The 133,997-nt window shown below is 49.9% G+C and overlaps 3 protein-coding genes and 1 long non-coding RNA gene across 8 annotated transcripts; 2 read left to right on the top strand and 2 right to left on the bottom strand.

Annotated features, from left to right (window-relative positions):
- The first annotated feature begins 12,823 nt into the window (after nucleotides 1-12,823).
- CES1 (carboxylesterase 1) lies at nucleotides 12,824-37,694 on the top strand. 3 transcript variants are annotated; one of them, XM_089318674.1, is made up of 14 exons: nucleotides 12,824-12,915; nucleotides 16,124-16,328; nucleotides 18,058-18,202; nucleotides 20,571-20,704; nucleotides 21,210-21,363; nucleotides 22,809-22,913; nucleotides 23,583-23,687; nucleotides 25,488-25,526; nucleotides 29,162-29,302; nucleotides 30,872-30,952; nucleotides 31,194-31,341; nucleotides 35,897-36,028; nucleotides 36,957-37,029; nucleotides 37,319-37,694. In XM_089318674.1, exons 1-14 carry the CDS (start codon nucleotides 12,864-12,866, stop codon nucleotides 37,497-37,499), a joined length of 1,695 nt encoding a protein of 564 aa, XP_089174800.1. In that variant the 5' UTR covers nucleotides 12,824-12,863; the 3' UTR covers nucleotides 37,500-37,694.
- Nucleotides 37,695-52,302: 14,608 nt separating this feature from the next.
- On the top strand, nucleotides 52,303-85,124 carry LOC100355283 (liver carboxylesterase 1; the record flags this gene model as incomplete). The annotated part of the gene is made up of 12 exons (XM_089319087.1): nucleotides 52,303-52,541; nucleotides 58,139-58,283; nucleotides 59,973-60,106; nucleotides 64,859-65,012; nucleotides 66,648-66,752; nucleotides 69,562-69,666; nucleotides 76,306-76,446; nucleotides 78,451-78,531; nucleotides 78,791-78,938; nucleotides 82,788-82,919; nucleotides 84,239-84,311; nucleotides 84,567-85,124. Coding segments are annotated over 12 exons (1,620 nt in total), but the record flags the coding sequence as incomplete, so codon positions are not given.
- A 6,324-nt stretch (nucleotides 85,125-91,448) lies between these two features.
- LOC149120959 (uncharacterized) lies at nucleotides 91,449-92,887 on the bottom strand. Its single transcript, XR_016224690.1, has 4 exons — nucleotides 92,834-92,887; nucleotides 92,536-92,656; nucleotides 91,832-91,926; nucleotides 91,449-91,514 (listed from the first exon to the last, which is right to left on the bottom strand). It is a non-coding gene; the product is annotated as an uncharacterized LOC149120959 (long non-coding RNA).
- Nucleotides 92,888-114,000: 21,113 nt separating this feature from the next.
- Nucleotides 114,001-120,324, bottom strand: LOC138846532 (uncharacterized). Of its 3 annotated transcripts, none has more exons than XM_089320147.1 (8): nucleotides 119,769-120,324; nucleotides 119,056-119,241; nucleotides 118,248-118,594; nucleotides 117,537-117,631; nucleotides 117,154-117,219; nucleotides 116,752-116,851; nucleotides 116,257-116,409; nucleotides 114,001-115,719 (listed from the first exon to the last, which is right to left on the bottom strand). In XM_089320147.1, the coding sequence occupies exons 3-8, from the start codon at nucleotides 118,492-118,494 to the stop codon at nucleotides 114,650-114,652; spliced, it is 1,731 nt and encodes a 576-aa protein (XP_089176273.1). In that variant the 5' UTR covers nucleotides 118,495-118,594; nucleotides 119,056-119,241; nucleotides 119,769-120,324; the 3' UTR covers nucleotides 114,001-114,649. The 3 variants fall into 3 exon arrangements, with proteins under 3 accessions (XP_089176273.1, XP_089176274.1, XP_089176275.1); XM_089320148.1 differs by having other exon boundaries at nucleotides 119,132-119,241; XM_089320149.1 differs by having other exon boundaries at nucleotides 119,841-120,324.
- Between the last annotated feature and the right edge of the window lie 13,673 nt (nucleotides 120,325-133,997).

Below are 133,997 nucleotides of genomic sequence, written 5' to 3'. Positions count from 1 at the left end.
TTTTCAATGTTCAATGTTTCAACTCTTATGTATTTTTATTGATTTTATTTTGTCTGGATGATCTGTTCATTGAGGGGAGTGTGGTATTGAAGTCACCTACAATTATTTTATTGGAGTCTATCTCTCCTTTATGTCTAATAGTATATTCCGGATATATATCCGGATGGTCTTGTGTTGGGTACGTATATATTTATAATTGTTATGTATTCTTGCTGAATTGAACCTGCAACCAAAATATAATGTCCTTCTTTATCTCTTTTAACGTTTTTGACTTAAAGTCTGTTTTATCTGCTATCAGGATAGCTATGCCTGTTCGCTCTTGGTTTCCATTTGCCTAGTATATCTTTTTCCAACCCTTCACTTTCAGTCTGTGTGTACCTTTGTTTGTGAAGTGAATTTCTTGGAGGCAACATATAGTGGGGTCATGGTGTTTTGTCCATTCAGCTAACCTAAGTCTTTTAGTTGCTGAATTTAATTCATTTACATTCAATGTTAGTATTGATAGATAATAACTAAGACATTTTGTTGATTGGATAATGATTCTGCCTGCTCTGTTAGCAAATTTGGTGGTATCATGTGTTTTCATGATGTTTGTTTCTAATGCATAATTTCTTTCTTTCTTTCTTTCTTTCTTTCTTTCTTTCTTTCTTTCTTTCTTTCTTTCTTTCTTTCTTTCTTCCTGTTTTTGCTTATCTGGAAACTACTTTATTTCTCCTTCATTTAAAAAGTATAGCTTCACTGGATGTATATTCTTGATTGGAAGTTTTTTTTTTTTTTTTTTGACATTGAGTATATCATCCCACTCTCTTTTGGCCTGTAGGGTTTCTTCTGAGAAATCTCATGTTAATCTAATTTGTTTTCCTTAACTTTTGACAATTTGATGACAACATGCCTTGGAGAACACCTTTTATGGTTGAGACTACATGAGGTTCTTTGAACTTCTTAAATCTAGTTGTCAATGTCTCTTTTAAGACTTGGGAAATTTTCAACTATTATTTAATTTAGCATGTTCTCAATGCCTTTTTCCTTTTCTTTTCCTTCAGGAATGCCTATAATACAGATATTTGGCCATTTACTGGTATAACATATTTGCTCAGACTTTCTTCATTCTTTTTTTTTTTCTTTTTTTTTTTAAACTTTTATTTAATGCATATAAATTTCCAAAGTACGACTTATGGATTACAATGGCTTCCCCCCCATACCGTCCCTCCCATCCACAACCCTCTCCTTTCCCACTCCCTCTCCCCTTCCATTCACATCAAGATTCATTTTTGATTATCTTAATATACAGAAGATCAGCTTAGTATGGATTTCAACAGTTTGCTCCCACACAGAAACATAAAGTGAAAAATAATAGATGATTTTTTTTAAATGATGATGAAATCAGAGCAGACCTATTGTCATGTTTAATCCCAGTGAGAGTCAAGTTGGGAATTGATAATTTCTTTCTTTTTTTTTTTTTTTTTACAGAGGATCAGTTTAGTATGCATTAAGTAAGGATTTCAACAGTTTGCACCCCCATAGAAACACAAAGTGAAATATATTGCTTGAGTACTCGTTATAGCATTAAATCTCAATGTACAGCACATTAAGGATAGAGATCCTACATGAGGAGTAAGTGCACAGTGACTCCTGTTGTTGACTTTACCAATTGACACTCCTGTCTATGGCATCAGTAATCTCCCTATGCTCCAGTCATGAGTTTCCAAGGCTATGGAAGCCCTCTGAGTTCTCCGACTCTTATCTTGTTTAGACAAGGTCATAGTCAAAGTGGAGGTTCTCTCCTCCCTTCAGAGAAAGGTACCTCCTTCTTTGATGACCTGTTCTTTCCACTGGGATCTCACTCGCAGAGATCTTTTGCCAGAGTGTCTTGGCTTTCCATGCCTGAAATACTCTCATGAGCTTTTCAGCCAGCTCCGAATGCCTTTAGGGCTGATTCTGAGGCCAGAGTGCTGTTTAGGACATCTGCCATTCTATGAGTCTGCTGAGTATCTCGCTTCCCATGTTGGATCACTCTCCCCTTTATTTACTCCATCGGTTAGCGTTAGCAGGTACTAAACTTGTCTATGTGCTCCCTTTGACTCCCAGTCCCTCCACCATGACCAACTGTGAACTGAAACTGATCACCTGGAACAGTGAGATGGCATTGGTACATGCCACCTCGATGGGATTGAATTGGAATCCCCTGGTATGCTTCCAACTCCACCACTTGGGGCAAGTCAGCCTGAGCATGTCCCAAATTATACATCTCTTCCCTCTCCCATTCCCACCACCATGTTCAACAGGGATCACATTTCAGTTAATTTTCAACACTTAAGAATAACTGTGCATCAATTACAGATCTAAACCAGTCATATTAAGTAGAACAGATAAAAAAACTACTAAGAGGGATAATGTATTAAGTTGTTCATTAACAGTCAGGGCTATGCTGATCAAGCCACCGTTTCCCATAGTGTCCACCTCACTCCAACAGGTTTCCCTCTTGGTGTTCAGTCAGTCATCACCGATCAGGGAGAACATATGGTATTTGTCCCTTTGGGACTGGCTTATTTCACTCAGCATGATGTGTTCCAGATTCCTCCATTTTGTTGCAAATGACTGGATTTCATTGTTTCTTACTGCGGTATAGTATTCTAAAGAGTACATATCCCATAATTTCTTTATGCAGTCTATCGTTGATGGGCATTTAGGTTGGTTCCAGGTCTTAGCTATTGTGAATTGTGCTGCAATAAACATTAGGGTGCAGACCGCTTTTTTGTTTGTCAATTTAAACTCCTTTGGGTAAATTCCAAGGAGTGGGATGGCTGGGTCGAACGGTAGGGTTATCTTCAGGTTTCTGAGGAATCTCCAGACTGACTTCCATAGTGGCTTGACCAGTTTGCATTCCCACCAACAGTGGGTTAGTGTCCCTTTTTCCCCACATCCTCGCCAGCATCTGTTGTTGGTAGATTTCTGCATGTGAGCCATTCTAACCGGGGTGAGGTGAAACCTCATTGTGGTTTTGATTTGCATTTCCCTGATTGCTAATGACCTTGAACATTTTTTCATGCGCCTGTTGGCCATTTGGATTTCCTCTTTTGAAAAATGTCTATTGAGGTCCTTGGCCCATCTCTTAAGTGGGTTGTTGGTTTTGTTTTTGTGGAGTTTCTTGATCTCTTTGTAGATTCTGGTTATTAACCCTTTATCTTTAAAATTATTTTCTCTTTATTTTTATGTGATTGGATTGTTTAAAAATTCTTGCCCTTGAGGACAGAAATTTTTCCTCTACTTGGTCAATTCTGCTGTTAAAGCTCAATTATGGTTTTTATTTCACTTATTGAAGATTTCATCTCCAAAATTTCTATTTAATTTTTCTTCATGAGTTCTATCTCCTTAGTAACATTCACTGATTTCCTCATTTCCTTAATCTATCTGAATTCTCTTGTATCTCATTGAGTTTCCTCACAATCGTTGTTTTTGAATTCTTTATCTGTCATTTCATAGATTTCCTTCAGCTCAGGATCTAATTCTGAAGGAATTTTTTTTTTCCAGAGGCATCATGCCTCCTTGTGTTCCTGTGTTGATGTTTGCCCATCTGGTGTATCTGTCTCTTTTTTTATGGAGTAGATTTATTGTAAAAGAGCTTATGGTTTAGCTGAAATACAGGCTATCACTTGGCTTGCTGCTTTGGCTTTGGTTCTAGTGAGCCCAGGAGTGTAGTCTCTGAGTGGGTTTATTTTATTTTTGTTTTAATCAGTGTCAGCTGTGTCTGTAAATGACACAGTAGACTAGTCCGCTGCAAAGTTCATAGGGATTGAAGTGTGGCTTTGAGATGAATATGAATTTTCTTGGGTGTGTGTCATTGGTCCACACCCAAGTTATTATTCAGTGTCAGTCTCCCTGATGAATGTGGTAGCCAAGGCCTTGTTCTTGATGCTGAGGGAGACAAGAGCAGCCCCCCTTCCCCTACTAGTAAGCCTGAGTGATGCCAAGGTTTGAGGTACCAATTGCTGTGACTAGGACTGTGTGATATGGGTGGGCCCATCCTCAGATCCTGCTAGGAGAGTCCAACTTGTGCTGGGGCTTATAATGCAAACAGCCCTAGTCCTAGAGCTAGGAAATGTGAACTGAATGTGTCCCAGTGCTACAGGATGACTACAAGGTACAAGAGATTTTACTCTGGAGAGTACAAGTCCAGATAGGTGGAATGAAGGTAGGTTCTTCCCTTTAGGTCCACCAGGTAGATTCCATTGACACCAAGAAGTTTAGAACAGATGGTTACAGTCCTGGTGTTGCAGGGTATAGTGGGATCATCACCCAGATCTCCTAGGGTGGGAGCAGGTGTTTTTTATGGGCTGCTTGTGATGTTAGCCCCCAGAAGCTAAGATGACTCTCCCTGTTCATGTGGAGTATGTGAGCATGGTTCTGGGCAAATGCACAAAAGCTCCCACAGCTGCAGGATGCAAGGGTATCTGTCCTTTGCCCCACACGTTGTCCTGACTCTGACTATGATGCTGCTAGGAGAAAAGAGATACACTGTGGGAGATTCACTGCCTAGGTATGGCTCTCTGCAGGAGTGGGGGAGAAGGAAGAAGGGTGACTTCTCTGCTCCCAGGCCAGTAGTTGCTCAGGCACCAGTCAGCTCTTCAGGCTTTGAAGTAAGTCAGTGATGGTGGAATTCCTTCACAGCTAAAACTGCGAGTGGTGGGGTTGAAGCTCAAGGAAATGACTGCAGGGACAAAGAAAACCAACGCCTTAACTGCTGAAATCTTTACTTAGTATAGAGTTGAACTTCTGTATGTAAAGATAATTAAAAATGAATCTTAATGAAGAATGGGATGGGAGAGGGAGTAAGAGGTGGGACGGGAGTGAGGGTGGGAGGGCGGGTATGGGGGGAAGAACTGCTATATTCCAAAGCTGTACCTATGAATTTTTTTAAAGATTTATTTATTTATTTGAAAGTCAGAGTTACACAGAGAGAGGAGAGGCAGAGAGAGAGAGAGAGAGAGAGAGAGAGAGAGAGAGAGAAAGAGAGAGAGAGAGAGAGGTCTTCCATCCAATGGTTCACTCCCCAATTGGCTGCAACGGCCAGAACTGCGTTGATCCAAAGCCAGGAGCCAGGAGCTTCTTCCGGGTCTCCCACGAGGGTGCAGGGGCCCAAGGACTCGGGCCATCTTCTACTGCTTTCCCAGGCCATAGCAGAGAGCAGGATCGAAGTAGAGCAGCTGGGTCTCGAACCAGCACCCATATGGGATGCTGGCGCTTCAGGCCAGGGCATTAACCTGCTGTGCCACAGCGCCAGCCCCCTTATGAAATTTATATTTGATAAATAAAAACTTTGAAAAAAAGAAAAGAAAGCCAATGCCTTGATACCAATTTGTGATGGTCAAGGATGCCAGTTTTTGGATTACTAAATGCCCATCACTGGTTCACTTTTCCCATTGAGTGACTCATTTTGGGCTATACAACTATAAATCAGGTGTATTATTGCATATTTTAATTTACTTTTTATTTTTTTAAAAAATGAAGTAACATACTTTTCATGATTACTTTTAAATTTTGATTAATTATACAAGGTTTTTGTTTATGGAAATGATGTAAAATATCCTTGATGAATCAATGTAATAAAATTTTAAAAAATGTAATCCCTTTAACCAGAGTACATGGGTTCTCTTGATATGGTGTCAGTGTTTGAGTAACAAGCAGAAAGAGAACCCTTCTAAAGAACAATATTTACTTAGAAATGAGCAGAGAGCATTGCAAAGCAGAACATGCATAGCATGAAAATCCTGGGTGTATTTGAAGGGGCAGGGTAAAGGGAAATTTAAGTCAAAATGAAGAGGATTGCATAAGTTATTTTGAAACAATAATGCTTGGCCGCAGGATTAGTAGCAGGAGTTACAAGGGTCAACGTCTTGGGTGGCAGCAATTTGTGCTGACTTTTGTGCAAGGTTGTGGTTGGGACTGAGTCCATGGTAATAGGTCTTTTTTTATAAAGATTTTATTTATTTATTTGAAAGTCAGAGTTACACAGAGAGAGGAGAGGTAGAGAGAGAAACAGAGAGAGAGAGAGGTCTTTCATCTGATGGTTCTCTCCCCAGTTGGCCACAACAAGTTGAGCCAATCAGAAGCCAGGAGCCAGGAGCTTCTTCCGGGTCTCCCATGCAGGTACAGGGGCCCAAGGACTTGGGCCATCTTCCACTGCTATCCCAGGCCATAGCAGAGAGCTGGATCGAAAGTGGAGCAGCCTGGTCTCGAACCGGCGCCCATATGGCATGCCGGCGCTTCAGGCCAGCCCATTAACCCATTGTGCCACAGCGCTGGCCCCGGTAATAGGTCTTGATAGCAAGTATATGCACATGAGATCTTCCCCTTAATAGCCTCTTGCCTTTATTGTATTTTATAGTATTTCTGTGAGCACTTGACACAGGAAATTCTACATTGATTCTGGCATCATTTGCAAGGGCAATGGTTTGAAGTTTCAGAAATACCACCTATGATCTAAGCTGCATTGGTAAATGTCACAGAATTCTAGGTTCACAGAGTGTTGAGCTAAAGTGCCTGGTTCCTGAGACAGCACCTAATGCTGGGCAGCACCCAACCTCTTAGCTCCTATTTTCCAGAAAGGATTCCCAAATATTACCCAGTGGATTATCAGATTGCTGGTCTCTTGTGCAGTGTCCTCCACCACAGTCTGCATCTCACTAATCCCATGAATAATAGTCAAAGCTGAGTGATGTGCCTAATAGGGAACAAGCTTGATGTTGTCTAATGCCTTATAGATGCTCTCCATAAAGCTCTTGGGTAAATTGACAGATTTAAAGAGTTTGGGGGTATTCATTTGGAGCCCCCAGAGGAAAGTCTTGTCCAACTGCTTAGGAGTTAAGACTAGTTTCTAGGGTTTTACTCTCCAGATCACATAGTTCTACTTGGGAAACCCCAGGAAGTCCCCTAGGCGAAAATCAATAATCCCAATCACTTCCAGTTAAACAGGAGACGCATCACTTAGGGTTACAGCGACACGGGGAAGTCACATGTGTTAAGCACAGTTGGATGTGGTGTGAGGCTGGTGTCCAGCCTCATGCATCACTAGTTCAGTCATTGTAACCCAGGGGCAGTATTGGCTGCCCCTTTTGGCAGAATTGGCTGGTGTCACTATGCAATGACTAAACATTGCATTGGGGGAATAATTCACCCTTACATTTTATATTTTGCTAAAACCGCACTGTACAATCTCCATAGACTGCTAGTGTGAGCTGTTTGCCAGATTGCAAAAGCCATCTGGCTGAGGCAAAAGGCAGGATGGTTATGTATTAACATGTGTATATGTGTGTACTGTGCTAAGGGATTGGAAATAGCCTTGTTGTCTCCATAGGGGGACCACCCATACTGTCCCATGTAGATAGCAATAAGGAACTCTTTATGACCTGTGTTTCTCCCCTGGGTAAAAATAAAGGAGGGGCCCCAGCCCAGGTCAGCCCATGTAGAGTCAGTCTTCTCTGGGGACTGGTTCTACTGCTGTCACAACATCCCCGCCCTCAGCACATAGCTTTCACTCCCTAGCCTGCCAATGTGATGGGAATGAATGCTAACAAGCATTTCCCTTTGAATTTGCGTCTCTGGAAGCTTCCTTCCAGCCAAAACCTACGGCCTTGAACTAGGATACATGGACTGCTGTTAGATTTTTAATTATGTACTTTAACTTCCAGTTGCCCAATTCTTCCTGATATCAGCATTGATCTGACATTGGCAAAGGCAGGCATGCCAAGAGACACTGGGAAAAAGAACACATCGCCCCAGGTACCCACCTCGATCTCTGTCTTTTCCTGATCCTTCAGCCCTGTCTCCTAATCCTGGGCCAAGGAATACACAATACAGGTGTGTACAAAATCCAGATGACAAGGCCCACAATAGAATGCCTCCTTGATGTGTGTTAAAGGAAGAGAATGGGATGCTGCCCACAAAATGTTAGAAGTCAGGAGCCTGAGGTGCTGACCTTGCCACTGTGTTATATTGAAAGATTTTAGGCAACTTCTATTCATCTCAAGGCCTTAGTTTCTTCTGGACACAAAGAAAGGAACTGGGTTAAGACTCACTGTTGGTCTACCTGGGCTGTCATAAAAAAAAAAAAATCACAAATCAGGTGGCCTGAATGGAAATTTCTTTTCTCATGGTCCTTGGAGCCTGAGAGTCTAACATGAAGGTTCTGACTGGATTCTCTCCTCCGAGGCCTTCCTCCTTGGCTGACAGAAGACTGCCCCTTGCTGCTTCTGCACAGGGTTATCTATCCTTCTGTGTCCGTGTGCCCTCCAGCCTCTCTGTGTCCAAATATCCCCTTCTGCTGAGGACACCTGTCAGACTGGCTTGGGGTTCTCCCTGATGGCCTCATTTCTTTTTTTAAAGATGTATTTATTCATTTATGGGAAAGAATTACAGAGAGAGAGAGAGAGAGAGATGAAAGAAATCTGCCATCAGCTGGTTCACTCCCCAGATGGCTGAAATGGCCATGACTGGGCCAGGCCAAAGTCAGAAACCAGGAACTTCATCCGGGTCTCCCATGTGGATTCAGGGGACCAAACTCTTGGGCCATCACTAAGCCTTTAGTGGGGAGCTGGATCAAAAGTGGAGCACCAGGACATGAAGCAATACCTATATGGGATGCCAGTGTCACGGGGGTTGGATTTACCCACTGCAATGCCAGCCCCCCGACAGGCTCATTTTAATGTCATCAGCCCTTTCAAGGCCTCATCTCCAAATACATTCGTGGTCTGAGGTCCTGGGTGTTCGGACTTCAACATATGAATTTTGGTTGAATACGGTTAAATAGACTAGATGGATCATTTGGCTAAGATGTCAAGAATTTTTGTCTTGCTTTGCATTTCCCAAGAAGCAGGCCTGAAACAAGGATTCATGTGCAAATACTGTATTTGGGAGGTGCAGAAAACAGTGACAGGAATGGGGGCATGGAATAGGGAAGGGAAAGCAGGCAACAGGGTCCATTATGAAGCCAGTGATACTCAGTGACCGGAGCTTAGACCTGGAAGGAAACTGAGGGGGAGAACTAAGCTTCAAAGCTCTACTACCAGAGGGGTGAGGTAGGTGGGGTGTATATGCACCCACTCCTTCCTGTCATTGATTGACAGCTACTCCAGGGATGGGAGAATTGTTGGATTCCTTAGACTTTCTGGCCTGCGTGCACTGCATGGTTTTTGTTGACTTCAGGAAAGCCCCTCAATGGAGAGGGTTTCCTGGAAATTGGCAGTCATCAGGGAGCACTGACATGGTGAGGCCCAAGGGGAATGTCCAGCTCCCCACAGACCCACAGACCCACTACACGATTCTGGTGCTGACTTCTGTGACAGGCGCTGTGCAAGGGAGGGTGCACACACACTCAGGGGAGGAAATAGAGACCCAAACGACAGTCACTTATGTCACTGATTAGGAAGTATTTGCAATCTGCTTGTATTTGTCAGGGTCTGGTTACCCAAAAATATACAGTGGTTCACACATATGGAAACTTATGTTTTTGCTCATTTCAAGCCCAGAATGTTGTAAATCAGAGAGCAGCTGTCATTTGAGACAGAATCAGGAAGCAAGCTCCTGCCACTTTGGAATTTCAAAATCCCCTACACCTCAAGCCTTTGTCTCCAGCTGGTTGTAGGGGAAAGGGTGAGCATGGAGAGGGCACAGCTGCCTCTTCACTGCACTGGCCTGGCGTTAGCCCTGCTTCCAACTCCACTGGCAGGAACCAACTTCATGACTTCAGCTGAATTACAGAGGATTAGGTCACATGATTGCTCACTGGGCAGTGCTTTCTCAGCAATCGGGTTTCACCAGGGAAGGGGCAGCACCAAGTCCAAGTAGTCACCACCACCAAATGCTTTTTACCACCCAATCACTGTCTCTGCCAAGAATCTTAGCACTTGTGCTGCTAGCTATGTGTCTCCCTCTGGATAGCTCCACTCAGAAGCCAGCTCCCCAGCCTGCATGGCAGCCTGCAGGACTCAGGAGGAATCCATAGACGACTTGGGCACTTTGAAGGGGTGGAGGTGGAGGAGATCCCAGAAGAAGGCGGTACATCAGATCACCCACAGGCCAATCAAGTGTGTGCCTAGGGTGCCAACAAAGGTCATTGTCTAAGATATGTTGACATCACAACAGTGGTTAAGAAAGAGGTAGAAGTTGGTGTTGTAGGGTGACAGGTAAAGCTGCTGCCTGTGACACTGACATTCCAAATGGGTACTAGTTCCTGTCCCAGCTGATCGAGATCCCTGCTAATGTGCCTGGAAAAGCAGTGGAAGATGGTCCAAGTGTTTGGGCCCCTGCTACCCACATGGGTGACCCAGATGAAGCTCCTAGTTCCTGGCTTTGGCCTAACCCAATCCTGGTTGTTGCAGCCATCTGGGGAACAAACCAGTGAATGGAAGATGTCTCTCTTAATTCTGGCTTTCAAATAAATAAACCTTTTTTGAAAAGAAAAGAAACAGACAGAGTATGGGCTGGAAGTCTTGCAGGTTTTCTCAGTTCTGCCTCTTACTTGATGCTATCTCGGGCAGGTCCTCAGCATCATGGGCCACTTGTCCCAATCTCACAGGGCTGTTTAGAACCCTGTGAGCTAGGCTAATCCTCTGCCTGTGGCACTGGCACACCGGGTTCTAGTCCCGGTCAGGGAACCGGATTCTGTTCCGGTTGCTCCTCTTCCAGGCCAGCTCTCTGCTGTGGCCCGGGAGTGCAGTGGAGGATGGCCCAGGTCCTTGGGCCCTGCACCCCACATGGGAGACCAGGATAAGTACCTGGCTCCTGGCTTCGGATCAGCGTGGTGTGCCAGCTGCATCGCAACGGCCGCAGCAGCCATTGGGGAGTGAACCAACAGCAAAAAGGAAGACCTTTCTCTCTGTCTCTCTCTCTCACTGTCCACTCTGCCTGTCAAAAAAAAACAAAAACAAAAACAAAAAAAAACCCTGGGAGTCTACGCACAAAACACTCAGGGCAGTGTTTGCTATACACCGAGCTGTCAGTAAGTACACGATAAATGAATGTGCCAAGGAATAAAAGCAGCAAAAGCAAATAAGTAAAACCACTCACAATATTACAGCCAGGAAATTGATGTTGTAATACCAATGAGATGTATAATATTCCAGAATTTTTCCTGTGCAAATACACAGATTATTGCCAAAATGGGATCACTTTACACAAAGTATTTATTTGTACTTAGATGCAAAATGTTTTTATTTTCAAAACTATAACTCATATACCATGGAATTATTTTTAAAAATGCACAATTCAGTGGTCCTTATTAGAACAACAAAGCTGTGCAAACATCACCTCCATCTAATCCCAGGATATTGACTTCAGCCCCAGAGAAACCTCATGCCCATTAGCAGTCTTGTCTCATCTGTCCTTCATTTGCCTCTTTGCCCCAGGTAATCACTAATTTACCATTTGCCTCTTTGGAGTTGTCTGTTAGGAAATTTCATACAAATACAATCACGTAGCCTTCCATGCCTGGTTTCATTCATTTAACATGATATTTTCAAGGTGCACCCACAATGGAGCATGCTTTTCTTATGCCTGAATGGTATTCCACTGTATTGGTGGAGCACATTAGATTTATCCACTCATCAGTTGATGGACATTTGGGTTGTTTCCATTTTTGTCTATTATGGATAATGCTGCTTTGTGCACAGTTTTTTTTAAATTGACAAGGCATTTATGTGTCATGTAATAACTGGATTTAAGCTTTCAAGGAATTGACAAGCTGTTTCCCAAAGCAGCCATAATAATTGTATACCCTATTTGCCTCTTCACTGTACATCGTGACCTTCTTTCCATGTCAATGAACAGACACGCACATTACTACTTTGAGTGAGTACCTCATATTTCCATAACCAGCTTTATCAGAGTGTTTTGAACAAACTCCCTAGTGTTAGACTTTCAATGATCCCATGAAAGAGGCTCTAAGCATCCTCCTTATGTCCCTGGAAGCTTGTAGGTTCCCAGGTGTACCCAGATTGCTTTGTACCCCACTAATTTGGTACTGTCAGACAGGATTGATTCCTCCTCCCACCCAACATCTATCCCATCTATTACATGATGAGCTCCTTGAGAAGAGAAAGGATGTCCTGATTCCATCTTTGTTTCATAATATCAAGCACCAGCCATTTTGGTAAATCTCTGAAGCAGGAATGGATAAACAAATGGTTGGGTGACTAGGACCGAGGAGGGTGGAGAGATGAAGTACGTTAACAGTAAGAACACTCTGTCCCAAATCTCTGAACGTAGTGAGTTCCCTGACCCTGGACATATGGGTCAGGAAGCTGGGTCACTCGGCAGGAATGTTGTTAAGTTAATGTAGGCATCAGAAAGGGGACTGGATGAAAATTAAGATAGTTTCCCTTGAGAGTCTAGAACTCTACTAAAATAAGCTCAGAGAAGCTAAGAACAGCATCCAAGTCCTAAGTCACTCAGCTGAGCAGTTTTGGGGCTGTGAGCAGCTCTAAAAATTTTTAAGCTTGTTCTGAGGACCCCAGATCCAAGTTTCCTCTTGCCTGTGTCTGTCTTTGGAAGCTCATGGTGTTCTGAGGTTAATGTCCCACAAGGGAGAAAGTTTTATGTAACAAGTTGTTCTACCAGTATGTGGCTCTGTAATCTGAGAAGTTGGTCTGAACTGTAGAGATAAAAGAGAACGGGTGTGGCTTAGAGGCCCCAACTGAAGCAGAGAAAGTTGTCTGAAAGGGGGAGAGGTTTTCTGTCATCTCATGATTATGCAATCATGAGCTGAGAGGGCGGAGGCTCAGGGCGGGGCTCTGCTTCTGGAGCTGGACTGGCACAACACCTAAACAGCAGCAGAACTAGCAGACCTCCGACGAGGCAGTCCTTCTGCCATGTGGCTCTGTGCATTGGCCCTGGCCTCTCTCGCCGCTTGCACGGCTTGGGGTGAGTCTTTCTGAAGTACAAATATTGGGGGGGACACATTTGGAATCCTTGTCCTGGTCAGAGGCAGGTGGAGAAGCAAAGTGGGCCATGCTCTGCACCTGGACTTGGAGCAGCACAGCCTTGCTGGCCCCAGCCATTCTGCATGCAGATGCAGGGCAGGATAAACTCCCTGAGCCCACAGCTGCAAGGGGCATGTGCAGGAGAACAGGTGGGATGAATGCAAGCCCCACGCATGAGGAACTGAGAGAGTTCTGTTTATTTTCCTCTTGTTATAAATCAGATGCATCCCAGAGCAGCAACCCTGAGACCAGAGGGTGTGGGTTTGAATTCAGTTGAGCACTTCCTAGCTGTGTGTCCTTAGACAAGATACTTAGCTTTTCTGAGTCATTACTCTAAAATAATGATGACTGCTGTCCTTACCTCCTGTGTAGACGGCTGTTTCTACACAGGAGAGTGCCTGTCTAGAGGAAGTGCGGGAAGAATGGATAAAGGGGTTGATTTACAAGGGAGTGACTTAAAAAGAGTACTAACTGGAAATTTCAGGTATGGTCAGGCCAGCATTTCAGGAGCTGATTGCCGTTGGAAAGATAATTTGTCTTTTACAGTTCTCATGAGAGGAGGTACATCAGTGAGGCGGGGTGAGGGGCACAGGAAAGGAGTAGGGTCAGTCAAGAGGAGCAGGGAGTGGGAAGTGTAAATGAATTGGGTTGTTGTGGAAGGTAAAGTGAGGCAGGGTCAGCAGGCTAAGCTTGACCAGTGTGAGTCACTTCAGAGGACTCCTGGGCATAGGATCTACCTCTATAGTCTAGAGGCTGGCTTTGGGGAGACCAGGTTGAGGGGGAAGGCAGAGGCTTGGAGTGTGGGAGTCTGCTTGGGGTGTGGACCCTGGATTGGTTGGTTCCTGGGACAAACAGTTTCTATAGGGTTGGAAAGGTCAAAGCATCCAACACAGAGCATGAAGATTTGACTCATACAGAGATGCAGCAAGGGTCATCAACATGCACCTGTGCCCTTCTACAGGCAGAGAAACTGAGATTCAGGGAGGGAAATGAACCTCCCCCAGGCCACCTGGAACACCATGCCCGGGGCTAGCTCTGGTTCCTGAACCCGGAGCCGGTGCTGCGGCCCTGAGTGCCCTCACAGCCCAGGCTTCGTATTTTGTCTTCTCTGGGGCAGTGAGAGACTGTGAGAGGCCTGGGTCTGAGTGTTAGGATGGAGCACATGTAAGGATCCAAATGTGAAGTGGAACTTTCCTTCAGTACTGGTTACCCCGGCAATGCTTCCACATTCCCATTTTAGAAATACAAATCAGCATTTTTTTTCATTTCTTTGTTTCCTCATCTGTAAACTGGGCAGGTACCCTGCCAAGCAAGGCTTTAATGTAACAGAATTGGAATGCATAGTTAGCAGTCAGTGCTTACTATGTGCACGTACCTGAGTGGTAAGTGCTGCAGTTACCCCTGCTAATGTCGCCCATCTGTCGGTCCACTTTTTCCACACTTGGCAGTTTGGCTATTGTTCAGTACATCTGTATTGAAAGCTAACACTGAGCCAACCCAGGACATCCTGATAAACATTTTCCCCAGGAAGTTCACCTCAGTCCTATTTGTAGTAATTAGCAACTGTAAAGAAAAAAAAAAAAAAAAAAAGAAAAGCTTCTGTGTCCAAAATGTGGGATTGGTTATTAATAACCTGAGACACGGATGCTTTTTTTTTTTTTTTTTTGACAGGCAGAGTGAACAGTGAGAGAGAGAGACAGAGAGAAAGGTCTTCCTTCTTGCCGTTGGCTCACCCTCCAATGGCTGCTGCGGTCAGCGCAATGCAGCCAGCGCACCACGCTGATCCGATGGCAGGAGCCAGGTGCTTCTCCTGGTCTCCCATGGGTGCAGGGCCCAAGCACTTGGGCCATCCTCCACTGCACTCCTTGGCCACAGCAGAGAGCTGGCCTGGAAGAGGGGCAACTGGGATAGAATCCAGCGCCCTGACTGGGACTAGAACCCGGTGTGCTGGCGCCGCTAGGTGGAGGATTAGCCTGGTGAGCCGCGGCGCCGGCCAACGGATGCTGTTTTTAACTTGAAGAGTTCCCAGTATCATTAACTATTCTTCTGTAAGGCCAAATTAGGATTATGCTTTGTGTGCTGGCCCCACAGTTAGGGAGAAATGTTGATATTTGCATCCCAAAGAGGGAAACTGGAAAGAAAAGGCTACAAATAACCTCCTCTGAGGGATGCCTAGTCAAATCAAAGTATGGAGGCCAGGCGGGAGATGACGCAAGGCGTGGACGTGATCCAGTGTCTGAAAGTGCACCTGGCTCATGCAGGGAAGAGCAGATGAGCTCAGTGTGGTCCCAGAGCAGGAGGAAGCAGCTCTGGTGTGGAGGCTGCCAGCAGAGCAATTGGTCCCAGTGGGGAAGCACAGTCCGTTCCACAGAAAGGAGTGCTCAGGGGTCTGACCCCCATCTTCTGGGTGACCTTGTTTAGAGTCACCAGAAGAATCTTCTTCAAGCTCATCCCGTTCTTTACTCAGAATTGTTCCTGCCGTTGCCTTTCCCCTGATAAAACTTAAGGCCCTCCATGACATGCACTCTGATTCCAAGGTTCCTTCTCACTCCCAAGGACTCCATCTGGTGCACTCGGGCCATTCTCCCTTCCTCCACAGACCTTGTGTCTTGCTGTCTCCAAGCCTCTGCATGTTGTCTTCTCAATGCTTTATGCCTCTACTTCTTTCTCCCATTTCTGAAGCCCCCCTCTGATGCAATCCCAGTTCCTCCACAAGGCCACACTCTTCCTCCTCACCCCGTAGCAGCTTCCTGGTGCCACTCCCAGTACAGGAGCACTTTCTTTCCAGCATTAGGGCCAAGTATGTCTGTGGTTCATTCTCCCTACAAGGTTGAGCATCCCCACTCATCAAGCCTGCAGTTCAGTGCCAGGGTCCAGTGGGTAAAAGTCTCCAGAGGCTAAGAGGGAAACCAAGAGCCTTGTTCATTCCCAGCAGTTCTCATTCTTGCGTTTGCTTTTGTGTGAATGCCTTATGCATGCAGTTCAAATGTGTTCCTCAAAGCAGTCCTATAATTAGGAAGGACAGTTCCCTGTGTCCCTGGGACATAAAGAGAAATGAGACCTGGAGGGTTTCCTGCCTGCAATGTGGAAAAACCTACCTGGAGTCCAGGTCAACAAACCTTTCCTGTCTTCCTCTCCATGTCCATCAGGGCACCCGTCTGCACCACCTGTGGTAGATACTGTGCATGGCAAAGTCCTGGGGAAGTTCGTCAGCTTAGAAGGATTTGCACAGCCCGTGGCCGTCTTCCTGGGAATCCCCTTCGCCAAGCCCCCTCTTGGATCCCTGAGGTTTGCACCACCACAGCCTGCAGAATCATGGAGCCATGTGAAGAACACCACCTCCTACCCTCCCATGTAAGCTGTGCACGGGGCTGGCACTGGCATCTTTCAGTGGGGACCTCAAGGCAAACAAGAAGCAAACTTCTGATTAGCTTATACATTTTTTCTAGGGTCCTCAAGAACATTGTAGAAACTTAAAAGCATTCCATAAATTTCACGTATTCTAGAGTCTTTTATTCAACACTGTCTTTATTCAATATTGATTGAGCTGAACACTGTACCATTAACTCTGTTGCCTCTTTGACATTTGAATTGGGTTTTGGTATGAATGCTATGTTCCTTGCTCTTGGTGACCTGGAGAAACAGTTCCCAGGATGGAAAACAGATGTCATCTTTGCTGCTGTCATTCTGCCCCTGACAGCTGTGTCCTCCTGGCTCCTGTGGGCCTCAGTTACCCCAGCTGTGTTCTGGGGCAGTGGTGCCTGCCTATTGGGCCCAGTGAGGTTAGAAAACGGTGCTTATAATGTACTTGAAAATGCTAATGTCTCATAGTGAGGCTCTTCCTGGATAGGAGACCTCAGGCAGGCTTTCTTTAGTCTCTGTACCTCAGTTTTTTCAACTGAGGTTTAAGTGTTTTTTTTTTTTCCATAAGGAACTCTTAAATCAGTTCCTGGCTCACTGGAAAGACTCAATGCATGCATCAAGGCTAAGCTACGTCAACTCTCAGACATCTCTCATCAGGACAATCAATGGCCCTTGCCTGGAATGGGTTGATGATAGGGTCTTACCTTGTCAGGGTTGGGACCCTCAGAAAAATATCACATCCCTCACTTAGACGTGGAAATGCTGGCTCAGGGCAGGAAAGGGATCCACCCAACACCTCCCAACACATCCGTGGCTGAGGCAGGAGTGGAACGCTGTCCCCTGCAATGACCCATGAAGATGTATCCCTGACCTGTTGCAGGTTCTAAATGCTTTTAGGGGTTTCTCATGGGCTAATCATGCTTTCCATGGACTAGAACATGTTTATCTGGTAGAGGAACGTGGTCACTGAATTAGTCAGCTTTTTTTTCACTGCATTGAAACACCCAAGAGAACTAACTTGTAAAGAGAAGAGGTTTACTTTGGCTCACACTTCTGGAGGGTCCTACTCCAAAACTGGGTAGCTCGTTGGTTGGCCATCTTGGTAAGGATGTTCTTGGTAGAGTTCTGAGGTGACACAGAGCATCATGTGATATAAAGAGCACCCTTTCTGCCCCTGCCTATTAACAAAGCAACCAGGATTCCACATAGGGGCTCCACCCAAAGCACCTAACCCAATCTAATCATGGTCTAAAGGTGCTACCCTCGGACATAATAATTAGATTACGCCTCTGCCCTGTTAGTATCCTTAACATGAGACTTGGAGACCAGTCTTAGGAGAACATTTAATTTCCAAACTAATATCCATAGCATGGTAGAGACCGTGCAGTCCACTGTGTGGAGCCGAGCAGAGAACAGAGCCATATCCCAGGAGTTCTGGAAATGTCATCTCCCAAGGTGGGTCACCCTATGGGCCACCTCCTCTTGGCTCAAGGCATTCCAAAGGCTCTGGGAAAGGAAGACGTGCCAAGACGTTCTCACTGCATAGTCTCAGGATCCCTACCTGGACCCCTCACATAACTTCCTCCCCACTCCAGTATCTCTAGCATGGTATTAGCAACTCCATCTACAGCCTTCAACCTCCCATGCCAAGGCCTGGCCATAGGTGACTCTTCTTGCTTCCATCTGGCTGGCTCTCAGGGCTTCCTTCTCCCTTCCCCAGGTGCTCCCAGGACGCAGTATCAGGGCATATGCTCTTGGAGCTCTTCACCAACAGAAAAGAGAACATCCCTCTCAAGTTTTCTGAAGACTGCCTTTACCTGAATATTTACACCCCTGCTGACCTGACAAAGAGAGGCAGGCTGCCGGTAAGCAGTGGGGGCTACCTGGTCAAGGCATGCAAGTTCCGGCCTCTGGGACAGGCTGGAAAGGGGTTGGAGACGGCATGGAGTGGGGGTACCAAGGACCAGACCTGTGTCAGGGGCTTCAGTGTTTCCTTTCAGCACAAGAAACACAAGGTTCCCACAGCTCAGTTTCCCCTAGTGGCACCGGGTGATCTGGGGGAATTTGCAGTAAAGCTGTTGTGTGCAGCTTGATCTCTTCAAGCCTCTCATGCTAACAGAAGGACAAGGATGCTTACTCTTAGTTGCCATATTAAAGATCTGATATCCAGGCCTGCTAAGACGGTTTCCAATCAAGTTAGAGCTGGAAGGAATCTCAGAGGAAAAGCCAACATCTCAATCCTTCTGTTACAGACAGGGAAACTGAGGCGCAGGCAGAGGAAGAAAGCTTCACATGTTAGGGTTGTCAGGACAAGAGGTCTGATCTTCAAGCCAGGGGTCTTTGACACTGACCAGGGGAGGCAGCGTGTGTGTGGTCTTTCCCACACACACCACAATCCATCTGTGACAATGTCCACTGCCTTGAGACGGAGATGTTGGGGGCAGAGCCAGGAGCACTTTCCTTTGCCTTTAGTCAATGATCTACAATTTTATTGTAGCTGATTTCCCTCCTTAGCAGTCTTGGCACAAGCTGATGAGCCAGTGAGTCAGCATTTCCCAAATAAATGAAGGACCAGAGACAGGGCAGGTTGCCAGTTACAAGATGGAGACTGGGATGAGAACAAGGTCTGCTGAGAGAGGTGGTATTCCTGGGCATGTCAGCACCCAGCCAGTCCCCTGGGAGCACTCCTGGCTGGCTGTTGGAGTGAAGGGGAGGTGTGGGCACTTGGTATTAGAAGATGTCTTGGGGAACTAGGGGCTGAAGTTTCACTCATTCACGTATTGCCTTGTTCACCCACTCATTCATTTACCCATTATTTCGTTCCTCTATTATGTACTGAGTACCCTCATGTACTCGGTGGACTCACTGGTCTGGGGACAAAGAAAACCCAGGACCTTCACCCCCCAGCCTCTGCCTTTGTGCTGCACAGATACACAGCAACATTCCAGCATATTGTTGCTGACCAGCCCTCAGCTCAGCTTTCACTCAGGATGACTGATTCAGTGCCCGTGTGAAGGCAGGGATCAGAAGCATAGGAGAAAGGGGCACAGGGAACCTGGAGGCAAGAGGACCTCTAGCTAGGGATGCAGATTCTAGAACTACAAGGTCTAAATTTAATTCTGGGCTCTGCATTGGACTGGCTGGGAGATATGGACCAATTCTTACCTTCTCTAAGCCTTTCTGTCTTCAAAATGGAAATCCTTTTTTTTTTTTTTTTTTTTTTTTTTTTTTTTTTTTTTTTTTGACAAGGCAGAGTGGACAGTGAGAGAGAGAGAGACAGAGGGAAAGGTCTTCCTTTTTGCCGTTGGTTCACCCTCCAATGGCCGCCGTGGCTGGTGCGCTGTGGCCGGTGCATCACGCTGATATGAAGCCAGGAGCCAAGTGCTTCTCCTGGTCTCCCATGCTGGTGCAGGGCCCAAGTGTTTGAGGATGGCTATCGAGCTCTGTCTTAGTTTTGGATGAGTCGTGAATGAAGCACTGATGGAATAATAGATAGAGTTGAAGGAGAAGCCTCACTCCTGCCCTAGCGGCCAAATGATTGTGCTGGGGCCGTGGGCTGCAAGCAGCCGGGAAGCTCATCATGTAGATTTGGGACCCAGACCAACTGGTCCAAGCTCTGCTTTGACCACCTATTAGCTACACTCCATCAGGCAGGCAAAGTGCCTCTGTTTTCCTATCTGTCAAATGGGACAATATTATTACTTAACTCTTGGATAAATTATCTTAAAGTATTTGCAACAATACTTGGTGCATAATTCATGCTAAGAGATTCCATTAGGGACCTGTGTGCTCCTTAAGATAAACATCCATGCACAGTGAAGCTTAATTCACTCCAAAAAGTTTAAATGTGATGAAGCCGAAATGCAAGAGCTGTCCAATTGTATGTTGAGCCGAATGAATGGCAGGAGGATGGCAGAAATGTTGGGAAGAGCACAGTGATCTTGACATTTTCTATTCCCACAGTGATGAAGAGCCTTGGGGGAGGTGGCACTTAGGGCTGAGGAGAAAGGCAGGGGTCGTCAGGGCGCATGGAGTGGGGATGTGACCTTGGCTCTATATGGAAGATTTGGGGAGAAAACAGGTTGCTTTTTGCAACCTTGCTGGACTCAGTGGACTTTGGGCAATGGATGCTTTGAGTCATGGCCAAAAGGTAAATGATCAAACTAGGTGAGTGTTGAGGTCTTTCCTAGGTCACCTCCCTACAGCCTGTATGCTTGCCTCCTTCCTGTGCAGGTGATGGTGTGGATCCATGGAGGTGGTCTGATGGTGGGTGGAGCATCAACCTATGATGGCCTGGCTCTTTCTGCCCATGAGAACGTGGTGGTGGTGACCATTCAGTACCGCCTGGGCATCTGGGGATTCTTCAGGTAAGACTAGACTCTTCTTATTGCATGTTGGCCCCATAGTGAGATTGCTAGGCTCTAGCTCTGGCCATACTCAAAGGCCAGTGCCTCGTAGATAATTCCCTCAGTCACGTGACCCAAAATACCACCCACTGCCCACTCCTGTCTTTTCCTTTGTCCAGTTTTATGTGTCCTCAAAACACTTTCACCACCTGTCATAGTCTAGCTTCACCTGTGCTCTGTAGTGTGAGTTCAGTGCACTGTGAGGTTTTGCCTGTGTCCTCAGACACTTTTAGTTTAGAGCACTGTGGGCACATAGCATGTACTCAGTTCATAGGTGTCAGATGCATACAGGTAAGGCCTTGCGGAGAGCAATGCTGGAGGAATGGGAGGCAAGTGAAGACCCTGTGTCAGGGATGTGGAAGACAGTCTTATTCTGGAAGCCTGAATGGAGTCCCCAGGCCACTGTGGTTGAGAGCTCTGCCATGACACCTGTGCTCCCTACTCCCACCTGTTCTCTCACTCACAGCACAGGAGATGAACACAGCCGAGGGAACTGGGGTCACTTGGACCAGGTGGCTGCGCTGCGGTGGGTCCAGGACAACATTGCCAACTTTGGAGGGGACCCAGGCTCTGTGACCATCTTTGGAGAGTCAGCAGGAGGTCAAAGTGTCTCTATCCTTGTAAGTGTCCCTGGCAGCAGGCACCACCCACAGGCATGATGGCTACTGCTTCCAAGTCCAGAATTCAAGGCTGACCCTATTTCCTGCACAGCATCAGGTGATGGAGAGCTAAGGACCCTATCTCCTTGGCTCCCAGGAAACTCAGAGCTCAGCTTAATTGCCTGAGACCATCAGAATCTCCCCAATGCACCCAATGCAGTGACATTCCTTCTCCTGCCCCTTTGTTGAATTCTCTCCACTCTAATCATTTTAACATTGGGACTCCCCTCATTTCTGCTGGGAAGTAGGGCTGAGTATGAAGTGTGTACAAATGGAGGTGAGGACCACAGTTGGATAAAATGCCATTGTTTGGCTTGAAGATAGAGCTATAAGTTGAAGGGATGTGGCAGCAAAAGCAGGCCAGAGCTTTCTCTGAGGTGGTCTAATGGCTTCTGTGTCCCAGAAGGAGGGCAGCAGTCTGTGGGGCTGATATGAGGTGGGCGGGGGAAGGTAGAGGAAGGCAGTACAGAGAGGGATGGCATAAGAGACAAGGATCACAGCATATGTATGTGATGCCTTGCTGGTGTGGGCAATAGGGCTGGAGAGACACTGCGAGTAGCCACAGGTGATGCCTCACAGGCGGACAGAGGGGCAGCCTTATTACTATGGCCCTCAAGCATGTAATGTTTTCAGAGTTGAATACTCCAAGGAAAATAATTTTATATTTTCAAATTAGAGAGTGAGAAAAATATCAATTATCTCTAAAAGAAAAATGTATTCCACAATTCCGCTTCCCAGATTGGTCCCTGTGAACATTCTGATTTTATTACCCTAGTCTTTCTTCCATGGCACACTCTCTCTTGCTTTGACTCTCTCTCCCTTCTTTCAATTTTATCTTTTTACAAAAATATTTTCCCCAGTGTTTGTAACATATATATGATATTTATATTATAACATAAATATTTCTTTGAACATTAAACAGCATTCCATGTTTTATTTTACGATTACATAGTATTTCATGGCAAGAATGAAGAATTTTAATTTACCCAGTTGCCCAGTATCAAAACCTTGGACTATTTTCTCTTTTTACTATTATATACAGCATGAGTACTCATAGAAATGGCATTCTTAGAAATGGTTGTTTATTTTAGTATAAATTCTAATAGTTAAACTGCTCAATAAGAACTTGTGATTGGGAATTACTAGGCTGTTTTTGGGGTAATTTTGATTGTCATGGTGGACATGTGCTTTGTGTTTCTTGCTGTGAAGTTCACTCTGATCTGGGTCCATCCTGAAGAGGATTTCTTGGGGAAAATTGTACTCATGGGTGGCCTGGGCACAGCCCCAGTGTCTCCAGGAGAATGGACCAGGGCAGAGTGGTAGGTGGAGGAAATCTTGAAAAGCCAATGTGTCTCTGGTCCTCTGCCTGCGATCATGACCTCTCCTCCTCTCCATTCCCCTCCCAGCTGTTATCCCCCCTGACCAAGAATCTCTTCCATCGAGCAATTTCCGAGAGTGGCGTGGCCCTCCTTTCCAGTCTCTTCAGGAAGGACACCAAGTCCTTGGCTGAGGTAGGTCTCACCCTGGACAGTCCCCACTTCCTGGGATCTGCTCTCTTGAATCCTCAGGAGCCTCCCTCACTGTGATATCTGGCTAAGAAAGAAGACTCACCGAGGTGAAAATGGCCGAGGGCTCCTTTAGGGCACACGTGTAAAGCACATTCTGTACTTTCTCAAGTGCCCTTGTGGAATCAGTCACCCAGGCTGCTGCATATCCGCACATGTTGTAGTGTGTGGGAGACACATGCACTAAGCCGTCATATGAGACAGGTGCAATCATTACCTCCACCACCTATAGTGGAGGCACTGAGACACTAAAAATCGAGTGGCATCCCTGAGGGCCAAGTAGCTATCAGAGAAGGAAGCAGAAGTTGAATCCAGATAGTGAATTTGGTGTTCAAGGCTCATAAGCTCACTTCACACTGCCTCTGTTGAGACCATTAGGCTCATTTTAACAGAGATCCAATAATAGAGATAAAGAGGTTGTGTAATTGGCTCGTGTTACAATTCAAACTAGTGGCAGAGGCAACACTCCCTGGAACCCAGAGCCCATGCTAGCAGGTCTGGAGTGCTAACCCCTGCTGCCTTCAGAAGTTGGCTTGGGATAGAACACCTTTCTCCGCAGAGATGGAGGGAAGGGACATTGCTCTTCATCTCTACTGCTGCTTTTGATCTCTACAGAAAATTGCCATCGAAGCTGGGTGTAAAACCACCACCTCGGCTGTCATGGTTCACTGCCTGCGCCAGAAGACAGAGGAAGAACTCATGGAGGTGACATTGAAAATGGTAGGCCTGCCTATTCAAGTGTCCCAACCTGTGTACTCAGCCCCAGGCTTCATCCTTTCAGCTGTCCCTTTTACCCTGGCAAAACTACCTGGCACAGTTCTCACCTCTCAGGAGCAATGGCAGCCTCGAGATGTGAGTGGGAAATTAATTTTTCCTTTTTCATTTGAAATATTTCAAATGTTAAGAAAAGTTCAAAAATAGCATAGTGAATAAGTGCATACTAATCCCCCAGGAATATAAAAACTTAATATTTTACCATTCTTGTTTTTAGGTGTACTTTTAAGAAAATACACTTTCAGTATTTCAGAAGTAAACATCTTCCTGACTTTAGGGGATGGAAATATTAAGCACAAATATTTTCAGAAAGGTGTCATAATTTATCTTCATTGGCTTAGAAGTTTTCAAAACTACAACCCATATATATATGGGATATATATATAAAATCCATAGAGCCCCATATTATATGTTTTCAGAAATTCTACCTCCAGTGCTATTCTCGATTTTTTTTTATTTTATTTTTTTTTTATTTTTGACAGGCAGAGTGGACAGTGAGAGAGAGACAGAGAGAGAAAGGTCTTCCTTTGCCGTTGGTTCACCCTCCAATGGCTGCCGCTGCAGCCGGCGCACCGCACTGATCCGATGGCAGGAGCCAGGATCCAGGTGCTTTTCCTGGTCTCCCATGGGGTGCAGGGCCCAAGCACCTGGGCCATCCTCCACTGCACTCCCTGGCCATAGCAGAGAGCTGGCCTGGAAGAGGGGCAACCGGGACAGAATCCGGCGCCCCAACCGGGACTAGAACCCGGTGTGCCGGCGCCGCAAGGTGGAAGATTAGCCTATTGAGCCACGGCGCCGGCCTTCCAGTGCTATTCTAAGATAGCAATATATCCACATATTCTTCCATATGTTATCTATCCATTCATCAATCTATATATCCATTAATCCATTCTATCTATTAATTTCATTTAATCAGTCTAATATCATGACTTTCCATTTATCCATTTTCAATTCATCCATGTATCATTAAATCAACATATATCTTCATTCTGTCAACCATTTATCCAAAATTAATGACCCATCCATCATCAATTGCTACTTATCAATCATCAGTGATCCATCCATCACCTGTCTGCTAGTTACTCATCCAATTCACCCAGACTCCATGTATTAAACAACTCCGTCCATCCACCTGTGCTAAGTATATACAGAAGGAGAATTGACTTATCTGTTGACTTCTCTATCAAGCACTTTTGTGTCCTGCAGAGGTTACATACAGTATCACTTAGAACTATCTACTTAAAAACTCTCTTTGTCAATAATTCCAGCAAAAGTTTTGGGATAAATTATCTTGAAGTGACATAGGTGTATTCCCATCTCTGAAACAGCAGACTCTGTGTTCTGGGAGATAGAGTGCCTCTCTGTGCTACAGATGCTGAACTTAGAGAGTAAGAGCAGGGAAGAGGAGGCCCTGAGGAGACAGATGGGGCATTGTTGCAGGGCGGGGGTGGGGTGGGGTGGGGGATTGACAGGGAAATGGATGGCAAGAAAGTGGGCACAAAGCAGGCGTCCTCTCCAGAGCTCCAGTGACCCTGGCACTGGCCCCAGGGCCTGTCCTTTTCTTGCTGGTGCCCGCCACTCCCCCATTTCACACCTCAGTGCCATGTGGAACTGTCTCCTGCCACTGCCTCTCAAGCAGAAGGGGAGGTAGTGGAAGGGAGACCCTGATACCTTGGGTGTGGGGCCCAGATGATCAGCCTTTCCCCAGGAAGCCTTCTCAACACTCCTCTGTGTTTGCTTTTCCAGAAATTTATGGCTCTAGATCTAGTTGGCGACCCCAAAGAGGTAAGGACTTTTTGTTTCTTTATTAAAGATATCGAGTCTTAAGATCTTTGTTTTGTTTTGTTTTGTTTTGTTTTGTTTTGACAGGCAGAGTGGACAGTGAGAGAGAGAGACAGAGAGAAAGGTCTTCCTTTTTGCCGTTGATTCACCCCACAATGGCTGCTGTGGCTGGCGCACCGCGCTGATCCGTAGCCAGGAGCCAGGTGTTTCTCCTGGTTTCCCTTGCGGGTGCAGAGCCCAAGCACTTGGGCCATCCTCCACTGCACTCCTGGGCCATAGCAAAGAGCTGGACCGGGACAGAATCCAGCACCCCGACTGGGACTAGAATTTAGGGTGCTGGCGCCGCAGGTGGAGGATTAGCCTTTTGAGCCGCGACGCCGACCAAGTCTTAAGATCTTTAAGCTCTGATTAACTGGATGTCAAATTCTCCTTGGTGGATTTATAGGCATCCTTTGTGTGTGTTTTGCTGAGGTCCACAGAAGGGCAGTGATTTGCCTGCATAACATGACCATGAAAACCAGAACCAAACTGGAGCCTGTCCTTTGACCCCTGTCCAGTGCTTCCAGGCAGCAACCCGGCATCCCCTGGACTCAGCCTACCCTCCTCCCCCATCATTTATATTTCCTGATCCCTAAGGTGTCTCTGTGGTGGATGTTAAACTGGAGCCTTCCACTGTGAGGAGGCAGAGACTCTGGGTAAGAGGTGTCTGCAGAGCCCTCATTGAGGAGGACTGGAGAGAGCCGAGGGTCTCAGTCCAGGACCCCACCCTCCTCTCAGCACCCAGGAGACTCCAACAGTATCTCCTCATCCCCATCCTCCTCTCCTCCCTGGCCCCAGTGGGCCTTCAGGTTTTGTGACATTAGCTCTGCAGCATCCTACAATCCTCCCGACGCACTCCCTCCCTGAAGATTGCAGCACCTCCCTGAGAAGGTCTTGTGAGGATTACAGGAGGCTCTTTGTTTATTTAGCAAGGATGAACTAAGCACTTCCTATGTGTCAGGACCTAATGTAGGGGGTGGGGAAGTAGCGAAAGAAGCAAGATTTCCTGCCTGCTTCAAGCCTTCTGGGGAATTATCACAGGGCCAGGGGACTGCTCAGTAAGAAGGTGTCATTTGAGCCAAGCTATGGAGGAAGCTGGCTGTTGGGAAAACTGGAGAAGGAGTGTTCTAAGCAGAGCAAACAGCAGCTGCAAAAGCCTTGAGGCAGGAAGCCACTGTGTGCAGACTGGAGAGACTGGGCTGAGGCTAAGAGGTCATGGGTGGTGGGAGTGGGGTGGTCATGTAAGGGGGTCTGGGGAGTCCTCGGGGGTTTTTTAGCACAGAAGGGACAGGATTTTGGAATTTCCAAAGACTCTTTGCATGCACTGTGGAAACACTGCAGAGAGAGGGCAGGCCAGACACAGAGGGAACTGTGGGAGGCCCTTGCACAGCACTACTCCATTAATCAATTAACAGGGCGCTGCCAGCTTAGACCAGGCCAGAGCATTGGATGGTGAGTGGTCTTGGAACCAGGGCAGTCACTGCTGGGGTTTGCTGAGGGACAGGATGTAAGGTGAGAGAAAGAGAGAGAGGGAGAGAAAGAGGGAGAGAGAAAGGGTGGAGTGCCCTGAGTTCTCCAACCCAAGCAAGCCCATGCCCATGCCTGTGACTCAGGCAGCCACTGCAACCGCTGAGTGGACAGCAGCCATGGCTGAGGTTCTCATTGTGCTGAGGTCATTCCTGCCTCACTGACGCCACCCCACTCGGCCCTCGCTGTCTCCCTCCTGGGCTTCTGCTGTCTTTTCCCTCCATGTCCCTCCCCATTCCCATGCCCTGTGTGCTGCCAAACTTCCCCTCTAAACTCAACCCCTTTCCTAAAAGCCTGCCCCTCCTTGCCTCAGGACAAACACCCTTGTCTCCTTTGAGCTAGTGTTTCTGCAAGTGTCTGAGCACCTGCTGGGGGCCAGATGCAGTGTAGAAAACACACCCCACCCTCAGACCCTCCCTAGAACATGCCCCTTGCTATTCCTCCAAGTCCAAGACTTGGTGAAGTCCCTAGGATCAGTCCTGCATGGTGACCCCTCTGTCCTTTTGCTCCCGCTGCTCCTGCTGTTTGGAAAGTTCACTCGTTTCTTCACCTCCCAGTTCCTGTCATTCCCCAGAGCCCAGCACAAAGGAGAAGCACCTACTGCCCGTGGTCTGCACTACGTTGTCTTTCCACAACCACCCTTTCTGTCCTGCACAGCCTGTCTGGGGCAGCAGTGGTTGCACACTGTGCTGTCCTGCTTTGTCAGCCTGTTAGGAATTGCACACATCCTGATCTTGTCATCCAGGCATTTCTCTCTCACAAGGAATCAAGCCTGGGCTCGAGCACTTTGCATGTGTAGAGCTCAGTGCCTACTTGCAGCAAACCGTTTATCGCTAAGAGTCCTTGGTGAAATACAGACAGACAGATCCAGTCAACCTTCATTAATAGCAGACTCTGAATCCACCTACTTGTGAAAATGTACTTGTGTCCCTCAAATCAACACAGTGACACTCTGGTGGTCATTTGGAGAATGGCACAGTTTGTGTCCCATGATGCATATATTCAATAAGATTCATTTGATCATTCAGCGATGCATATGTTTCCATCTGGGCAAAGCAGGTGACACTATCTTATTGTTTCCACCTCCATAGCAAGAAGTGTCCTGTACATGGGTACTTAGTGTTGCAGTGCTGTATTTTTGGTGTATTTTCAGTGATTTTATTGTATAAAATACCCCTCAGGGTCTAGCTGGAGCACTGTCTAGAGTTCCTGAACACAAGATGTTATGCTGTGCCTTACAGAGAAATACATGCGTTAGACAAGTTTTATTCAGGCACCAGTTACAGTGCACAGGCTGTGAGCTCAATGCTAATGAGTCAACAATTCAGTCCTTCCAAAAAAGGAAGAGGGAATTTGCTTATCTGTACATGAGGCCATTCTGGAAATTGCCAAAGTAGCATCACATAGCATCGTATGTGATGAAGCTGCAGAAAGGATGGAAAACCAGCTAATCTATGAATTCACGAGATGAGAAAAAATACTGTAAAAACAAGTAGACAGCATTATTGTGAAACTGGAAGCTAAAGAAATTTGTAAATTTGTAATCACAGTGTCAGGAAGATATTAATCCCTTCCCAACTTGTATTATAAATACAAGCTACATTTAATTCTTTTACAGAAATCTCTGTTACATAAAATGTATTTAAATAAGATTGCACACATAAAAGAAGATTGACAAAAATGTGACCAGAAACCTGTAACAAGCTAACCCTGGATTTGTCCTCAAAGCAATAGCTTGACCTGTATATTTTCTAATTTGGTGTTCACTGCCATGAATAACGAGAGCTGACTACAGACAGACAGGTCCATGTACTGTTCATATTTATGGTCTAATACTCACCTTCATTTGAGCGAACATTTGTTGCCCACTTCCCCTTAGCACCAGGAGTCATTCATTGAAGTTTTGACCTCTGGTGCTGTACCTGCCTTTGTTAGGACTATGAGCTTCTGTAGCCCCCACTCAAGTCCACACTGGTCCTTGGTGCTGGCCTCACTCTTGGGTGGAGGTGGGGAGGTGGGTGTTACTTGGGGAGGGGAATCACAGACATCGAGTTGCTCTCTCTATTCCCCAGAGCTCCACCTTCCTGACCACTGTGATTGATGGGGTGCTGCTGCCAAAAGCACCTGCAGAGATTCTGGCAGAGAAGAAATACAACATGCTGCCCTACATGGTGGGAATCAACCAGCAAGAGTTTGGCTGGATTATCCCAACGGTGAGAATGTGCAGGCCGCTTAGACAGATACCCCCACCCACCTACCTGCCACCTCTGGTCACAGAACTTCTTTCTCCAAGCCCCCTTGAGTCCATGACAACTTTCCCCCCACTGCAGGAGTTGGCATTTCCATGGAAATATTCTTTGGGATGGCCCAACTACCCCTTGGGTAGCTTATCCCTGGCAACCTCTTTCTCCAAACATTCTTTGATTGTCTTCCAGTTAAAGAATACTGACACGTTAGGCCTGGGAGGGCCTGTAAAGATAATAAATCTGTAGATACAGAAACTGAGGATGCATAGAATGGGGAAGCAGCCTGGGAATTACAGGGACTTAGTTCTGGGACCAAATCCTTCTCACCTGGACTGGTGTTCTCTGATTCCCAAAGGTCTACGCTCATGTTCTTACTCATTTTGTTGGAAAGATTCAGAAAGTGTTTTTCTTCTTGAGTTAAAGTTAGCTCTTAAATGTGAAGAAAAAGTTTCCTTCCAGCAAAAGATAGACAAAGATGGACACTAGTTCAGGCATTGGCCAGGATGTCTTGAGGAACATGGTAACAATATGGAAAAGACATGAGCATAACCTGCACGGAAATCCCTCTAACAAACAGCTGGGCACGTTTGAAGGATGAAGTGTGCTAAGAGAAGGCAGAGTAAGATGATGGAGAGAAGGGACTTAGCCCATGTCACTGGGCCACATGGATTTGTGACTTCATGTATGCTTCCAGGAGACACAATTCTCCTAGAGGGAGGACAGGAAGCAGTGGCGTAAGTTGGAGTCAGGAATCCGCTGAAGCTGGGACTTACCTTCCACAAAGACTGGGAGGGACATCAATCTTGTCTCCCAGAAAGTTTTCATTTTGGGAAATTTTGAAAAAGTATCCTTAAGGCCACAGGTACATTTACATCTCAAAGAACAGCGAAAAGATTTGTAATTGCACATTTTTACAGTAACTGCTCTAAAAGCTTTAGGAGCCTATCTGCATATCACCACCAGGTTTTTTCTGGGCCAAACAGTAAATTCCTCTGTCAGCATTCCCTTTCTGGCAGGCATCTTAAGGGAGGCTAAGGCCACCAGAGGACTGGGCTTTTTGCTACCAGAGGCTGTGCTGGAGCTGGGCGAAGTCTCTCAGTGCAGAGGTTTGGGAAGAGTCATTTTGTCCTGAGTTTTGCAGTTCTCACTTCAGGATTTCAGAGGTTATTCCAAAGCGCCAAGTCCACAGGGGTGGGATTTTTGGATGTGTGAGTCATCTGAGACAGGAAGTCTTGCATCTACCCCCAGAGTCCTCTATTCCTCTACTAGCCTGCCCTTTCTTCCTGGCTGACCATTGTGGGGTCCAAGGTCTGCCATAGCTGCAGCTAAGCATTTTTTGAATTCTTTTTGCAGTCCTCTAATTTCTGGATATATAAGTCCATTTGATTCATTGATTTGATCCAATTCATCAAAGATCCATTTCCATAAAAGATAAAGCAAGAGGACCTCAGTTTGCATTGGTTTGGTTGGCTGGTTGGCTTGGTTTTTCCTGTTAATTCTGGATGATTCACAAATGCTTTACTGTCTTATTATCAGATGCTGGGCTATCCACTCTCTGAAGGCAAACTGGACCAGAAGACAGCTACAGAACTCTTGTGGAAGTCCTACCCCATTGTCGTAAGAATCTAGGGGATCATGGGAGTTGATTGAGACCCAACAAAAGGCAGGGGGTTGCCCCACATTACAGACACATTCAATGACAGACTGGGAACTGGGCTACTGCCCTTTCCCATTTCACCAACCCAGGGGGAGTTGCACTGGGCTCAAGAGGTTCACAGCTGACCCAAACCTTCCTTACTGGGTGGAGCAGCCATGTTGCTTGCCAGGGGATAACAGTCACTTTCTCGGTCCATTTCAGAATGTCTCTAAGGAGCTGACTCCAGTGGCCACTGAGAAGTATTTAGGAGGGACAGACGACCCTGTCAAAAAGAAAGATTTGTTCCTGGACATGCTTGCAGATTTGTTATTTGGTGTCCCATCTGTGAATGTGGCTCGTCACCACAGAGGTGAGTGCCAAGGCTTGTATGGGAGAGGGCCAGCAACTCCATCTGCTTAGTGTCTGCCTGCCCACCTCTTGACACAGACAGAAGTGAAAACTGTTGAGAGTAGCCTTAAAAGCTGATTCCATATGGCCTGGAGTGGTGAGATGTCCTACCTTGTTTTCTCTTAGTAGCAGACTTTGAGTAAATGATTCAAATATAAGACATTTATTTGGGAGGCATTCCCAGAAAGCACCACTAGGGAAATAGAGTGGTAACCCAGGAAACAGGTTGAAGCCAGCCATGATGCGTGTTCAAGCAGGTACCCACTGTGGACACCTGGAGCTGGGGACCCTTGGAAATGAACAGAAATAAGTCTCAGGGCTGCCCCATATGAATGGCAAGGGGGCAGGGGTATTTACCCACCAACTCCCACTTGCCATCGATCGAAGACTATTCCAAAAGGTTGTTAATTCCCTGTTGCTTCGACCTGCTGCACACATGAACAGAGTAGTATCTAGTGGCCAGACAAGGGTCTCACAGGGAGCTGGATGCTAGAGGTAGAATTCAGAAAAGCATGGCCAGAATAGGGCAGGTTGGAGAGGCACCCACAGTGTCTGCTACAGGGAACTCTAAGCGGAAGTACCTTACACGGTAAATGGGGATAGAGGGCAAATGACAGAAGTTGGGTCTCAGAGCTTTTCTAAGGTAAGTGCAAGGTGCAAACTAGTTTGTTAATACTAGTAAGGCTTTGGGAAGCGTGGGAGCCAATAGGATCAGGAGGGCTGTCCAGGACCAAGAGGAAGGAGCCAAGAGGAAGGAGCGGAGGAGGTATAGGGAAGATCTAGAGAAGGCCAGTGTCTGTGGTCAGCTTTGTTTGCCCTTGTGTGTACAGGTGTGCACCAGCTGAGGGCCAGGGTGATGTCTAGTGCACCACCTTCCACTACTGACCCAGGTCTAGTCAGTGTAGTGTCAGGTTAGGGATGGGTGAACTCACCTGAAGGGAAGGGAACTTCTTCTGGGTGCCATGTGGGGAGTCTCACAAGATCCTTCTTTTCAGCCAGCTCTTTTGTCCTAGTCTGCAAGCCTAAAAAATGGTTTTCTGGCCCTGTTTCCAAACATGCTGGAAGACTTTTAAAATTCAAAACTTGACAATAATGGTAAACACTAACTACCACTGACCTAATATGTGCCCTCGCACCCCTCCACACAGTGATGCACAGCTGCTAACTGCTGCTTTCTCCTCCTGAGGCTCTTGATGGGATCTAGCCAGAGCCACTTGCTCTTCCTTATGCTTGGTTATACCTCCTGCTACAATCTGATCAGTAGTATTCCCACCTGCATTTCAGACTGGTCCTGATCATACTAATTTTGTGTTCTCCATATGTTATTTCATGGATTGAGTTCTAATCCTGCAGGATTAGAAGCAAAGGCAGAACTCAATCCCAGATACTTTGGTATGGAAATGGGTATCCAAGCAGTGGCTTGGACACTGTATCACAGTGTCTGCCCCAAATTGCTATTTTGATTCATGTATATATTGAGTAATAATCAAACTAAGATAACTAGCATATCCATTGCTTCATAAACCAATGATTTCTTTCTAGTGAAAACATTGAGAAATCTTTCTTCTAGATATTTTGAAATATACAACACAAGGGGGAAATGGACTTAAAAGATATGTTTATTTTGATGCAAAACATTTGAAATCCATGCAGTTTTTTGTAGTATGAAATTTCTATGAGCTTTTTGAAGACCACTTGTGCATTCTTATTAACTATAGTCAGCCTATGGTGCAATAGAACAACAGAATTTATCCCTCCTGTCTACCCATCCTCCTCCTTCCCTCCCTAGTCTCTGGTAACATTGTTCCACTCTCTACTTCTATAAGGTCATCTTTTACAGATTCCAAATATAACTCAGGTAATATGGTATTTGTCCTTCAATTGGATTGTTCCATTAACCATAGTGTCTTTTAGATTCAGTCATGTTGTCACGATTGACAAGATTTCATTATTTTGGCTGGGTAATGATCATACGTGTGATATATATGGTAGAAATATCTCTGATATTTGAGTCCTCTTGAAGTTCATTCACCAATGTTGCATAGTTTTCAGTCACTGTTGAGGTCTTTCACCTTCTTGGTTAGATTTATCCAAGGAATTTTATTTTATTTTTGGTAGCTACTGTAAATGGAATTGCTTTTTGATTTCTTTTTCAGAAAGTTGGCAATTTGCCACATTGAAATGCCACTGATTTTTATATGTTAATTTTATATCCTGCTACTTTACTGAATTCATTTGTTATTCTAACATTTTCGGTGGAATTCAGGGTCATCTACAAACAAAAACAGCGGAGCCTCCTCCTTTCCAGTCTGTACACCTTTTCTTTCTCTTACCTGACTACTCTGGCTGGGACTTCTGGTGCTACATTGAATGAAAGTGGTGAGAATGAACTTCCTTGTCTTGTTTCAGATTCAGAAAAAAAGTTTTTTGTTTCAATTTTCATAAAATGAGTTTTTAGAAGGCATTGCAAGACTGAACCATAGGTTTACTTAAACACTCTTGGTATCCTATTGCAGAATTGCTTTCCAGTACATAACATTGTGAATTTTGTAATTTTCTTTCTCCCTTGGTATACTAAGATTAAAAAATAAAAACCATGCTGCCAATTTCATATGCCCTTCTCTATATAATCATCAAAAGATTGACTTTTTAATTTGCATTTCTTCAATTATTAATATTCCCCTTCTCTATGCTTCTCTTGTTGACACTAACTGTTACTACTCAAACCTGCGCTCTACTATCCTTGGAAGAGTTGTGTCATATTGTACACATTCAATAAATCTCAAAGCCTGGAGGCAAAAAGTTAAAGAAGTGTATCTTCTGCGCAGCATGGCTTATGAAATGAGTTCTCTAATTCACAAAGGATCCTTCCTCCTGGACTGGGCTCTGAGTTCACTGATGAGATGGTTGGCAGGGGCCTGTCCCTCCTTTCAGCAGTCTCTGCTTGACCTAGAAGTAACTGTGTAACTGGTGAACTAGGGAGCCCTGGAAGGAAGCTGGTTCTAAACACCACTTCTGCTAAATCCAGGGCACAGTTCGAGGGTGTTTAAGTAAATTATCACACACGCTCATGGCCTTCTTGGGGTGGCAGAATTACAAGTGACTTTTTTCTTCAGTTTGCTTTCTTCTGCATTTTCCCAGTTTCTTACTCTTTCCAAAGGCTAAAAAGTTATTAAATTTCTACACCAGTTTGACTTGGGGCTGATCTTTCCCTTTCAGAGTCTCTACTCTGTGGGCATCATGACTAAAGCAAAGCACTGAGCCACAACATGCGTTATCCATTTTGTGTTGTCCATTATAACTCATGGGTTATCCATAACTCCATGAGTTATCCCTGGAGGAGCAGGGACTGGTGTCTCCAGTAATCCAGTGAGTGGGAAAACGGGGATCTTCCTGGGGCTTTAGCAATGAGGGAGGAAGGGTTTAGCAATGAGAGAGGATGTTCACCGTCACTGACCCCTTCTCTCTTCTGCCACTACTCTGGCAACTTCATGAAGGGCCAAACAGGAAGCCAGTTGCATGAAGTATCAGGAGTATGAAATGCCGAGCTTTGTGATTCCCTGAGAGAAGAGACAGATGGTTCTCCCTCTAGCCACATTTGTCTTTAAGTATCCTGGCTTTCCAACAAGGAGCTTGTACTGCTTTTCTCTTCTCAGAATGGGTGAGAAAAACACGGAAATGCTCAAAACTAGGATGAATATAAAGGCCCTGTCAGTTTGTTGAACATTTGTCTGTTATCAATGAAATACATCGAATGTGAGCTGAATATATATTTCTTTTTTTCCTTCTATTTATTTATTTATTTATTTATTTTTTGACAGGCAGAGTTAGAAAGTGAGAGAGAGAGAGACAGAGAGAGAAAGGTCTTCCTTCCATTGGTTCACCCCGCAAATGGCCACCATGGCTGGTGCGCCGTGGCCAGCGTGCTGCGCTGATCCGAAGCCAGGAGCCAGGTGCTTCCTCCTGGTCTCCCATGCGGGTGCAGGGCCCAAGCACTTGGGCCATCCTCCACTGCACTCCCGGGCCTCAGCAGAGAGCTGGGCTGGAAGAGGAGCAACCAGGACAGAATCTGGCACCCCAACTGGGACTAGAACCTGGTGTGCCGGCGCCGCAGGCGGAGGATTAGCCTAGTGAGCCGCAGCGCCGGCCTGAATATATATTTCTGGTATGTAATTGTATCAGGAGGCAAAGCGGTTTTTATGAACTGACCCAATTCCCTATAATGTTATCTTAAATATATTGACCCAGGGTTTGAAAATTCATTTGTTTAATCAACCATTATCAGGCTCAACCCCAGTTTGACCTCAAGCAGGAATGCAGCTCTAAGCAAGGATAAGCATTCTTGAAACTGTTTCTTACCTGTGCTGATAACCAGGGGTTTCCCCTAGGACACACCTTGATGTGATTGTATTATGCTGGTAACCAGAGATTTCCTGCAGAGCCTGAGATCTGAGACCAACCAGGTATGCATAACATCTCTAATAACAATGAACTGTGCATTAATCCATGTCTTTCAGATGCTGGAGCCCCCACCTATATGTATGAGTATCGGTATCGCCCAAGCTTCTCATCAGACATGAGACCCAAGACAGTGATAGGGGACCATGGAGATGAGATCTTCTCTGTCTTAGGGGCCCCGTTTTTAAAAGGTAATGACTTTGTGCTGGCTATAAGCTTGGAACATGAGATCTGGGCTCTGGTCTTGGTTTGGTGGGGTTGAGCAAATTTCTTCTCTCCTGGTTTTAGTTTCCCTATTCAGATAACAGGGTAGAATTACAGTGGGTGGTCCCCAGTGGTTCCCCTGCTCTAATATGCAGGAAATAGGCTGTGGGTTCATGTGACTCAGACAGAATCACTCAGAACCCTTGCCTGCAACATGAATATGATAGGTGGTTGGTCCCCACAGGACCCTGCTCTAGGATGAGAATGCCACACTTAATTCCCCAGTCACAGGAACATATTAGAATGTGAGTCAGGGTAAGGCTAAAATTGGTGTTAACCTTGAATCATGTCTAATGTATATCTATCTGTGTTCCTGTTTATATAGTACATATTTAAATATATCTGATAATATAATATTTTAAAGAAAATTTTTTACAGATGTCTTCAAAATCTTAATTCTCATCAGCTCTAGAAGACTTGCAAAATGGCACACCTGTATCTCCCTATTAGGTGACTCCTTAGGACAGTTGCAACTGTTCAGAGTTGGTGCAAATATAGGTGTACGTAGGATATGGAGAAAATACCAAAGGGAGAGCAGCCCTGGGAGCTGGATTTGCTGTAGAAGAAACCCTGGGGTGTAATGCTGTGACAAGCAGAGGGGCAGGTACTTGGGCACTGGAGACAAGGGCAGCTAGGTTGTGCATTGACTGCATGGCCTTTTCTGGGTCCTAGGTTAGTCATTCTCAAACAAAAGTGCACACAAATTAACCAGGATCTTATGAAAATACAGGTAATGACTCAAAGTGTATGTGGTCAGGGCCAAGAAACCATACTTCTAACAAGCTCCCAAGGGGTGCTGATGCTGCTGGCCATAGACCACACTTCAAGTAGCAAAGGATTTCTTCTCCCCCACAGAGGGTGCCACAGAAGAGGAGATCAAACTGAGCAAGATGGTGATGAAATACTGGGCCAACTTTGCTAGGAATGGGTAAGGCTGGTGGCAAAGATGGAGTGGGGCTGGTGAGGAATGGGGCATATCTATTGGGAAGGGAAAGCTTCTGAAGACTGAGTGGTGAATCTCTGGGTCCTGTGACCATAGCACTCTGACAATGAGAGCTCTGTAAAGTGGACAGGCCACCCCAGGAGATGGTGGGCTCCTCCTGGCTGGTGCTATATGAACCTCTGGGCAGAGATAATCCAGGGGGTCCCTTTAAGTCTCAGAGGCTTGTTGGATCACACATCAGCTTTGATGAATTACCATCTGATTCTGTTCCCAGGAATCCCAATGGAGAAGGGCTTCCTCAATGGCCAGCATATGACTACAAGGAAGGTTACCTGCAGATTGGAGCCACCACCCAGGCAGCCCAGAAACTGAAAGACAAGGAAGTGGCTTTCTGGACTGAGCTCTGGGCCAAGGAGGCAGCAAGGCCACGTGAGACAGAGCACATTGAGCTGTGAACTGAAGACCCGACAAGCCTTGAAACCTGGAGGTTTCAAGACAAGAGTATTATAAAGAAAATATTTGTAGACGAAAGAGGCATCTTATTGTGGAAAATGAAGAATTGCCTGGTGGGGATGGCCAGAGATCAGGGAGGGAGAATTTTTGAACTTGTGGCTTCAATTTGGGAAATAAATGTTCTTTTGGAGACCAAATCATTGTCTGTATCTTGGGTAGCAGATTAATCCATCCTACTCAGACCAGAGAGAGAGTGTGTGTGTGTAAACCATCAGTTAGTTGAACATGCCTTCCTTGGATATCACCTGCCAAATGATTGTCTAAAATCTAAGGAAAGATGGGCACTTCAGAGGATAGATAATATGTGAATATTGGCTCACATTCTACCTACAGGGGGAAGGCAGCGTCATCATACATTTAAGCAGAATTACTCTGAAAAGGTGAACCAACTCCTAAGAGCCAAGTGTGGGATAGTATAAGAATACAGACTCCCTGGAAACCACAAATCCATGGTGGTAATTTATACCCATAATAGTCTTCTCCATGTATCTTTATTAGGCGTTTATGAGAAAGATTGGCAGCAGGTAGTAAGAGCAGAGGAAGCCTGCATCAGGGGTGTAGGTACAAATGCTTCTCAGACTACTGTTCCAAGTATCAGAGTCCTTAAACTCTGTGGAAAAGGCAGCAAATGTTTCCGTCAGGGTACTGTTGAAAGAATAGAAAACTCTTATGCCCTAGGCTGTGGGATAGGAAACCCCCCTGAATCAAGATGAGTGGGAATATCATTTATAAATCCAAACCTGCAAGAATAGGGAATATGGGACCTCCATAAGCTTGAGGATTGACAGGATGGAGTGAAACCACTCCCAGATCACCAAGTTTGGCACCAAGTACCAGGTGCCAAACACCTACCATGGGGTAAAGATAAAAGTGTGTAGAAGCTGACCTCTGAATGGCAGGTGCACAGGACAAACCTATAGCTGAGAGTGTAACAAGACAGCAAGAATATATTTCAAAAGACTAACTGTCATAGATGCACACTAGAACAAACACAAGAAAAAGATGGCACGGGAATAATTGGAAGCAGGTAAAGCACTTCAGGTCAGTATAGCAACAGGAAAACCAAAGCTCTGTTCACCTCCTGACAAGATTGACTTGATTTCCCCAACACACACACACACACACACACACAGCCTGTAAGATCAGCCTAAGAGAAGAAAAAGCATGGCCATTCCCAGTCATGGATACCATTTACATGAGTTTCTTTCCTAAACATGATGCCCAACATTGGATTCAAAATTTCAAACACAAAACAAAAGCAAGAAAACGTCTGTTAATAAAAGACAAAACAATCAATAGAACCAGATTCAGAGATAACCTAGGTGTTAGAACTAAAAACTTGAATTTAAAGCAACTCTATGGAAACCTGCATGAGCAGATATGTAATTTCAGCAGAGAAGTAGAAACTATCAGAGAGAAGCCAGTGAGCATGATAAAAATTAGAAGTAAAAGATACGATGAATATCACTGAAAGGTTTGTCAGTGGATTAGACACAACTGAAGAAAGAATGGGTGAACTTGAAGACAGGTTGACAAAAATTATCCAACCTGAATAGAAAAAAAGAATGAGGGATAAAAACAGGACAGAAGATATAAGAGCTGTGGGACAATACCTAACAAGCCAATTTATGTACAACTAGTATCTAGTATCCAGAGAAAAGAAGAGACAAAGAATAGGCAGAAATAAGATTTTTTTTTGGAAAAAGATGATGGCTAGAATTTTCCAAAAATGATAGAAGATATTAAAGCACATATCCAAGAAGTTCAGATAACTACAAGCAGGACTAAATAACAACAAACATTTCTAGACATTTCATAAGAAAATATTGAAAGCAGCCCGTGAAAAAGGCTAATACATATATAAACACATATATGTATATATAATACATGTATATATGTGTATATATATATAGAGAGAAATGAAATAGTTACAGCCAGAGCTCTTATTGGAAAACAATACAAGGCAGACAATGACCTCCTTAAAGCACTGAAAGAAAACTTTGAATTTGAATTTGAAATTGAAATTCTGGAATTCTTTTTCTTTTTTTTTAAGATTTATTTTTATTTATTTGAAAGACAGTTACACAGAGAGAGGAGAGGCAGAGAGAGAGAGGTCTTCCATCTGCTGGTTCACTCCCTAATTGGCTGCAATGGCTGGAGCTGCGCTGATCTGAAGCCAGGAGCCAGGAGCTTCTTCCAGGTCTCCCACACGGGTGCAGGGGCCCAAGGACTTGGGCCATCTTCTACTGCTTTCCCAGGCCATAGCAGAGAGCTGGATCAGAAGTGAAGCAGCCAGGACTAGAACCAGCGCCCATATGGGATGCCAGTGCTTCAGGCCAGGGTGTTAACCCACTGCACCACAGCGCTGGCCCCTGGAATTCTTTTTCTAGCACATTATTTTTCTTAATATATTTTTAAAAATTTCAAGTATCAGGGACCAGCATTATGGTGTAGCAAGTTAAGCCTCTGCCTGTGACACCAGCACCCCATAGAGGTGCCAGTTAGAGACCCAGCTGCTCCACTTCTGATCCAAATTCCTGCTAATGTACCTGGGAAAGCAGCAGAAGATGGCCCAAGTACTTGGGCCCCTGCACTCATGTGGGAGACCTGGAAGAAGCACCAGGCTCCTAGCTCTGGCTGTTGTGGCCATTTGAGGAGTGAACCAGCAGGTAGAAGATATATATCTCTCTCTCCTCCTCCTTCCTCTGTAACTCTGCTTTTCAAATAAAAAAAAAAATAAATCTTTAAAAAAATCAAGTAACAGAATAATTGGATATATTTATGGAGTACATGCCTACAACGTGTAATTATATGATCAGGGTAATTGATATACCCATCATCTCAAACATTTATCATTTCTTGGTGCTATGAACACTCAAAATCTTCTCTACTGTTTTGAAAAAAATACTAATGATTGACAAGCATAGTTACCCTATTATGTTAGAGAACATTAGAAGCTATTTTCCTCTCCTGTTGCACCTGTGTACATTTAACCACCCACTCTATCCCTCATCCTTCCCCTTAAACCCCCAGTCTTACTAACCACAATTCTACTCTCTACTTTAATGGAATCAACTTTTTCTAGCATACACACATAAGTGAGAGTGTGTTGTATTTGTCTTTCTGTGGTTTACTTAATCACTTAACATAACATTTTCCAGTTCAATCCATGTTGTCGCAAATGACAGGATTTCATTCTTTTTTATGGATGAATAATATGCCTTGGAAGGCAGTGAATGATGGCCCAACTACTTTCACCCCTGCTATCCATGTGGGAGACCAGGATGGAGTTCTCGATTCCTAGCTTCATGCTGGCCTAGACTTGCTTGTTGCTGCCATTTGGGATGGAAGATATCTATTTCTTCACCTATGGTTTTCACTCTCTATCTCTCTGTCTTTCAGATAAATAAACTGCCTTTCAAAAATTAACATATTGATTTATTTCTGGGTTGTCTAATCTGTTTCATTGGTATATGTCTGTGTGTTATGCCAATTTCATACTATTGTGACTATCATAGCTTTGTAGTATGTTTTAAAATTAAATATTGTGAAGCTACAAGGTTCACTATTTTGCTCATGATTGCTTTGTCTACTTGTGATATTTTTGGCTTCACATGAATTTTGTTTTTTTATCCAATTCTGTCAAGGATGTCATTGATATTTTATAAGGATTGAGTTGACTGCTGATGACTTTGGATAGTATGAAACCTTAACAATATTAATGCTTGCAATCTATGAACATAGGATATCTTTTCATTTATAGTGCCTTCTTCAATCAATATTTTATAATTTTCATTGTACATTTCTTTCTTCTCCTTGTTTGTCTATTCCTAGCTATTTTGCTTTTTTGGTAGCTATTGTAATTGGGATTGCTTTCTTTAATTTTTTCAGCTACTTTGTTATTGATGTATAGAAACACCACTGATTTTTGATATGTTGCTCTTATATTCTACATTTTAATTTAATTTAATATTATTTTATTTTATTTCTTTCTCTTCACTAACTGCTCTGTCCAGGACTTCCAGTACTATGCTGAGTAACAGGGATGAAAGTGGATGTCCTTGTGCTATTCCAGATCTTAGAGGAAATGCTTTCAACTTTTCCACATTCTGTGTGATGTTAGCTGTAGGTTTATATGTATTGTCTTAATTATGTTGAGGTACATTCTGTTTATACCTGACTTATTGAGGGTTTTTATCATGAAAGAATGGTGACTTATCAAATGCTGCTTCTGCATCTAGGATTCTGTCCTTCATTCTGTTGATGCAATAGATCACATACGTTGATTTGCTTATTTGAACCACCTTTGGTATAGATCCCACGTGATCATGGTGTATCATCTTCTTTATGTGCTGTCAGATGCAGTTTGCTAGTTATTCTGGTGTGGATTTTTGCAGCTGTGTTTATCAAGAATATTGGTATGAATTTTCTTTTGTGTGTGAGATTTTCTTTTGTCTGATTTTGGTTAAAGGAAAGTGATCTTGTTAGATTGAGTTTGGAAGAATTTTCCCATTTCAAATTTTTGAAATCGTTTGTGGACTATAGTTTGTGAACTATTGGCAGTAGTTCTTTTAAGGTTCTGTAGAATTCAGCAGTGAAGCCCTCTAGTCTAGAGCTTTTCTGTTGCAGAAGAATTTTCTTTACTGATTTAATTTTTGTTGCTTATTACTTGTCTTTTTTTTTGATTTTCTGTTTATTTATGGTCCAACCTTGCTAGATGGTATGTGTTTAAGAATGTATCCATTTCTTCCAGGTTTTCCAGTTTGTTGGTATATGGTTGATTGTTCCTAATACTCCCTATATGATCTTTTGTGATTTCTATGGTATAAGTTGTGATCTCGTTTCCACCTCTGTTTATTTGGGCCTTGTCTTTTTTAAATCTAGTAAAAAGTTTGTGGAGTGTTTATCTTCACAGTGGTTACCACTTGTTGAATTCTTTATTTAGTGGAAGGTTAAGCTTGTGATTATAAAGAAAAGTGAAAGTATGTCATTGAGAAAATTAAAAGAAAAACAAAAGAAGGAAGGGGGAGAGTGGGAGTGAGGGAGTGAGGGAGAGTATTGTGGGAATATCATTATGCTCTTTAAACTGTATATAAGAAATACATGAAATTTGTTCTCTTTATATAAATTTTTTAAAAATTTATTTATTTACTTGAGAGGTAGTTACAGATGGAAAGAGGAAGAGATAGAGCGGTCTTCCATCCACTAGTTCGCTCCCCAGTGAACTGGGCTGCAACGGCTGAAGCTGGGCCAATCTGAAGCCAGGAGCCGGGAGCCTCCTCTGGGTCTCTTATGTGGGTGCAGGGGCCCAAACACTTGGGCCATCTTCCACCGCTTTCCCAGGACATAGCAGAGAGCTGGATCGGAAGTGCAGCAGCTGGGACTTGAACACACACCCCATATGGGATGTCGGCACCACAGCACTGGTCCCTCTTCTATATATAAATTTTAAAAGTTTAAAAAAAGGGCATAGGATATAGGGAAGACTTTGCAAAATGAGTAATACAGCTTCTCAACTAAAGCATATCAAACTTGGTTCTGCCCAACAGGCCACCATTTTGCATCTCCATGGAATACAAGGGTGTAGGTGTTCCCACTCAAAACAAAACAAAACAGAAACCAATCAACTTTGCTTTATTAATCTTGTATTATTTGTCTCAATTTATTTATTCTCTGATCTTTATTATGTTTTTCACTCTGCCAATTTTGGCTTTGGCTTGTCCTTGCTTTTCACTTCTTTGAGGTGCATCATTAGGTTGTCAATTTGAAATCTGGCTGGCACCACAGCTCACTAGGCTAATCTTCCGCCTGCAGCGCTGGCACACCGGGTTCTAGTCCCGGTTGGGGCGCTGGATTCTGTCCTGGTTGCTCCTCTTCCAGGCCAGCTCTTTGCTGTGGCATGGAAGGCAGTGGAGGATGGCCCAAGTGCTTGGGCCCTGCACCCGCGTGGGAGACCAGGAGGAAGCACCTGGCTCCTGGCTTCAGATTGGTGCAGCGCGCCGGCCGTAGCAGCCATTTGAGGGTGAACCGATGGAAAAAGGAAGACCTTTCTCTCTGTCTCTCTCTCACTGTCTAACTCTGCCTGTCAAGAAATAATAAATAAATAAATAAATAAAAAATTTGAAATCTGTATTTTTTGATGTAGGCATTTATTTCTGTAAACTTCTCTCTGTGTATAGCTTATACTGTCATCCTTAGGTTTTAGTGTTTTGTTTTTCCATCTTGTTTCAAGAACTTTCTTATTTCTCTTTTCATTTCTTCATTGACAGTTTAGGAGCGTGCTGCTTAATTTTCATATATTTGTACCATTTCCAAAGTTCTTCAAAGAAATATCAGAATTAAACTACACTATAGAGCATCTAATCCAACAGCTGCCATTGGCCTAAGTTGGGTGCTGAAATCTCCGACTCTTATTGTATTAAGGTGTACCTCTCCCTTCAGGTCTGATAAGATTTGCTCATATATTTGGGTGGTCTGGTGCTGGGTGTCTATATGTTTACAATTGTCATATCCTCTAGCTGAATTGACTTCTTATCAATATACAGTGACCTCCTTTTCTGTTTTTTCATAAAATAATTATTTTAATGAAGTATTTGAAATAATTTTAAACATCTGATCAATATGATTATGCAGAAATATGAGAGTATGCTGTACTCTACAAAAAATAAAGCTAAGCATTTAAATTTAAATATACAAAACATAAGTATAGATCTCTTCTTCTTTTTTTTTTTTACAGGCAGAGTGGACAGTGAGAGAGAGAGACAGAGAGAAAGGTCTTCCTTTTCCGTCGGTTCACCTCACAGTGGTCACAATGGCTGGCGCGCTGCAGCCAGCGCACCAGGCTGATCCAAAGCCAGGAGCCAGATGCTTCTCCTGGTCTCCCATGGGGTGCAGGGCCCAAGCACTTGGGCCATCCTCCACTGCACTCCCGGGCCACAGCAGAGAGCTGGCCTGGAAGAGGAGCAACTGGGACAGAATCCAGCGCCCCGACCGGGACTAGAACCCTGTGTGCCAGCGCCGCAGGCGGAGGATTAGCCTAGTGAGCCGCGGCGCCAGCCTAGATCTCTTTATTCTTTAACATATAATAATTTATAGCATTTTACATAACTTGCTGAAACAACAAATGTGGCCAATTTAAAACTTACTATGGTGTAGAATATGGCCATAGCAGACCTGATTGGAAGAGCAGGATGAAAAGTAACATACTTGAGGTGTTTTCTCCCCTGAATGCTTTTCCTAAGAAGCACAGTGTTTCCCATCTTTAACCTTGATTCTTTTCTGTTTTGAAAATTTTTAACTCAAAGTCTGATTTATCTGATATGAATTGAGCTTCTCCTGGGTGTGAATGTGCTTGTCAGGTGTTGTGTGCTAACGTAGATTTTAGGTGGACCCCGTAGTGTGGTCTCCATAAAGTTTCTTCAGCTGTAACCCTCATCAGTGAAGTCTGGGGTTGCATTAGTGGCATAGGCTGCTGGTGTCTGACTGATGCGTCGTGCCGTGTTTATGCTGGGCCTGGATGGCTGCCTCTATCAATACTGGGATGGGTGTGGACAGGCACAGGTGCTGCAGGCCAGCTGGCTGTGAAACAGGCTCGTCACAAGGAGGCCTTCACCCAGCTTCTGTCAGTCCAGGCTCAGGTGCACATGGGTGTTGCAGGCCCTCCAGGTGTGAAGTGGGCTCACCTGGGGATGGGACCCACAGGGATGACTAATGGGCTGGGAGATCAGGTGTGTGAGAACGCTAACAGCTGGCTGTGCAGCAGGCTCTCCTGTAGGACGGAGGACAACGTGTGTCTGGTTGTTGAGCCAGGCCCAGGTGTGGGGAGCAACTCGGACTAGACTGTTACTGGAATTAAGACTTATTCTATACATCTGCTCTCCCACAATATGGCGCTGGGAGAGGAGTAAACAGCTTCTACGCAGCTGCCTCTCACCAACTTGACAAGCTGCAGAAGCTGCTCCTGATTGGAGAGCAGCGTACTCAGCGTGTGGGTAGCAGAGTTGGGATTGGTGGAAGCGGACTATAAAGGAGGAGAGAGACAACATACATCAGGAACATCTAAGGGGAACACCTGAGGAACATCTGAGCAGCCCCCGAGAGAGCCGGCCGGCAGTGTGCCGCTCCCCCATGGAACTGGGGAAAGTGGCAGGGGGAACCGCCCTTCCACGGAGGTGGAAGGGTCGGTAGCCAACTCGGGAAGAACCAGCAGCAAACCCAGGGAGGACCGAGCAGACAAAAGAACAGCGCAGGGTTTAGTGTCGTTCCTCCACGAAGAGGGGGAGCGACACCCAGGCACACAGGAGTTGCCAGCTGCGTCTGCTTCCTCTCAGTGTGAATCGCCTATTGCATGGGAGATGGGGGTCATGTGTGTGTGGAAGCTAAGGTCTCAACCTTTCCGCCTGGCTGAGGCTTGAAGAGGCTAAGGTCATTTTTACTGCAGCTAAGGTCAGGGTGCTGCAGCCACTCCTGAGAGTGAGGTGGAATGACAGTGGGATCTAGCTTCCGGGTAGTGCTGAGCTACCGGGCTTGGGAGTGTACCAGCAACAGAGCTACATAAACTTCGGAAACTCACCAAACTGGGTTTGGGACCTGAGAAGGCCGTGGGAGTCCCCTGTGAAATGGTATACAGCAGCGGTGGGAACTCTTGGAGGTCTCTGGCTTATCTCTCCCCATGAGTAAAGGTCTGTCCTGGTTCCAAGCCAATCTTGGCAGGGGAAGCAGGGGCAGGGGCAGGTGCCTCATTCTCCTCTCCACAGTGCTGTATTGACTTCTGCTCTCCACAGGGACTTCACCAATTGTCTGCTCTCTCTCATGTCCTTCCTCAGTCACTCCTGCCTGAATACAGTTGAGCATTCTTTAATGCGGTCCCATTTCGGGGGCAAGGTGGGGTAGGGATGTGAGTGACAGGTAACTATTCCATCATCTTGCTCAGAAAAGTATCTTTCAAAAATAGAAAGAACTTTCAAGCGAGCAATTGGGAAATTCTTTAATTTTTATTAATATATAAAGATAACAGATTTCATGTATTCCATAGATAGAATTCCAAGAAGATAACCATACTTGCCTCCCTTCCTCCCTCCCTTGAATGCCCCTCTTTCTTTCCTTTCTCTTTTTTCCCCTTTAATTTCTTGCTTTTATAGGTATACCCACTCTGCAGGAAAGAAAGTTCTTCAAGAAGAAGAAATATGGTCCAAAACAAAGCATTAATATCTATGGAAAGATGAAATGGAGATGATATGGAGAACTATGGACATCTTTAAAATAAAGGTAAAGGTAAGATTTCAAAGTAAATTTTTCAATCACTGTCTAAAGTAAAAAAAAAAAGCCAGTGAGTTGTAGTTAGAGCATAAATCACAACAAAATTTGCGACAAAAATTGAACAACAGATGGAAGGCAGCCATTTAAAGCACACTAGGGTGAGGCCCATGTACTTCATGCAATAGGTGTTTATTGTTTTCAGGTGCCATGTGATTAATCAAAGATGTATATTGCATACCCAAAACAACCACTAAAGATTTTTTAAAGTGTTATAGGTAATAACCCAATAACAGAGATAAAGTGAGTCATGAAAAAAATCCCAAGTCCCAAAGCAAGCAAACCAACAGGAAAAAGATAACAAAAAACACACGAACACATGGAAAGTGCTTCTAAAATGACAGAATTTAATCCGACCATATCGATAATTGCACGAGATTAAAATACTTTGAACACACCAGTTAAAAGAGATCATCAGATTCGCTGAAACAAATCAGGACTCAGTGCGGGATAATCCTTGCCCCTTCCTTGCCAACACTTGCCCCTTATCCGGAAAAGCTGATCAGAGAGCCTGGGGGGCTTCCTCCTTTGGTGCCTGTGGTCAATCATAATGGGGAGAAATCTACCATGGCCCATCCCTAAGCCTATTGAGAGCTCCCGGCCACTCTGCTTGTCTGTGCTCTCTCTAGCAATGTGCACCCACTTGAGACACCTTCCCAGCTCTTCCAGAGACCTCACTTATGTGTGTAACTGCTCATGCTTTCTCGGTCTGTGTGTGGGTATAATCATCAATCTTGACTTTTAAATCAACCTTGGGCAGAAATGCACTTTAAACATAAGGACATAGATTAGTAGACATAAAAGTGAAAGGAAGGCAAATAACATAGGGTACTGAAAAAAGAAACTCGTATGGTTTTATTCATGTCAGATAAAGGGGGATATTAGAAGGAACAAAGAGAGGCATTGGAAGGAACAAAGACAGGATGGTCCTCAATGTACATGCATCTAGTGACAGAATCAGGGGTCCATTGTGATGTCTTGGGTTTGGCACCCCCCTCCAAAAGTGGTCCTTGAGACAAAGATTTGGCAGCAATCATTACTTTGGGGAGTGACCCCTGGAATCCCCAAAGAAATGTGTGGAAGAGAGGCAAGGAAAGGAAAACAGCAAAAACAGACGTGCTACAAGTAGGTTTCCTAGTGGACACTGGCGTTTAGTCCCCAAGAGACCAATAGGAACTGACATAAAACAAACCCACTGTTGTTACTGAAGGGGAGTGAAGAAGCCTGGATATTTATACACCAACTTCCATTCATTATCAGCTGAGGTGTGCTTTATGGGTCTATAAGCAGAGACCAAGCCACGTGTCAGCAATTTGGAAATCCAATGACATCCGACGAAGACTAAGTTCTACAATGATATTTGGGAAAACTAGCAGCTACAAAGTACCATTCAACTCATTGTTAAAAAAAATACTACCAGATGAAATGACAAAACGGCATTGCATGTATTACTTATATACCACTCACGATCCAAGCTTTCTCCAATATAACTTCACTTTGGGCAAGTGTCTAGCCATGGAGAACACATCTCTCAGTTCCCAGGTATCAGGTCCTCTTCCTTCCTTCTTCCTCACTAGACACCATCATCCGCTTTGGAGAGTGAAGTTGACATTCGGGTAAGAATGCCACCAATGCCACCTGGCATCTTCTTTTTTCTTTCTTCTTCTTTCTTTTCACTTCCTTCAGTGTTTTCTATCGGGATGTATGAAGAGTTGCCTGCAGGGTTTTCCCAAAGTTCCAACAGCCGGGCCACTCCCCAGGCCAGCTGAAGTGCGATTTTCGTGATGGGACCTGGAATCCATGTCTCCAGTCTCCGTGTGACGCAAGCCTGTTTAGGGAGCACTGCATCTGAACGGTATGGCCTGTGTGCGTGCCAAGTTTCCAGGCGCTCTCCCTAACATCTGCTCCAATGTCTGCCTTGTGTGGCTGCGTCCGTTTCTTTAGTCATTAATCTGATGCTGAGCGTTTATGAGCAGAATTTGATGAGCAATTTGGAAAATTAGCGCTTTCTTTAGTATTATTTTTGGCATCCAGACTTTCAGAAGATGGGTGGGGTCAAAGTCCAGGGCTTTTGAAATGACTCCTCTTACATAATATACTTCCGTTTCCAGAAGAGCTGTATCAGTTCATATCAGCAATGAGACTGCATGTCAGATTTCAGGAGACCTCTGCTTGTTCATCATTGTGAATATATAAAATAAACAATTTACTTTGTCTACTTTATAAGCAATCTTATTTTATCTTTTTATTCTTTTTTCTCAAACAACTGTGGATGTGATTCATTAAATCAAACCAAACATAACTTTGGGGACAAAGCCAGTCTTCACCTGTGGTTCTCCTACTGCTCAGCAGAGGGCCGCATCACAAAGGGGCAAAAGGCTTCCTCCACTCATGCCTGTGGGGAGCTGATGACATGACAGTGTACAACGTGGATGGAAAAGAAAACCACACAAAATAGTTTAAAATTGGAGACGGGTAACATATGCCATTGTCCTTTCCTGTGTGACCTTTTTAAAGGACAGAAGGCATAATCCACTGCTGAAAAAGCCACAGAGATGGTGGTAGAGATCTGCAGTGTTTTCTTGTTTGCACACTCACCTGTCAAGAGCCAGGAATTTTGTTAAACATCTGAATGATGAATGGACAAACGGATGAATGATGAAGTCTGGGGACCATGGGAAGCTCTTCCCACAAAGCTGTCTACTTTGAAAGGTTGTGGGCTCCTGGCACTGGAGGTGTGCGGCAGGAGGCTGGGCCACTGGGCAGGGACTGGATGAAGTTTAAGATTGCTTCCGAACCTGAGAGCCTAGGATCCCGTGGAACACAAGCTCAGGGAGGCTAAGAGTAATGTGGCTGAGCACGGCGGGGCACTGAGTGGTCCTAGACTTTGTCAAGCTTGTTCTGGGGGTCCCTAAGCAAAAGGCACCTGCTCCCCTATGGGCGCCTTTGGGAAGCTTGTGGTGCACGAGGGTTAGGCTCCTGCAAGGCAGGCAGCCTTCTGCAGGAACTTGTTGTACCAGTTTGTGGCTTCTGTAACTTGAGAGTTTGAGCTGGACTCTTAAGATAAAAGAGGGTAAACCATGATTGAGCCTGGCTTTGATTCTCCACAGATGTCCCTGGAGATCTTCGGAAGGAGAGCTTTCCTGGCATCTCATGATCAGCCCGTGGAGCTGTGGTGGTGAGGATGTGGAGGCGAGGCCTCAGGCTTGGGGGCAGCACCTGCAAGGCCCCTCAAAGGGACACAGAGAACTCCCAGGGCCTTCCAGCCTGGGGCTCTGTGCTCTGGTCCTGACCTCTCTGGCTACCTCTAAGGCATGTGGTGAGTTGTGAAATGCAAACATCAGGGGGCATGTTTGGAAATCTTTGTCCTGGGCCAAGGTGAGCAATGCCCTGACAGGTCCGTGAGTGCCCTCTGGACTTGGGGCCACCGAGCCAGGCAGCCTGGCCATTCTGCCCAGACACCAGGAAGGAAGAGAGTGCAGGTTGTTTTCCCCCTGACCATTGGCCCACATCATAGCTGAATTCTGCTAAGTGACTCAGCAGAATAGGAAAGTCTGAAGTCTTGGATAAAGGTTTAAAATGACTTAGAATGTCATGTGTGAGTAGAAAATTTGAGAAACAGGCCAACAGAGTCATTGGAAGATAATCTGCTACTTGCAGACCCCAGTGGGGTGGGGGGAGGGTGGTCTCACCATGGAGGGAAGAGGAAGACCCAGGCAAGGTCAGGAGGAAGGTGGGGAGCATGGGCGAGAGCCTATGCCAGGGTTTCTGCTGGAAGGAAGAAGCAGGGAGGTCAAGCAGGCTAAGACTGGCCGGTGGCCATCATTTCTGGAGATTCGGGCACAGGGTCTGCCCTGGCGGTATGGTGCCTGGCTCCGGGGTGATCAGGCAGGGAATAGTGGCCTGTGTGTGAGAGCCTGGCAGGGAGGGAGTGCTGGATCCGTTGGATCCTGGGCAACACAGTTCCACTAGGGTTGGCAAGGTCAGAGCATCAAACATACAATGGTTAATACAGGAGTGCAGCATGGGTCCTCGGAATACACTGGTGCCCTCCTATAGTCAGAGAAGCTGAGACTCGCAGAGGGACATGAACCTGCCCGACGCCTCCCGGAGCATCAGTCCCCGGTCTATCTCTGGTTCCTGAATCCAGAGCCAGCGTTCCAGCCCCCACTGCCCTGACAGCTCAGGCCTCAATTGATTTTGGATTTTTTTATCTTCTTTTAGGTGGTGAGCCACTCTGAGAGGCCTGGGACTTGGCCTAAGGGAACAACAAGAAGGGACACAAATTTGGCGTAGAGCTTTTCTTTACTCCTGATTATCCCCAGGCAATGCCTTCTTGTCCCCATCTTTACAAAGTCTGCTGCCATGTTCTCAGTTTCCTCATCTGTAAAATTGATTTGATAATGCTTAGCTGGCAAGGCTTTTTCTTTTTCTTTTTTATTTGACAGGTAGAGTTATAGACAGTGAGAGAGAGAGAGAGAGAGAGAGAGAGAGAGAAAGGTCTTCCTTCCGTTGGTTCACTCCCCAAATGGCTGCCACGACTGGCGCTGTGCTGATCCGAAGCCAGGAGCCAGGTGCCTCTTCCTGGTCTCCCATGGGGGTGCAGGGACCCAAGCACTTGGACCATCTTCCACTGCCCTCCCAGGCTACAGCAGAGAGCTGGACTGGAAGAGGAGCAACTGGGACTAGAACCGGCACCAATATGGGATGCCAGTGCCACAGGCAGAGGATTAACCAAGTGAGCCATGGCGCCGGCCCCAGGCAAAGCTTTTTCAAGCAGTATTTAATGGACAGGAATGCACATCGGGCACATGGTGTCTGTTCAGCAGGTGCACATTCCCGTTGTTCCTATTGTTGCCTCCCACCGCGTCTGCCCACTTTTTCACTCTGGGCAGTCTGGCTCCTGCTGAAGGTGATCACCGGGCTCCTACAGGTCAGGCTCAGACGCCGCTCCCCACCCCGCCACTCCACTTTGATGCACTCAGCCCTCTGCCCAGCCTCCTCCCTCCTTGCTGGACTTCCAGGGTGTGGTGACATTCTCCTCCTCCCTCCGATGGATTTTCTAGCCTCACCATCGCTGTCCTTGAGTTTCCTCTTTCTCAGCTCTCACACTGGCATCCTCCATGGGGTCGCACACCAGGTTCAACATGCCTGCTCAACTGCGCATCCAGCGTGTGGTTCAGAACCAGCGTCCTAGTGGGTCGATGTTTCCGGAAGCTTCTGTTCCTGCCAACAGCTCTTCCTGGCATTGACCTTAGGATGGATCTTTCATATGCTCAATTCTAGATTGCTCCTTAAAGCAGTCCTCATCCTTCAGTCGCACAAGGAGAAACTCGGGCCTGGAGGATTTAGCTGACTTAGTCAAGGTCATCTACCTACAATGTGGAAAAACCCAGCTGGAGTCCAGGTCAGACCTCCCCCCTCTGATGTGTCCTCTCTTCCTCTCCATATCCATCAGGGGAAGGGCACCAGTCTGCACCACCTGTGGTAGATACCGTGCATGGCAAAGTCCTGGGGAAGTTCGTCAGCTTAGAAGGATTTGTACAGCCCGTGGCCGTCTTCCTGGGAATCCCCTTCGCCAAACCCCCTCTTGGATCCCTGAGGTTTGCACCACCACAGCCTGCAGAGCCATGGAGCCACGTGAAGAACACCACCTCCTACCCTCCCATGTAAGCTGTGCACGGGGCTGGCACTGGCATCTTTCAGGGGAGATGCTGTAGGAAGGAGTCAAGGCAACCCTCTGGTTGGCTTACACTTTGTTCTAGGGTCCCCAAGAGCATCCCAGAAACCTCACAGCATGCTAGAGCCCTTGGTTCAACATACTTTTATGGAGCACCTAATGTGCTAGACATGTTTAGGTTACTGGGATCCACTGAATAGACCAAAGATCCCTCCCTTCCTGGAGCCTGCATTCCAGCAGGGGGAGACAGATACCAAGCAATGCACAAACGGAATGAATCCTGTAAAACCTTAGACTGTGATGAGTGTGGGAATAAAAGCTTTGACCAGCTGAGGGCGCTGAGAAGTCATGGTCCTACTTTTCTCCTCTCTCGACCTCTGCAAGATTGTGCCGCGGGATGAGTGAAGGGGCGAGGCTTGATTTGAGTTCTCACTGCCGCGTGTGTCCAGCTACCCGGTCACAAGCAGAGCAGTGGTTGGTGTGCCACAGTCACCCTTATCTCCTGGGGATGAAAGCTCGAAGCTCCTCCCTCACCCCACCCCCACACACCCAGGATGCTGACACTTCATGCATCCATGTCAGCTTCACTCATCTCCTCGGCAAGGCCTTTCTGACCAGGATTCTTCCAATTGCCTTCTTTCTTCCATTTCTTTAAAAAATAATCTACTGTTGCTACCTCCTGATGGAGAGTATAATACATACTCATTACCAAAATGTAGGAAATGCAGAGGAAAAAGGTAGGGAAATTAAGACCATGTGCAATGCCATGACTCAGAATTGTTTGTAATATTTTACATCATGTTTCTCAGTAATTTTCTTGGCTGTTAATATTTTTTTTTTTGACAGGCAGAGTGGACAGTGAGAGAGAGAGACAGAGAGAAAGGTCTTCCTTTTGCCATTGGTTCACCCTCCAATGGCCGCCGCGGCCGGTGCGCTGCGGCCGGCGCACCGCGCTGGTCCGATGGCAGGAGCCAGGAGCCAGGTGCTTTTCCTGGTCTCCCATGGGGTGCAGGGCCCAAGCACCTGGGCCATCCTCCACTGCACTCCCTGGCCACAGCAGAGAGGCTGTTAATATTTTATGTAATTTTTAAAAGGTTTATTTATTTATTAGAAAGGCAGAGAGAGAGAGAGAGAGAGAGAGAGAGAGAGAGGTCTTCTACTTACTGGTTCACACCCTAAATGGCTGCAACAGCCAGGACTGGGCCAGGCCAAGGCCAGGAGCCTAGAACTGTATCCGGACCTGGTATGTGGGTGTCAGGAGCCCAACTATGTGGACCATCTCCCACTGCTTTCCCAGGCCTGCTATCAAGGAGCTAGACTGGAGGTGGAACAGCTGGGACTGGAGCCAGTGCTCATGTGGGATGCCTGTATCACAGGTGGTGACGTAACCTGCTTCACCATAACACCAGCCGCAGTTGTTGATATTTTAGGACTTTTTTTTTTTTTCAGTCTCTACCTGTTTAATATTTTTTCTCTTTAAAATGGAAAAATATATACATATATATAATATTCACAGATAGTATAATGTAGGCTATATCTAATTGAGGTTTTCTAAAGATTGTTTTATTTATTTGAAAAACATAGTTACAGAGAGATGAGGAGAGACAGAGCAAGAATGAGAAGGATATATATATATATATATTTTTTTTTTCCATCTGCTGGTTCACTCCCCAATGGCTGCAATGAAGCCAGCCGCCCAGACCCTCTTCTGGGTCCTCCCCGTGGGTTCAGGGGCCTAAGCACTTGGACCACCTTCCACTGCTTTCCCAGGCACATTAGCAGGGAGCTGGATCAGAAGCAGAGCAGCTGGGACTCGAACCAGCAACCTTACAGGATGCCAGCATTGCAGGTAGCAGCTTAACTTGATGTGCCACAGCAACAACCCCAAGTCGTCTCCTCCTCCCTCTTTTAAGATTTATTTATTCCAGAGAAGCAGAGCAATAAGGCGGGGGGGAGTAGAGGGAGAGGAAAGGAGAAGAGAGAGAGAGAGAGAGAGAGATCTTCTATCCGCTGATTCACTCCTCAGAAGGCTGCAATAGCCAGGGCTGTGTAAGGCCAAAGTCAGGGGCCAGGATCTTCACCTGGGTCTCCCTCCTGGATCACAGGAACACGAGTACCTGAGCTGTCCTCCACCACTTTCCCAGTGTAGCAGGGAGTTAGACTGGAAGCTGAGCGACTGGGACCCACACAGGGCTGCTGGCATTGCAAGGGGTTGCTTAACCAGCTGCACCACACACCAGCTCCAGTGTCTTGCTTTTTAATCCATCCTGTCACCTTGAGTCATTCATTCGGATAATTTACTTTGCATTCAAGGTAATCATTAACAGTCAAAGACTTACTCCTGCTATTTTGTTACATGTTTTCTATTTATCAAGCATTTTTTCTTCCTTGATAGTTGTATGGTTTTCTCTATAGTATGTTTTTATTTCTTCCTTTTACTTCTAGTGTATATATTATGACCTTTTGCTTGGTTGTTAGTTTGAGGTTTACAATAAACATTATAGTTACAATAAGTTATTTTAGAGAGTTTACAACTGAACTTCAGGAAGTAATGAAATGAACAAAATTCTACTATTTAACTCCAATTCTCCCTACATTTTTAATTTTTGATTTCATTTTTTCATCTTTTTATATTGCCTTTCATTAAAAAATTAACGCGGTTATTTTTATCTTAAATATTTTTATATGGCTGGGCCAAGTTGAAGCCAGAAGCCAGGAACTCCATCTGGGTCTCCCATGTGGGTGACAGGGACCCAAGTACTTGGGTCATCTTCTGCTGTGTTCCCTGGCACATTAGCAAGCAGCATGATCGTAAGTGGAGCAGTCAGGACTCAAACCTGTTCTCGCGTGGGATGCCAGCATCACAGGCAGCAGCTTAACCCGCTGTGCCACAATGCTGGCCCCCTCTATGTTCATCTTTATGCTAAAGATATAAGTGGTTTTCATAGCATGATTACAGTATTAGAGTGTTAGAGTAATTGTAGTTTCTATATTTTTACGGGCTCGTTTTATACCTTCAGATGTGTCCTCGTGACACTTCAGTGTTTGTTTTCTTCAGTTTGAAGAAATCGCTTGTAGCATTTCTTGCAGAGCAGGTCTGGTGAGACAAATCTTTCAGCTTTTGTTTTTCTGGGGAGTCTCTCTCCATTTCTGAAGGACAGCCTTGCTGTGCAGAAAGTGTCTTCCTTCAGTGCTCCGAGTCTATCGTCTCGCTCTTGCCAGCTGCAAGCTTTCTGCCAAGTCATATGAGAACTTCCTGACATGTTATTTGCTTTTTTTTTTTCTCGCTAGTTTTAGGTCCTCTCTTTGTTTTCTATATCTGAAGCTTTGATTATATATCTTGGGGTAGTCTTAGTGGGTTCAATCTGATGGGTCACCTTTCACCTCTTTGTACCTGGATATTTGCATCTCCAGGTTCTGAACATTCTCTGTTGCTACTTTGAATATACCTTCAACTTCCCTGTCTTTTTCAACTGCCTCTTGAACTTCAGCAGCCCAGATATTTCCAGATATTTTCTCTGTAGTTGTTGTTCAACAGGTCCTATGCATTTTCCTCATTCCTTTGTGTGTGTGTGTGTGTGTGTCTACTGCTCTGTGTGTTTTAAAATAGCTTGTCTTTGAATTCACTGATTCTTTTCTTTGGTCAACTTGGCTGTTAATGCTCCGGATTACATGTTTTATTCATTGTATTTTTTAGTGTGTAGATTTCCATTTTTTAATATTTCAATCAATCAAAATTCTATAATGAATTTTGAATTATTTCTGTTTTTTTTGTTTTTTTGTTTTTTGTTTTTTGTTTTTTTTTTTTTTTTGGCTTTTCATGAAGTTCATTGAGCTTCCTGAAAGAGCTGGTTTGAACTGTTGTCTGATCATTCATCTCCATAACTCTGATGTCAGTCTCCAGCATCTTATTCTGTCTGTTTCATGAGGGCCGTGTCCCTGAACATTCTTGATGCTGTGGGTGTGCTGATGTCTGCATGCTGAGAGATTAACTTGTCTCAGAGTTCCTAATCTGGTGTGTGCTCGTCCTTCATCAGTGGCATTTCAGATCTTCAGTGTGTCACATGACACGTCACAACTCACATGAGCCCACGACCACAGCAATCATCTCGGCACTGCAGTCTCTAATCCCAGGTTTCCCAAAAGCCTCGCAAGGTCTTTAAGGTTGACAGCTCTCCAGCCCAGATGGACCTTAGGAAAACTCAGGAACCTGGGCCATGCGGGAAAGTTTGTCGGAGACCTGAGTCCAGACTCAGCTCACTGGCCAGGTGGGTGTGTCCCCAGCAGTTCTGCACCATGGAGGACTGCTTCCTAAATACAGAGAGAATCTGGAGCCGACACTGGGTTCTGCCAGGATAGAGGTGCTGGTGAAGCCATCGTGTTGGTTCAGACAGGTGCACGTTCCCCTGTGCTATCTCCTTGATTACAGAAAAAAGGACCAGCTCTAATGCTCTTTCAGAATCTGTTGTGCGACAGAGGTTGGTGAGCCCATCATATCGTCTCAAATAGGCATGTATCTCCCAAGAGGAGAGCGTTTGCAGACTGCAGTAAGTGGGGCCCATACTCAGCCTGGGTAGCCTTGGATCTGCTGCGAGCTGAAGTCCATCGTGGAGGCTTAGACTTCTGGGCCACAGGATGTAGATGAGGCTCTGGGTTCTAAAGATTAGGACTGTAAGCAGTCCACAGATGAGACCTTAGCTAAGGGGAACTGGAGTTGAGCCATGAGTCAACTTGTAAGCCCTCTGGAAAGGCCTTTGTTGGTGGGCTGTTAAGCCCCTCTGATCAAGCACTGGTGTGCACAATTCCTCCTGGACTCATTGGCAAGGGTCTTGTTGCATCTCAGGCCAAACAGAGCTGTAACAACCAAGTCTCTTGGAGAAGAGGGCCATTGCTGGGCTTGAACATGGGAGCGCAGTCAGCAGGTCTGCCAGCTGAGTGTGAATCTGCACTCTTGAAATTACCCTCCTGGGTCTTGGGTTCTGTTAGGTTTTAGAGAAATCCCCTCAATAAGATCTGGGACTGAATGTAGGAAAGGAGCTCATCTAAGGTCACCCAGTGAATTAGTGGCAGAGATGGGACTGGAATGAATCTCTCCTGAGGTTGTCCCATGGAGATGTCAGCCCTGACCTGCTGCTGCAGGCTGTATGTGTCTGCCACCTGGGTGACCCTCACGGTTTATAGAAGGCTAGCATGGACTACAAGTCTTACAGCTAGGGGGAGCTGCACCCTGCAGTCCACCGTGAGGAGCTGAGAGGAGAGTGGGGCCCCATCCTGGAGGTGCAGGAAGTGCATCTCCCAGGGAAGGTCAGTGTATGGGCATCCTCCTCTTCTTAGTCCAGAGTGTCCATAATGTCCTGGAGAGAATGGTGCCAAGGCCTTCTCGTGGTGCAGGGTCTTTGGAGGCCTGTGTGAGTTGCAAAACCCCACCTGAACCACCCCAGATAACCTACTCATCCCCCTACCTCAAGTCTGGCGGTAGCAACTCCATTACAGCCTTCCACCTCCCAGTCCAGGCCTAGCCTGAACCAAGAAGTCGCCTTGCTCAGGTCTGGTTGTACCTCAGGGATTCTTTTTCTCCCTCAACAGGTGCTCCCAAATCACAGGGTCAGGGCCAGTGCTCTCAGAAGTCTTTGCTAACAGACTGGAGAACATTTCTCTCGTGTATTCGGAAGACTGTCTTTACCTGAATATCTACACTCCTGCGGACTTGACAAAGAAAACCAGGCTGCCGGTAAGCATGGGGATCCCAGGTCCAGTGTGTGAAGTTCAGGTCTCAGGCTTCTTTCTACTGAAGACCAGAATGGGAAGAAGGAGATTTGAGGTGGGGGCATCACAGGCCAAGGCTCTCAGGATTTCTTCCAGCCACAGGGAACACAAATTTCCCATACTTAAGTGCCTTAGTGACACAGGGTGAGTGCTGGTTCATGCCCTGGCTGCTCCACTTCTGATCCAGTTCCCTGCTAATGTGCCTGGGAAAGCAATGGAAGATGGCCTAAATGGTTGGGCCCCTGCACCTACGAGGGAGACTGGGATAGAGCTCCTGGCCCCTGGCTTCAGCCTGACCCAACCCTGGCTGTTGTGGTCATTTGGGGAATAAACCAGCAGATGGAAGACCTCTCTGTCTCTCCCTCTCTCTCTAGATAATTCTGACTTTCAAATAAATAAACAAAGCTTTAAAAAAAAAGAACTTGATACCCAGGGTAGCTAAGACATGGTTTCCAACAAAGTCAAAGCCAAAAGGAATCAGAGCCAACATTTCAACTCTTTATTTACAGAGAGAGAAACTGAGGCCCAAGCAGGGGAGGGGAGCTCACACAGTGGGGTTGCAAAACTAGAAAGTCACTCTTCTGATCTCCAAACCAGGGCTCTCTAACACAGACGGGAAGACAGCGTGTGTTGGCTTTCCCCCATACCCCAAGATCCATCCATGACAACGCCACTCTCCAGCAACAGAGGTGTGGGGGGCAGAGCTAGAAGGGCTTTCCTTTCTTTGTTCTCAGTCAACTATCTGGGATTTTTCAGGGCTCCTTTCCCTCTGTAAGTGTCTTTGGCACAAGCTGATGAGCCAATGAGTCAGTATCACCTAAATCAACAAAGGGACAGAGATAGGGCAGGTTGCCTGTTGCTGGGTGGAGAGAGTGGAAGATTAGGTCTGCTGGAAGCGGGCAGCTGTCAGCACCCAGCCGGTCTCCCAGGAACGCCCCTGGCTTGCTGCCCACAGTGAGCTACAAGCTGTTCCTGCACATGCTTTATAAGGCCCTACAAGGAGGGGATAAAGGTTTGCATGCCCCTTCAATCCTTTATTCTTTTATTGTGTAGCTGGTGTCCCCATATGGGTGGGTGACCGTTCTGGTTGGGGGAGAAGGAGAAGCACAGAACTCTCAATCCACATCCCCTGCCTTTGTGGAGTTTGGATACACAGAGGAGGCAGAGAGGAGGCTTATTAGGGTGAGAAACTCTCAGGGGCCTGTGTGTTCCTGGAGACAATCACTGATGTGCAGAGAAGTTTAATTCACTCCAGAAAAGTTAAATGAGATGAAGTGCAAGGGCTGACCCAGTGTGTGTTGAGCTGGATGGATGGTCCAGCAAGGAGGATGACAGAAGCGTAGGGCAGAACCTGACATCCCGGACTTTTTCTATTTCCATCATGACACTGACAGCCTCAAGAGCCTTGGGAGGAGGTGGCATTTAGGGCTGGAGATAAAGGCGGAGGTCTCCAAGGTGCTCTGAGTGGTGTGATGCCCTTGGCCCCAGCTGGGGGAGCTGCAGAGGAGGGAGACTGCTTGTTCAAGCTTTACTGGACTCTGGTGGATGTTGGGTAACAACCACCCTGAGTCAAAGCCAAGAGGTAGGTCATCAAACCGGTAACCTCTTAAGCTCTGTTTCCTGTAACCTGTGTGTCTTCTTCCTCCCCGACCAGGTGATGGTGTGGATCCATGGAGGTGGGTTACTGTCAGGTGGGGCATCCATCTATGATGGCCTGGCCCTCTCTGCCCATGAGAGTGTGGTGGTAGTGACCATTCAATACCGCTTGGGCATCTGGGGATTCCTCAGGTAAGATCCTGGACTCTCCTCATGTGTAGTGGTCCCACAGTGAGGGTGCTAGGACCCAGCTCAGGTCATGTTAGCCCTCCACAAGACCCTTCTTAAGTTCCTTGTTGAGGCATCCAAGTCCCTTCATAACTGGGCTCCACCCACCTTCTCATTGTGCACAAACACTGCTTCAGTTGCTTCTGAGTTTTAAATCTATTTTTACTACTGCCTGGAATGCCTAATCTACCCAACCCACTCCTATTCACCCTGCAAAGCCCACCACATGTTACCTCCTGTGAAACACTCATCTCTACCTATACGACCCTAGCATGTTGCATTCCTCTTTGATGACGGTTAGCAAGCAACATAGCAGTTAGGCATTTACACACTCCTCAAGGCAGGGAAAGGAAGGGGTAGACTCACAGAAGGAGCTTAGTGAACACTTGTGTACGAAGTAATGGGTGGGTGCAGGTGGGAAGTTGTCAGAGAATCTGACTCAGGGAGCAATGCTCCTGGAGAGGTAGTGGTGACCACTAAGCTCATTTCCTGTTGGGGTCCGATACACGCAGGAATCATGGCTAAAGCCTTCCTTCTCCTTCAGGTTCCCGTGGGGACAGGAACCAGTTCTTCTGCAGGCAGGTACTCGAGAATTTTCTGAGCGCATCTGACCCAGAACAGCTGCCCCTGAGACGGCTGCCGGGTGGGCATGTGTAGGAGTTCTACTCCCCAAGGGGAAAAACATAGAGCAGGAGGAGGGACTCAGGTCTGCCTTTCACTGGGTTGTGTTCCAGATTTGTTATCTCCACGGAGGTTCCACATCCCTTTCATCTGCAGCCCATGGTCTGCTCCTTGAGAATGTAAAACTGCTCTGAGATCTCCGTCCAGCTCATTCCTCCCTGTCCTCCTCTACCCAAGCCAGGCAGGTTCTCAGCTGGCCGTACCATCAGCCTCATCTTGTTAAGGTCACCAGTGAGCTTCACCAGCCCTTGGCCCAACCTTATGCCTTCTTGGCACAGACACAGATGACCACTCAGGTCTCTGAAACACTTCCTCTTCTGGTTCTTTGGCTACAGCTACCTCCTGGACTGCTTATTCTTAGCCACTTTGCTGGCCCCTTCTCCTTCACCCCCATCTTCGTGGATCTGGGTGTCCCCCATCCCTCTCCACAAACCCCTGCATTATCTCATTGGTGCTCTCAGAGCTCTCTGTTTATAACCTCCACCCTCCCTTGAAACTCAGGTGCCCATCATAAGCTACCTCCACCCCCCTCCACAGATGTCTAAAGGGAACTTCCCACGTCACCTAAACAGGCTGGACCTCGGCTCCCAAAAGTCCCTCCTCCAACAAAGACACCCCTCCCTTTCTCCAGGGCCTCTTGTGTGACTGCTGGCAGCTCCATCCTCCACGTGTGCAGGATAAAGGGCTGTGGGCAGCCTGGGCTCTTCTTTAGTTCTCACCCCACAGCAAGTTTACAGGCAAACCCTCTTGGCCCCACCTTCAAAACAGAATCAGAATCCAACCTCTTTTCATCTCTTTTTTTCCAGCCATATCCAAAGCCCTTGGTCTTGTGACTGGCTTTTTGTTATAACCACTTACTTTTAAACTCTTGCTAAATTGATACTCTGGCCAGTCTACACAATGTCCAGAGGGGTCCTGAAGACATGGAATGAGTCATGTCACATCTCTGCAGTGGTCTCCCATGTCGCCTGCAGTGGCATCCAAGTCCTTCCCAAGACACACAGCCCCCTCCAGCTGCGTCTTTTGTGCTCACACATCTGTTCACTGGACCCCAGGACCTTTGCAATTACTGTTTCTTCTTCCCAGAATTCCCTTCTTTGGAATTTGCAAGATGCCTGTCCTCATTGTACTCAGGCCTTACTGAAGCATGGCTGTCTCTAGGTATCTGCCCTCATATTGGGATCTGAAACAACACCCTACTCCCCATCCCTGCCTTTTCCTCAGCCTGGTTTGTTTTCTTGTGAAGAAGTTTCATGACCTGTCATTATATTCTGTATTTATCCATTGTTTTGTGGTCTGTAGTGTGAGCTCAGTGTATTGGGAGGTCTTTTCTGTTTTATTCTTAGACGTGTTCTAGCTCTGAGAACTCTGTTGGGCACATAGAAGATTTTTAATGTACAGTATCCAGGTGAATGAATGTGGAGCCCTGCACAGAAGTGCTGTGGAATTGGGAGGTGGGTGAAGACCCCTGTGTCAGGGGTGCTGGAGCCCAGCCTTATTCTTAAGGCTTCCCTACAGCTCACTAAGTAGTTCATTTTCCATTGCTGCAACAAAATACCTCAGGTTGGATAACTTCTAAAGCAAAAGGGTCTATTTAGCTCACAAGTTCAGAGGCTGCAGTTTCAAACAGCATAGTACTGGCTCTGGTGAGTGCTCCATTGATTATATCACATCACAACAGAGTGTACCTTGCTGGGCACCTGTGGGAAATCACACAGTGAGACAGGAAGCCAGGGCAGGGGTAGCTAACCAGGCTCCCATGAGAACTACTTTAAGCCTTTCTGAGGCCATGCCTCTAATGACCTCACAGATTGTCCCCACCTCTTAAAGGTCTGACCACCTCTGCATGTCACTCTGTTGGGAACCAAGCTTCCCACACATGAATGCTTGTTCTGCAAACTACATCGAAACCACAGCATTCTGCTCTTGGCTTCCAAGGTTCATTGTCATTCTGACAGTGCAAACTAGCCATTGCATCCTTAATAGTCCAAAAGCCTTAACTTGTTCCAGAAGTCCAAGTCCAAAGTCTCGTTTGAGGCTCAAGACCAACTCTTTCATCCATGAGACCCTGTAAAATAAAGAAGTTAGATCCTTCCAAGACAAAATGATGGCACAAGGAAATGATAAAAGCTTCTATTCTAAATGGGAGAAATAGGGAAGTCAAAATAGACTCATAGCAAGACCAGAAGTCAGCAGGTATATAAAAGCTCTGGCTCCAGCCTTTTGTGCATTCTGTGGTGGTGGTGGGGAGGGGTGCAGGGGCAGCTAAGGACTTCACTGGTTGCAGCTTAGTGGTTGATCTCTTGCACTGCCTGTTACTGTCTAAAGCTGTCCCACCAGTGTTGCACGTTGCCAATGTCTCTACCTTTCTGGGGTCCCAGCTGTGGCAACTTTCTAGTGACTCCCCTAGACATTCTAGTTGGAAATCTTTGTAGTCTATGGCATAATTCTGCTTTGCCTCTCAAGGTTTTCTTTGAAATCTTGGTGGAAGCTGCCATGACCTCATAACTCTTGCATAACCCACCTGCAAAACCAGCAAACCATGCCTGAGCCTCATTGAACTGTGGCTGAAGCAGCTTCAGAAAAACAGAATCCTGAGGTGGTCCCAGGCAGCCATCCCATGAGGTGCACCATGGGCCCTTTCCTTGACACCAATGAGCACTGACAGGCGTCTGGACCTGTGATGGGAGAGGCAACCTGGAAGATTTCTGAGACACTCTTAAGGCTTTTATCAATGGTTCCGGTGGTTGTCATTCATGGTAACTTCCACTCTGCTTCCCTTTGCTCTCACTGCAAATCTCACTGCAAGAGGCAAATAATACCCATGCTGCACCCTGAATGATTTGCTGTTCTGCCAAGCGATTGGTCCATCATTTTAAAATTTAATCTCCAATAAGATCCTAGAGCACAGAGTAGATTCAGCCAAGTTCTTCGCAGTGGTGTAATAGGGTCACTTTTACTCCCATTTCCAATCAGATATTCATTTCCATAAGAGCCCAGTTCCCCAAATGTCATCATCTTCTGAACCCATACCAAACCACCTCTCTCCCTCCCTCTACTTCATTCTAGGCTTCTTCTAGCCTGCTCCTCCCAGCTCTTCCAAGTTCTGTCCTGACCCACTTGAAAATGCTCTTCTGTGCTTTCACACATAGTTGTAGCAATGATTCCACTCCTTGGTACCAACTTTCTGTAATAACTTTTCTCTGTGGCTCTCGCAAAATGCTTGAGACCAAGTACTTTATAAAAAGAATGGTTTCTTTTTTTCTATTTTCTTATTTGAGTGGCACAGTTACAGAGAGGCAGAGAGAGAGAGAGAGAGAGAGAGAGAGAGAGAGAGAGATCAGTCTTCCATCCACTGGTACACTCCTCAGATGGCTGCAACATCCAGAGCTGTGCTAATCCAAATCCAGGAGCCTGGAGCTTCCTCCAGGTCCCTCACATGGGTGCAGAGGCCCAAGGACTTGGGTCATCTTCTACTGCTTTCCCAGGCCATAGCAGAGAGCTGGACGGGAAGTGGAGCAGCCAGGACTTGAACTGGCTCCCATATGGGTTGCCGGCACTGCAGGCGGAGGCTTTACCCACTACACCACAGTGCCAGCCCCGAAGAATGGTTTCTTTAGCTCATAGTTCTGGAGCCTGAAATGTCAAACAGCATTGCACTGGCTCTGGTGAGGGTTCCCTTGGCTAAATTACATCATGACAAACGGCATTGTAGCAGGGGATCACAAGATGAAATATGAAGCCAGAGAGTGGATAAGGGACAGTCTTGCTTGTCTAAAAGCCCTCTGATGACAACAAGTGTCTTGAAAGAACTATATTGGTTACTTCTAAGGACAGGACAACCCACTCACTTGGTTCCACTTATTAAAGGTTTTATGACGTTCCAATAGATTGTCACATTGAAGACTAAACCTCTAGCACAGGAACCCTTGGGGAAATAAACACATCTAAATCATGGCAAGCCCCTATTCCTTATGTGATCTGGTTTCTGGCCATGACTATTCTTCCTCTCATTCCCATCCTGTTGTTTTACAGCACAGGAGATGAGCACAGCCGAGGGAACTGGGGTCACTGGGACCAGGTGGCTGCGCTGCGCTGGGTCCAGAACAACATTGCCAACTTTGGAGGGAACCCAGGCTCTGTGACCATCTTTGGAGAGTCAGCAGGAGGTCAAAGTGTCTCTGTTCTTGTAAGTGTTCCTGGCAGCATCCCCCTCCTGGGCATGATGTGATTACTGATGGAGCCTCTTCAAGACCAGCAAGCCCATCCAAAGCAAACTTTGCTTACAAGATCTATAGTCAAGGCACACCATGCTCACTACACAGCATCAGATGATGGGGAGCTAAGTACCAAACTCTCCTTGGCCAACTGAAAGCTCAGCACACCCTTTCAGGCACTGGAGTTATGAGTCTCCACTTGAAGGCTGCAGCAGTGATGTTCCTCCACATCTAACTTGTTCTGCCAAGCGATTGAGAGCCTTCTCTCTCATTCCTAATCATTTAGACATTGAGACTCACCTCACTTCTGTTGGAAAGAAGAGTGGGCATAAATTATGAAAAACATGGGTCCAGGACAAGTGGTGGGCAGAAGATTATTGTTGGGCTGGAAGTCAGATCTATATGTTAAGGGGACTCAGCCACAAAGAGCAGGCAGGGGTCTTCCTCTGAAGTGGTCTGATGGCTTGTACACACCCAAGAGAGAACATAGCCAGTTCTGGGACTGGAAGATGAAGTGATCTGGAAGGCGAGAAGCAGATAAGAGAGATGGAATACAGGGCAGAGGGAAATGACGCAGGCCATGCGGGACACAGACACAGCCAGGGGGCGTGTGATATCTTGCTGGTGGGGCAAATGAGGCTGGGGAGATGCTGAGGGAAACAAGAAGGTGCTGGGAGCTGCAGGAGACCCTCTAAATGTCTCATACTCAAGATTGGGGTCAGTTCTATTACTGTGATTTTCAAACATGTGTTGGTTTCAGAGTTGCATACTCAGAGGGAAATACTTTTATATTTTTAGGGTGTAGGGAAAGAGACAATATGAGTAAACCCAAAGAAGAAAAAAGTCACCTACAATCCTACTGCCCAAGGAGAACCCCTGTGAATATTTGACACGCATTTTCCTAGTCTTTCTTCCATGACTGTTATCTATCTGTCCTCTATCAGCCTTTTTATCTATCATCTCTCTATCCATCTCTCTCTACTGATTTTGCATGTTAGCATTTATCTGTTTCCCCCTTCCTCTAACATCCATCTTCTTTATATAATATCTTCCCTAGATAATACATTATAACATAAATACTGCCACAAACATAAAACTCATGTATAATATTTCCTTTATGATTATATAGGATTTCATGGTAAGAATCCAAAAATACATTGATTAACTTAATGTCATAATATTGGAATCTTGGGTTATTTTCAATTTTTACCATTATAGACAACATGAATACTTTCAAGATGAATTCCTAGCATTGAATTCTTAGTATTTTAAGATGAATTCTTAGTCAGAATTTGTAACTAGGAATTCCCAAGTTGTCTTTTACGTACTTCCAATTGTCACAATGTGCAGGTACTACACACTCCTAGTGTGCAGAACTGACTCCAACTCTTAGTGTCTCTTGCTGTTTTCTCTGAATCCATCCTGCCAAGATTCTCTTGTGGAAGCTTGGCCCAAGGGAGCTAGGGAAACAGGCCAGGCCAGCTGAGGAGGTTTGGACCCCAGTGCCTTCAGGACAATGGGCCAACACAGGGCTGCAGGTAGAGGAAGCCTTGAAGAGCAAACATCACTCTGAATCTTCCCCTGAGTATGAACTCTCCCTTTCCCAGGTTTTATCTTCCCTGGCCAACAACCTCTTCCACCGGGCCATTTCTGAGAGTGGTGTGGCTCTCACTCCTTGTCTATTCAGGAAGGACATCAAGCCAGCTGCTAAGGTAGGTCTCACCCTGGACAGCTCCTGCCTTCTTTGCTCTGCTCTCCTACATCCTCAGGAATCTTTCTGAAATGAGAATGGCTGAGCAGGTAGGACAAGGAGACACCTCTCTCTACGTTCTAATTCTACAACAAAGCAAACTAGGCAAAAAGCGGGAAGTGGGAGTGATTTATTATCAAGGGTGAGCTGAGATTCATGTTCATGACTGGAACTGTCAGAGTGAGCTCCTCACAGTGAGCCAAGCTGCACAGTGGGCAGTGCCTGTGAGTAGTTCACAACTCCTCCAAGGCTCAGTCTCACTGGATGCACTTGCAGGCTGGGGGCCTGGAGAAGATCTTCACTGAGGGCCTGTGATGGGGGAATTCACTCACTGATTCATTCAGTCATTCAATGGTTGGTTTCGATAGGGCCACACATGCGATGACCTCATGAAATTCCACTCTATTGAATGAGATAGATTAATGACTACAAAGTCATGTAAATTATTAAATATTGTGGCTCCTGTTTACTAACTAAGTCCAATCTCATTCTAATCAATTCTCTTTCATTAAAAAGCCCTCCCTCTTCTGGGCTTACCCCTGGTCACATGGACACCCACTGGTAAGAGAAAAGACTTCTGAGACAATTTTCCCAAATCCTAGCCATTCCCTCCCTCCTGCTTATCAGTCCTGTGGTGAGGATGCTGTACTCACCACTCTACTAACACCAGCTATAATGCAGAGGTAGCCAGCTCCATGGCTCACTAGGCTAATCCTCCACCTGCGGTGCTGGCACCCCGAGTTCTAGTCCTGGCTGGGGAGCTGGATTCTGTCCTGGTTGCTCCTCTTCCAGTCCAACTATCTGCTGTGGTCCAGGAAGGCAGTGGAGGATGGCCCAAGTCCTTGGGCCCTGCACTGGCATGGGAGACCAGGAGAAGCACCTGGCTCCTGGCTTTGGATCGGTGCTGTGCAACAGCCGTAGCAGCAATTTGGGGGGTGAACCAACGGAAGGAAGACCTTTCTCTCTGCCTCTCTCTCTCTCACTGTCTAACTCTGCCTGTCCAAAAAAAAATATGCAGAGGTAATAGCAGAGTCAGATGTAACAACAGAATCTTAATTAAGGAGCATCTAGTCCAGGAGTTGGGAGAGGGCATTAGTAGAGTTTTGCTCTCAAAGTGACCAATGAGTCAGGATCAAAAGAGTGAGAGATATTCCATGTGGTGAGCCAAGAATATTCCAGGATTCCAGAGGGAAAAGCATATGCATACTTCCTGTGGCAGAAGGAAGTATCTTGCATGTAAGAGAGTGAGAGAAAGTTGATGAGGCCAGAGCAGAGGAAGCAAGGAGAAACTACAGTGAGCTGAGGGCGGAGTCATTGGCAGGAATCATGCTGAACAGGACCATGGAAAGGGTTTTGTCACCATCTGGAGAGTGGAAGGAAGCCAGAGGAATGGATGGTCACTGAACTGGCTCTGCTGAGGAGCAACTGTTAGAGCCAGAGCCACGGAGTATGTCAGTGGAGTTGTGAAATCTGGTGCTAGTGGAGGGTGAGTACAGCACCACAGGGACTGATAAGCAGGAGGGGAGGGAATGGCTAGGATTTGGGAAAATTGTCTCAGAAGTCTTTTCCCGTACCAGTGGGTGTCCATGTGACCAGGGATAAGCCAAGAAGAGGGAGTGCTTTTTAAGGAAAAAGAATTGATAAGGACAAGATTGGACTTTGTTAGTAAACAGAAACCAGAATTTGCAAACTTAAGGGGGTCCTGCACTTTCTCATTTCTTTCCCTCTGAGCATTGATTCTGGGTCACACCCTGGAACAGACTGCATGTTCACCATGACCCCGGCGCAATGGAGCCACATCCGGCCATCAACATCCTCCCCTCTGGTTGAACACTGGGATGCCTTAAGATGGCCAACATGTTGTTTTCTTAGTGCTCACACTGATATCACATTGTGTGCTTTCTTAAGTGCCTTTGTGTTAATAGTCTTGTCTAGGGTACTACAATTCTGCACTGCTCAGTATGCAGGTCACATGGTGCCCTAGATATTTCATCTTCTAGAATAAGTGCAATCATTATCCCCACCATTTTTTTATTTTTTAAAGATTTATTTATTTATTTGAAAATCAGAGTTACACAGAGAGGAGAGGCAGAGAGAGAGAGAGAGAGGTCTTCCATCCACTGGTTCACTATCCAATTGGCCGCAACAGCCGGAGCTGCGCTGATCTGAAGCCAGGAGCTAGGAGCTTCTTCCAGGTCTCCCATGCGAGTGCAGGGGCCCAAGGACTTGATCCATCTTCTACTGCTCTCCCAGGCCATTACAGAGAACTGGATCAGAAGTGGAGCAGCTGGGTCTCAAACTGGCACCCATTTGGGATGCCAGTGCTTCAAGACACGGCGTTAACCCACTGCATCACAGTGCCACCCCTCTCCCCCATTTATAGTTGAGAAATTAAGACACAAAGAAATGGAGTTGTCTGAAGCCTAATGGCTAGTAGAGTATACTCCTATACAGGGTTTGAAACCAAGGAGTGGAATTCCGGATTCCATCCTCTTCACCTCCAACCTGCACTGTTTCTGATTCAGCTTTGAGATTATCATGTCAATTTAACAGAGATTAGGTAATTGAGACATAGAGATTGTGTAATTGGCTCATGTCACAATGCAGATTCATAACAGAATCAAAACTCTGTGACCCCGAGCCCACACCTGCTGGTCTAGAGTATTTTCACTGCCTTCAGAAGTTGGACTTCGAATAGGATTACCTACTTGCTTATTAATGGATGGAAGGGACATCACACTTGAACTGTGCTCTCACCTCGATCTCTGTAGCAAATCGCTGTTGCAGCTGGTTGTAACACCACCACCTCGGCTGCCTTGGTTCACTGTCTGCGCCAGAAGACAGAGGGTGAGCTCTTGAATGCAACATGGAAAATGGTAGGCCTCCCCTCCCCATGTCCTTGGACTTAGGCTTCACTGTCTTCTTACTCTGGAAAAAGTACCTGGGACAGTGTCAGTGCCCAAATGTGAATAGAGAATTTCATTGTTTTTCTTTATCATTGTGAAATACTTCAAATGCCAAAAATTCCAAAAATAATAATATGAGGGAAAAGTACATAATAATTCTGCACCTTTTCAAGGTTAATATTTTTCCACTCTCATGTTCACATGTCTTGGTTAAAAATAAACATTCCATAGTCACCAAAGGAAACATCCTGAATTTTGTGTTTGGAGATATTAAGCGCAAAGATTTTCAGAAATGGGTTACAAATTATCTTTGTTGGTTTAGAAACTGCATAAATTATACCAAGTCGAGTAATAGCTCAGATGTCTAGAATTTCTGAGACTCTGCCTCAATTATCATTCTAGGATGCCCATCCATCCACTCATTCCTTTATCATCCATCCATCCCTCCACCCATCCACCCACCCATCCATTTTGTGATCCATCTATCCACTGATGAATCAACCCAATCCATTTATATCTTCTATCATTCTAATATCATTCCATCCACAATGTTTCATTAATCTATTTTCAATGTATAATCATACATGAATCATTTAGCCACAAAATATCTTCATCCATCATGCATTTGACCAAAAATAGTGATCCATCCATCACTTATCTTCTAGCTATCATCTATCTCTCCATGTATACATCTGATTGACTCACACTGCATGTATTTAAAAACCCCATCCATCCATCCCCCCATCCACCCCTCATCTGTTCATCCTAAGTGTCCAAAGCTAGGACACTTATAGCCAGCTAGGCTGCTTCCCAGGGAGGGTGGCATTTGAAGACTGATGGATATTCAGGAAGACAAATACCCAGAGAACACAGAGTCCAGAGCCAATGGGAACTGGTTCTTAGTGCAGGAAGGTCTGGCCAGGAGCTCAGAAGAAAACTGGGGTCCTGAGCAACTGAGAGTACTCCTGAGCCCCCAGGGCAGGCCCGCAGCTCTGGGCTCTGCCTGTATGACTATGGGTGGTGTCTAATGTAATGTAGGACATAGATTCTGGCTCATCAGCTCCGTCAGCTCCAACGAGGGGACTACAATTAATTCTAATGTCTAGAAAGATGCATCTATTTTCATTGTTCTACATGTGGCACAAGAGGACCAAGCTTATAGAGGACGGGAGACACAAACAGCAGATGACCTCTCCAGAGCCCCAGTGTCCCCGTGCTTGTTCCCAGGGACTGTCTTTCACTTGCTGGTGCCTGCCCCTCCCTTGTCCTTCCCCTCGACCTTTGCTCATGCCCAGTGGAGACTCACATCCTGCCAACCAGCCTGAGGGGCACTGCGAAGCGCCTGACTCTCAACTGTCCAGCCCACATGATCAGGTTCCCCCAGGAAACTCTCTCACCACATCCTCTCCAGCCTCTCTACCACACGCCTTTGTCTTCACAGAAGTTTTTCACTCTCGATTTACTTGGAGACCCCAGACAGGTAAGGATCTTTGATTTCTTTATCATAAGTTTCAAGTCTAAACACCTTCAAGCTCCAATTGACTTGAATGAAAGCTTCCCTACTGTGGAATCATTATCACTCCGTGTGAGCACCTTGCTGAGGTTCAGAGATGGGTAACTCAAGAGATGACTTGCCTGGGTAACAGCCAGGATGACCAGAAGCAAGACTGGAATTCACCCCTTGCCTGCTGGCTCCCAGGCAGAAACTGTACATCCTGAGGACTCAGTCTCTTGTTTATCTTTCCTAAGAAGTCCCTGTGGGAGGAGGCTGAGCTGGAGCCTCCCACTGTGAGGAGGCAGAGAACTGGATAAGTGGTTTCTTCAGGAGTTCTTGTTGAGGATGACAGGTCAGGAGGCACACGGTTGATGAGCTGTGCAGGGAGAGAGTAGAAAATCAGTCCTGAGGACCCCATGCTCCTCCCAGCGCCTAGGAAATTGCATGAGTATCCTTTCCATCTTGTCCCTCGTCCCAGTTGATTTCCAGGCTCTGGTGATGTCAGCTGTGCAGCACCTTACATCTTTCTTACAATGCTGATTTCCCTGATACCTCCCTAGAGATCAGAGCACTTCCCTTAAAAAGACTTGCAAGGATTAACCGAAATTCATTCACTCATCCAGCGAAGGTTAATCAGGCACTTACTATGTACCAGGATCTGATTTAGAAGTTGGGAAAATAGCAAAAAAAACAGGTAAGATTCTTGGAGATGTCCGTTCCAGCAGGGAGAGTACAAGAGAAACACAAATAAAATATGTGGTGTGTTTGATAATGGCCAGCATTAAGGAGGAGAAGAAAGTGGAAGTGGGACAGAGCTTGCCAGTGGTTTGGATTTAATCCATAGAGTCAAGGAATGAATGACTGAGAAGGTCACATTTGAGTCAAGCTGTAGGGGAAGGGGAGAAGCCAGGAAAACTGGAGGAAGACTATTCCAGGCAGAGGGAGGAGCAAGTGCAAAGGCCCTGTGGCACAAAGCCAAGATGCTAGGAATTGGAGTAATTAGTGGAGACGACAGACTTGAGGTTAAAGAGGTCATGGGAGGAGCAAGGTAGGAGGCGGTCATTTAAAGGATTTGGATTTCTACATAGAGCCAGATGGGAAGTCTGTAGGGGTTTTCAGCCAGGAGTGGATGATCTTAGAATTTCCAAGGTTCTTTCTGCCTACTCTGTGGAAACTGACCATGGGGAGTGAACAGAGCAGATGCGGAGACCATTGGGAGGCCCCTGTGCTGCACTTAGCCAGGCACAGTGCTGTTGGCTCAGACCAGGCTGTAGCCTTGATTGGAGAGCAGTTGTTGGAGTCTAGGCATTTTTGAATGAATTGCTGCTGGGGTTTGCTAATGGACAGAACATAAGGTGAGAGAGAGAGAGAGAGAGAGAGTGAGAGAGAGAGAGAGAGGTGCCCCGACTTCTCCAATCTAAGCAAGGCTATGTCAGTGGCCCAGTCAGGGCAGCCACTGCAAGCACTGAGTGGACAGTAGCCATTACTGTGGTTCTCCCTGTTGCTGAGGTCACTCTTCCCCCACTGGTGCTGCTACAGTCAGCCCTCACTGTCTTCCTCCCAGACTTTTACTGCGTTCCCTTCCTTCTCCTGTGCCCCATGTGGTGCCAGAGTTGCTCATTGAACACAGGTGAGAGCCTGTCACTCCTTTCTTAAAAGCCTGCCCTTTCTTGCCTCCATTACATTAGTCCTTCCCAGCATGTCTGAGTGTCTGCTGGGTGCCAGCCATAGAGCAGAAAACACACTCCACTCTCCGACTCTCTCTTGTCCCTGTCCCATGTTTAACCTTCAAGCCCAAGGTTCTTTGGAGTTTCTGGGACCACACTTGCACAGTGACACCTCTGCCCTTTGCTCACGTCACTTCCAGTGACTTGGAAAGTTCCACCTCTTTCTTCATCTGTTAATGCCCATCATTCCTCAGAGCTCACTACGCATGAGAAGCACCTGTTCCATGTGACCTGCACTGTGTCTGCCCTCCAGAGAAGTGCGTCTCTTGTCAGCTCCCATGGCTGTCCTTTAAGGCCTGCACAGCCTTTCTAAGGCAGCAGGAGTTGCCTCCAGATACCGTTCTCTACTGTCAGCCAGATTAGATTAGGATTTTTACATGTCCTCCTGGATCTAGTTCTCTTTCCAGGACTTCTGTGGGCAGCCAGAATGGACTCATTATTCATTGCTCTTTGCAGTACAGATATAAGTACAGGAAAACAAAGGGTCCCAAACACTGGAATTGTCCACTTCCATATGGTACGTAGGTATGGAAATGTGCTGATGAACCTTGGAGCTGGAGATGTGGGAATTAGGGATGGTGTCTGTGTGGGGCATCTGTCCTAACACTGCTAATGAGTGACATCTAACCCTTACTCAGTCCTTTCTGGGAGCTATGCTGAACGTTTACACGTGTTTAGTCATTTAATCTCCCCCACAACTGTATTAGTCTGTTTTTGTTACTGTAAGGAAATTCCTAGAGCTGGTAACGTAATGAAGAAAAGCAGGTTTTTAGCTCTCAGTGTTGGGCATTTAAGGTCATGGTGCTGTCATTAGCTCAGCTCTGGGGAGACCTGAGGGTGGCACCACAATGGCAAGAGCACGTTCAGGAACAAGGGATCACACTGTTGACAGGAAGCCAGAGAGCAACTCTGACTGGGCCTTGCTGTTCTAACAGCTCCCTCTAGAGATGACTAACTCGGGGTCCAATGAGAACCATCTAGATCCCTTCCAAATTCAGCACCTAAGAACCTCCTGCTAGGCCCCACCTCTAAAAGAATCACCACCTCCCAACACCACCTCACTAAGGGTCAAGACTCCACCACATGGATCCTTGGAGGATGCACTCCAAACTGCATCTTATTTTTTTTTTTTTTTGACAGGCAGAGTGGACAGTGAGAGAGAGAGAGAGACAGAGAGAAAGGTCTTCCTTTGCCGTTGGTTCACCCTCCAATGGCCGCGGCCGGTGCGCTGTGGCCGGCGCACTGCGCTGATCTGATGGCAGGAGCCAGGTGCTTATCCTGGTCTCCCATGGGGTGCAGGGCCCAAGTACTTGGGCCATCCTCCACTGCACTCCCTGGCCACAGCAGGGAGCTTGCCTGGAAGAGGGGCAACCGGGACAGAATCCGGCGCCCCAACCGGGACTAGAACCTGGTGTGCCGGCGCCACAAGGCGGAGGATTAGCCTAGTGAGCCGCAGCGCCGCCTTCCAAACTGCATCTAAACCATAGCAGTTACCCATCCCATAGATGAGAAAACTGAGGCACAACCAGATAAAGTTACTTTTCCAAAGGAGGAGCTAGTGAGTAACAAAACCAAGCTTCATAGCTAGATAGTCTGACTCCAAAATTCATGTTATTAACAACCACACTCTTACAAGTAAATATGAGCCACAGACACTACTCAGAACCAACTGCACAGATGGTGACATTTGATTGAGGCCGTATTCAATCTATGACCCAGGAAATAATGTTCTTCAAGGGGAAAACCTAAAATTAAGAATGATCCCTACGAGTCCATCTCTGATTCGTACTCATCGTATGCTCTCGGATAGGGAATCAAGTCTCAGGATAGGCACCTTGGCTGATGCGGAGCTTGGACTTCCTGAAAACAAGCCATCTATCAGTAGGAGCTCCTGGTTAAACAGAGAAAATACAGTTGGCCCTCGTTCACTATGGATTCTGTACTTGTGAATTACTTGTTCAGATGTATTTGTTGTCCTGAAAGAGACACTTGTAGCAATGCGGAAGTCACAGGCTTGAGCAGGGCGGACGTTTGAGCCACGTGATGTGCCGTTCCCTTCTGAGGTCACATGAGGTGATGTTCTATCTTCCTTTACCTTCCATGCTGAGTGTCTTCTCTGTGATCTATGCAATGCCAAGTTTCTGCATCCTTTGATCCAAGTTTTTTAAAATGATTTCCCTGTTTAGCGTGGCTCCTAAGTGTTGTACTGAAGTGCTGAAGTGCTATCTGGTGTTCCGAAGCTTAGGAAGGCAGTGATGCACCTCATAGCGAAAATGCATGCCTTACGTACCCAGGATTCAGGCCTGAGTCACAGCGTGTCAGCTGTGAGTGCAGTGTCAGGGGGCCGACAGTGCAAGGCATCCAAAAAAGGAAAAGGAACCTCAACATGCATATGAGGCCTTTCTGGAAACTGCTGAAGCATCTCCTGTTTGTAAAGGATGAGAAAACAGCCAAAGTTATGGATTCATGAGATGGTGGGGAACATGTAGAAGCCTAGTGGGCAGTATCATTGTGAGACCGAACACCAAAGAAATGCGCAAGCACATTGCCCAGTCCTGGAAGTGGTAAGTCCTTGCTGCCTGGTGCTGGAAACTCTATCAGAAGTCTCCGTTAAATACAGTCTTTAAAGTTAGGCCCATACATAAGATGTGAGACGAGGCTCTCAGTAACCTAAGGCTGGATTTTCCCTGGGAGCAATGGCTCAGAGTTCACTGCTGCAGTGTCCCTAGCACTGCTGTGGAGCAGAACTACCGGAGATAATGAGAATCAGTGATAGCTAAGAAGGGAGATAGGTAGACTTCAAATTGATGTAAGTTTATATGGCTCTGTTCATATATTATACCGGGCAGGTTGAGCACCCCAATCCCTAATACAAAATCTAAAATGTTCAAAATGTGAAAACTTTGAACACTGACCTGATGTCAACAAGTGAAAAATTCCACATCTGAGCTCATATTAAAATTCTATAAAATTAACTAGGGCTATGTGGATGAAGTGTGCATAAAACCTAAGTGAATTTTGTGTTCCTTCTCCAAGATATTTCATTATTTATGTATGTGAAAATATTCCAAAATAAAAAAAATGCCAAATCAAGAACTCTTCTGGTCCCACATAATTTAAAGAATGTTCATCTTGTATATACAAAGTTTGGTGAAGGTTTGCACCCCACCACCACCCCTGTTACTTTACCCTGCTCACCATGGTCTAAGTTCTGCCTCCTGGGGCCATACAGATTAGCCCCCCTTTACTTACAACTCTAAGCTTTCAAGAACACTGTCCATAGCCACATAGGTCTATGCTGCTAGCCTTGCCCTCAGATAGCAGAGTGGACAGTGTGGGTGTTACGTGGGGAAGGGCTCCACAGACATAATGCCCTTTCTGCCCTAGAGCTACCCGTTCCTGACCACTGTGGTTGATGGGGTGCTGCTGCCCAAGGCACCCGAGGAGATTCTGGCAGAGAAGAGATTCAACAGGGTCCCCTACATCGTGGGAATCAACAAGCAAGAGTTTGGCTGGTTTATTCCAACGGTGAGAATGTGCAGATCTTTTAGACAGACCTGCCCATCCACTCTCCAATCTCTGTTCCCAAGAGCTCTTCCTTCTCCGGGTCCATTTGAGTCCACGGCAGCTGTTGCTGTTGGCAGGAGTTGACATTGCCATAGAAGCTTTCTCTGGGATGGCTCGATAGTCACACTGGGTGGTTTAGCCCTAGAAACACTTCTCACCAGCACTCTTATCATTTTTCATTAAAGATCTGAAACAGCAAGGCTCGGAAGCCCTAGAAGAGATATGACTTTTCACCCAGAAAAACCAAGAATGCCTAGAAATGCAAAGGAACTCTTGGAGTCTAGCAGAGGAAAGCCTGTGGCCCAGAGGTTTCTCACATGGGCTGCTACACATGTGTACCCATGAAACGGCACATGTGTTCCCTCTTGGTCACCTCAGTGGAAAGACTCAGAGAAAGTTGCTTCTTCTTGAGTTTAAATTGACTTCTAGAGGTGATGAGTGGCTTTTGGGCCAATGATAAGCAGAGTTGGACCCTAGTTGAAGCTGGACTGGTTTGATTGAGTGCTACAATTGCAATTGGGAAAAGATGAGGCATGAGCTGAACTCCAATTCTAGAACCAAAAAGCTGGAGGTTTTCCAAAGCAGGGGTGTGCAAAGGGAAGGCCACGATAGTGAGTACTGAGGGGGTAGTCCATGTGGTTAGACCATCTGAATTTGTGTGTTTATGAATATCTTCAGGAGAAACAAGTTTCTCTTACATGGAAGACAGAAAGCACTGGGATACGGTGAATCGAGGACCCCATTGAGTTAGGCCTTCATCCTTTCACAAACACTGTGAAGAACATGAGCAGTTATCTCCATGAGTGTTCCCACTTCCAAGAGTTTTCAAAAAATTAAATGAGAATCCGCTCTCAATTCCTGCAGGAAACAGTTTGGGTAGTAGATGTACATCTCATAGGTCAGACAAAGGGTTTACAATGGTAAACTTTATAAAGTAAGTACAGTAAGAGAGGGTGCAGGGGCATATCTCCTATTACTGGGTTTGGCTGGAGAAAACAATAGATTCTCCTGGCAGCACTGAGTTTTCTCGGGCAGGCATGTTACGGGAGGCTAAGTTTATCCTAGGACCATGGCCTTTAGCTTCTTCTTCTTCTTTTTTTTTTTTTTTAACAGGCAGAGTGGACAGTGAGAGAGAGAGACAGAGAGAAAGGTCTTCCTTTGCCGTTGGTTCACCCTCCAATGGCCGCCACGGCCAGCGTGCTGCGGCCGGCGCACCGCGCTGATCCGATGGCAGGAGCCAGGAGCCAGGTGCTTTTCCTGGTCTCCCATGGGGTGCAGGGCCCAAGCACCTGGGCCATCCTCCACTGCACTCCCTGGCCACAGCAGAGAGCTGGCCTGGAAGAGGGGCACCGGGACAGAATCCGGCGCCCCAACCGGGACTAGAACCCGGTGTGCCGGCGCTGCTAGGCGGAGGATTAGCCTAGTGAGCCGCGGCGCCGGCTGGCTGGCCTTTAGCTTCTTAAAGCTGAAGTTGGGTCAAGTCTCTGAGTGTAGAGGTTTGGACAGAGCCATTGTGTGCCATGAGTTCTCATTTCAGAAGGATGCCCAAAGGACTGAAGCCATAACAGTAGGATTTGGGGTTTTCTCATCATCTGAGATAGGTGGAGGTATGGTCTGTGCCCTCTGTCCAAGAGCCCTCAACATCAATACTGGCTTCTCCTCCACTTTCCCTCTGTGACTGGCTGCTCATTCTGGGGATTCTTGCTGGATAAATATACAAGTACATATTTATATAGCAAAGGTCTCACTAGCTTCTGCTGGGCATTTTCAATCCTCTGTACTCCATGAGTTTCTGGATACATAAGGTATTTGATTCCTTGGTTCTGTCCAATTCATCAAAGTCACACATCCATCAAGGTCTGACAAAGAGGATCTTCCATCTGCATTGGCTTAGTTGGTTAGTCAGTGTGATTTTTCCTGTTAATTTCTGATGATTCACAAACACTTAACCCCTCCCTTTAACAGATGATGGGCTATCCACTCTCTGAAGGCAAGCTGGACCAGAAGACAGCCACAGAACTCTTGTGGAAGTCCTATCCCGTTGTTGTAAGAGTCTAGGGAATTATAAGAATTGGTGGGGACCCAACAAATGGTAGGAGGTTGCCCCAAATCACAGACTAATTAAATGGCATGAGAAAGACTGGATCTGGGGTTTTGCCCCATTTTTCTGCTTCTCCCACTTTACCACCCCGGGGGGAGTTGCAGAGGGTTCAAGAGGTTTGCCACTGACTCAGGTATTCCTCACCAGCTGGGGCAACCTCCTTACTCACCAGGGGAAGGTGGTCACTTTCTTGGTCCATTTCAGAACATCTCTATGGAACTGACTGCTGTAGCCACTGAGAAGTATTTGGGAGAGACGAAATGCAATGCCCGAAAGTTAGACAAGTTCCTGGAATTGGTTGCAGATGTACTATTTGGTGTTCCATCTGTGATTGTAGCTCGTTACCACAGAGGTGAGTCCCAGGGGTTGGATAGGGGAGAGACACTGACCCTAGTGGCTTCTAATTTTCCATCTGCTGGTTCACTCTCCAAATGACTCCAAGGCAGAACTGAGCCAGGCCAAAGCCAGGAGCCAAGAATCAGGAACTCCATATCAGTCTCCCACGTGGATGCTTGGAGGCCCAAGCATTTGGACCACCTTCCACTGCTTTCCCAAAGCATTAGCAGGGAGCTGGATCAGAAGTGGATCTGCTGGGACTTAAACCAGCGCACACATGGGATGCCGATGTTGCTGGCGGTGGCTTAATCTGATGAGCCACAACACCAAACCCTAACAGGAGCATTGACTCACAGGATTGAATTCCCAGGATAAGATTCTGCAAGCTGGAGACCCTGGGATCACCATGGCATGGCTCAGTCCCAGCATGGAGGCCTCACAGCCAAGGAAACCAATTCACAGCTCCAAGTCTGAGACTGAAACATTGAAACCCTGGGGACCCCTGCTGTATCTCTGAATTCAAATGGCAGAGAACCCGGGGTCTTGAGGCCCAAGGACAGGAGAGAGTGTCCCTGCTCCAGGAGAGAAAGCACATCGCTTGTCCCAGCTGGGTGAACCCCTCCTGCCCACGTTGGCAGTCAGTCTTCTACTTCTTAGTCCACTGGCTCCCATGCCAATTTCGTTTGGAAATGTCCTCCCAGACAATGCAGAGAGAAGGCATTGCCAGTTCTTAGGGATTCCATAATCTAGTCAAGTTGACCCATCACAGCTGGCTGAAACCTAGTTTGCTAAAGTTAACGGGAACAGGGGAGGAGTGGGGGCCAATCCTGGGACCCAGAGTTTCTCCAGGACCAGGAAGGCCCAGAGGAGGGGCACTGAGGGTGGTGCCAGGATGGGGAGGAGCCAGTGTCTGTGGCCTGGTTTGCTCTGTGGTTTCCAGAACGCAGGCTTCCACCACTCTTTGGCATTTGTCTCACTGTTTTTGATAAAAAGAACTTTTCTCAAAGAAAATTAATACATTACAATTGCAGAAGCTTTGAAAATATAGGAAATAAAGAAGAAGCTGCATGTCGCTCATAATGTTCACTGAGGCATCCACAATCTACTTTTTGTCTATATTTCCAGCTAATAAATGTTCATACCTCACATATAGTTTAAAAATAAATTTTATATTATGTGTTTGTTTAGAGATAGTATATTAAGGATATTTCTTAAAGCCCATTAAGAACATCCATTGGGGCCGGCGCCGCGGCTCACTAGGCTAATCCTCCGCCTAGCGGCGCCGGCACACCGGGTTCTAGTCACGGTCGGGGCGCCGGATTCTGTCCCGGTTGTCCCTCTTCCAAGCCAGCCCTCTGCTGTGGCCAGGGAGTGCAGTGGAGGATGGCCCAGGTGCTTGGGCCCTGCACCCCATGGGAGACCAGGAAAAGCACCTGGCTCCTGGCTCCTGCCATCGGATCAGCGCGGTGCGCCGGCCGCAGCACGCTGGCCGTGGCGGCCATTGGAGGGTGAACCAACGGCAAAGGAAGACCTTTCTCTCTGTCTCTCTCTCTCACTGTCCACTCTGCCTGTCAAAAATAAAAAAAAAAAAAAAAAAAAAAGAACATCCATTGGGGCAGTCATTGTAGCTCAGTGAATTAAACCAATGCCTGTGGTGCTGGCATCCCCATCAGAGTGCCAGTTCCTGTCCCCGCTTCTCTGTTTTTGACCTAACTTCCTGCCAATGTGCCTGGGAGAGCAGTGGATGATTTCCCAAGTGCTGGGCCCTGTCACCTACATGGCAGATCCAGATGGAGTTCCTGGCTCCTGGCTTTATTCTGTCTCAGCCTGGTTATTGTGACCTTTTGGGAAATGAACCAGCAGCTAGAAGTGCCTGTCTCTCTCTCTTCTCTCTCTCTCTTTCTCTCTCTCATCTATCTCTGCATCTATCTCTATCTCATCTGTCTTTCTCTCTCTGAATCTCTGCCTTTCAAATAAATAAACCTTTAAAAACATCCATTATTCCATGGACTGGGTACATTAATTTTCACCAGTCCTACCCTCGTGGATATTTGGACTGATTGCTCAGAGTCTGCTTATAGTCTGATGCTACAAATAACATTACTCTCACTTTGTGTACATAAATCTTTAACCACATCTCTAGTAATTTTCTTAACATTGCTTAATGGTTTTCAGAAGAGAAGTTACTTGATTAGAACCTAAGAACATTTCAAGGCAGTTGATACACATTGCAAAATTGCTATACAGATTATGAATATAATTCCTTAACTGAATTTCTCACTTGGGATACTTAGATTAAAAATAAAAATAAAGCACACTGCTTTACATGTTAATTTGCAGATATTTGATTACTAGTTCAATCCTTGTCTCTGCTTCTCTAGCTCCAGATTGGTATGACGAAATTTGTGCCCTATGATCCACTTAAGGGTTGTTTTAGGATTGAAGGGATTTTATAAATTTAATATTTTAGGCAAAAAAAATACAAATAAAATTTTTGGGCAGCATTCTGTCTAAAATAAATTCTCACATTCACAAAAGATCTTTCTTTATTCTTAGGTTCTGAGTCCTTTCTGAAATCATTAAATGGTAGAGGCAAGGTTAGCAACCAGCTGTGTACCAAGGTGGTTGTTCCTTGGAAAGATCACTTGTTCCATACAGCAGTTCTTGCTAACTGGGGCACAGTGGTGGAGGCTGAGGGGGTGACTGTAAACTTATTCCACATCTTCATGTTGATTTATACCTGTTGTTATTATCTCACCCACTTGTGCTCGAATATTTACTGATAGGAAGACATGGTTAGAGTATGTTACAAAATAACATATACACCACTATCCCCTTGTACATACATAATAGGAATATGTACTAAAACATCCAGGTGGTGTTCTCTGCACGGTGGAATTATAAATGAGTCTGTTCTTTTCTGTTGTCACATTTCTGAGTTCATTAATGTCCCCAGGGGGGAACATAAAATTTCCCCACCAGCCTGAATGAGGCTGATCCTTCTCTCCTAGGGGCTCTCCTGTGTGGGCAGCATGAGCAACGCAGAGCTCTGAGCTCCTCAGCTTGGGTGGTCCATGAGATGTTTCTGGAGCAGGAATTGGCAGCTCTGATGATCCAAACAGGGCAACTGACTTCTGTGGATGTGGACAGAGGGATTGGGTGGTAAGAGAGGGAAGCAGAGAATAAGAGGAGAGGGGTCAGGAGAGAGACAGTGCAGCTTCTCTGGCCCCTTCTCTTTTCTGCCACTCTGTGAGGTGACAGAAGTAGGAAGAGTCCAGTCTGTGGCTCCTGAGGTACAGGAGACAGGTTGTTCCCCTCTGCCTAGATCTGCATTTACAGATCTTAGTGTTCAGATCAGCAGTGAGCATTGCTTCACTCCTTTCTGAATGCATGAGAAAAATACTGAAAAGTCTCAGCGGCAGCCCCAGAGAAGGCACCAGTGAGGTTGTAGATATTCTCAAAATGCATGAACACCAGTTTATCAATGAAACACACCCGGCGTAACCTGGATGAATGTAGAGTTTCAGGTTTATGTATTCATCCTGAGTGAGAGGGGTTTATGAGAACTCACACAGTGTCCCTTTAATGATATTTATTTAAAGGATAAAACCAGGATCTCAACATTCATTCTTTCAATATTCATTCATTCAATGAATTCGGGTTCAAATCCCAGTTTCTGCTCAACCAGCTGGGCAGTCCAAGTGTTTCCCTGACCTTCAGTTTCTGTACTATGCTAATAACCAAGGACTTACTGTAGGGCCACACTTTGATGTGGCTGCACTGTTTATAATCCAAAGTTTCCTGAAAGCTAGAGACCTGGATACCATCCAGGTGTGTGTCTGCCAACATGAACTGTGTCTTCCAGATGCCGGAGCCCCCACCTACATGTATGAGTTTCAGTACCGCCCCAGCTTCTCATCGGACATGAAGCCCAAGACAGTGATAGCAGACCATGGCGATGAGGTTTACTCTGTCTTTGGGTTTCCCTTTTTAAAAGGTAACAGCTCTTTGCTCGCTATGAGTATGGAGTTAGGAAAGCTGGGTCCCAGGCTTGGTTTGGGGCCTTGGGCAAGTCTCTCCGTCTTCCCTGGTCTAACATGAAGAAGCCATCCTCACCCTCAGAATCCTGCTGCCACACCAATATGACAGGAGGTGGCTCTCCTGTGGGTCCCTGCTGCACAGTGAAAACACGTCCACTTGACTTCCAACTCCCAAGAGTATCAGAATGTGAGTGTGAGTGAGAGATGGTGAGAACTGGGGTTAATTTTGCATTCTGTCCAATGTGTATTCGTTGGTCTTTATTTCTGTGTATTATCCATCCATTCATCCATTCATTCATTCTCCCAATATCTGGCCCAAATTCCAGTCTGACCTCAATCAGCTTTACTATCTCTGAGCTTCTTTCTAACTACATATCATCTACATACCTGTCATCTAATCATCTAACTGGCATCTGTCTATCTAGCATCTAATATACCTGGCATCTGTCTACCTAGGATCTATCTACTTCTATCTCAAGTTCATATGTTCATCTAGAATATATTTAATCATAAAATATCTCAAAGAAAGGTTTTTACAGATGCCTTTCATATCTTAACTCTCAGCAATTGTCCATCACCTGCAACCTACCATACAGCTGCTTGTGGTACACAAGGTCCTTGGGCATCACCCAATAGGGAGATTATTTAGGGTGGTTGCAACTCTGCCATTTTTCAGACTGTGAAAACATGAGTGGGTAAGATATATACACTTTATACAATATCCACATTGACTGGGACAAAAGCCCCAAGAAGGAGCAACCCATAAGGATGAGTTGCTGGAGAACAGGGGTGGGGAACGACCAGCCTGTGTGCTCTATAATCTGAGGAAATCATTAGGTCTGGCTCTGCCAAGCAACCACAGGAAGAACTAGGAATTCGATAAATCTCTAGCAGGCTAGCTTCCAAGTTGATAATTGTGCTGTCCACAAATGATGTTAAAAATATCCAAATGGCACTGGGCAGACAGAAGTTTCCCCACTCTTTTGCTGAGGAAGAAACACTAGGGTATGACATTGCCACCCTGGGGGTAAGTTGGGCAGGTGGGCACAGAACACTGAAGGAGATAGTTTGGCTACATGCTCATTGATGAGTGCTCAGACAGTGATTCTCAAAGTTCAGACCTATAAATGAAGATCTTGCTAAAATACAGGTATTTGCTCACTAGGTGTGGAATAAGGGCTAAGAGTATATTTTTAACAAGCTCCCAAGTGGTGTGGATGCTGCTGGCTCATGGACTACATGTTCAATAGCAAAGACTTGTCTTTGATGTCCCCAGGGGGTGCTTCAGAAGAGGAGACCCAGCTCAGCCAAATGGTGATGAAATTCTGGGCCAACTTTGCTCGGAAAGGGTGAGGCTGGTGACCAAGATGGAGCAGGGTGGGAGGGTTGGAAGCTCATACCTATTGAGAGGGGTAGTGTCTAAGGTTTGGGTGATCAGATTCCTGACTCTGTTACAAGGGAATAACTCCAAAACGTTAGGCATTCAACGATGGTGAGCTCCTCATGTCTCGCAGATGTGAGAGTGAGGGGCCCCCTGAATGCCTCAGAGGGGTTTTAGCACTGCAGAGCAGCTTAAAGAAATTTCTATTTTTTTCTGTTCCCAGGAACCCCAATGGGGAGGGGCTGCCCCATTGGCCAGGATATGACCAGAAGGAAGGGTATCTGAAGATTGGTGCCATCACACATGCAGCCCAGAAGCTGAAAGACAAGGAAGTGACTTTCTGGACAGAACTACTGACCAAACAGGTGTTGGAGAAGTCACCCTAGGCAGAACACATGGAGTGGGAAGTGGAAGACCCAGTCAGCATCAAGATTCTAAAAAAACAAGCCATTCGGCCGGCGCCGCGGCTCACTAGGCTAATCCTCCGCCTTGCGGCGCCGGCACACCGGGTTCTAGTCCCGGTTGGGGCGCCGGATTCTGTCCCGGTAGCCCCTCTTCCAGGCCAGCTCTCTGCTGTGGCCAGGGAGTGCAGTGGAGGATGGCCCAAGTCCTTGGGCCCTGCACCCCATGGGAGACCAGGAGAAGCACCTGGCTCCTGCCTTTGGATCAGCGCGGTGCGCCGGCTGTCCCTCGCCGGCCTCGGAGGCCAATGGAGGGTGAACCAATGGCAAAGGAAGACCTTTCTCTCTGTATCTTTCGCTCACTGTCCACTCTGCCTGTCAAAAAAATAAAATAAAATAAAATAAAAATAAAAAAAACAGCCATTCTCATCATACTAAAGGAGCCAAGAATGGAGTTCTCTGCAGGCATTTGCAGGTCGAAGAGGCATCTGATTGTGGAGGCTGGAGATTGTTCTGGTGGAGAGAGGCAGAGGCCAGGGGAAGAAGTGTACTTGTGAAATCAGTGGGGCGAATGAATGTTCTTGAGGGACCACATCAGTGTCTTTATCTTGAACCTCTGGAGGTTGGTCCATCATCCAAGAGAGTGAGGGGTAAATAGTGAGCCACCATCAATAGGAAAGTGGCTACATTTTTGTTGACATGTTTGCTGGACTACCAGCGTCCAGGAGACAGGGCCCTTGAGGTATTAGGTAGAATTGGACATAAACCTGTAAATGCTGGACCACCAAAAATTTACAATAGGCAAAGGGCATTCTGCTCCTGTCTTCCAGAGTTACATGTATGAATCATCAGTGTGGAGTGCTTCTGTAAATGAATGGGGCTGGTGACTGACAAACTATTCCGATGCTGCCGATGCCCACGTCCCATATTGGAGTGCCTGGGGTTCAAGTCCTAGCTGCTTGTTTCCAATCCTGCTTCCCGAGGATGGGCTACCAAGGAAGGGATGGTTCACACACGTGGGTCCCTGCCACCCTTGCTGTAAACACGGCGGGCCTTGTGGGCTTCTATGCCATGCCCAGCTCTGTGGGTACTCGGGGACTGATCCAGCTGATGAAGATCTCTCTCCATCTGTCCTCTCCTATCTCTCACTGCCTCTGCCTTTCAAATAAAAGAACCAAAACATCATGAAGAGAGAGGGGGACACCAGCATGTTTGCTGTCCATTGTGTTTTTTCTTTGAACAAATGTTTACTCAAGTCCTTTACCCATACAAAAATTTTGACTACAATTTTGTGCTTGAAAGGCAGAGACAGACAGACAGACAGACAGAAACACACACACACACACACACACACACACGCAGAGTGGGTGGGGAGGGAGATCATCCCATCACCATTTTTCCAGGTATTTTGTTTTGGACACGGGTGTTTTTTCTTGTCTACTGTTTTCTTTGCCCTGAGACAGGAGCTCGGCTGCTTAGGAAGCTGCGCAAGTGAAATGCCCCAAGGTTCAGCATGGAAGACCTGGGTCCTCAGGAGGGTGCTGCTGTATGTTTGTTTTCTGATAGCTCTCACTGCCACACTGGAAGGAGCAGGAGGTGCCTCAACAAACTTACTGTGTCCCTGAGTGTGGCAGGGAGAGGAGGGGCCAGCGTTGTGGTGTAGTGGGTAAGGCCACTGCCTGCGATCCTGGCATCCCAAATGTTTATCTGTGTCTGGCTGCTCCACTTCTGATCCAGCTCCCTGTGATGACCTGGGATAGCAATGGAAGAGGCCCAAGTGCTTGCACTCCTGCCACCCACACAGGAGACCTGATGAAACTCCTGGCTCCTGGCTTTGCCCTGGCCCAGTCCTATGTGTTGTGGCCATTTGGGTAGTAACCAAAGTATGGAAGTTCTGTCGGTCTCTCTCACCGTCTATGCCTCTCCCTCTCTCTGTGTAACTTTGCCTTAAAAACAAAAACCAAAAAGTTAGTGAGAGTAGCCAGTCCCTCTGTCAAATTTGACTATCATACCTTTGCACTCTGGCTTTGGGGAAAGAGTGCCATCGATGGATCCCCGATTAAAGATTCTCTCACAGCCTGTGAAAGGCAGCCCAACCCCCAGCTGTAGTCCCACAGTTGATGTGGGCAGGAAGATTTTTGGTTTATGTTTTTAAAGATATATGTATTTGTTTGAAATGCAGAGTTAGAGAGAGGCACAGAGAGAAAGAGAAAGAGAAAGAAAGAGCGAAGTTTTCCATCTGCTGGTTCACTCTCCAGATGGCCCCAATACCTGGAATTGTGCAGATCGGGGCTAGGAGCCAGAGCTTCTTCCTGGTCTCCCACAGGTTGCAGGGGCCTAAGGACTTGTTCCGTCTTGTACTGCTTTCCCAGGACACAGCAGAGAGCTGGATGGGAAGTTGAATAGCTGGGATTCGAACTGGGGTCCATTAGGGATGCAGGCAGTGTAGCGGTGGCTCCAGCCCCAGTGAGAGGTTTGAACGTCCATCCAACCCTCCCATCAGAGCAGCTACTTCCAGGTGATTGAATGAGAAGTGGAACCATTGAACCCCATGGCCATGAGACTCCTGCATCAGCTCTTTGGTTATGAAAGAGATTCCTTGATGAAGGAATTGTTCTCTGGGGTCTATGACCACCACTGGGTCTTCTGAAAGCATCACAGGAAGGAAGATAAACCTCTGTACCTGTAGCTGTAGCTGTGGCTGTGGCTGTATCCACATGTGTATCTGTATCTCTATCTAACCTGAATCTCTATATACACCTTTGTCTACCTGTGTATCTGTATCCATTTCTGTATCTAATATGTATCTCCATCTCTGTATATCTGTGTCTGTATACACATGTATATCTGTATTCCCGTCCATATCCACAGGTGTGTTTCCATGTCTACACCCGAAGGAGGCAGGGACGGGGACCCAGCAGGGCTTCACGTGCTCGCTGCTGCCAACAAGTCCTCGGTGAACATCCAACAAGACCATGAGCCGCCTGCTCACTCCTCAATGCAGTGTTGCTGGTTAGGATGCCAGTGCCCCACATGAGACTACAGAAGAACGGAGGCTGACCCCGACAGGAGTGTGCCTGCCTGACTGGGTTGCAAGTGTCTGCACATAGCCCCCAGGGTCAATGCCCACGGCTACACAGAGAGGCCACCACTTCCCACTGACTATCTCAGGTGACTGACCTGCTGTCCCTGGTCTCTGGGGCCAGTCCCAGTTTCAGGAGGTCTGGAGGACTGGATTCATGGAGGAGGGGGAAGAAAGGCAGAGAGAAGACGAACCCACGGAGGGGAAGGAAAGCTGGACCTCACCAGCCCAGGTGGGGGCATGAGGTGACTCACACTTCACACAATGCTTGCACAGTGTCGAAGGCCATGTGACATTGGGACCCTCAGGAGTCACTGGATGGCCGGGAAACAGGCCTCTGGCTGAGATTGGGGACTGCAGTATCTGTTGCCTTGCACGAGTCCATTGGGAGCCTCTGCAGACAGTCTTTGGGGGCCACAAGAATGGACCAAACCCTTCAGAAACAAACTCTTTATTCTATTTCCATCAGCAAGGGGCAGGGGGAACCCTGGGGCATTCCTATGAGTTTGAGGGAAACCAGCAGCTCTGGTTTAGCCATCTCCACAATGTGTTGCCCGCACACTCTCGCTGCCTCCCCTGGCCACCAAATTGGTGATTCAAGTGCATGCCCAGACCCCAGGGAGTAAGAGAATGTTCTAAGAGGAGGGATGGGTGCTGGATGCAAGCCCGGCTCAGAGGACAGCAACCATGGACAGGATGGACTCGTCCTAACCTCGGCTACTGCGGGAACACAAAGCATTCCTGGGAGCCTGACTTTGGAGAACAGAAGAGGTCAGAGGAGGCTACTAAGTGTCAGGGACCCGTGCTATAAAGGACCCTTGTCAATAAGGGGGTCAGGGTGTAGGCAGGGTCCATTAACTTGCAGGGTGGTGAGGTGGTCCCATATTTCCCTGCAGTGGTCTAAGCATGCCAGCCTCACCATGGAGGAGCCACCAGGCTCTGCCAGCACTCGGGGCCATGAACCCACCAGGGGCCTAGCCCTAGGGATGCTCTGCCCACCACTGCCTGAGTGCATGGTCTGCAGGGGCCACAGGGCAGGGGTCCTCAGGCCTGTCTCAAGTTCTGGGGGACACAGATGGGGCTGGAGTAACAGGGGCAAGGGCAGAGGGGCGGGGCTCACAGTTCTACTTGGTTTTGTTCTCTGGGGTTCCAGGGTCTCCAGCTGGCAAGGACTCCCAAGGCTTAGGAAAGCCAGCTCCTTGTGCCCTGCTGAGGTCATCCCCTGACATGTGGGCTGAGCACAGAGGCTCTGATGCCCCAAGGGACAGGTCTGGCTCCCAGGGCTCCAGGGAGCCCTCCTCGTCACCCCACTCCTCATCGCTCGAGAAGGGCCCGCAGCAGGAGGTTTCTGCACCACGGCACCCTGGAGTGGAGACAGTGTCTTGGGGCTCCCCCAGGCCCTTGGTCCAGAGGGGAACCAGAGTGGCCTTGCAGGGGTCTAAGAGTGCCTGCAGGATGTCGCTATCCGGAGGCCAGCGGTCTGCGGCCAGCATGTAGACCACCAGGTCAGGGAGGGAGCCCCAGCCCGACAGCCCTTACTGGTCCCCTGCTCGCTGCGCAGGGCGGGAGAACTCAGAGGAGCCCAGGGAGAGGCTGGAGGCCCAGGCGTCGGGGGAGTCCTCTTCATGTTCCCAGTCTTCCAGCATGGAAACTTCTAGCACCTTCGTCGGGGGAGGGCAGGGAGGCTCCGTGGACCCACAGGGCTGGGCCTGTCCTCGGATTCCCAGGGAGGCCGTGGTGGGCTTCCCGGGATCTAAGAGTGCCTGGAGGATGTGGCGCTGTGGGGGCCAGCGGTCTGCAGCCAGCATGTACTCCACCAGGTCAGGCAGGGACGCCGGTGCTGACAGGCTCTGCTGCTTCCCAGGGTTGTGGGCGGTGGGAGTGACAGAGGTGGCACCCAGACACTCCAGGGACCCTTGCAGGAGGCCTGGGACCCCAGGCTCTGGGGAGGCCTCCTGTGTCTTCCATGTCTCCGGTTCCCACGTGGCCTCAGGGATGAAGCACTCGACTCGTCCCACGGCCTGGCAGCAGGGTGCTGAGCCCCGGAGATCCTGGGGCAGGGTGGGATCAGCAGGGAGATCCACTTCAGCATCAGAACCCAGTACCTCGGGCCTCCCTGGTGTGGGGAGCGGCCCTGGCTCCGCAGCCTCCAGCATCCGGCCAAGGGGACCATTGGGCAGCTCCTCTGGCAGTGCTGAAAGACAAGGAGAAGCGGTCGGCTTCTCGCAGAGGCCAGTGATGCCCGGGCTGGGCTGGAGCTGGGGACCTGGGGCCCTCAAGGTACTGCCTGGCCCCCTGGCCTGGTCCTGAGGACACCTGGCTGCTGCTGCCCAGGGAAAGGTGTGGGCACCTGGGTGTGAGGAACTGTGAGGGGGCCAGAGTATGCCAGTATGGACCCCATGGCAGGGCTGGCTCTGGGCTCCATGTCTGACACGGTCATCCCAGAAACCTGGGTCTCAACAAACTCCCATGAGGTCATTCTGTCACCTGACCCACCTGTCACCTAAGAGCCCTGATACACACCACGGGGGCTGCTGTGGCAATGACAGGGACACGCCTGCCAGGTATTCGGACACCCAGGTTTAGGCACCCACCTCCATTGGCCAGGATGTGTGAAAGCCGCTTGGAGCAAATGACATGCAGGAGGAATGGCCAGGGCAGGTCCTGGGTACCTGGCGCGCCTACTCCTGACTCCCCAGGGGGGATGGGGAGCATGCACGGGGGCCCACCTGGAGGAGGCAGCAGGCAGCGGAGCTTGCGGAGCTTCGACTGGGAGGCCTGGAGCTGCCTCCCCACGACATGCTCGTCCAGGGTCCAGGCCTGGCTCAGCTGGTCCTGGAGGAACGCACTGAGGGTGTCCTGGGACAGCTGCAGGAGGCGGCCTACATGGGGTGGGGGGCAGTGGGGGTGTCTGGCTTGGAGGCACCCAGGGCAGGAACAGCACCCACGGACTCTCCACTCCCTGTCCACACACCCAGGTAGCCACTGGATCTGCAAAGTCCCCACCTGGGGTAAGGCTGAGACTCACATGTGAGGTACCCTGTCCACCCAGCCAAGGGGCAGGGCCTTGCAAGGGCATTCCTGGGGTACACTAACACCAGGTTCAAGCACGGGACCCAGGCAGCCACTCCTGCTCTCCCGCAGTCCATGCTCCAGGGGCTGAGCAGGATCCCCCACCCCCCAGCCCAGCACCCCACCCTCCATGGCCCCAGGGGACTCACTCTTGTGGATCTTGAGAGCCAGGTAGGACATGGCCGTCAGCACGGGCTCGCCCTCCAGAATGTAAATGTCCCAGAACCTGAGGGTCACTGCGAAGGGAATCTGTGGGGGCAGCAGGGGTGTGAGGATGCGGCCGTGCAGGCTGAGCAGGGAGCAGAGGGCAGCACAGGTACCCTTGCCCAGGGTGAGACCCCGCTGAGGCTGCCCCAGTTGAGGTCCTGCCACTGCTCAAGGGGTAGACTTGTCCCAGTGGGGATTTGGGGCACCTGCCAGGGGGCTGCAGGCCCCTCGGGGACACACTGGACTGGGCAGAAGGGGTGAGGAGGACTGGCAGCATGACCACTGCCTGCCACCCGGCCCTGTGGCACAGCTTCCCGTGTGCAGGTGTCCCTGGGCACCTTACCCCGTCAGTGAAGCAGCCTTTGAACCACTTGGGAATATAGGTCCTGGTGGCCACACCCTGGCTGTCCTACAGGAAGGGAGAGAGGGGCTCAGGGCCTGTCCGAGTCCTGCCCAGAGACGATACTCCAATGGAGGGGCGGCTCTTCAACCAGCGCAGTGCTGGGTGTGTGGGCACAGGCGACACCTGCTGGCCCCTGGTGACTGTGCCCCGGGATGCTCGGTGTGAGCAGGAAAAGGACAATGAGTCCTCCCTGCAGAGCCCGCTGCAGACCCCTCCCACCAAGACAGCCCCTGGTCAGGCCTTGGCTCCACCCCCGTGCCAGGGACAGCTCAGACCCTGCTCCAGAGCCCCCCCTTGCAGGTGCCAGGGGCCACACCACTCACCAGGTGGCTCTTGAGTGTGGGGAGCGCCAGCTTCAGGATGGTCTCGTGATGCTGCTGCAGACGCGCCAGCTTGGGCTGCCCGGCTTTATAGAACCCTGAGAGGCCCAGACCCCCCTCGGGGAATCAGAGCCTGCAGGCAGCACTGGGGCTGTCAGGGGCGGCATAGAGGGTGCAGGCTGGGTGGGGGCATGTGAAGGCTCTGGCGTGGGCAGTAGAATCCCCTCTGTGGGGGGACAGGATGAAGGTGGAAGAAGGCTACAGGTGGGTGGCCCTGGGGTCCAGACCGGACTGAACAGAATTCAACCAGAATAATGGGTGAGCAGCTGGTGGGGGCCTGGTCGGATCTTGGGTACAAGGATTAGGTCGAGCGGACCCCGTAAGGGAGGCCACCGTCTGGGCATCCTCCAGCTGTTTTGAGTGAGGGTTCGGGGCGGCCATGGCGCAAAGCAGCATGACCAGCAGGCACCTGGACCAGGACGCACCCAAGGGCTGGGGTGCGTGATGCAGAGGCAGCCATGGAGAGGCTGTGGGGCCCGGCTGATGGGGAGACCCAGGGTGTCAGGCTGTGTGGGGGGCCCTCAGCCCCACATTCAGACTCTCCAAAGGGAGATTGTTGTGGACACCCAGATGTGGGGGCAGCTGGTGAGCCGGCCGTGGTAGCAGCTCCAGCCTGGCTGCTGGGGGCTGGTCCAGCCAGCACCTACCCTGCATTGCATGCCTGTCGTTGGCCATGAGCTGCGCCAGGGCCCAGAAGGCATCTTCTTCGTCTAAGAAGATGAGGAGCAGGGCGGCCACCTGGTTCAGGCCCGGGCTGTAGCCCACCTCCTGCAAGAGCCCAAAGTCACCATGGAGCCACACCGCCTGGCTGACCCGTGTCAGTTCTTGCTCCCAGAACTGGGCACCCCAGGGCAGCAGTCTCTGCGCCCCACCCCTTGCAGGCCCAGCTGACATCACACAGCCCCCTCACCCCCAGCCCCCTGATTACACCTTGCAGATACTCACAGGGTCATAAACGGAGTAGGCCAAGAGCAGGTGAAACAGGGCCTGCTGCCTGGGGACGAGAGGAGGGAGGGTTGGGGAGGTTCCTGAAGGCCGTGAGCTCAGCTCTGCGTCCCCACCCCTTCTCTGCACCCCAGCCAGCACCGTGCACACCTCTCACCCTGGTCACAGCCCAGGGCTCCTTCCTCCCCACCCACCCCACACGCCCACAGCCAGCTCCAGGTCACCCTCAGCAATTGGCCTGCGGTGGAACTCAGGGGCTGGTCCCGGCCCAGGCCACTCTGGCCTCCAGGGTCCTGGCTCCTGTCCCTGGGCTGTTTCTGCTGCTGTCCCTGTCCTCTGGAGCTTCCTGTGTTATGGCCCCACCTGCCCAGGTCCCAACCAGCACCTGGCACCCAGCAGCTGCTCAAGGCCCGGTGCTGGCTGATCCTTCACGGGGCAGCCTCAGCACCTACTGTGGGCCCCAAAACTTCCAGGAACCCCACACTTGTGCTAGCGCCACACTTCTCACCTAGGAAACTCCCAATTCTCCACGGCACTGGTTCCCACAGAATCCCACCTCAGTCACAAACTGCCCATGGCCTCACTTGACTCCGAATCGCTCCCGGAACATGACGTGTCCCCTGAAGGTCTTGCTCACGGCCACATCGATATGCTGCACCCACTGTGACCACAGTCGGCCCTGGGCCTTCAGCTTCTGGAGGGCGGGAGGAGGGCGGGACCAGCCTCAGCACAGAGCCCCGCCTCCACCACCCCAGTGCCCACAGACCCCAGGGTCCAGCAGGGGCCGAAGGAGAGTTTGTGGACCAGGAGGCTCAGGTCCCTGAGTCCTTGACCAGGGAGGTCCCTGGTGTCAGCTGACCATGGTGCCCGTGTCACCCATGAGATCCAGAGCCCTGCCGAGGGGTCCCCTGAGGACCACCCTCAGCTGATGGGCAGGCATGAGGTTCTGTGCTCCAGGGGACCAGTGTAAGCCATGGGCCCGCCCAGGACAAGCTGCATACAACCTCCCAATGGGGACACTGCCAGGACATGGTGACGGGGCAGGGGCAGTCACAAGTGGACAATGCTGAACAAGGCCAGAGGGACCATCCAGAGAGTAACAGGAGCACACAGTGCCCAAAGGAGGCCTCTTCCCATTCCAGGCTATGCCAACCATGCACTGAGCTCTGGACCCACCTGGCCAGGGAGTGACATTTCTGGCCCCAAGCTATCGCCCTACCTGATAGGTCCCGGGGTTCTCCGCCTTCACCGCGTCCACCCCGAGGAGCAGGCCCCACACCTTCCCCCGCACCTGGGCAGGGACGCCCTTGTAAATCCGGCGGCGCAGCTGCAGGAAGGAGGGGCTCTGGTGAGCCAGGCACAGGGCACCCTGGGCAGGCTGGGGGCAGAGGCTGCAGCAGGATGGCAGCCTGGGTGCCTGCTGTCCTGGGAGGGCTCAGGTCAATCCCCAGGGACAGAGGTGGTCTGGGCTTAGGGAACATGGATCTCAGCCATGGCCTCCCTTCCCTGGGCCGGGGCGTGGCCAATCCTGCCATCAGTTGTCTCCCAGCGGGGACCTTGAATGGGAGACAGGAGGCTGAGCCAAGGCCTGTGTCCTTGGAGTTAGGGACCGTGGGCAGCCAGCAGACTTGGAGAAAACCGAGTGCTCCCACAAACGGGGGTGATGAACTCCCAAGGGGCAGAGAAGTTCCCCACAGCTCCTCAGCCGCCAAGCCACCTTCTGAGTGTTCTGATAATTCTGCCAATTCTTCAGAATTTTCAGCCATTTTTGGAGGCTTCGGTTCTGCCGATTCTGCAGGAAGACAGCGACTTTGTTGTCAGCACAGATCTGGGTCTTGGAGAGCGGCCCTCGGAGGCAGCGCCCAGCCTGACCTCTCTGAACCGCATGGACCCACAGGGGGCCCAGACCTGGGCCCAGACCCTCTGAGTGGGTCAGAACCTGTGACCCTTGGCCGCCTCCACAAAAGCCACACTGAGGACGGACACCCCCACTGTCCAACCCTCCAGATGTCCCGTGGCTGTGGGCAGGGTCCCGTGGCTGCATGTCCTTTTAGGGCGGGAGGATGTGGTGGGGTAGCCCTAGAGTTCCTGACTCTGGGTGACTTTGGGTTCTGCCCCTCACCAACACCCAAAACACCAGGCCCTGCGGATCCTCCCAGCCCCACCCCTGCGGTCTCCACAGATAGCTTTCACCTTGGTGATCCAGGCGCTGTCCCGGGGCAGCTGCTTCTCACTGGGAGGCAACGGAGGCACAGCTGTGAGGACCTGAGCCAGGCCCGAGCCTCTCCACTGCCCACGCCAGGCCAGGGAAGGGACAACCCAGGCCCAAGCCCCAAGACTTAGACCAAGAGTTCAAAGAGAAGGCACAAGGCAGCCGTCCTGCCCATGGACACCCTTGGAGGATGGGACCTGGGAATGTGGGGAGCACTGGGCCCGCAAGGTCCCGGGTATCGCAATGCGGCTCTGCTATGGGAGCTCCCTCCTGGGCAGAGACCGGTCCCTGTGCAGGATCTGAGAATCCACAGTCCTGAGACAGGAAGGCTGCCTGGAAGCGGAGGACTGGGCACCCGTGGGAGCCAGTGTCAAGAAATGGCAGAACCACCAACCAGCCCACCACCTGCCCTGAAATCTGCCCAGTGCTGGCAGGGCTGTCATGGTGCCTACTCCTCGACACCCTACCCGGCCGTGGGCTTGGCCTCTGCCACCTGCCTCTCCTGATCTCAGCTGCTCAGGCCGCAACACAAACTCACCCTCTTCCATGTCCCAGGACACCTGGGGCACAGGATGAAGGCCTAGTACCTCCTCCCCTGTCCCCAGCTCCCCGGCTCAGACTCAGGCCAGAGCGCCTTTGCTGAGAACCCTCCCTGCGCAGTCCCTTCCTCAGGACCCCAGCCAGGGGCTCGGCCCTCAGCCCAGCTGCCCCTCGGACCCTGCCAAGGAGGCTGCTCTCCGGGGGCCCCGAGCCCCTGCAGCCCCGGTCTCTCATCCTGTGCCCACACCCTCTCTGCCAGTGACAGGGCTCCTCCCCTCCCAGCTCCCGGGCAGCCCTGTCCTGCCCAGTGTCTCCTGAGGCCCCTATCACACAAGGAGAGCCCAGGCTGTAGAGACAGGTCCCTGCCTCCAGAGCAGGCACTCTGAGAACAGAAGCTGCCCTGAGTGGCCATGCGGTGTGCCGACTCACTGCAGGATGCCCAGCTGATCCGGGAATGGGCGGGTGGCCTCGTCCTCCTCCTCCCAAGGCATCACCAGCACCCCTCCTCGGCGACCCTGCAGCCAGAAGGGCACCCAGGTGAGAAGCCAGGGGTACATGGGCTGGGGAGAGCGGGAGGGCCCCAACCCCTCCATGGCCCTTGGCAGCCCAGTCCGCTGTTGCCATGGACACGGCCGAGGTCCTAGGGCCCTTCCTCCATGGCAGCTGCCTGGCCTGTACCTGCTCATACTTGGTGATGGTCACGGCTCGCTGCCGGGCCTCCAGCAACTCCAGAGCCTCCATGTCTGAGCTGCAAGAACACACTGTAAACAGGACAGAGCCCAGAAGCACCACAGGGAGCTGCTTCCTACCACCCCTCCCTGGGACTCAAGTCCATCCGATCTGAGCCACCGCCAGGCAGGTGGCACCTGACTCTCAGGAACCAGGAGGGTGTCAGTCCAGAGGTCGTGGACATGGATGACACACGAGGGAGAAGGGGGTGCCCCTGACTTCTGCCCCAGACTGACTAAAGGAGCCTTCTCTCCCGTGTGGTGTGGGCTGCCCTCCACTGTGCCCAAACACACCCCTAGAACAGAAGGTCTCCTCTGGCTCCCAGTTCAGAGCCCCAAGTCTCTGACGAGCCCACAACAGGTACCTGTGCCCTGTGCGGAGCTCAGTGCTGACCTGGATGCCCACCCTGGGGACACCTGGGCTGGCACAGACCCACACTAAGGGCATCCTCACAGCCACCCCACTCCATCATGGGAGCACTGACAGGGACCACAGTAACCGCAGTCAGCACACAGCAGGCAACGCCCGTGCTCAGCTGGCGTCACTCATCCGGGAGCCACTGTCCCTCCACAGATACTGGCCCTCTCACCTCTGTCCCAAATCCGTCCTCCTCTGCCGAGTCTGCTCCAGTCTAGGAAAGCACACGAGTCAGTCCCTCACAGACACGAGCAGCCTCTAACTGCCACCACCCACGCAGGAGGATTCCAGGAATGCTGACATCACGGGGTTCCACCAGCAGTGTCACAATGCCACCCTCCCGGGTCAGCAGGGCCTCGTCCCCTCAACTGCCAGATCCCTTGGAGGTGGGTCCTGTGCTGTCTCCACAGCTCTGGTCAGGAGGGCAGGCCCAGGACAGGTGTTCTGGAGCCAGGTGCACCTGTGCCTCTGGCCCCTGTCTGGCCCTGAGACTGAACCCTGCTCTCTATAGAACAGCCTTTAAGCCTCATAAGTTTGAATAAAGTTCCCGCAGTGAGCCCACTTCCTAACTGGGTTCCTTGTTTTGTCCTTGATGAGTTTCTCCTGTTCCTTATATACTCTGGGTGTTAACCCTTCATCGGATGCGTAGTTTGTAAATATTTTCTCCCGTGTCGTTGGTTTCTTCTTCACTTTGCTGGTTGTTTCCTTTGCTGTGCAGAAACTTCTTAGCTCAGGGTAATCCCATGTTCACTTTGCTTTCCTGTGCTTCTGGGGTCTTCTCCAAGTAGTCTTTGCCCAGACCCATGTCCTGCAGTGTTTCCCCTATCTTTTCCTTCAGGAATTTCAGGGTTTCAGGTCTTAGGCTTAGATCATGGATCCACTGTGAGTCGACTTTTGTACAGGGTGCAAGATACGAGTCTTGTTTCAAACTTCTGCAGGTAGAAACCCAATATTCCCAATGTCGTCTGAAAAAGTGTCCTTTCTTGGAGGAATTTAGGTCTTTTGTCAAATATGAGTTGGTCAAAGATGAGTGGATTACTATCTGGGGATTCTCTTCTGTTTAATTAGACTACACGTCTATTTTTGAGCCAATACTAGTTTGTTTAGTTTATAACAGCCCTGCAGTAGGTTTTGATATCTGGTACTGTGATGCCTCCAGCTTTGATTTTGTTATTAAAGATTGTTTTGTCTATTTGGGATCTTTGTGCTTGCATATTAATTTTTGGATTTCTTTTTACATATGTGATGTTTGTCCTTGGTATTTTCATTGAGATCACGTGGAATATGCAAATTGCCTTGAGTAATGTGATCCCTTGGATAGTTTAATTTTCCCAAATCAAAAGCAAGAAAGATTTTTCCATTTTGGTGTGTTCTTGTATATCTTTCATTAATAATTTTTCATTTACATTCTAGAGATCATTTCCATTCTTAGTGAAATTTATATCAAGGTACTTGGGGTTTTTTTTAATGAGTATATTTAATGAGATTTCTTTCTCAGCCAGAGCTGTATGTGAGAATGCTGTAGATTTTTATGTTCTATCCTGCAACTTTACAACTTCTTTGATGAGTTCCCAGAGTCTCTCAGTGGAGTCTTTTTGTGCCTGTGTGTAAGGAGCATGCCATCCACAACAAGGTGGACCGCCTCCTTCCCACTTCGTATGCCTTTGATTCCTCTTCCTTGCCTAGTGGCTCTGAGTAAAACGTCTAGAATTATATAGAATAATTACGGTGAAACTGGGCACCCTTTTCTGGGTCCGGCTCTTAATGGGAATACTTCCATCTTTTCCCCATTCAATATGATGATGGCTGCGTGTTTGCTCACTATTGCCTTGAGTGTGTTGCAGTGTGTTCCTTCTATAGCCAGTCAATCTTTATGGTGTCCACCATGACAGAATGCTCTATCTAATCAAATGCTTCCTCCTCATCTATTGAGATAATCTTATTTATTTATCTTCCATTTTGCTCATGTGACATATCGTGTTACTGATTTGCATGTGTGGACCCCTCCCTACAATGGGCACTGGGAGCATGTGGCTGGCAGCTCTGTGTCTGTTCTCTCTCCTCACTGCTCCATGGAGTCTGTGTTCTGTTCTGTCTGCTCCATCCATTTGTTCACCACTGACAATCTCTCTCAGTCAGTCCCTGGGAACGTGGTCCTCCCTTTGTGTCTCTGGCATCTGTCTGTGCAGAGGTCAGTGTGGCCTGTCCCTGTTCAGGCATCCTGGACCCTCCCTGCCGGCCGTTCTTACTCTGCAGGCCACTCTAGCCTTGGGACTCTGTAGAGAGCCCAGCTAGAATGACCTCTAGCTCTGGGGAGCCCAGAGGGCCACCAACACTGGGATCTCAGCAGCTCTTCCATCTCTCAGTTTTTCTCCCCTTCCCTCTGTCACTCTGCCTTTCAAGTCTAGATAGATACAGAGAAAGAGAGAGAGAGAGAGAGAGAGAGAGAGATCTTTTCTAAAATTGAATGGCTCCATCAGTTGCCAAGACCTTGAAATGTTTCTGCACGAGTGGGGTTGGTATAAGGAGCTCCTGGTTCCCCACTTCCCAGGGTAACCACAGGGCTGGTGATGGTCCCTCCTCCCAGAGTGCAGTGGGAGCTGAGTGCCCTGTTGTCTCCCACTGCCATTCTAGGGCCACCCCCAGGAAAGATGGTGCCCTCAGGGGTGAGCTGATCCCCACATGCCCGGACCTCCCTCATCCCCACAGGAGCAAGGCAGGTGTGGAGCACATTGCTCACCTCTGCGCACCCACTGTGGGCACGCTCGGGTAGCCACAAGTCCACATTGGACAGGTGACTTCATTATCATAATGGACGCTGTTCTGTGTCCTGCAGCAAAACTGCACCCAGGGAGCCCTGCCTCTACTGCCTCCATGAGACCCTGCTCCCCACCTGAGCCAAGCACAGGGAAGACGTTGATAGGTTTCGCTCCATCAGAGTTCATCTGTAGTGGCAGACGCTCCCCAGACACATGGGGACACATGTGAAGCCACCAAGAAGCTGTTTACAGTGGACCCAAAATTGACAAGAGTGAGCAACAACTAGCACAAATCAACGCACAAATGGAGATCAGGTGGATGTAACCATAGGAATAATAAAGGGAGGGGGTTGACAGGAGCCAAGAGTTGGATCTGAAAGTCAAAGAGCCAGGGCATGTGGCAGCTTCCAGCAGCTGGGAGAGGCAGCGACAGATTCTCCATTGGAGAATTCATTGACTGATTAATGAGATGCAATGTGATAGAGAAGGAGAGACAGAGAGAGATTCCATGTGCTGCCTCATCCCCAAAGGCAGACAGAGCTGGACCAGGCAGAGCCAGGATCTGGGAACTTGTCCAGCTCTCCCACAAGGGTGCAGGGGCCCTCGCCAAGGCTGTCAGCTGCTGTCTCCCAGGCTCTTTGGCAGGAAGCTGGATTGGAGCAGAGTGGCCAGGCCTGGAACTTACATCCTGACATGAGACGCAGACTCCCCAGGAGTCACCTTAACACAAGGCCCCACTCCCCCGACCCAGGACACTGTTTGGGCTTGCTCATCTAGGTTGTCCAGAGCACTAAATTCAGAGGCTTGATTTTTAGCAGGGAAGCCCCTGTGACTGACAGGTCTCTGCTGCCCTCCTGTGGGCAGTGCTGTACAGCCACACCTGCTCTGCAGTGGTGCTGGCCTGTGCTGACAGCTTTGAGAGGGACCTCTTGGCTCTCTCAGACTGGGCTCCTAGTCACTTGGGGCTGTTTGGGGGAAAGCTCCCACATCTTAGTCCTCTGTCCAACAAGATCAAGTGACGCTGGCCCGGGGGCCTCCCCAGACACCAACAATGAATTCATCTTGCTCCTGGCACCCAAGAAGGCCTTGGGAAACTCCTCCTACCCAGCTCTGCTCTGCAAAAGGTCCATCCTGTGCCTCCCTCCTGGGCTGCTCTAAGATTCCTGAGCAAGGAAAATCCACTGTTTGCCCCGAATCCTCATACTCACTCTCCTCACCACACTGACAGCAGGGTCAGGGTTCTTTCCCCAGGCAGCAGTGTTCCCAGTGGACACCAACAGAAGGTCCTACAACCTGACACCTCCCCTATCTGCCTGGAGATGGCGTCAGATGTCCCCAGACTGCCCCTCACTCCCGATGCCAGCAGCAGGGCCCGGGGGGGGGGGGGGGGGGGTCACCGTTGAGCAGGTTCACGTTGTGCTGCACACCAACTTGTCTGTGTCTGGGGAGACGGCGCACACTCACGTGCAGTGAGGTACATGCAGCTGCTGATCACCTACAAGGCCCGCCCGGGACAGCAGAGCCCAGGATCTAGTGTGAGCCCGTCAACCAAGGCTGTGGACAGCTGCCCAGGGCAATGCAGTCTCACGGGCACAAACTCCACTTGCACCACTGTGAGGGACCCAGAATGCAGGCTCTGCTGGGTGTGGACCCTGGGACATCAGGACACATTGGGTTGATCATTTTCGGACAAACCCCAGCCCGGGTCTAAGGCTGCCCTCCCAGCTCGTGACACTGGACTCCCAGCACATTCTGAAGTTGTCCTGGAGAACCACAAGGAAGAAGGTGGGGGAACTAGGTCTGTCCAAGCCTCCCACCCCCAGGGAGGTGTCCTGCAATGACCTGTGCTTCTGACCACCCGGCTCCATACTCAGCGTCCCCGTGCCCTCCCCGCCTCAGGTCAATCCTGTGTGAGAAGGGCTCACAGAACACAGGGCAGCACTTACCTGTCCAGTTTATGATGACAATCACTCCAGAGAAAGACGCGTCCACAGCCGAGCCTGCAGAGGGGAGAGGCGCGGGCCTTCTGCCCTCCCCGGGGAGCACCACCCTCCCAGCGCCTCCTGTGTCCAGCAGGTTCTCCAGGCTCTCCATGGAGGCTTCCTCGGGCAGCATGATGACCAGGTCATTGGCACTGATGGGGACCTCAGCCCTCACCTCCCTACTCCCAACCCTGCCCGCTCTTGGAAAGAGGCAGAAAGTTCCAACCTCCGAACCACACGGCTGTTCCCCGAGCACAAAGCCCCATCCTGAGACTGCCCGGGACTCCCTGCCTCCACCTGCCATCCCCTAGCATCCAAACCATACGTACTGGGGGAGTCATTGTCCTAGCAGTTACGCTGTCTCTGGGACCCCTTTGCTCCATATGTGAGAACCTGGGTTTAAATCTCAGCGTAACTCCTTGTCCAGCTCAAACTCCTGCACATGGTGATATGCGGCAGGGAGGGCTGAAGTCACGGGTTCCCTTGTACCCACCTGGGAAAATTGGATGGAGTCCTGGACTCTTGAACTCAATCTGGCCCAGTCCTGGCCATTGTGTACTGGCAAATGGGAGCGCTCTCTCTCTCTCTCTCTCTCTCTCTCTCTCTCTCTCTCCTGCTCTGAAATAAATGTTTTAAAAGACACTTATGCAAGACTTTTAAGGACAATGTGTCAATAAGAGTAAGAAGGGAAGAAACCACATACACATTTCTTTTTTAAAACTGATTTTAGGGGCTGGCGCCGTTGCTCACTTGGTTAATCTTCTGCCTGCGGAGCTGGCATCACATATGGGCGATGAGTTCTAGTCCCGGTTTCTCCTCCTCCAGTCCAGCTCTCTGCTGTGGCCCCGGAAGGCAGTGGAGGATGGCCAAAGTGGTTGGGCTCTGCACCGCATGAGAGATGAGGAGGAAGCACCTGGCTCCTGGCTTCGGATCGGTGTTGTGCGTCAGCTGTGGCAGCCATTTTGGGTGTGAATCAACTGAAGGAAGACCTTTCTCTCTGTCTCTCTCTCACTGTCTAACTCTGCCTGTCAAATTAAAAAAACAGATTTTACTTCTTTATCTGAGAGGTAGAATTAGAGTGGGGAGGAAAGAGTAGGGGGGAGAGAGAGAGAGAGAGAGAGAGAGGGAGAGGGAGAGAAAGAGAGAGAGGTCTTCCACCTACTGGTTCACTCCCCCAGATGGCCACAATGGTTGGAGATGGACAGATCTGAAGTCAGGTACCAGGAGCTTATTCTAGGTCTCCTACACAGGTGCTGGGACCCATGCACGTGGGCCATCTTCTAGTGCTTTCCCAGGCCATAGCAGAGAGCTGGGTCAGAAGAGGAGCAGCTGGGACCGAACCTGAGCCATATGGGATGTCAGTGTGGCTGGAGAAGCTTAGCCCTCTACAGCACAGCACTGGCCTTGTACATTTCTTATTATTTCACACTTCATCCTTGGGGATGCAGTCTCCCTCTTTGTGTTTGCTAGTTCCTTCCTTGTACTTGGTGGGGCTAGGGATTGGATGGATGACTCACCAAGATAAGACACAACTGTGACCTTTCCTTCCAGACAGGAACTTCTTTCCAACCCTGGCTCAGGAGTGTCCACGGGCCCTGAGCAGTGTCCAGAGAGCAGAAACCCCAGTGCTCCCTGCTTCCTTCAGCCTCTGCTTGGCAGCAGGAGCGTGGTGCTGCCACCTGGTGGACACGGACCGCGTTCTATCTTAACCCGCTTCCTCCATGGATGCTGAGGTGCCCTCTTCTGCAGGGCAGAGAAGAGAGAGATTGTAGACTTGCATTGATTGGGATGTCTTTCCTTGTCCAATCTGGCAGGGGCCACCACCGAACGCAAACACACACACACACACTCAGGATGCTGGGCTACCAAGGCTTAGGGCCAATGATGGGCTTCGGGTGGCCGTGCAGAAACCCAGGGGCTCCAACAGAAGAACTTCAGGATTGTGCCCAGAGAACTGGGCTGCCATGAACTTGCCTGTCTCCAGTGCCGGGATCTCCGGTGTTCAGCAGAAGCCTCGTCTGTGTTCTGCTCTAAACTTCCTGATAGCTGCTGATGTGGACTTCTCACAGCTGGCCGTCGGGCCATCACCCACTCCCTTTCAGCCTTTAAACATACAAGGGTGTTAACTGCATTGATATTTAACAATACCTCCTGCTTTGGCCCCCAGTAGGCATTTGGGGAATGAAACAGTGGATAGGAACACTCTCTCTCAGAAACATAAATTTAAAAACAAAATAAAAGAAGAATTCCAGGATGCGTGCCTCTTCCCCAACGGGTGGCAGTGCTGAGGTCTCAGGGCCTCAGAGTGAGTGGTGTCCTTCCCTGAGGAGTCAGTCCAGGACCCCCAGTGCCCTTGAAATTCAGCCCTAGAGAAGGGACGGGGGCGGAATACCACAGTGAAAGCAGATAGCTAAACCTGCCCTCACTTTCAGTGGATTTTATGAAATAAAAATGCATTCTGATCTCAGGGACAGAATCCTCCCCAGTCTCTTGTCTGATAGGAGATACAAATGTTGTAAAACGAGGTATGTGGGTGACAGGTGAGCCACTCTGACCAGAATCTCTGTTTAGCACAGGTCATAGGGAAACCGCTCACCTCACAAAGCCCGCAGCATCTTACGGCTGCCACAGACAGCACTCACTGCGCCGTCACCAGGTGCTCGGCACGAGAGACAGCCTTCACTGTTCTGCACACCTATTTCCTCCAAGAGGAGAACAACTTTGAAATAAAATGCAAAGCAGACGTAGGATTTGGCAATGACACTGGGACAGTCGATGACACAGAGAGGACATGGCTGAAGCAGAGACGCAGGGGTGAGGGTGGCACTTGGACGTGATTTTGCATCAAGGATGTGAGGGGTGGTGGCTTCTATGGTGGCGACATCAGTTCTACTTCCCTCCTGGCGAGTGTGGCTCCTTGGACTTACAAGGTTGTGGCCCAGAGTCACCCTCCAATTCCTGCAAAAACTTCAAGACACAAAGGATAGCCATTTTTAAAAATACAAGTACTTCTGGCACCAGCTGAGGAAGGATCTACAAAAGGGCGGGACTGGATGTCCAGAAAACTCCAAGTTCTGGGGACAGAACGCTGGCATGGTCTGCTCCATAGCTCATTGGCCAAAAGGGCACTTGGGACAGCCCTGCTGGAAGCATCGTGCCACCTCCACGGTGAATCCAGCACAAGTCATGGCTACATGGGACCTTTGATCACTGACACAATCTCTGATGTTCCACAGACCCATGAGCTCAAGGAGATGAAGCCCCTTCCCCAGGGCACCCAGCTGGGCAGCCACAGACCCAGAGCTGTGCAGATCTAGATGCTGTGCTGTTTGCACTACACCTCACACCCTCTCTGTTCCTCCTCATCCCTAACTTTCCAGAAAAATGAGCAAACAAATGAGGTGAGTTCCATGGGCTTTACTTTTTTTTATCTAAGAAATGACTTCTTCGGTAAGATGCTTCAGTCTCCCATGGCCAAGGCCAGAATACCCATATTAGGGCAAGAGATTGGCTCTGTCCTGGGCGTGAAGGCAGCTCAGGGACTGTTGGTCAGCAGGGAATTTGGCAAGAGCCAGCAGCTCCCTCCCCTTTGTCTCATTTGCATGCAGAACAGAGGCAGGCAGGGTGGGTGCTGGACACCTAGAAGGGGACTGCACGCTGGCATGATGGTCTGAAACTGATACCTTACACTTCACAAAAATAACAGTTCTAGATCGAGGTCTCCCACATGGATGCTTGAGGTCCAAGCACGTGGGCCATCTTCCACTGCTTCCCCAGAGCATTAGTAGGGAACTGGATCAGAAGTGGATCTGCTGGGACACAAACCAGAGCTCACATGGGATGCAGATGTTGCCGGCAGTGCATTAACTGATGAGCCGCAGCACCAGACACTAAGAGGAGCATTGACACCAGGATTATGGAGGTTGAGAATTCCCAGGGTAAGACTGCAAGGTGGAGACCCTGGGATCACCATGGCATGGCTCAGTCCCAGCATGGAGGCCTCACAGCCAAGGAAACCAATTCACAGCTCCAAGTCTGAGACTGAAACATTGAAACCCTGGGGGCTGCTGCTGTGGAATTCAAATGGCAGAGAACCCGGGGTCTTGAGGCCCAAGGACAGGAGAAGAGTGTCCCTGCTCCAGGAGAGAAAGAACATCGCCTGTCCCAGCTGGGTGATCGCCTCCTGCACACGTTGTCAGTCAGTCTTCTACCTCTTAGTCCACCTACTCCCATGCCAATTTCGTTTGGAAATGTCCTCCCAGACAATGCAGAGAGAAGGCATTGCCAGTTCTTAGGGATTCCTTAATCTAGTCAAGTTGACCCATCACAGCTGGCTGAAACCTAGTTTGCTAAAGTTAACAGGAGGAGGGGAGGAGTGGGGGCCAATCCTGGGACCCAGAGTTTCTCCAGGACCAGGAAGGCCCAGAGGAGGGGCCCTGAGGGTGGTGCCAGGATGGGGAGGAGCCAGTGTCTGTGGCTGGGGTTGCTCTGTGGTTTCCAGAACGCAGGCTTCCACCAGATTTTGTCATTGCCTCACTCTTTTTAACAAAAAGAACTTTCCTCAAAGCAAATTACTACATTACAATTGCAGAAAGCTTTGAAAATACAGGAAATATAAAGAAGAAGCTGCATGTCGTTCATAATGTTCACATTCATAATTTCCACTGAGGCATCCACAATCTACTTTTTTGTCTGTATTTCCAGCTAATAAATGTTCATACCTCACATATATTTAAAAATAAATTTTATATTACATGTTTGTTTAGAGAAGAATATGGCGCAGCTCACTATGCTAATCCTCCACCTGCGGCTCCAATACTCCGGGTTCTAATCCCTGTTGGGGCACCGGATTCTGTCCCGGTTGCTCCTCTTCCACTCCAGCTCTCTGCTGTGGCCCGGGAAGTCAGTGGAAGATGGCCAAGTGGCTTGGGCCCTGCATCCTCATGGGAGACCAACAGGAAGCACCTGGCTCCTGGCTTCAGATCGGCCCAGTGCGCCAGCCGTGGTGGCCATTTGGGGGGTGAACCAACCGAAGGAAGACCTTTTCTCTCTCTCTCTCTCTCTCTCTCTCTCACTGTCTAACTCTGCTTGTTCAAAATAAAAAAAGAAAAGGATATTTATTAAAAATCCATCAAGAACAACCATTAGGGGCAGTCATGGTAGCTCAGTGAACTAAACCATTGCTTGTGGTGCTAGCATCATCTATCAGTTTGCCGGTTCCTGTCCCAGCTTCTCTGTTTTGGATCTAGCTTCCTGCCACTGTGCCAGGGAGAGCAGTGCATGATTTCCAAAGTGCTGGGCCCTGCCACCTACATGGGAGATCCAGATGGAGTTCCAGGCTCCTGGCTTTAGGCTGACCAAGCCCTGGCTATTGTGGTTATTGTGGCCATTTGGGAAGTGAACCAGCAGCTAGAAGTTTCTCTCTCTTTCTCTCTTCTCTCTCTCTCCCTTGCTCTCTCTCTTTTTCTCTCATCTATCTCTGCGACTATCTCTATCTCATCTGTCTTTATCTCTCTGAATCTCTGCCTTTCAAATAAATAAACCTTTAAAAACATCCATTATTCCCTGGAATGGGTACATTAATTTTTACCAGTCCTACCCTCGTGGATATTTAGACTGATTGCTCAGAGTCTGCTCATAGTCTGATGCTACAAATAACATTACTCTCACTTTGTGTACATAAATCCTTAACCACATGTCTAGTAATTTTCTTAACATTGCTTATTGGTTTTCAGAAGAGAAGTTACTTGATTAGAACCTAAGAATATTTCAAGACAAGTTGATACACATTGCAGAATTGTTATACAGATTATGAGTATAATTCCTTAATTCAATTTCTCACCTGGAATACTTAGATGAAAAATAAAAATAAAGCACACTGCTTTACATGTTAATTTGCAGATATTTGATTACTAGTTCAACCCTTGTTTCTGCTTCTCTAGCTCCAGATTGGTATGACGAAATTTGTGCCCTGTGTTACATTTAAGGGTTGTTTTAGGATTGCAGGGATTTTATAATTTTAAAAATTTCAGGCAAAAAACATTACAAATAAATAGTTTTGGCAGCATACTGCTAAAATAAGTTCTCACATTTGAAAAGGATCCTTTCTCTATGGTTAGGTTCCAAGTTCACTGATGAAACCATTAGTGGTAGAGGCAAGGTTAAGCCCTCCTTTCAGCAAGTTCTCTGATCTTACCCTGCTGTGTACCAAGCTGTTGTGGACCTGGGAAAGCTCACTTGTTCCATTCAGCAGTTCTTGATAACATAGGGCAGAGTGGTGGAGGTGAGGAGTTGACTATAAAATTATTCCACACCTTCATGTTGATTTTAAACCTGTTATTGTTGTCACATCCATTTGTGCAGGAATATTTACTGAAAGGAAGGCATGGTTATAGTATGTAATAAAATAACATATACACCATCAGAGCCTTGTACATACAGAACAGAATTATGTACTAAAACATCCAGGTGGTGTTCTCTGAGTGGTGGAATTATGAAGGAGTCTCTGTTCTTTTCGGCTATCACAGTTCTGAGTTCATTACTGTCTCGGGGGAACATAAATTCCCCACCAGCCTGACTGAGGCTGATCCTTCTCTCCTAGGGGCTCTCCCCTGAGGAATGAGTTGCTGGAGGACAGGGGTGGGGAACGACCACCCGGTGGGTCTATAATCTGAGGAAATCATTACGTCTGGCTCTGCCAAGCAACCACAGGAAGAACTAGAATTTCGATAAATCTCTAGCAGGCTAGCTTGTAAGTGGATAATTGTGTTGTCCCACAAATGATGTTAAAACTATCCAAATGGCACTGGGCAGACAACAGTTCCCCTCCCTTGCTGAGGAAGAAACACTAGGGTATGACGTGGCAGCCCTGGGGGTGAGGCGGGCAGGTGGGCACAGAAGACTGAGGGAGGTAGACTGGCTGCATGCTCACTGATGAGTGCTCAGACAGTGATGCTCCAAGTGCAGACCTATTCATGAGGATCTTGCTAAATACAGGTGTTGGCTCACTAGGTGTGGAATAAGGGCTAAGCGTACATTTTTTTTGACAGGCAGAATTAGACATGAGAGAGAGACAGAAAGACAGAGAGAGGTCTTCCTTTTCTGTTGGTTCACCCCTAAGTGGCCGCTATGGCCAGTGTGTTGCGGACGGTGCACCGCACCGATCCGAAGCCAGGAGCCAGGTGCTTCCTCCCAGTCTCCCATGCGAGAGCAGGGCCCAAGGACCTGGGCCATCCTCCACTGCCTTCCCAGGCCACAGCAGAGAGCTGGACTGGAAGAGGAGCGACCAGGACAGAATCCGGCACCCGGACCTGGACAAGAATCCAGGGTGCTGGCGCCACAGGCAGAGGATTAGCCTAGTGAGCCACAGTGCTGGCCATAAGAGTGTATTTCTAACAAGCTCCCAAGTGGTGTGGATGCTGCTGGCTCATGGACTACATGTTCAATAGCAAAGACTTGTCTTTGATGTCCCCAGACAGAGGGTGCTTCAGAAGAGGAGATCCAACTCAGCCAAATGGTGATGAAATTCTGGGCCAACTTTGCTCGGAATGGGTGAAGCTGGTGACCAGGATGGAGCAGGGTGGGAGGGTCGGAAGCTCATACCTATTGAGAGGGGTAGTGTCTAAGGTTTGGGTGATCAGATTCCTGACTCTGTTACAAGGGAATAACTCCAAAACGTTAGTTATTCAGTGAGATGGAGAGCTCCTCATATCTTGCAGATGTGAGAGTGAGGGGGCCTCTAAGTGCCTCAGAGGGGTTTTGGTACTGCGGAGAAGCTTAAAGGAATTTCTATTTTTTTCTGTTCCCAGCAACCCCAATAGGGAGGGGTTGCCCCATTGGCCAAAATATGATCAGAAGGAAGGGTATCTGAAGACTGGTGCCATCACACAAGCAGCCCAGAGCTGAAAGACAAGGAGTGGCTTTCTGGACAGAACTACTGGCCAAGCAGGTGGTGGAGAAATCACCCTAGACAGAACACGTGGAGTGGGAAGTGTGAGACCCAGCCAGCCTCAGGAATATGAAGGAAGCAGGAGTGGGGTATTCCACAGGCATTTGCAGGTCAAAGAGGCATCTGATTGTGGAGGCTGGAGATTGTTCTGGTGGAAAGAGGCAGAGGCCAGGGGAAGAAATGTACTTGTGACAGCAGTGAGGTGAGTAAATATTCACGGGGGACCACATCATTGTCTTTGTCTAGGACTGGAGGTTGGTCCATCATCCAAGAGAGTGAGGGGTGAAGTGAGAGCCACCATCAATAGGTAAGTGACTACGCTGGTGTTGATGTGTTCACTGGACTAGCAGCGTGCGGGAGGCAGGGCCCTTGGAGGTATTAGGTAGGTGCTGGACATAAACCAGTCTCTGGGCCACCGAAGATTTACACAATAGGCAATGGGCATTCCTCTCCTGTCTTCCAGAATTAGACGTGTGAATCATCAGTGTGAAGCCGGCGCCGTGGCTCAATAGGCTAATCCTCCACCTTGCGGCGCCGGCACACCGGGTTCTAGTCCCGGTTGGGGCGCCGGATTCTGTCCCGGTTGCCCCTCTTCCAGGCCAGCTCTCTGCTATGGCCAGGGAGTGCAGTGGAGGATGGCCCAGGTGCTTGGGCCCTGCACCCCATGGGAGACCAGGAAAAGCACCTGGATCCTGGCTCCTGCCATCGGATCAGCGCGGTGCGCCGGCTGCAGCGGCGGCCATTGGAGGGTGAACCAATGGCAAAGGAAGACCTTTCTCTCTCTGTCTCTCTCTCTCACTGTCCACTCTGCCTATCAAAAATAAAAAAAAAAAATCATCAGTGTGGAGTGCTTCTGTAAAGGAATGGGGCTGGTGACTGACAAAGTGTTCCGATGCTGCCGATGCCCACATCCCCTGTTGTAGTGCCTGGGTTTTCAAGTGCTGGCTGCTTGTTTCCAATCCTGCGTCCTAAGATGGGCACCCTGAGTGGTGATGGTTCACATACGTGGGTCCCTGCCACCCTTGCCGGAAACACGGTGGGTGTTGTGGGCTTCTATGCCACGCCCAGCTCTGTGGGCACTCGGGGACTGACCCAGCTGATGAAGATCTCTCTCCATCTGTCCTCTCCTATCTCTCACTGTCTCTGCCTTTCAAATAAAAGAACCAAAACATCATGAAGGGAGAGGGGGACACCAGCATGTTTGCTGTCCATTGTATTTCTTCTGTGAACAAATGTTTGCTCAAGTCCTTAAGCCAAACAAAAATTTTGCCTGCAATTATGTACTTGAAAAACAGAGGCAGAGACAGACAGACACACACACACAGAGTGGGTGGGGAGGGAGATCATCCCAAGGTCACCATTTTTCCAGGTATTTTGTTTTGGACACGGGTGTTTTTCTTGTCTACTGTTTTCTTTGCCCTGAGACAGGAGCTCGGCTGCTTAGGAAGCTGCACAAGTGAAATGCCCCAAGGTTCAGCATGGAAGACCTGGGTCCTCAGGAGGGTGCTGCTGTATGTTTGTTTTCTGATAGCTCTCACTGCCACACTGGAAGGAGCAGGAGGCGCATCAATGAACTTACTTTGTCCCTGAGTGTGGCAGGGAGAGGAGGGGCCAGTGTTGTGGTGTAGTGGGTAAGGCCACCGCCTGCAATGCTGGCATCCCATATGGGTATCTGTGTTCTGGCTGCTCCATTTCTGATCCAGCTCCCTGCGATGGCCTGGGAAAGCAGTGGAAGAGGCCCAAGTGCTTGCACTCCTGCCACCCACACGGGAGACCTGGACGGAACTCCTGGCTCCTGGCTTTGGCCTGGAACAGTCCTGTGTGTTCTGGCCATTTGGGGAGTAAACCAGGGGAAGGAAAGTCTGTCTGTCTGTCTCTCCCTCTCTGTCTCTACCTATTCCTCTCTCTATGTAACTCTGAATTAAAAAAAAAGAGAGAGGAAAAATAGATAGTGAGAGAAGCCAGTCCCTCTGTCACAATTGACAATCAAACCTTTGCAGTCTGGCTTTGGGGAAAGAGTGCCATCGATGGATCCCCGAGTAAAGATTCTCTCACAGCCTGTGAAAGGCAGCCCAGCCCCAGGCTGTTGTCCCACAGTTGATGTGAACGGGAAGTTTTTGTTTTTGTTTGTTTTTAACGATATATGTATTTGTTTGAAATGCAAAGTTACAGAGAGGCAGAGAGAGAAAGAGAAAGAAAGAGGGAAGTTTTCCATCTGCTGGTTCACTCTCCAGATGGCCCCAGTGCCTGGAATTGTGCAGATCGGAAGCCAGGAGCCTGAGCTTCTTCTTGGTCTCCCACAAGTTGCAGGGGCCTAAGGACTTGGGCCGTCTTGTACTGCTTTCCCAGGACACAGCAGAGAGCTAGATGGGAAGTGGAGCAGCCGGACTGGAACTATTGCCCATATGGGATGCAGGCAGTGCAGCGGTGGCTCCAGCCCTAGTGAGAGGTTGTGAAGGTCCATCCAACCCTCCCATCAGAGCAGCTATGCCAGGTGATGAATGAGAAGTGGAACCATTGAACCCCATGGACATGAGACTCCTGCTTCACCTCTTTGTTATGAAAGAGATTCCTTGATTAAGGAATTGTTCTCTGGGGTCTATGACCACCACTGGGTCTTCTGAAAGCATCACAGGAAGGAAGAGAAATCTCTGTACCTGTACCTGTACCTGTCGCTGTGGCTGTGTCTGTATCCACATGTGTGTGTGTGTCTCTATCTAAGCTGAATCTCTCTATATATACACCTTTGTCTACCTGTGTATCTGTATCCATTTCTGTATCTAAATCTCTGTCTCTCTGTATATCTGTGTTTGTACACACACGTATGTCTGTATTCCCGTCCAGATCCACAGTTGTGTATCCATGTCCACACCCGTATCCACACCTGTCTGTAGATCTACCCAGAATCTATTCCCGTGAGGACAAATCGCTGCTGCTTCCATGATGCACACCAGCTTTCCAGCAAGTGGCCAGGGAGGGGCCCTGGAGGCAGAGCATCCACCAGCATGGCCAGGGCCTGATCCCCCAGCCAGGACAGAAACCCTGTGTAGGGACCCGGGATTGGGCATGAAGGGGTACAGGCAGGGGCCGGCTGCAAGAAGCCTCCATTCCAGGGGAGGGGGTGGCCCTGCGCTGTGCCGCACACAGGAGTCACAGCAGGGGCAGGGGATCATCTGGGGATCCGGTCTGCTGACCACATGGACAGTGAGGGCCAGGAGGAGAAGGAGTCAGGGCACGGGGACCAGCAGGGCTTCAGGTGCTCGCTGCTGCCAACAAGTCCTCCTGAGCATCCAACAAGACCAGGAGCCGCCTGCTCCCTCCTCACTGCAGTGCTGCTGCTCAGGATCCCAGGGCTCACACAGGGCTGGGAGAGCAGCTGCTCCTGGAGCAGGCTCCCCACGCCCTCTGCCCACCCTGGATGCAGCCATCTGGCTCCCCCATTCCCCATGCAGGGAGCAGATGAAATAGGTGCAGTCCAGGGTGTGCTCTGAGGGAACAGCGATGACAGGGCCATGGGTATTGGGAACTGGACTGACCCTTGCTCTCAATCGTGGCCTACCCTACATGGTAATATTGGCCAGACTAGACAAGAAAGCTCGCTACCCACAGAGGGCCATGTTGGCTTCTGCTTTCATCTCCAGAGAGCACAAGTGAGCACTTGTGGCCCTGAGCCCTTTGTAGGACACCCAGTGACATGAGCCCAAGTCCAGGTTGGAGTTACACACATGTAGTCCAGCCATTGCCACACCTGGATCCTGGAAGGTCCTGGTCCTTCCAGACACATGCTTAGCAGTGAACCTGAACCACGAGGGTGGCGCTGTGGCCTTCAGATGAGCTGGGTTCAGCTCCCTTTTGTGAGGCAGAGAGTTGAAGAAGGAGCTGGTGAAGTTGGGAGGTCAAGGGCCAGTGGGCAGCTGGAGGCCAGGCAGGGAACCCACCCAGGGGATGGTCCCCCGGCTCATTCCTAGAGCACGAACGTGTGCCCTTACCCTGTTCCCCTGTCTCAAGAGCACGCTCTGCCCCAGATGAGGCTGCCGAAGAATGGAGGCTGACCCCAACAGGAGAGTGCCCACCTGACTGGGCAGCAGGTGTCTGCACTTAGCCCCCAGGGTCGAAGTCCAGGGCCACCATGAGGGGACACCGATGCTCCTTGACTTTCTCAGGTGACTGACCTACTGGTCCTAGGTCTGTGTTCTCTGGAGGCCTCTCTGGCCAGTCCCAGTTTCAGGAGGTCTGGAGGACTGGATTCATGGAGGAGGGGGAAGAAAGGCAGGGAGGAGTTGGACCCACGGAGGGGAAGGGACGCTGGACCTCGCCAGCCCAGGATAGGGGCCTGAGGTGACCTCACACCTCACACAATGCTGTGCACAATGTCAAATGCCATGGGGCATGGGGACCCTCAGGAATCAATGGATGGCCGGGAACCAGGCCTCTGGCTGAGATTGGGGCCTGCAGTATCTGTTGCCTTGCACGAAGTCCATTGGGAACCTCTGCAGACAGGCCTTGAGGGACACAAGAATGGACCAAACCCTTCAGAAACAAACTTTTTATTCTATTTCCATCAATAAGGGGCAGGGGGAACCCTGGGTCACTCCTATGAGGTTGAGGGCAACCAGCACCTCTGCTTTTGCCATCTCCACAATGTGTTGGCCACACAGTCTTGCTGCCTCCACAGGCCACCAAATTGGTGATTCAGTGCATGCCCAGACCCCAGGGAGTCAGAGAATGTTCTAAGAGGAGGGATGGGTGCCAGATGCAAGCCCAGCTCAGTGGACAGCAACCATGGACTGGATGGACTCCTCCTGACCTCAGCTACTGGGTAGGGGGCACAAAGCATACATGGGACCCTGACTTTGGGACCCAGGTGCAGGTGAGGCCAGGGGAGGCTGCTAAGGATCAGGGACCCAAGCAGTGAAGGACCCTTGTCAATAAGAAGGACACGGTGTAGGCAGGGTCCATTGACTTGCAGGGTGGTAAAGTGGTCCCATATTTTCCTGCATGGCCTCAGCGTGACAGCCTCACCATGGAGGAGGCCACCAGGCTCTGCCAGCACTCGGGGTCATGAACCCACCATGGGCCTGGCCCTAGGGATGCTCCACCCACCACTGCCTGAGTGCATGGTCTGCAGGGGCCACAGGGCAGGGGTCCTCGGGCCTGTCTCAAGTTCTGGGGGACACAGGTGGAGCTGGAGTAACAGGGGCCAGGGCAGAAGGGGCGGGGCTCACAGTTCTACTTGGTTTTGTTCTCTGGGGTTCCAGGGTCTCCAGCTGGCAAGGACTCCCTAGGCTTAGGAAAGCCAGCTCCTTGTGCCATGCGGAGGTCATCCCCTGAGATGTGGACTGAGCACAGAGGCTCTGATGCCCCGAGGAACAGGTCTGGCTCCCAGGGCTCAAGGGAGCCCTCCTCGTCACCCCACTCCTCATCGCTCGAGAAGGGCCCGCAGCAGGAGGCTTCTGCATCAAAGCTCCCTGGAGTGGAGACAGTGTCTCGGGGCTCCCCCAGGCCCTTGGTCCAGAGGGGAACCAGAGTGGCCTTGCAGGGGTCTAAGAGTGCCTGCAGGATGTCGCTATCCGGAGGCCAGCAGTCTGCGGCCAGCATGTAGACCACCAGGTCAGGGAGGGAGCCCCAGCCCGACAGCCCTTGCTGGTCCCCTGCTCGCTCCACAGGGCGGGAGAACTCGGAGGAGCCCAGGGAGAGGCCGGAGGCCCAGGCGTTGGGGGAGTCCTCTTCATGTTCCCAGTCTTCCAGCATGGAAACTTCTAGCACCTTCGTCGGGGGAGGGCAGGGAGGCTCCGTGGACCCACAGGACTGGGCATGTCCTCGGATTCCCAGGGAGGCCGTGGTGGGCTTGGTGGGCTCTAAGAGCGCCTGGAGGATGTGGCGCTGTGGGGGCCAGCGGTCTGCAGCCAGCATGTACTCCACCAGGTCAGGCAGGGACGCCGGTGCTGACAGGCTCTGCTGCTTCCCAGGGTTGTGGGCGGTGGGAGTGACAGAGGCGGCACCCAGACACTCCAGGGACCCTTGCAGGAGGCCTGCGACCCCAGGCTCTGGGGAGGCCTCCTGTGTCTTCCATGTCTCCAGCTCCCACGTGGCCTCAGGGATGGAGCACTCGACTCCTCCCACAGCCTGGCAGCAGGGTGCTGAGCCCCGGAGCTCCTGGGGCAGGGTGGAACCAGAAGGGCAATGCACTGCGGCCTCATCACCCAGCACCTCGGGCCTCCCTGGTGTGGGGAGCGGCCCTGGCTCCGCGGCCTCCAGCGTCCGGCCAAGGGGACCAGTGGGCAGCTCCTCTGGCAGTGCTGAAAGGCAAGGAGAGGCGGTCGGCTACTCGCAGAGGCCAGTGATGCCCAGGCTGGGCTGGAGCTGGGGCCCTGGGGCTCTCAAGGTACTGCCTGGCCCCTGGCCTGGTCCTGAGGACGCCTTGCTGCTGCTGCCCAGGGAAAGGTGTGGGCACCTGGGTGGGGGAGATGTGAGGGGACCCAGGAGGCTGGGATGGACCCCATGGCAGGGCTGGCTCTGGGCTCCGTGTCTGACACGGTCATCCCAGACACATGGTCTCAATAAACTCCCAGGAGGTCATTCTGTCACCTGACCCACCTGTCACCTAAGAGCCCTGACACACACCACGGGCGCTGCTATGGCAATGACAGGGACACGCCTGGCAGGTATTCGGGCACCCGGGTTTGGGCACCCACCTTGAGGTTCCATTGGCCAGGATGTGTGAAAGCCACTTGGAGCAGATGACATGGAGGAGGAAAGCCCAGGGCAGGTCCTGGGTACCTGGCGCGCCCACTCCTGACTCCCAGGGGGGATGGGGAGCATGCAAGGGGGCCCACCTGGAGGAGGCAGCAGGCAGCGGAGCTTGCGGAGCTTCGACTGGGAGGCCTGGAGCTGCCTCCCCACGACATGCTCGTCCAGGGCCCAGGCCTGGCTCAGCTGGTGCTGGAGGAACGCACTGAGGGTGTCCTGGGACAGCTGCAGGAGGCGGCCTACATGGGGTGGGGGGCAGTGGGGTGTCTGTCTGGCTCGGAGGCGTCCAGGGCAGGAACAGCACCCACGGACTCTCCACTCCCTGTCCACACACCCAGGTAGCCACTGGATCTGCAAAGTCCCCCACTGTGGTAAGGCTGAGACTCACATGTGAGGTACCCTGTCCACCCAGCCAAGGGACAGGGCCTTGCGAGGGGGTTCCTGGGGTACACTAACACCAGGTTCAAGCACGGGGCCCAGGCAGCCACTACTGCACTCCCTCAGTCCATGCTCCAGGGGCTGAGCAGGATCCCCCACCCCCCAGCCCAGCACCCCACCCTCCATGGCCCCAAAGGACTCACTCTTGTGGATCTTGAGAGCCACATAGGACATGGCCGTCAGCACGGGCTCGCCCTCCAGAATGTAAATGTCCCAGAACCTGAGGGTCACTGGGAAGGGACTCTGTGGGGGCAGCAGGGGTGTGAGGATGCGGCCGTGCAGGCTGAGCAGGGAGCAGAGGGCAGCACAGGTACCCCTGCCCAGGGTGAGACCCCGGTGAGGCTGCCCCAGTTGAGGTCCTGCCACTGCTCAAGGGCTGGACTTGTCCCAGTGGGGATGTGGGGCACCTGCCAGGGGGCTGCACGTCCCTCAGGGACGCAGTGCACTGGGGAGAAGGGGTGAGGAGGACTGGCAGCATGACCACTGGCCTCCATCCGGCCCTGTGGGCACAGCTTCCCAGGTGCAGGTGTCCCTGGGCATCTTACCCCATCAGTGAAGCAGCCTTTGAACCACTTGGGAATATAGGTCCTGGTGGCCACACCCTGGCTGTCCTACAGGAAGGGAGAGAGGGGCTCAGGGCCTGTCCGAGTCCTGCCCAGAGAGGATACTCCAATGGAGGGGCGGCTCTTCAACCAGCGCAGTGCTGGGTGTGTGGGCACAGGCGACACCTGCTGGCCCCTGGTGACTGTGCCCCGGGATGCTCGGTGTGAGCAGGAGAAGGACAATGAGTCCTCCCTGCAGAAACCTGCTGCAGACCCCTCCCACCAAGACGGCCCCTGGTCAGGCCTTGGCTCCACCCCGTGCCAGGGACAGCTCAGACCCTGCTCCAGAGCCCCCCCTTGGAGGGGCCAGGGGCCACACCACTCACCAGGTGGCTCTTGAGTGTGGGGAGCGCCAGCTTCAGGATGGTCTCGTGATGCTGCTGCAGACGCGCCAGCTTGGGCTGCCCGGCTTTATAGAACCCTGAGAGGCCCAGACCCCCCTCGGGGAATCAGAGCCTGCAGGCAGCACTGGGGCTGTCAGGGGGCGGCATAGTGGGTGCAGGCTGGGGGGTGGGGCACGTGAAGGCTCTGGCATGGACAGTAGAACCCCCTCTGTGGGGGGACAGGATGAAGGTGGAAGAAGGCTACAGGTGGGTGGCCCCGGGGTCCAGTCTGGACTGAACAGAAGTGCACCCAGAATATTGGGTGAGCAGCTGCTGGGGGCCTGGTCGGATCTAGGCTACAACGATTAGGTCGAAGGGACCCCGTAAGGGAGGCCACCATCTGGGCATCCTCCAGCTGTGTTGAGTGAGGGCTGGTTGGTGGCCATGGTGCAAAGCAGCAGGACCAGCAGGCACCTGGACCAGGACACACCCCAAGGGCTGGGGTGCGGGATGCAGAGGCAGCCATGGAGAGGCTGTGGGGCCCGGCTGATGGGGAGACCCAGGGTCTCAGGCTGTGTGGGGGGCCCTCAGCCCCACATTCAGATTCTCCAAAGGGAGGTTGTTGTGGACACGCAGATGTGGGGGCAGCTGTTGAGCCGGCCGTGGTGGCAGCTCGCAGCCTGGCTGCTGGGGGCTGGTCCAGCCAGCACCTACCCTGCATGGCATGCCTGTCGTTGGCCATGAGCTGCGCCAGGGCCCAGAAGGCATCTTCTTCGTCTAAGAAGATGAGGAGCAGGGCGGCCACCTGGTTCAGGCCGGGGCTGTAGCCCACCTGCTGCAAGAGCCCAAAGTCACCATGGAGCCGTACGGCCTGGCTGACCCGTGTCAGTTCTTGCTCCCGGGACTGGGCACCCCAGGGCAGCAGTCTCTGCGCTCCATCCCTTGCAGGCCCAGCTGACATCACACAGCCCCCTCACCCCCAGCCCCCTGATTGCACCTTGCAGATACTCACAGGGTCATAAAGAGAGTAGGCCAAGAGCAGGTGAAACAGGGCCTGTTGCCTGGGGACGAGAGAAGGGAGGGTTGGCGAGGTTCCTGAGAAGCCGGGAGCTCAGCTCTGCGTCCACACCCCTTCTCTGCAGCCCAGCCAGCGCTGTGCACACCTCTCACCCTGGTCATACCCTAGGGATCCTTCCTACCCACCCACCCCACACGCCCACAGCCAGCTCCAGGTCACCCTCAGCAATTGGCCTGTGGTGGAACTCAGGGGCTGGTCCTGGCCCAGGCCACTCTGGCCTCCAGGGTCCTGGCTCCTGTCCCTGGGCTGTCTCTGCTGCTGTCCCTGTCCTCTGGAGCTTCCTGTGTTATGGCCCCACCTGCCCAGGTCTCCAACCAGCACCTGGCACCCAGCAGCTGCTCAAGGCCCTGTGATGGCTGATCCTTCACGGGGCAGCCTCAGCACCTCCTGTGGGCCCCAAAACTTCCAGGAACCCCACACTTGTGCTAGCATCACACATCTCACCTAGGACACTCCCAATTCTCCATGGCACTGGTTCCCACAGAATCCCTCCTCAGTCACAAACTGCCCATGGCCTCACTTGACTCCGAATCGCTCCCGGAACATGACGTGTCCCCTGAAGGTCTTGCTCACGGCCACATCGATCTGCTGCACCCACTGTGACCGCAGCCGGCCCTGTGCCTTCAGCTTCTGGAGGGCGGGAGGAGGGCGGGACCAGCCTCAGCACAGAGCCCCCGCCTCCACCACCCCAGTGCCCACAGACCCCAGGGTCCAGCAAGGGCCGAAGGAGAGTTTGGGGACCAGGAGGCTCAGGTCCCTGAGTCCTTGACCTTGGAGGTCCCTGGTGTCAGCTGACCACGGTGCCCGTGTCACCCATGAGATCCAGAGCCCTGCCGAGGGGTCCCCTGAGGACTACCCTCTGCTGATGGGCAGGCATGAGGTTCTCTTCTCCAGGGGACCAGTGTAAGCCATGGGCCCGCCCAGGACAAGCTGCATACAACCTCCCAATGGGGACACTGCCAGGACATGGTGACGGGAAAGGGGCAGTCACAACTGGACAATGCTGAACAAGGCCAGAGGGACGATCCAGAGAGGAACAGGAGCACACAGTGCCCAAAGGAGGCCTCTTCCCATTCCAGGCTATGCCAACCATGCGCTGAGCTCTGGACCCACCTGGCCCGGGAGTGGCATCTCTGGCCCCAAGCTCAGGGCCCTACCTGATAGGCCCCGGGGTTCTCCGCCTTCACCGCATCCACCCCGAGGAGCAGGCCCCACACCTTCCCCCGCACCTGGGCAGGGACGCCCTTGTAAATCCGGCGGCGCAGCTGTAGGAAGGAGGGGCTCTGGTGAGCCAGGCACAGGGCACCCTGGGCAGGCTGGGGGCAGAGGCTGCAGCAGGATGGGGGCCTGGGTGCCTGCTGTCCTGGGAGGGCTCGGGTCAATCCCCAGGGACAGAGGTGGTCTGGGCTTAGGGAACATGGATCTCAGCCATGGACTCCCTTCCTCGGCCGGGGCATGCCCAAGCCTGCCATCAGTTGTCTCCCAGTGGGGACCTTGAATGGGAGACAGGAGGCTGAGCCAAGGTCTGTGTCCTTGGAGATAGGGACCGTGGGCCGCCAGCAGACTTGGAGAGAACCCAGCGCCCCCACAGACGTGGGTGATGAACTCCGAAGGGGCAGAGAATTTCCCCACAGCTCCTCCGCCGCCACACCACCTTCTGAGTGTTCTGATAATTCTGCCAATTCTTCAGAATTTTCAGCCATTTTTGGAGGCTTCGGTTCTGCCGATTCTGCAGGAAGACAGCGACTTTGTTGTCAGCACAGATCTGGGTCTTGGAGAGCAGCCCTCGGAGGCAGCGCCCAGCCTGATCTCACTGAACTGCATGGAGCCACAGGGGGCCCAGTGCTGGGCCCAGACGTTCTGAGTGGGTCAGAACCAGTGACCCGTGGCCGCACCCACAGGAGACACTCTGAGGACAGACACCCCCACTCTCCAACCCTCCAGGTGTCCCGTGGCTGTGGGCAGGGTCCCGTGGCTGCATGTCCTTTTAGGGCGGGAGGATGTGGTGGGGTAGCCCTAGAGTTCCTGACTGGGTGACTTTGGGTTCTGCCCCTCAACACCACCCAAGACACCAGGCCCTGGGGGATCCTCCCAGCCCCACCCCAGCGGTCTCCACAGACAGCGCTCACCTTGGTGCCCCAGGCGCTGTCCCGGGGCAGCTTCTTCTCACTGGGAGTCAACAGAGGCACAGCCATGAGGACCTGAGCCAGGCCCGAGCCTCTCCACCGCCCACGCCAGGCCAGGGAAGGGACAACCCAGGCCCAAGCCCCAAGATGTAGACCAAGAGATCAAAGAGAAGGCACGAGGCAGCCGTCCTGCCCATGGACACCCCTGGGAGGATGGCCTGGGAATGGGCTTGCCCTCTGCCACCTGCCTCTCCGGATCTCAGGCTGCTCAGGCCGCAACACAAACTCACCCCCTTCCCTGTCCCAAGACACCTGGGGCACAGGACGAAGGCCTAGTACCTCCTCCCCAGTCCCCAGCTCCCAGGCTCAGACTCAGGCCAGAGCGCCTTTGCTGAGAACCCTCCCTGCCCGGTCCCTTCCTCAGGACCCCAGCCAGGGGCTCGGCCCTCAGCCCAGCTGCCCCACGGGCCCTGCCAAGAAAGCTGCTCTCTGGGGGCCCTGAGCCCCTGCAGCCCCGGTCTCTCGTCCTGTGCCCACACCCTCTCTGCCAGTGACAGGGCTCCTCCCCTCCCAGCTCCCGGGTAGCCCTGTCCCGCCCAGTATCTCCTGAGGCTCCTATCACAGGAGGAGAGCCCAGGCTGTAGAGACAGGTCCCTGCCTCCAGAGCAGGCGCTCTGAGAACAGAAGCTGCCCTGAGTGGCCATGGGGTGTGCCGACTCACTGCAGGATGCCCAGGTGATCCGGGAATGGGCGGGTGGCCTCGTCCTCCTCCTCCCAAGGCATCACCAGCACCCCTCCTCGGCGACCCTGCAGCCAGAAGGGCACCCAGGTGAGAAGCCAGGGGCACATGGGCTGGGGAGAGCGGGACGGCCCCCACCACCACCATGGCCCTTGGCAGCCCAGTCCACTGTTGCCATGGACACGGCCGAGGCCCTAGGGCCCTTCCTCCCATGGCAGCTGCCTGGCCTGTACCTGCTCATACTTGGTGATGGTCACGGCTCGCTGCCGGGCCTCCAGCAACTCCAGAGCCTCCATGTCTGAGCTGCAAGAACACACTGTAAACAGGACAGAGCCCAGAAGCACCACAGGGAGCTGCTTCCTACCACCCCACCCTGGGACTCAAGTCCATCCCATCTGAGCCACCACCAGGCAGGTGGCACCTGACTCTCAGGAACCAGGAAGGTGTCAGTCCAGAGGTCGTGGACATGGATGACACACGAGGGAGAAGGGGGTGCCCCTGACTTCTGCCCCAGACTGACTGAAGGAGCCTTCTCTCCCGTGTGGTGTGGGCTACCCTCCACTGTGCCCAGACACACCCCTAGAACAGAAGGTCTCCTCCAGCTCCCAGTTCAGAGCCCCAAGTCTCCTATGAGCCCACAACAGGTACCTGTGCCCCGTGGGGAGCTCAGTGCAGACTGGACGCCAACCCTGGGGACACCTGGGCTGGCGCAGACCCACACTAAGGGCATCCTCACAGCCACCCTACTCCATCATGGGAGCACTGACAGGGACCACAGTAGCCGCACTCAGCACATAGCAGGCAACGCCCGTGCTCGGCTCTCGTCACTCATCCGGGAGCCACTGTCCCTCCCCAAGACCCGTCCCTCTCACCTCTGTCCCAAATCCGTCCTCCTCTGCCGAGTCCGCTCCAGTCTAGGAAAGCACACGAGTCAGTCCCTCACAGACACGAGCAGCCTCTAACTGCCACCACCCACGCAGGAGGATTCCAGGAATGCTGACATCACGGGGTTCCACCAGCAGTGTCACAATGCCACCCTCCCGGGTCAGCAGGAACTCGTCCCCTCAACTGTCAGATCCCTTGGAGGTGGGTCCTGTGCTGTCTCCACAGCTCTGGTCAGGAGGGCAGGCCCAGGACAGGTGTTCTGGAGCCAGGTGCACCTGTGCCTCTGGCCCCTGTCGGGCCCTGAGACCAAACCCTGCTCTCTATAGAACAGCCTTTAAGCCTCATAAGTTTGAATAAAGTTCCCGCAGTGAGCCCACTTCCTGACTGGGTAGCTTGTTTTGTCCTTGATGAGTTTCTCCTGTTCCTTATATACTCTGGGTGTTAACCCTTTATCGGATGTGTAGTTTCTAAATATTCTCTCCCGTGTCGTTGGTTCTTCTTCACTTTGCTGGTTGTTTCCTTTGCTGTGCAGAAACTTCTTAGCTCAGGGTCATCCCATGTTCACTTTGCTTTCCTGTGCTTCTGGGGTCTTCTCCAAGTCATCTTTGCCCAGACCCTTGTCCTCCAGTGTTTCCCCTATCTTTTCCTTCAGGAGTTTCAGGGTTTCAGGTCTTAGGCTTAGATCATGGATCCACTGTGAGTTGACTTTTGTACAGGGTGTAAGATACGAGTCTTGTTTCAAACCTCTGCAGGTAGAAACCCAATATTCCCAACGTCGTCTGAAAAAGTGTCTTTTCGTGGAGGGATTTAGGTCTCTTGTCAAATATGAGTTGGTCAAAGATGAGTGGATTACTATCTGGGGATTCTCTTCTGTTCAATTAGACTACACGTCTATTTTTGAGCCAATACTAGTTTGTTTAGTTTATAACAGCCCTGCAGTAGGTTTTGATATCTGGTACTGTGATGCCTCCAGCTTTGATTTTGTTATTAAAGATTGTTTTGTCTATTTGGGATCTTTGTGCTTCCATATTAATTTTTGGATTTCTTTTTACATATGTGATGTATGTCCTTGGTATTTTCATTGAGATCATGTTGAATATGCAAATTGCCTTGAGTAATGTGATCCCTTGGATAGTTTAATTTTCCCAAATCAAAAACAAGGAAGATTTTTCCATTTTGGTGTGTTCTTGTATATCTTTCATTAATAATTTTTCATTTACATTGTAGAAGTCATTTCCATTCTTAGTGAAATTTATCTCAAGGTACTTGGTTTGTTTTTTTTTTTTTATGGGTATTTTTAATGAGATTTCTTTCTCAGCCAGAGCTGTATGTGAGAATGCTGTAGATTTTTATGTTCTATCCTGCAACTTTACAACTTCTTTGATGAGTTCCCAGAGTCTCTTAGTGGAGTCCTTCCATGCCTGTGTGTAAGGAGCATGCCATCCCCAACAAGGTGGACCGCCTCCTTCCCACTTTGTATGCCTTTGATTCCTCTTCCTTGCCTAATGGCTCTGAGTAATATGTCTAGAACTATATAGAATAATTACGGTGAAACTGGGCACCCTTTTCTGGTCCAGTTCTTAATGGGAATACTTCCATCTTTTCCCCATTCAATATGATGATGGCTGTGTGTTTGCTCACTATTGCCTTGAGTGTGTTGCAGTGTATTCCTTCTATAGTCAATCAATTATTATGGTGTCCACCATGAAAGAATGCTCTATCTAATCAAATGCTTCCTCCTCATCTATCGAGATAATCTTTTTCTTTTATCCACCAATTTGTTGATGTGACATATCGTGTTACTGATTTGCATGTGTGGACCCCTCCCTACAATGGGCACTGGGAGCATGTGGCTGGCAGCTCTGTGTCTGTTCTCTCTCCTCACTGCTCCATGGAGTCTGTGTTCTGTTCTGTCTGCTCCGTCCATTTGTTCGCCACTGACAATCTCTCTCAGTCAGTCCCTGGGAACATGGTCCTCCCTTTGTGTCTCTGGCATCTGTCTGTGCAGAGGTCAGTGCGGCCTCTCCCTGTTCAGGCATCCTGGGTCCTCCCTGCTGGCCATTCTTACTCTGCAGGCCACTCTAGCCTTGGGACTCTGTAGAGAGCCCAGCTAGAATGACCTCCAGCTCTGGGGAGCCCAGAGGGCCACCAGCCACCGGGGATCTCAGCAGCTCTTCCATCTCTCATTTTTTCTCCCCTTCCCTCTGTCACTCTGAATTTCAAGTCTAGATAGATACAGAGAGAGAGAGTGAGAGAGAGAGAGAGAGAGAGAGATCTTTTCTAAAATTGAATGGCTCCATCAGTTCCCAAGACCTTGAAATGTTTCTGCACGAGTGGGGTTGGTATAAGGAGCTCCTGGTTCCCCACTTCCCAGGGTAACCACAGGGCTGGTGATGGTCCCTCCTCCCAGAGTGCATTGAGAGCTGAGTGCCCTGTTGTTTCCCACTGCCCTTCTAGGGCCGCCCCCAGGAAAGATGGTGCCCTCAGGGGTGAGCTGATCCCCACATGCCCGGACCTCCCTCATCCCCACACGAGAAAGGCAGGTGTGGAGCACATTGTTAGCCTCCCCACACCCACTGTGGGCATGCACGGGTAGCCACAAGTCCACATTGGACAGGTGACTTCATTATCATAATGGACACTGTTCTGTGTCCTGCAGCAAAACTGCTCCCAGGGAGCCCTGCCTCTACTGCCTCCATGAGACCCTGCTCCCCACCTGAGCCAAGCACAGGGAAGACGTCGATAGGTTTCGCTCCATCAGAGTTCATCTGTGGTGGCAGACACTCCCCAGACACATAGGGACACATGTGAACCACCAAGAAGCTGTTTACAGTGGACCCAAAATTGTCAAGAGTGAGCAACAACTAGCACAAATCAACGCACAAATGGAGAACAGGTGGATGTAACCATAGGAATAATAAAGGGAGGGGGTTGACAGGAGCCAAGAGTTGGATCTGAAAGTCAAAGAGCCAGGGTATGTGGCAGCTTCCAGCAGCTGGGAGAGGCAGCGACAGATTCTCCAGTGGAGAATTCATTGACTGATTAATGAGATGCAATGTGATAGAGAAGAGACAGACAGAGAGAGATTCCATGTGCTCCCTCATCCCCAAATGCAAACAGAGCTGGACCAGGCAGAGTCATGAGCTGGGAACTTGTCCAGCTCTCCCACAAGGGTGCAGGGGCCCTCACCAAGGCTGTCATCTACTGTCTCCCAGGCTCTTTGGCAGGAAGCTGGATCGGAGCAGAGTGGCCAGGCCTGGAACTTACATCCTGACATGAGACGCAGACGCCCCAGGAGTCACCTTAACTCAGGGCCCCTCTCCCCCTTCCCCCAGGACACTGTTTAGGCTTGCTCATCTAGGTTGTCCAGAGCACTAAATTCAGAGGCCTCATTTTGAGCAGGGAAGCCCCTGTGACTGACAGGTCTCTGCCGCCCTCTTGTGGGCAGTGCTGTCCAGCCACACCTGCTCTGCAGTGGTGTTGGCCTGTGCTGACAGCTTTGAGAGGGACCTCTTGGCTCTCTCAGACTGTGCTCCTAGTCACTTGGGGCTGTTTGGGGGGAAGCTCCCACATCTTAGTCCTCTGTCCAACAAGATCAAATGACGCTGGCCTGGGGGCCTCCCCAGACACCAACAATGAATTCATCTTGCTCCTGGCACCTAAGAAAGCCTTGGGAGACTCCTCCTACTCAGCACTGCTCTGTAAAAGGTCCGTCCTGTGCCTCCCTCCTGGGCTGCTCTAAGATTCCTGAGCAAGAACAATCCACTGTTTGCCCTGCATCCTCACACTCACTCTCCTCACCACACTGACAGCGGGGTCAGGGTTCTTTCCCCAGGCAGCAGTGTTCCCAGTGGACACCAACAGAAGGTCCTACAACCTGACGCCTCCCCTGTCTGCCTGGAGATGGCGTCAGAGGCCCCTAGACTGCCCCTCATGCCCGATGCCAGCAGCAGGGCCCGGGGGGGTCACATTGAGCAGGTTCACGTTGTGCTGCACACCAACTTGTCTGTGTCTGGGGAGACGGTGCACACTCACGTGCAGTGAGGTACATGCAGCTGCTGATCACCTACAAGGCCCGCCCGGGACAGCAGAGCCCAGGATCTAGTGTGAGCCCATCAACCAAGGCTGTGGACAGCTGCCCAGGGCAATGCAGTCTCATGGGCACAAACTCCACTTGTACCACTGTGAGGGACCCAGAATGCAGGCTCTGCTGGGTGTGGACCCTGGGACATCAGGACACATTGGGTTTGATCATTGCTGGACTAACTGCAGCCCATGGGCTGAGGCCACCCTCCCAGCTCTGAACCCTGGACTCTAGCACGTTCTGAAGTTGTCCTGCAGAACCACAGGAAGAAGGTGGGGGAACCAGGTCAGTCCAAGCCCCCCACCCCGGGAAGTGCCCTGCAGTGACCTGTGCTTCTGACCACCCGGCTCGATACCCAGCGTCCCCGTGCCCTCCCTGCCTCAGGTCAGTCCAGTGTGAGAAGGGCTCACAGAACACAGGGCAGCACTTACCTGTCCAGTTTATGATGACAATCACTCCAGAGAAAGAGGCGTCCACAGCCGAGCCTGCAGAGGGGAGAGGCGCGGGGCTTCTGCCCTCCCCGGGGAGCACCACCCAGTCAGCGCCTCCTGTGTCCAGCAGGTTCTCCAGGCTCTCCATGGAGGCTTCCTCGGGCAGCATGATGACCAGGTCATTGGCATTGTTGGGACCTCAGCCCTCACCTCCCTACTCCCAACCCTGCCCGCTCTTGGAAAGAGGCAGAAAGTTCCAACCTCCGAACCACACGGCTGTTCTCCGAGCACCAAGCCCCATCCTGAGACTGCCCGGGACTCCCTGCCTCCACCTGCCATCCGCTAGCATCCAAACCACACGTACTGGGGGAGTCATTGTCCTAGCAGTTACGAAGTCTCTGGGACCCCTTTGCTCCATATGGGAGAACCTGGGTTTAAATCTCAGCGTAACTCCTTGTCCAGCTCGAACTCCTGCACACGGTGGGATGCAGCAGGGAGGGCTGAAGTCATGGGTTCCCTTCTACCCACCTGGGAAAATTGGATGGAGTCCTGGACTCTTGAACTCAATCTGGCCCAGTCCTGGCCATTGTGTACTGGCTAATGGGAGTGCTCTCTCTCTCTCTCTCTCTCTTTGTGTCTCTGTCTCTGTTTCTGTCTCTCTCTCTCCTGCTCTGAAATAAATGTTTTAAAAGACACTTATGCAAGACTTTTAAGGACAATGTGTCAATAAGAGTAAGAAGGGAAGAAACCACATCCATATTTCTATTTTAAAACTGATTTTAGGGGCTGGCGCCGTTTCTCACTTGGTTAATCCTCCGCCTGCGGAGCTGGCATCCCATATGGGCGATGAGTTCTAGTCCCGGTTTCTCCTCCTCCAGTCCAGCTCTCCACTGTGGCCCAGGAAGGCAGTGGAGGATGGCCCAGGTGCTTGGGCTCTGCACCCTCATGGGAGACCAGGAGAAGCACCTGGTTCCTGGCTTCGGATCGGTGTGGTGCGCCATCTGTGACGGCCATTTTGGGTGTGAACCAACTGAAGGAAGACCTTTCTCTCTGTCTCTCTCTCTCTCTGTCTAACTCTGCCTTTCAAATTAAAAAAACAGATTTTATTTATTTATCTGAGAGGTAGAATTAGAGGGGGGAGGAAAGTGTAGGAGAGAGAGAGATAGAGAAAGAGAGGGAGAGGGAGAGAAAGAGAGAGGTCTTCCACCTACTGGTTCACTCCCCCAGATGGCCACAATGGTTGGAGATGGACAGATCTGAAGTCAGGAACCAGGAGCTTATTCTAGGTCTCCTACACAGGTGCTGGGACCCAAGCACTTGTGCTATCTTCTAGTGCTTTCCCAGGCCATAGCAGAGAGCTGGGTCAGAAGAGGAGCAGCCGGGACACGAACCCGAGCCATATGGGATGTCAGTGAGGCTGGAGAAGCTTAGCCCTCTACAGCACAGCACTGGCCTTGTACATTTCTTATTATTTCACACTTCATCCTTGGGGATGCAGTCTCCCTGTTTGTGTTTGCTAGTTCCTTCCTCGTACTTGGTGGTGCTAGGGTTTGGACGGATGACTCACCAAGATAAGACACAACCCTGACCTTTCCTTCTGTCGCTCCCCCTCTTCGTGGAGGAACGACACAGGACCCTGCGCTGTTCTTTCGTCTGCTCGGCCCTTCCCGGGTTTGCTGCTGGTTCTTCCTGGGTTGGCTGCCGTCCCTTCCACCTCCGTGGAAGGGTGGTTCCCCCTGCCACATTCCCCACTTCCGCGGGGGAGCGGCACACTGCCGGCCAGCTCTCTCGGGGGCTGCACAGGTGTTATTCGGAGAGATGTTCCCCTTAGATGTTCCTCGTGCATGCCGTCTCTCTCCTCCTTTATAGTCCTCCTCCGCAAATCCCAACTCGGCTGCCCACATGCCGAGCACGCTGCTCTCCTGCAATCAGGAGCAGGTCCTACAGTTTATTGGTTGAACTGGAGGCAGCTGTGTAGAAGCTGCTTCCCTTCTCATTGCCATATTGTGGGAGAGCAGATGCACAGAATAAGTCTTAATTCCAGTAACTTAGTCTAGTCCGGGTTGCTCCCCACACCTTCCAGACAGGAACTTCTTTCCAACCCTGGCTCAGGAGTGTCCACGGGCCCTGAGCAGTGTCCAGAGAGCAGAAACCCCAGTGCTCTCTGCTTCCTTCAGCCTCTGCTTGGCAGCAGGAGCGTGGTGCTGCCACCTGGTGGAGACGGACCGCGTTCTATCTTAACCCGCTTCCTCCAAGGATGCTGAGGTGCCCTCTTCTGCAGGGCAGAGAAGAGAGAGGTTGTAGAGGTGGGTTGATTGGGATGCCTTCCCTTGTCCAATCTGGCAGGTGCCACCACCGAACGCAAACAAGCACACACACTCAGGATGCTGAGCTACCGGGGCTTAGGGCCAATGATGGGCTTCGGGTGGCCGTGCAGAAACCCAGGGGCTCCAACAGAGGAACTTCAGGATTGTGCCCAGAGAACTGGGCTGCCATGAACTTGCCTATCTCCAGTGCCGGGATCTCCGGTGTTCAGCAGAAGCCTCGTCTGTGTTCTGCTCTAAACTTCCTGAGAGCTGCTGATGTGGACTTCTCCGAGCTGGCCCTCAGGCCATCACCCACTCCCTTTCAGCCTTTAAACATACAAGAGTGTTAACTGCATTGATATTAACAATACCTCCTGTCTATGGATGTAGCCATCTCTTTCCTGGCTTGTATTGAGAGTGTTTTTCTGAGGGTGTGTGTCTGGCCTGGGAGTTAAGGCATGTTTAGCACAGTGGGTAAAGCCACTGCCTGCAGTGCCAGCATCCTATATGGGTACCAGTTTGAGTCCCAACTGCTTCACTTCAGATCCAGCTCTCTGCTATGGCCAGGGAAAGCAGTATAAGGTTGCCCTAGACTTTTGGCCCCTGTGCCCCCATGGGAGACCCAAAAGTAGCTCCTGGTTCGCTGCTTCGAATTGTTGCATCTCTAGTCATGTGCCCTTGGGGAGTGAACCAGAAGATGGAGGATTTCTCTCTCTCTCCTCTCTTTCTCTCTCTCTCTCTCTCTCTCTGCCCCCCCCCCATGAGGATCTTGCTAAATACAGGTGTTTGCTCACTAGGTGTGGAATAAGGGCTAAGAGTACATTTTTTTTGACAGGCAGGGTTAGACATGAGAGAGAGACAGAGAGACAGAGAGAAAGGTCTTCCTTTTTCCGTTGGTTCACCCCCAAGTGGCCGCTATGGCCGGTGCGTTGTGGACGGTGCACTGCGCCAATCCAAAGCCAGGAGCCAGGTGCTTCCTCCCGATCTCCCATGCTAGTGCAGGGCCCAAGGACCTGGGCCATCCTCCACTGCCTCCCCCGGGCCACAGCAGAGAGAGGAACTGGAAGAGGAGCGACCAGGACAGAATCAGGCTCCCCGACTGGGACAAGAATCGGGGTGCTGGAACCTCAGTCAGAGGATTAGCCTAGTGAGCCACAGTGCTGGCCATAAGAGTGTATTTCTAACAAGCTCCCAAGTGGTGTGGATGCTGCTGGCTCATGGACTACATGTTCAATAGCAAAGACTTGTCTTTGATGTCCCCAGAGGGTGCTTCAGAAGAGGCGATCCAACTCAGCCAAATGGTGATGAAATTCTGGGCCAACTTTGCTCGGAATGGGTGAGGCTGGTGACCAAGATGGAGCAGGGTGGGAGGGTAGGAAGCTCATATCTATACACACATGTAGTCCAGCCTTTGCCACACCTGGATCCTGGAAGGTCCTGGTCCTTCCAGACACACGCTTAGGAGTGAACCTGAACCACCAGGGTGGCGCTGAGGCCATAAGGTGAGCTGGGTTCAGCTCCCTTTTGTGAGGCAGAGAGTTGAAGAAGGAGCTGGTGAAGTTGGGAGGTCAAGGGCCAGTGGGCAGCCAGAGCCCAGGCAGGGACCCCACCCAGGGGATGGTCTCCCGGCTCATTCCTAGAGCACGAACGTGTGCCCTTACCCTGTTCCCCTGTCTGAAGAGCACGCCCGTGCCCCAGATGAGGCTGCCGAAGAATGGAGGCTGACCCCAACAGGAGAGTGCCACCTGGCTAGGCAGCAGGTGTCTGCACTTAGCCCCCAGGGTCGAAGTCCAGGGCCACCATGAGGGGACACCAATGCTACTTGACTTTCTCAGGTGACTGACCTATTGCTCCCATGTCTGTATTCTTTGGAGGCCTCTCTGGCCAGTCCCAGTTTCAGGTCTGGAGGACTGGATTCATGGAGGAGGGAGAAGAAAGGCAGGGAGGAGATGGACCTATGGAGGGGAAGGAACGCTGGACCTCACCAGCCCAGGATGGGGGCCTGAGGTGACCTCACACCTCACACAGTGCTGTGCACAATGTCAAAGGCCATGGGACATGGGGACCCTCAGGTGTCACTGGATGGCTGGGAAACAGGCCTCTGGCTGAGATTGGGAACTACAGTTTCTGTTGCCATGCACGAAGTCCATTGGGAACCTCTGCAGACAGGCCTTGAGGGCCACAAGAATGGACCAAATGCTTCAGAAACAAACTCTTTATTCTATTTCCATCAGTAACGGGCAGGGGGAACCCTGGGGCATTCCTATGAGTTTGACGGCAACCAGCAGCTCTGGTTTAGCCATCTCCACAATGTGTTGGCCACACAGTCTCGCTGCCACCACAGGCCACCAAATTGGTGATTCAGTGCATGCCCAGACCCCAGGGAGTCAGAGAATGTTCTAAGAGGAGGGATGGGTGCTGGATGCAAGCCCTGCTCAGCGGAGAGCAACCATGGACAGGATAGATTACTCTTGACCTCAGCTACTGGGTAGGGGGCACAAAGCATACATGGCACCCTGACTTTGGACCCAGGAGAGGCCAGGGGAGGCTGCTAAGGATCAGGGACCCAAGCAGTGAAGGACCCTTGTCAATAAGAAGGACACGGTGTAGGCAGGGTCCATTGACTTGCAGGGTGGTGATGTTGGTCCCATATTTCCCTGCATGGCCTCAGTGTGACAGCCTCACCATGGAGGAGGCCACCAGGCTCTGCCAGCACTCGGGGTCATGAACCCACCATGGGCCTGGCCCTAGGGATGCTCAACCCACCACTGCCTGAGTGCATGGTCTGCAGGGGCCACAGGGCAGGGGTCCTCAGGCCTGTCTCAAGTTCTGGGGGACACAGGTGGGGCTGGTGTAACAGGGGCCAGGGCAGAAGGGGCGGGGCTCACAGTTCTACTTGGTTTTGTTCTCTAGGGTTCCAGGGTCTCCAGCTGGCAAGGACTCCCTAGGCTTAGGAAAGCCAGCTCCTTGTGCCATGCGGAGGTCATCCCCTGAGATGTGGACTGAGCACAGAGGCTCTGATGCCCCGAGGGACAGGTCTGGCTCCCAGGGCTCCAGGGAGCACTCCTCGTCACCCCACTCCTCATCGCTCGAGAAGGGCCCGCAGCAGAAGGCTTCTGAATCAAAGCTCCCTGGAGTGGAGACAGTGTCTCGGGGCTCCCCCAGGCCCTTGGTCCAGAGGGGAACCAGAGTGGCCTTGCAGGGGTCTAAGAGTGCCTGCAGGATGTCGCTATCTGGAGGCCAGCGGTCTGCGGCCAGCATGTAGACCACCAGGTCAGGGAGGGAGCCCCAGCCCGACAGCCCTTGCTTGTCCCCTGCTCGTTCCGCAGGGCGGGAGAACTCGGAGGAGCCCAGGGAGAGGCTGGAGGCCCAGGCGTCGGGGGAGTCCTCTTCATGTTCCCAGTCTTCCAGCATGGAAACTTCTAGCACCTTCGTCGGGGGAGGGCAGGGAGGCTCCGTGGACCCACAGGGCTGGCCCTGTCCTCGGATTCCCAGGGAGGCCGTGGTGGGTTTGCCGGGCTCTAAGAGTGCCTGGAGGATGTGGCGCTGTGGGGGCCAGCGGTCTGCAGCCAGCATGTACTCCACCAGGTCAGGCAGGGACGCCGGTGCTGACAGGCTCTGCTGCTTCCCAGGGTTGTGGGCGGTGGGAGTGACAGAGGCGGCACCCAGACACTCCAGGGACCCTTGCAGGAGGCCTGGGACCCCAGGCTCTGGGGAGGCCTCCTGTGTCTTCCATGTCTCTGGCTCCCACGTGGCCTCAGGGATGGAGCACTCGACTCCTCCCACAGCCTGGCAGCAGGGTGCTGAGCCCCGGAACTCCTGGGGCAGGGTGGGATCAGCAGGGAGACCCACTGCGGCCTCATCTCCCAGCACCTCGGGCCTCCCTGGTGTGGGGAGCGGCCCTGGCTCCACGGCCTCCAGCGTCCGGCCAAGGGGACCACTGGGCAGCTCCTCTGGAAGTGCTGAAAGGCAAGGAGAGGTGGTCGGCTACTCGCAGAGGCCAGTGATGCCCAGGCTGGGCTGGAGCTGGGGCCCTGGGGCTCTCAAGGTACTGCCTGGCCCCTGGCCTGGTCCTGAGGACGCCTGGCTGCTGCTGCCCAGGGAAAGGTGTGGGCACCTGGGTGGGGGAGATGTGAGGGGACCCAGGATGCTGGGATGGACCCCATGGCAGGGCTGGCTCTGGGCTCCGTGTCTGACACAGTCATCCCAGAAACCTGGGTCTCGACAAACTCCCATGAGGTCATTCTGTCACCTGACCCACCTGTCACCTAAGAGTCCTGACACACACCACGGGCGCTGCTGTGGCAATGACAGGGACTCGCCTGCCAGGTATTCGGGCACCCGGGTTTGGGCACCCACCTTGAAGTTCCATTGGCCAGGATGTGTGAAAGCCGCTTGGAGCAGATGACATGGAGGAGGAAAGCCCAGGGCAGGTCCTGGGTACCTGGCGCGCCCACTCCTGACTCCCAGGGGGGATGGGGAGCATGCAAGGGGGCCCACCTGGAGGAGGCAGCAGGCAGCGGAGCTTGCGGAGCTTCGACTGGGAGGCCTGGAGCTGCCTCCCCACGACATGCTCGTCCAGGGCCCAGGCCTGGCTCAGCTGGTCCTGGAGGAACGCACTGAGGGTGTCCTGGGACAGCTGCAGGAGGCGGCCTACATGGGGTGGGGGACAGTGGGGGTGTCTGGCTTGGAGGCGCCCAGGGCAGGAACAGCACACACGGACTCTCCACTCCCTGTCCACACACCCAGGTAGCCACTGGATCTGCAAAGTCCCCACCTGGGGTAAGGCTGAGACTCACATGTGAGGTACCCTGT

This window comes from Oryctolagus cuniculus, chromosome 18, assembly GCF_051225735.1.
Source record: "Oryctolagus cuniculus isolate XC-2025 breed Fujian yellow rabbit chromosome 18, ASM5122573v1, whole genome shotgun sequence".
Classification (NCBI taxonomy): Eukaryota; Metazoa; Chordata; class Mammalia; order Lagomorpha; family Leporidae; genus Oryctolagus; species Oryctolagus cuniculus.
Note: the sequence above shows the minus strand (reverse complement) of the source record. Positions and strands in the feature narration are given on the sequence as shown.

What these genes read in the sequence shown, in the direction of transcription:
- CES1 (XM_089318674.1), top strand. Translation starts at nt 12,864, where the DNA reads ATGTGGCTCTGTGCATTGGCCCTGGCCTCTCTCGCCGCTTGCACGGCT. An exon ending in GGAAGTCCTACCCCATTGTC is followed by an intron (nt 30,953 to 31,193) that starts GTAAGAATCTAG and finishes GGTCCATTTCAG; the next exon opens with AATGTCTCTAAGGAGCTGAC. An exon ending in TGTGGCTCGTCACCACAGAG is followed by an intron (nt 31,342 to 35,896) that starts GTGAGTGCCAAG and finishes CATGTCTTTCAG; the next exon opens with ATGCTGGAGCCCCCACCTAT.
- LOC138846532 (XM_089320147.1), bottom strand. Translation starts at nt 118,494, where the DNA reads ATGTCAGCTGGGCCTGCAAGGGATGGAGCGCAGAGACTGCTGCCCTGG. An exon ending in CCACACTCAAGAGCCACCTG is followed by an intron (nt 117,220 to 117,536) that starts GTGAGTGGTGTG and finishes CCCTTCCTGTAG; the next exon opens with GACAGCCAGGGTGTGGCCAC. An exon ending in AAGGCTGCTTCACTGATGGG is followed by an intron (nt 116,852 to 117,153) that starts GTAAGATGCCCA and finishes CTGCCCCCACAG; the next exon opens with AGTCCCTTCCCAGTGACCCT.